Consider the following 141005-nt stretch of genomic DNA (forward strand, 5'->3'; position numbering starts at 1 on the left):
CTCTGTCTTTTCTTTATGCCTTATTTCTCTCTTCATTCTACAGATTTGATGCGGTTGTCTCTTGCCATTAACATCACATTAGAGCAATGTTGCAGAAACGTATAGAGGAGTGAAATTACACACTCGCGTGCACACACACAGCCTCGCGTGCACAGGAGAGAAAATGGGTGAATTCAGTACAGAAAGATTGTTAACAATTCTGTTGTAAAAGTGGGAATATGACAACATACTGCCTTTATTTCCTTCACTTTCTGCACACATGCACACACACTGATCCTGAAGCTTGACTCATTCTGTCCTATACAAGGAGGCGTGATAACGTACACTATCTCACTCACACATGCATGCTTCAGTAAAAACAGACTGAAGCTGTTTGCAGCACTCGTGCATCCTCCCTGTCATCAATAGTGAGACCTGCCGTTGGACCGAGAGCCCCATCGGTGGGTGGGGGTGTGGGTGGGGTCTCTGCAATGACAAACACACCATGCGGGGGCAAAGTAATTATTTAGCTGATGTAAATGAATGTTATAGGCGCCTGACAAAGCGTCACTGTAATCTTGTTATCTGAGCGGCGAGGATGACGCGATGAGGGGAGAAGGACTGTGACGCTTTGCTCACCTCGCCTTCAGGCTGATTAGAGACTCTTGCATTTGACCAATTTTAAGAGATTTTTTCACACTTTGAAAGAGAGATATGAAGAGCAGAGATGATGGAGAGATGTGAAGCGTTTTGATTTAGTTCTGAACGCAGAGAAGAAGAGAGTAGCTGCCACTTGAGGGTCGTGATTGGCTCAGAGGACATCAGGTCAAATTACAGCACCGCCACGTCCCACCAATTAACGTTTTAATAATTCAGTCGTATGACTTGATGCAAAAGAGATCTTTGTTGCCAGTAGCAGGAATGGGATTTGACAGCATTTTGTCCCCTTCTGAATTCAATATTAAATCATTTAATTCATTTAAATCTCTCCTTTAATTACCAAGGCTGGTCTGTAGTAAAATGTCTGATTTACTGACACCTCTATCACACGAATACAAATGTGTAGAGACATCAATAATTTATACAAACAGGTTTTCAACCTGTCAGGTGCGACTCCCCAGGAGGCTGACTGTGACCCACAGCTCACGGAGGCAATTGTGTCACCTTCAGGGCAATTTGTGTCAAAACAAATGCTCTCCTTTTTGGAGTAATTTACTTTTAAACACTGAACACGGCAACATGATACACATATTTTTAGATTCAATGTGACTTGTGACATTTTCCAAGGGTGTCTCTGTTTATCGTCAATAAACATCCATAAATCTGATGGGTAATTACACACACACACAAAAAGAAAGTGCCTGAGATTTGCCACATGTTTAAGCTTTCTTTAGTATCAAAGTAATCCAGTGACAGCTGTCTGTACATCCATGTGTGCAGTACAAACAGGAAGTGCTAATAGTTAATTTGGCGGATGTTTAATTGTGTCAGTGTACAGCACTGCTGGAAGCTTAAAGGAATAGTTTGTCGAGGGTTAGATGAGAAGCTTGAAACTGAACTCTCACTACATCCAGCAGCCAAACTTTCCAACCAACTCACACAGCTTAATTAGCTCGCTAGCTGCAGCTGATAAAATCTGCCGGCAACAGCAAAATGAAAATTTTGAGAGCCCGTTTTAGTTACAAAAATGTTTGAGGAGTGATCCTGCCATCATTATCACTGTGAACAGCACTATTTGCCATAAGAAAAGACAAAATAATCTGACAAGTAAAGAAGCAGTAAGTGATGAGGAAGAGTCAAAACAGCACAGGCTGTTATGTGAGGTTACCTGTGGGTGAAGATCACGTTGTTAGTCACACGTCCCACAGGCACAGGCAGGTAAAAAGAGACTACATTCAACACGCCTTTGTGTACTGTATGTCTGTATTTCACCTCACAGAGAGGACACACACACACACACACACACACACACAAAGACATGCTGCCAGTAGATGGAAGAAACAGATGCTACCCAAGCAGAGCACAGTTTGATCTTCCTTTCTAAACCCCAAATGTCAAACTGTTGCAAGTATCCAGAATACACACACGCACACACACACACACACACACACACACACACACACAGTTGAACTGATAAAATATTTATCACTCATCCAATGTAATGGCCAACTTCTCAGCCTTTTATATCTTTTAAACCCAAACACACACAGAATCCTGCAACTGGTGTGCATGTGTTTTCTCAGGGTTAAAATGTGTTATGTAGCAGCAGAAACATACACACACACACACATTTTTACATCTTGTTTCACACTTTCATCACCTCATCCTGTGATAACACATTTCCATCACCAAACCCTGAAGCGTTCCAACTACATCCTCAAACCTTAACCCAAACCTTCTGCCTCGACCCTAAAACCAAACACAAAATAGAAATACACGAACACGCAGAACACACTTAAGACTGGCTTTTAATTAACACACAGCAAATATCTGCTGCACACAGCATGATGAAGGCAGGACCGCTATGAAACAAACCCTCAAATGGAGAGAAAACAGTGATATTAGTAAGATGAGAAGCAGTGGAGCAGGGAGGAAACTGTTAAGAGAAAGATAATTGGATAGATGGACGCTGGCTCACTGCTGTAGGAAGGCTAATTTATTTTATAAAAAAAATCACCCTTTTATGCAGGGTAGGATTCAGTAGCACTTCTAGACTGGGATGCTAGTGGAACCGTAATTTATGCTGAACTCGAAGCTTTCACAGAGGCTTTAATGGCTAAATTATCTGCATTTGTAAACTGAGCTAAGGTTTCTTTTTCCCCCTTTGATTTCCTCTAGCATCCTTATGAAACTCAACACAGTAATATAGAACGTGCAGGAAGGCGGCTTGCTGTGAAACAGATCTGTGGCCACCGCAGTACCAAAAACACCTGGCGGTGTCCAGTAGCGGTTTTAGGCACGGTCGAACCGGGCAGGCGCCCAGGGCGGCATTTTATCATGACACAAGGGGGGCGGCAAGAGCGCTTGGGATAAAAAATCTGTGCCGCTACGGCTTTCTAGTATTTGTCATATCACCCTGTGGGGAATCGGCACGTTGGCGCCCCCTACAGCTGCAGGTGCACCTGCTGCTGAGAAGATGTCGTGCACTGAAGCTGTGGTTGTGAAAAAGGTAAAGGGGAGGGGCGGGGGACAGGTCACCTCTGGGTCTCCCCAAAATTGAACGGGCGGGGGGGAGTCCACTGTATAAAATGGCTAAAGTCGGTCACACCTTGGCTTTCTTTCATATAACGCACATTTCATTCATAACATTATAAATACGGGCCTATAATTCCTGCACATTTTTGTTTTTCTGAATTGTGTGAAATGGTCAAATGAAAATAGGTAATACAAAACGATTATGTGGTCACCAAGGTGAATTGGTTTAGTCTCGACTCCTTGTCCTGAGTGACAGTGTTGGGAAATCTGTTGATTGTCGAGTGCCGAGTAAACGATGGACAGAAAAAGGTCAAAGCCATCAGATGCCCAATTTAGGAAAAAAAGAAAAGAAGAAGAGGAGAAACGAGCAAAAGATGAAGGTTGATGAAGATGAAGGAGCTCGGAGGGGGTCTCGCCCCGGGGAGCAATTCAATGTAGAACCGCCACTGGCTGTGTCTTCTCACAACAGTCCAGTGAAAATGTTCAGAGAGGAAACCTCAGCCTCACATGCAGCAGCTTTGCTACTCTGTGCAGGTGAGACAGCAGCACACCACAAGGTGTCACTGGAGTTATGCTTCCACTCCTGCAGGTGTGACAGCCCAGTTCAATTTGTAAGCTGTAATTTTGCAGCCTCTGGTTTATTTCGATGTAATCCTCTTATATTGATATGCATAATAAAAACTGGACACAGACACGTTTTCCATCCTGTGCTCAGATCAATACCACAGAATCCTCGCCTTCCTCAGGCCCTTCTTACGGTGCCATCTGCTTCGTTTGGATGTGAGATAGTTTGTGCGCCTGAAGCATTAAATTGGTTAGAGAAATCAATGTGAACAATCTGCTCCTGTTACTTACATGAGAGAGTTTGGGTCAAACGCAGAACATTCTTTAGCTAGATGCAGTCTTGGATTACCAGCTGGGAAAGGAGTGGCAACAAGTGTGATGTGTGTGAATTTCACTGAAAGTTAGCTTGAAATTTTTCACTGTAGAGGGGCCTGGTTTGTTATTTTCTTTCTTCTTTATTCGTTTCTTTGTGTATTTGCGTATGCTATGTTTTATATTTCTGACTTACTGTGCTGAAACTCTTAAAGGTCCAGTGTTTAGGATTTAGGGGCAGAAATATTTTCCTCCTGTGGATTCTGGTTTATAACATCTTTGTTTGTTTGATATGTTGTGATGTGTGGTTGTTTCCTCGATCGCTGAGATTTGATCTCTATGGGACTTCCTGGTCTAATGCTCCTTTGATGTTGCGTCTCTATCCTTTTGTGTTTTATTGTCAGCAGGTACTCCAGAAAGGTTCTCAGTAAATAAATGTACTGATTTGGCCCCACATGTGGCCTAAAGACTGGATTCACTTAAATCTTTCTGGTATTCCCTAGCAGGGGCTAAAAGCCAGGATCCTCTGGCCAAAATCTGTCTCTTGTGATTCCCCCAACTTTTATGGAAGCGCAATACTAAATGGTTGAAGTTTCCTGTTTAGAACCCATTGAACCAAACTGTCCACACCTCAGCTGGTCCTGAGAGTTCAGCTGTTGACCCACGTCCACGCAGAAGCTGTAGGTCACTCAATTTATTTCCTCAGCCGCCTTTAAACAACAAACAGCGTATAACATATAATGGTGTGTGTGTGTGTGTGTGTGTGTGTGTGTGTGAATGGCTATAAGAATGAGAGCATTGTGCAGGAAAGGTCAGAAAAACGTGGCCTTAAACTGACTCACAGTGTTCGTCTCATGGATAATACACAGGTATTATACCATACAGCAACTATTTTAAGGTTATGTATTAAGATTTATTCTGTCTTTTTCATTGAATGGATGCACACACACACACATACACACACACACTCCTCTGCTGACCCCATGAACTCTGGTAAAACTGACTTTATATGTAACAGACTGAGGACTGAGCACAGCATGTTGACTTCCTGCTACTCCTCAGGACTGTTGACTCTAATAGTTCCTATTTTGAGATATTTATTCAACAGACACTTCACACAGTGAGCAAAATCAAAAAATCATTAACAAACAGCAGCTGATACTTAATGTCCTCAAATGTGTGAGCCAGTAGTTGTTTTTCTATGGCTCTTTCTTCTCTTTGATTTCACCCTTAAGATTTCCATAAAATTAAAGCATGTTTTTCTGTTAATGCTCTGCAGTTTTATTCTTCAATCATCAGTCATTGTATGCACACTTAGTAATCTCCACATAGTGTTCATTGTCAGTGGCAGGTCCACCATTGCGGTACTGGATTGAGACATGCGCAAATGATAACAAAGCATGCATGTAATCCAGGATTACTGTATTTAATTTTATCTCATTGACAGCACCATCACAGTTCACCATTCAGTCTTGGATTATGTTGCTGCTGATGCAGTATGTCCCCCTGCTGCTGCTGCTGCTGCTGCTGCTTCACATTAAAAGCATCCTAATGGTGAAACATGGAAGGCTTTTGTTGTGAAGCAGCCAGAGTTAATGCAAATGTATTTGTCAGCAGTGTTAGTGCTAAATGTGACCTGTAGGCGTCTTTTAAAAAACAGTCATTTTTATAATTTCTTTGTACGTGGATCATTTAAAAGTTTGCACAGGGAAATGGGAAAAGAAGAAGCAGCCACAGTGAGCTGTTGGATGAAGAACTGCAGGATCAGGATGGCCTGAATGCACACCTCCAACCTCTCAGCTCTGCCCTGCTGTTGTGGGGAAAAGTGAGCATGAATAAAATCCCATTTGGCCCAGCACACTTATTAAAACATGGGTTAGCCTTCTCACCTTCTAAACAGATACATCACATGATCCTCTGTTGTATTTGAGTGTTTTATAACCCCCCTTTTTACCTGCTTGTCACCCCACCTCGCAGAGCAGATCTGTTAAATTCACACTGTAATTACAGGACGGCTCACGGCCTCATGACTTGTTTCCTGCCGTGTCACCTGACACGTCTGCCCTCCCAGGTGCCGACACAAGACAGAGCCCTCGCACGGCGTGGAGCCGACACTGACATATGGTCTCCTGTGAGGAGGATTCCTCAGCACGTGGAGCAGATGCCACGGCGCTCCCCTTCCTAGGACTTCATCTATTCAGCCTTTCAGCTGCTTAGCCTTGACTTTCATGCGTACTGCAGGAGCTGGTAGTGTGTGTCAGGTATTGTACACACATCTCTGAGGCGTTTCATTAATCGTTTCCTTGCAACGACGTTCTAAAGGAGCTCATCTGGCCCAGATACTGGATAAATAGTTTCCTATGATGAATCTCAGCCATCACTATCACCGTGCGGGAACACAACCTTGTTTGCCAACGCCTCCATAAATAGAAGCCATGCGTTATTTCACGCAGAAACACAGGCTTAAACATGTAATCCGCGTGTCATGCCCTTCTGCGTGCACTCCATCAGCATGAAATGATCAACATGTTTGCATAGAGGGGGATGTATGAACAAAGGGGGGGAAATACATATGGTGGGAAAGCCTATATGAATAAGGGGTGAAGAGGGTGTTTTGAGCATCAAATTCTTTCTTTAAGAGTGTGAATAATCTCCTGGTGCTCCACATGGGTGCTCTGATCTGCCTCTGCTGCTGCTGTTGTCGAGGAGGAGATGAATCTGGCTTTGTTTGACTTACTGTTGTCTATCAAATGAAGGGACGAGTTCGGGATTGTTGTATCTTTTTCTGTCTATCTTCCCCATCTGACTCACTGAATTTCATCTGTCATAAAGCAGCACACACACACACACTTCTGCCCTGACAGTGCATGCAGGTGTACAACACATTTCCATCTGAAGACAGCTGACTGCCTCTAAAGTTTATCAATGGAAGCAATTGTGTGAAACCGTATTGGACAACAAAGTCAATGCAACAGATCACAGATCAGAAAACATTATGATTTCATCAACAAGAGTCAGACCAAAGAAATTATAAAAGTGAATTAGTACAATAACAAGGTAACTCAACTGACAAATTGGTTAATACTGTGTTTCCTGCCAGGTGAAAGCACATCCCCATAGGAAGTACACACTGAGCGCAAAGTAAAGTAGCTACACAATACTTATCCTGTTTGTAATTCAACAGTTGTATTCATGACTGGTAGTATGGTGACAGCTCAGTTAGCAGCAAGCAAAATTACACAAAATCAACAATTTCAGACCAGCTGTAATTAAAGCAGGGCTGCAGATGAAACTCTCATAGGAGCATATGGGGAGCAGATAAGGGCAAAAAAAGAGAAAAAAAAGGATTTTTAGCCTGTGGCAGAGGATGTGCAGTGACTCTTGAGTTCTGACTTCAGCATGGACACAGGACAGATAAGAGCCCTGTTGTTTAATTTGTTTAATTTGATTTTGTACAATTACTTTTGTCCACTTGGTGACAGTAGAACAAGTAGAAGAAAACATTTCACCACTTGATCCAGTTTCTAAAGTTGTTATTGGGAACATTTTAACAAATATCTTTATTATTCAGCAGACACGTAGCATCCGCATTGAAAAATGTTCAGCTCTTTATAAATGGTGCTAAACAGTAAATGCAAAGTGAATTTTTCAACCTGGAAACATTATGATTGATGAAAGGCGAATTTACGGGCCAATAATGAGCTGAAAGAGACCTCTGCAGAGCCAAGAGTTACTGCAGAGTCAGGTGATAATTCCTCTACTACGCTCGACTTTTCGCATTACAAAGCAGCTTCATTAGATGCACGATGCAGAATGTTGAAATTCATCCTTATCAGGAAAATCCTGACAACAAGATGAAGAAGAAAGTAAACCAACACAACCCACAACTGATGTCTCGCTTGTTTGTTGTGCCTAATTCTGTCTAACTCCAGGCAAGGTGTCTCATTGTGTAAGCATGGAAGTTGCCTTTTTAATCAATTTCGAGCTAAGATTAGAAAACAAGGGGGTTGTTTTCCCTCAAACTGAAATATCAGCTGTTTAATCACGCACAAACGCGTGCACACACACACACAGACACACACACACACACACATCTTCAATCAACCTTTGTGAGTTGTGTTCAGATGTGCTGAAACGAAGGAGGGGAGGTGAAGGGAGGGGATGTATGACAGTGACCTCCTCTGCCTCATTCACCTCTCCGCTGCCTGGCTGAGGATTCATCCAGCGAATACCCGGCACCGTGCCACCTATCCGTCTCCATCCCTGCTCTGCTTCGCTCGGCATTAACAGCTCGAGGGTTCAGTCGCTGACCCCGAGCTGAGCCACCTGCCCAGTCAGCAACACAGCTGCTGTTTAGTGGACCGACTCAACACAAGGCATCAAGGGACAGGAAGTGGATGGCTAGCAGCCATGTTAGCAACAACAGTGACTGTTTTCAAAAATAAGAAAAATGGATAATTAATAACAGAAGACATTCAGTGTCGGATCATTATGGACCACTAAACCACAAGGATATGCTAAACCACCAAAACCCTACCCAAAAACTTAGCAGTTTACCCCTCTGCATGAGAAAAGAATTTCCCCTCAGGGTTATATAAAGGAATTCTGATTCTGATCTGATTCTGAGCCAGGCTCTTACTAATAAAAATGTGAATCGGCTTGACTGTGACTCCTCACGGTTTTGACTCTGAAGTTACCTCCTGTAGTCTGACCAGTGCACTGCTGTCAGCTGCAGGAAGCAGCCTGTCTGGAGGGTCCATGAAGTAGAGAGGACGGAGTGAGAGAATAATCTGATTCCACAGAATGGATGAATCATCAATCGTGGACTTTTTGGAACATTTCCAGGGCTTGGAAAATTAACTGACGAAGTGCGTCTATTCAGCTGGTGAGTAAATTTAGATTTTCTTAATTTATTGACATGCGGCGGGTCGAATGGGACACTTTGGCTGGACAAATGTGAGGCTGCCAGCTGGTGATTGCAGATTTATAATCTCATCATTGATGTAATCATAAGAAATTTTGCAGAGGAAACAAGCTGTGAACACAACACTGACACACTGAAGCTGGTATTTGTCCCATGAGACAAATGTTTACCCTCCTTGACAGGAGCAAAGAGGGGGAGTAAGGTGAAGCAAAGTGACAAAGAGGACATTTGGGTGGATGGGTCAATAAAACACCAGACTTTGAGATGGGACTTTCAGTGTCACACACTGTACATAAAATACCACCTGACAAAAATGCTCTGAGGAATCCAGTCACTAAAATTTGCAGCAGTACTGAACACACTGAGTTACTCCTCATAGCTTCACCTCAAGCTTCACTGAAACTGCTGGACCAAACTTACTGCATTTCTACATCTCCAAAAAACTGTCAATCAAATTGTACACAAAGCACAAAACTATCCAATTGTTATGTAAAAAACATAACTGTCCAAAAGGTCAAGAATCTCCACATTTAGCTCGCTGGCTGACTGACATCATGCTGGCTCTCTCTTAAGCAAAACACTGCATTAAAGGCACCGATGAAGTAAATATTCAAGTTTTGGGTACAAGCAAGAAAAATCAGGAAATTATGGAGTCCTTAAGCATATGTTCTGTAAAAATATATATTTTATGTCATGTTACCACTCAGTGTCCATATCCAACAGCAGAATTTCAATGAGAGGGAATCTAGAATGCCTCAATTAGAGAGCGAACGATGCTCACTCCTGTACTTCAGCCCCAATTTGTGATATAAGCCACAAATGGGTGCATTGTTAAGTAAAGCAGTTCAGATTTAAATGGAGGCAGGGATGCAGGGATGCAGGCACCAGGCTTTTGCTGACAAGTCGTCCTGCAGACAAGACGAGGCCCCTGGAGGAGGCAGAGCTGAGAGTTAATGATCTTTCTGTATGCAAAGGCCACGGTTCAAAAGGCACTGGGATGATAGGAAGTGGCAAAACCCCATTAACTCCATGACAGACTCTGCCACCAGTAATATGCTCTCTTCTGCTTTCTCTCTCTCCAGTCTGGCTCTCGCTCTTGTCTCCATTTCCTCTTCTCTGTCTCCCACTCTGGTCCTCTCTTCCTTTCTGTCTATGTCCTTCACCCAGGATGTGTCATGTCTCACTGTCTCTTAGTCTGCTTTCTTTGTCGTCTCCTCTTGGACTATGTCCCCTTCTCTGTGTGGCTGTGGCTTCTTTATGAAAAACAATATTAAAATATCCAGCACACGAGCTCTGCCGCCTTGCACTCATGATAATGTTTGGAGCCAGAGTCTGTGCAGTAGTGATTAGGGGGTGGAGCCACGGGAGCAAATTCCTGCCCATACACCCTTCTGACCTAATCAGGAGCAGCGTTTATCTGTCAGTCATGACATTTCATGCCCTTTGCATAGAATCAGATTAATTAAAACCAAACTCACCAGAAAGAAACACTTGAACATACATCTGTATGATAAGAACTACCTAAAATGACAGAAAACATCTTCAGAATGAAACTTTTGACATGTACTTTGAGTTTTTAATTTGGCCCACAGCCCATCTGCAAACATGGAAGGGGAGGAGCTTATGAGCTGTACTGCAGCCAGCCACCAGGGGGCAGACAAGATGTTTTGGCTTCACTTTTGGGGAGCTCTCATGCCATCTATTTTCACATACTGTCACTCGCTTACACCTGTACACACTGCAGTATACAGATATATTTATTTTACCACTGTTTACAAGCTGTTAAACAGTATTTTGTATAATAATGATGTGCACTATTACTCTAATATTTTAACTGCAAAGACTGCATCTTGAGCATATGATAGATAAAGGTCTTGAAACTGAAATCTGTATGTAGTTTGTTGTGTTGGACCAGATTGCAGCACCTCGTAAAGCGTAACGTTCTGCTTGTATATCCAAGCAGTAGACACAACGGCATGTGTTTTAATGAAGACCAGGTCAGTGCGGCTACAGGCTTTCAAAGCCTGTTTGATGTGTGTTTTCATCTTTTGTCCTTGATGTCTGCTAATGTGGTTTCTGCCCCGATGGTGCCAGCTCCAGATTCCTCCCAGTGTGTTTCCGCTGCCAGCTTGGATCTTCTGGCCACCGTAATGTCGGTTTTTACCCTCCACTTGAGCCCTGATGTCAGAATTAAAGAATTTATTTAAATGAAAAGTGAACCACTTAGCACCCAGATCAGGGGATTGATTTAAACTTTGCTGTGGCCTAATTTATGGCTATATGTCACGGAATAGACTGCGAGTCCAGACTCAAAGGCAGGGCCACAGACAAGGCACGACATGTAAGAAGCACCCAGCAAGACACAAACTAATGGCCTGGACTTGCTGCCATTTAGTCCCTGTCATACCCAGCCAGCTTCAAAATGCCACCAACTGCGTGATATAAATCATCAGAGGGAGAAGGACAGAGACGAGATACAGTGTGCATGTTTACCTCCAAACTGTTGTTACAAATAAATTCTAATGTTCAACCACACCGTGAGAAGTTCACCTCTGGCTTCGGGAATAAGCAGACTCCAGGGTCAGGATGACACTCACCGAGCCAAGTCACTAAGGAATTAGGACACACCAGTACCTACAAAAACCCCTTGAGTGATGTTATTACGCAACACATCAAAAGTGAGTGGAAGGAATGAGGAGCTCTCTCAGCTGTCTATAACACACACACACACACACACACAGGCTTGAACCTCGATCACTCAGATGACTTACAGCTGCTGATATCTAACTCCAAAAATCTGCTGAGAGAGAAAGAAGATTTAGAGGCCGGTGTGGGAGACGATAGACAAGCCAATGTCTGCTGGATTGGTGTTGACAAATGAGCTCAGTAACGGGGCATTAGAACTTTGCTGTCACAGGGGAAATCTGGTACTGCAAAATGACATCAAACCGCGAGTGCTCGCCGACTGTCAAATCGGCCTCAAGCTGCTATCTGTCTCACTTAGGCAACCAAATTGTGGTGGTGAATGTTCGGGCGGGAGGGAAGTTACTTCAAAGGGAGGCTGTTCTTCTTCTTTATACTTCCACAGAATATCATTTTCCATTCAGCTGCTGATTATTATTTGTGTTAGTGTTATCAGAAAATGGTGCCTCTTTATTCCAGCCAGCGTGTGGAGTCACGGCGCTGACGGGAGGAGGAGGGGAGACATTTGGTTAAAGGACACAGCACCGACTGGCACACCTGCACCGCACTGAGCTCAACCCAACAGCCATAACCAGCGGAAAAACGGTGAACTGTTGCCCCCTACTGACCAAGCATGGAGCTGCACCCAGCAGCAGACTGCAGGGATGCAGTGTTGAATCTAACTTGCTATTTAAAGCCTACGTTTTAAAATTTAATTCAACAATAATACATTTCAGAGGGAAATATAAATGTGATCTCCCACATATACACATAACTCTGAGGTCACTTTAATTACACTACTGCTAAAATGTTGTCTGTGTGCATTAGTCCACATTTACCCCCAACCACATGTTCCTCCACAGAGTGGTTATGTTCTTCCTGAAAAATCAAAATGAACAAATTGAAGTATTTTATAAATCAATAAATTTCAACAAAATTAGATGAGGTAAAGTGATCATTCATCTATCAAAGTCGTACATGTTTGTGAAGGTCAGTCTAAAACTCTGACAGATCTACTTTGTCATCGCGCTCTTAAAAGTCCTCCCAACATCTAAGCGTATGCATGCTGCACATCTGACGAGATGCATAACCTTGAATAATGCGGAAAAGCAAGTCTGAACAGCCTCTGGACTCTACTTCCTTGTGTGAGGTTTGCAGCAAACCCTCCTCTGAGCACGCAGTTCGGGGAAGGTGGCCGTCATTTGGCTCCAGACTTCGACAGGACGCGCCTCGCAGGCCACACTGAAGGCTGCTGGTTTGGTTTGTGGCTGGGCCACAGCAAAAGAGAGAGGAAGAATGGACCTTCGCTTGAAAACTTTATGAGGAGGTTTGATTTTTCTGCAGTCGGAGGAAGACCTCGCCTGCGCTGAGGGCGCATACCTGTGCAGACTTGCCCGTTACAGGTAGCACTCAAGTGGGGGAGTCAAGCCTGAGGAGACACACCTTTTACCTTTTCCGGCTTACCTTTGCCCCCACCCTCTACCTCTCCCTCTCTCTCTCTCTCTCTCGGAAAGCGGAGGAAAACCCGATCTGAACACTGAAATGTCGGCAAATGAGAGAGCAACCCGAGCACTGAGGGAGATCCTTCAGAAGCCTGGAAATGACGCTTGCGCAGACTGCGGCGCGCCGGGTAAGATAAATAAATGTCTTTAATTAGCGGTGAAATGTTATGAGCGGGGAGCTCTAAGGTCGTTGCGTGGCTTGTGCTGAGCTGGACGTGCTGAGCGTTCACCTGTGCCAACGTGGTGAAGTTAATCATTAATTCATCCTGCCGTTGCGCTTTTCTTTTCATGCTTGCAGCCCAACTATAAAACCAAACAGTTGAAGCCAACCAAGCAAACCAACCAAGCAGTTGAAGCCTTGGTTGGTGGAAGGCTGCAAGAGAAGACACTTGCAGAATTCAGCAAGTCTTGACGTGCACAGTGAGTGTGGGCACACCCCCTCACCTGGCGCTTGCAGACCATCTATGGAGGTCCTTCATATGCTGACTTAGAAGTGTTTGGTAGGATACTTCATAGGAGCTGTAGGTGTGCCGTCCAAAGACAAGCAGCAGCCTAAATGGAAGAAGTGAATTTCAATTGAATGAGCTTTTCAGGCTAATGGCAAAGGATTTTGTAATACCTTCATTTGACACCAGAACAGAACAGAACAGATGCTGCACCGTGTCTTTGATTAATCTTTAGGGAAGAGGAAAAGCCACCATCTACAAGTACAATCACTTTTTTCAGCTCTCTTTTACATTTCAATGAGTGTGAAGAAACTGAACTACAGTACACAAGTCATAGTTCAGTGCATCACAGTAATGTTGTGAAATGACTGAATCCAGGCCCCGAGGCACCGTGCTGGTGTGTGTGTGTGTGTGTGTGTGTGCGACAAAGATCACCTCACATAATCTTGATTTATCCGAGGATCACTGACTGACAAAACATGTAGGCTACCGTCTAATGCGCCACCAGTGGTGAGTTGGACTGTGCATGTGTGGGGTTTTTATTCTGCAGTCTCCCTGGTATTGTGAAACAGTGACTTAGCAAAAAAAAAAAGAAGAAATTAGTCATGAGTGTTAACCAGCCGAGCACATCATGTTCTAATCTGCCGTGTATGATTGGAATATTAAAGTATGCACTGTTCCTCCTGCCCAGCTATCTGTCATCTGTAGCGATAAGGGCCGGGTAGTTTCTCACAAATGTGTTGCTTACTGGCAAGAGTGTGTGTCAAGAAGATAAGACAGGTGTCATCAAAGCAAAGAAAACTTTTCTCGTGTGATAGCACTCAAAAAGGTAAAAGACCGAAAAACTGAAAGAGGTATGGATAGGAAGCGAACTGGTTTCCTTTCACAAAGCAGCTGCCTGTGAGTGGCACTTTAGTGAGATGTGGAGACTTTGACTGTTTTGGTTGTTTCTCCGTCATAATCACCTGGCTTTATCTTCAACATGAATTTTGCTTTCACAATATAGGACTCCTCTAAAAACATTGTATGGACAAAAGAATCCAGACAGACCTCTGTGTGGGATGTTTCTCACGGTTTGGGCTCAGCCCCTGACTTCCAGTGAAGGGAAATCTTAATGCTTCAGCACACCAAGACATTTTGGACAATGCTATGCTTCCAACTTTGTGGCAACAGTTTGTTGAAGGCCCTTTTCTATTCCAGCATGACTGTGCCCCAGTGCACAAAGCAAAGCTCCATAAAGACATGGTTGGATGAGTTTGGTGTGGAAGAACTTGACTGGCCCACACAGAGCCCTGACCTCAACCCCATCCAACACCTTTGGGATGAACTGGAACGGAGATTGTGAGCCAGGCCTTTTGGTCCAACATCAGTGTGTGACCTCACAAATGCTCTTCTGCATTATTGGCTCTTTGTTTGTCATTATAAAGTACTTATGAATTCCTTATTCTGCATGACCAAATTCTGCAACCACAAATCCCTTTACTTAGAGGTTTTCCTCAATAACTTCACGCTATTACTATGATTTATTCATATGTAACACACCACACTACCTGTGGTGTCCAAATAAATCTTTGTAATTCAGAATATGTTCCCCACTCTAAAGTGATTTGTTGCCCATCATTAATTCATCAGTAGTTTGAGTTAATAAGTGTCAAACTGCTTGTAAATTTGACTGAGTTGATTGTATTTTGTTGACTAAAAGATTAATTGATGATCAAAAAAAACAGCAGATTGTTTTTTTTGAACCAGTCGGGAACTAGCAGAGTAACCATTTCAGTCAGGAGACGTAAGCAAATGCAGTAAAGCTCATTATGTATTACAACAGATGACGTGGTAATTAAGTCTTGCACAAAGTGTTAGACTACAGTGATGGAGGAGCACCAAGACAGATCCCTCCATGGAGGCCAGACGCTGGTGGTGGTGGTGACTGGTGATTCTGTTGAGGCTGATGAGGCCGATGAACCGATGCCGCTGGTGAATCTGTGACAGCATAAGGTGTACTAAAGCAGAGAGAAAGTTGTGTTTAAAAAAGCCGGCAGCGAGATGATAGGCTAACGATGTCGGTATGCTGCTGTGCTATTGGAAGATGCGACCAGCTGGTGAGAACAGCTGATTACCTCGACTGACAGTCAGAGTCAGTGAGAGCAGGAAACGATGAGTGAGCGTGTGTGAGAGGAGTGAATGACAGGATGGTATGAGATATAAACTCCAGGCCAAAGCGTGCAAAACAAAAGTCTTTCTGACTGAACCTTCGCCATACAGAACTCCCGCTCAGCCCCTGCATCTCTCTCTCTCTCTCTCTCTCTCTCTCTCTCTCTCTCTCCCTCTCTCTCTCTCTTATCCACGTATCCCCCGCACTCCATTTGTTCTCTCCACCTTCCTCTCTGCAGATCCCGGGTGGGGCTCCTGCTCCCTGGGGGTCTTCATCTGCCTGGCCTGCTCTGGCATCCACCGCAACATGGCCAACATCAACAAGGTCAAGTCCCTGAGCCTGTCCCACTGGGAGGACCATGAGGTGCAGGTGAGACCACAGAGTCCTGCAGCCGACTCGTCCGCCGGGTGTGAATAACAACAGGCCGGAATGGTTTAACATTTTGTAAATTAAATTTAATCCCTTTTTTGCCAAGAGTTAGATGAGAAGATCAATTCCAGTGTCTTATCGGTAGAGGAAATGAATCATTTATTTCAAATGTTAAGACATCACATTCCTGCCCAGCACATTCCTGCCCTGCACGTTTTCCACTGTTTCTGAAATTGTGCAGGCAATTCGCAGAAACAAGATAATAAATGATGTCAGTGCTTTGCACATCTTAATCTTCAGATATTTGTTCCATTTATCATCTTAGCTCTCCGAGTTGTTTGTTTAAGTAACACTGATAAAGATTTTATTCCTGTTGAGTGATGCTCCTGTTGAGCAGATGAAGAAACTTGAACTGTAAAACTGTCAGATTATGTGCCACGGCATCATTTATGTTTGACTAATCTGTCTCTTCCATGTCTGTGTGTGTGTGTGTGTGTGTGTGTGTGTTGCATTAGTTTATGGCTGAGAATGGAAACGAGCTGATGAAGAGTAAATACGAGGCTGCTGTTCCAGTCTACTACTACAAACCAACCCACAAGGATTGCCAGTGAGTCACCACAGCAATGCACACACAAATGAGCTGTTTTTTAGAGCATACTTGTATACACACACTTAGACTTAAATTTAAATAAGAACCAATATAAATCCTGCAGTTCATCTTTAGCAAATACGTCACCAAATGCCAGCACTGCAAAAACAAACGAACCACAACTTCTAATCGGTTTCTCAAATCAACCAAGCGAAGCGATGTTGGTGGGTTTGACTTGCCACGCAGTCCCAGAGCTCAGTCCCAGAGCCCAGTCCCAGAGCCCAGTCCCAGAGCTCAGTCCCAGAGCCCAGTCCCAGAGCTCAGTCCCTTTGATGAAGAGTCCATTTCATTTTCGTCGAGTTCCAACCTGGAAAGCTTTGAATCAGCTGCGACAGCCCCCTGCAGGCGCACCTGTCGGCACTGACTCACGTGTCATTGGATTTGTCTCTGGTCAGTGAGTTTCTCCTTTTCTACCTGGTCAGGTGCATTGTAAGTCATTATAAATGGATTCATGTCAGGCCTTTAACTCTGCACTGTGAGTTTTTTCACATTTTGGCTGTAGAACCATATAGAAAATGTGATAATCTGGGTTCATGTGTTGAATGTTGTTACTATGACCGTGGTATCGGTGTGTTTTATTATGCCAACCCAACATTTGTTTCTATGTTAGAAACATAGAAAAACAGCGAATTTTAAAATTTTAGCTGGAAGAACAAATAAATTGTTGCCTCTTTATTTTCCTCCATTGAGAAGTGAGTGAAAGTGAATACTTTTCAATGCTCAGTCTCCATCTTAATGAAGTCTTACTTGGAAAACTGTATGTTAAATGCTAATATAGGCCAAAATTCTAGTTGAGATTATTGTGAATTAAAACGATAAAATCACGAAATGTGCAGACAAAACGTCAGTTTAGTGTTGAAAAGATTTTAAAGAAACTGTATCACACTGGATTCATTAGCTGGATTTCAACTGTAGCTAAAATCCAAAGTAGTTTAAATCCCGAATGGTGAAACGAGAGCTGTATGTTTATTAGTAACAATACGGAGGTGTTGAGTTTCTAGACTTTTATTTGCATCCGTAACTTTCTTGTATCAATTCAGCCAGTGAGTTTACACTGCACAGAAGTATGATTAATAAAGTGAATATCCAATAAGACGAGAGGAGAACAGGAGGATTGTTTCTGTGTGTGTGTGTGTGTGTGTTGGCATATCGGATTTATTCACCTGCACTGTGACCATCTTAAATGTTCTTGACTCCACTGTAAATGAATTGCGGTTCCCCACCTGAACCGTTTCTCAGTAACAGTCAGTTTCATCGCCCTTACAGTTGTCCTGTGGTCTCCGATGGTTTTCATTGTTTCTTTTTGTGTCTTTTTAAATTTTTAAATTTTTTTTTTGATATATTCTTCAATTGTGGAAATATGTGACGTGCGTGCGGAGTTGGGGAGCGTTAGACATTTGCCCTCTGTAAACCCTGTAACACTCCAGGATTTCTTCTCTGGTTGTTTTGTAACACGTCTAAGTGACTCAGTCCTGAGTGTCAGCCTTCTGGCACTGGATGTTGACTGTCTTCTCTTAAAGCAGCCGTCACAGCAGATCACACAGTAAACATGTTTTATCTCACATGCTAATATCTATAGCCGCGTGTTAGCTGTTAAAGTAAGGGCCTTCTCCTGTTTTTGCCAAAAAGCCAAAAGTCTTAATATGTACACTGATGTGTACAGGTAGCCTGCAGCTTACCTGTAGGTAGCCTGCAGCTTACCTGTAGGTAGCCTGCAGCTTACCTGTAGGTAGCCTGCAGCTTACCTGTAGGTAGCCTGCAGCTTACCTGTAGGTAGCCTGCAGCTTACCTGTAGGTAGCCTGCAGCTTACCTGTAGGTAGCCTGCAGCTTACCTGTAGGTAGCCTGCAGCTTACCTGTAGGTAGCCTGCAGCTTACCTGTAGGTAGCCTGCAGCTTACCTGTAGGTAGCCTGCAGCTTACCTGTAGGTAGCCTGCAGCTTACCTGTAGGTAGCCTGCAGCTTACCTGTAGACACAGTGGCTTCACCAGGCAGCTGCTGGACAGGAATGTTTGGCATGAATGTGAAGCAGGAAATCTTTGGCAAAGAGACAAGCTTCACATCAAGCTGCCACAGTTTGTCTTTGCTTCGCTGAAGAAGAATGTATGTGTGTGTGTGTGTGCTGAATGAAAGGAGTCGCTCACTGTGTCTGTAAAAGTTGCCTGAAGACATCTGAAATCACCACACCCTTCCCTCGCCCGCCTGTCGCTCCTCGTTCCTCCCAGGTTCAGTGTTTGAAAAGAACTGAATCGGCTTCTGATTCAACGTGAGCCATTAGACTTTCAGAGGTTTTTAAGTGTTGGAGTCAGTCTGCCGTAAGATCAAATCAGGATCAAACGTGCACATACGCACATACACACCCGACCGCACATGTGCGCACACACACACACAAAAAGATAAACAAGTGTTCTGTTGACAAAGAACAGGATTATAGGATTTCTTCACAGTTTTTGATCCTGAGGCAGGTTTGCTGTCACTTAATGGCAGAGTTTTGAATATGAACTCGTGGTAATAATTAAAGCAAGTACACTCACAGAAAGTGTGTTTTTAAGCGACACTGTTGGCGGACATAATATAGTCTGGATCTTTAGAGACAAATGTATTTCTAAACATACATTTCTGACTTATGTGATTCATCAGCCTCCTCCATGCACACCGGCCTCCTTCTCATTACCACAAAGCTCGCCAGACGTCCGTCTTCTGTCAGGTGGTGCCTTTTACAAGCTGGCTCCATTGAAGTTTCATCTTTTTGTATGTTTTAGGGTGTTGAGGGAGCAGTGGATCAGAGCAAAGTACGAGAGGCAGGAGTTCTGTGAGCCTGGAAACTTTACATATGAGGAAGGTGGGTACGCACACACACACGCACGCACACACTTTTATGCATGCACAGAATCACATCCATGCTAATGGGTGACTTTTGCTGGCCTCCTACAGGAGTTAGAGATGGCCTGTTGATGAAGAGGGGGCGGGACAATGGGCAGTTCCTCAGCAGACGATTTGTCCTCTCAGAGAGGGAGGGGACTCTGAAGTATTTCACCAAATATGACGTAAGCAGCAATGAGACTCTTGGCATCCACATGCAGCTAAGCACACACTTTGCCCACTCACACCCTACACAGAACCTTGCCTGTAAGATACCAGTGATGTACTGTAATTAGACAGCGTCCTAGTTAGTGTTCTCTGAAGGCGGTGCTTCACTTCCAGCACATGTGCAACAGCCACACACAAGCAGCCACAACACAAATACCTTAATTAGAGACATAAAATATTCTGCAGACAACACCCCAGCATTATGTGCTGCAGTATTTTACACACACACAGTTAACTTTATAATCATACACTGCCCTACCTACCAGAAGCATACAGAATGGATCCACACACGCTTCCTCCCTCTGCCGCATCTGAGCGTGCTCAGACAAGCTGAACCAGCAGCCTGTCCTCTCTGTCAGTGTGGCTGATTCACTAAGCTGTACACCACCCAAACCAATTAGGGCTGGAAGCACTGGGGGCTCTTTGTTTGTCACAGTAAACCAGCTCAGGGGAAGTGGGAATAATATATTTAAAAGGACTAGAAAAAAAGAAAGACTGTCACTCTCATTCTTTTAAATATGGATTTCTTGTGTGTGTCTCTTTATTGTGAATGTTTTTCCTGTTCACTAGGACTGCTTCTTCCTTTGACATATTTCACTATTGCTTCATATCCTCCTGGTGACTGCTATGATAAACAATAAAACAAGAACATCCTCACAGTGGTGATGAAAATGGATGGCGTCGCTTGCTGTCACTCAGGTGCTTTAGGATTTTAAAGCATGTGAGCTGGTTGGCTTTTAAAAAAGCCACAGGCACAAGTCACAGTCCAAGTCAAGTGTAACTCGCTTCAACTTCTTAGCGAATTTGTCTCACTTTCTCTTGTTGTTTTTTTTTTTCATGCTGGGAAAGTCAATACTCACAATGTCAGACAGGTGTGTAAAATCTAATCAGATGTCCCGTAAACATAGCTGTGTCTGTTATCTGTTAACGTCAAGGGCAGAAGATGCACACAGACAGATTGTGTCTCCATAGAAATTCAAGTCAGGTCAGATTAAAGCACAGCTTCCACAGGCAGGTTTGCTGGGATTAGTGTCGGTCTTAGCCGTGATGGCTATCAGTGTGCAGACTGATGTGGAGATAATTGCTCTAGATATTATTTTCATGGTTGGAAAAAGCACAAAATGTGGCTCCAGGGCTTTTGCTATACATACACCTTGACTCAATAACTATGTATTTTATCTGATCAAACTGTGCCACCAGTTTGTTATTGAAAAGATTATCACGAGCAGTCAAAGATTTAAAATCATGCAAAAGAAATATCAGGTGGAAATAGTCAACTGTCTAACATCTGAGACTCATCATAGGCCAAGTTACACCTGGCTTTAACATGCGCCTTGGATGATCCAATTATCAGTGGACAACATGTGAGAAGGCGAGGGGGGCGATCTCTTCCAACATAGTATCACGGTCAATTTAACTGCGACCATGATTAGATTACATTCCTCAGTTTTCACCATTAAAACACAATATTACATTAAAGATGCTTTTATGGCACCAGCTCTTCATCCACCAACAGTTACGATGTCAACCAAGGAGGGAAACATGAAGAAGCCACATCAGTGTAGTGGCTGCATCGCTCGATTGGTATGTTCATATAGTGTGGATGCGTGAAGTCACGTGAAGTTTGAAGAGAACGTGAAATGCCACAATATATCTATGATTCGCCTGAAAAGTGGAATGCAGACATTTTTAAGATTGTCAGCACAGAACCTATCACAAGTGGTCACTTGACTTGACGTGGGATGTTAATGCCAAGTGTGAGGTGACGTACTTAAAGCTGATCGCTTGTGATCAGAATCAGAATCAGAATTCCTTTATTTACCCCTGAAGGGAAATTCGCCACCCAAGACATGATAATGCCAGATGTAAACATCTGATTTCCAGTAATCAATCATGGCCTGATGAGGAGAGTCACAGTTCACCCCCTCCTTTCCTCCTTCTCTCCTGCAGGCTAAGGAGCCCAAAGCAGTAATCAAAGTGGACACCATCAATGCGACTTTCCAGCCTGAGAAGATCGGAAACCCCAACGGACTGCAGATCACCTACCTCAAAGACTACAGCACCCGCAACATCTTTGTCTACCATGACAACGGAAAGGTCTGCACTGCTGTACTCTGTGTGTGTGTGTGTGTGTGTATGAGTCTCCATTTCAAACCATTTGTACCAATTTCTGCCAGTTGATGGAATCCACGAGCAGATGACATTCAGGCTTCACATCAGTCGCTCTGTTTTCATTCCTGAAAACTGAAGTACATGGAACAGTTCAGCTTTTTGTCACTTATTTGCTACATCTTGACACTTGAGAGTCTCCTGCCCAACAGCGTCAGGATCAGGTCTGAGTCTTTGTCAGCTGTATATTAATGTTCTACTATGACAGACTTTTCAATGACAGCAATTCTTTCATGCAGACTAAATAAAAAAAATAATGTCCCATACTGGTTTGGTCACAGTCCTCAGGAATATTTTGGACATTTATTTAAAGCCTCTATTAAACAGATTTGTTGCCTTTCCATCAGTGGGAGCAAAGGTCATAGTTTGTTTTTAATAAAAGCTGATGTTGTAGTCCTAAGGAGCTATTATTTAATCGATTACAATCAATACTGAACTGAGCAAACATGACTCAATTCCGCAACCATCAGCACAGCTGGACTGTACTTGGCAAATCGTTTTCTGATTGACACCAGCTCACCAATATTGTGCTATGATGACATTAATTTTACAAAATGCGTGTGATGAGTGTACATGCACAGCTAGAGCCAGGGAACAAATGGTCAAACAACATTACTTGTCATGAACAAAAAAAAAAAATTTCCCATCACAAGGTGCAACTTTTTGTTTCTGGGGCTTTCAACCATACCTCATGTAGTGATATATCATCCTTGTACAACAACCTATTATCTCTTGACTGAACATATAGGTCATATTATATTTCCATGACAGCTGAACAAATTCCACCAGCTCAAGAAGACCAATGAGATGTGGTCAAAAGCTTTGGAAACACCAGGCAAGTCAGTTAGGGTGACCTGGTGGCTTAAAAAGTTTCAGGAACTCGCATTCGCTGTTGAGCTCTTGTTATGGGAGTTTTGACGCTTTTCATATTGTGTTTCTGCTTGAGATGGTGGAATAAGTTGGCTTGACTTACCCATTTTGTCGTGGTTTGATGTTCATATGATCTGTTGTCACCAAACCGTGGTGCAGCTGATAGCAAGCCCTGGACAGCCCTAACCCTCAGAGAAATCACCCAGAGCTCTGGTATTATCTTCTCTTATCTCAAAGAATAATTTAAAAAACAGAGGAATAACTCATTCCCTCCCTCCCTCACTTCCTGTGTCTTTACTGCCCTCTCTATCTCCCTCTGTCCATTAGGAAATCGTAGACTGGTTTAATTCAATTCGTGCAATTCAGCTTCACTATCTAAAGGTGGCCTTTCCTGGGGCGACGGATCCTGAGGTGAGCACACTTTCTTTCCCACCACTTTTATATTTATGATATTGGAAAAAGGGAACCTTGTTGATTCTATCCATACTAGTGAGATGGGAAAATGGGTGGCTAGGAGTCCAAGTGTTGTCCGGCACTTTTCTCAAAATGGAATCTGGAGAGCACGGAAACTCTTCATACTCTCATGGTGTTCCTCTGCATCCCTTTGCTTTGCTTGTTGTTTTCAGCTGGTGCCCAAACTTACCCGGAACTTTCTGAAAGAAGGATACATGGAAAAGACAGGTCCCAGGGTAAGCAAAACACACAAACCGATACACACACACACACACACTCACACTGTAAATGTAAAATGAAAATGTATACCCCTTTTCTTCTCCGTCTTATTCTCGCTCTGCTTGCTGTGACCCTCTTCATTCCCTTCCATGTGTTTCTCACACAGTGCAGCCTTTGGCTCTGCACAAGCTGATATTTTCAAAAATCAGTACACATTTGTCAACAGGGTAGCCAGTGTTAATAACTGTTATTATATTCCAAATGGAACTGAATTCCTGGCATCTGGGGGTATTAATTACCAAGAACCAGACATCCCTTGGAAATACAGAACTAATAACAGCATATTTGTCAATTAAGTCAATTTAAAACCCCATTCGCAGGGAGCAAATGCCTAAGGGTGTTGATGATTTGTAGTAGTAATTGAGATCAGCGGTAATTGCGCGGACGATTTACCACTTTTAAAAGCAATAGATCAGTTTTGGCAAAATAAAAGTTTTTTTCAAATATTACTTGAAAGTTGATACAGACAAGTTTCCTCTCACTAGCATTTCCAAGTGGTAATACTGTAGGCACTACTGCTGCAAAGACAACCAGATCGCCTTTCCTCAGAGCAGCACCTAGCAACAGCACAGGCCAAAAGTGTGAATATCTTCATTCATTTAGTCTAAAATGGAGTCATGAAAGCACATTGAAAAGGGACCAGACTGCCTTCGCTTTCCCAGTAGATTTCGTACCCTGTGGCAGACAGAACCACATAGTGATAGTGTGATTTATAGGTAACAAGTCTAAACCCAGATGAAGTCATTCGTCTGTAGCCATTTCACAGCGCAGTCAGCTTTTATTTCATGATGATATGATGAAGCAAAAAACACTCTTGGTGCCAGTTTAGTTCTAATTGTTTTAATCCTCAAACTTAAACTTAAACAGCTGGTTATAGTCCAGTGGTGTCATTCACTTGAGAAAATGTGTTTAACAAAGACTGATTCACTTGTAAGCTGGGCTGCATTGCTCAAATGGAGTAAATCCTATCCATTGTTTACTCTACTCTACTGAAAGACTGAGAATTTTTTACAAGACTATCTAATTCTGAACTGAAAGTAGTCGGGCGCAGTTCCCTCCTAAATCCCCCTCCTGTGATCCCAGCTCCCACCTTCTCTGCTATAATGGAAAGGGAGCTGGGCTAAGAGGTTAACTAGCTCAGCTGTCAGTGTGGCTGCCTTCCACTGCTGCCTGACAGGCTGACTGACAGCTGAGAGGTCCTACCTGCCCGCCACATCGTCCATCTGTCTGTCACTCTCTCTGAGAGGGAATAAAAAGCTTCTAGTCGAGGCTCGACTTAATCCTTAGGTGTCAAAACCTCAAATGCACACAGAAACACAGACACATGTTTGGATTAACTGAACACACAAAGACGCATTTGTACACATCCGTGCAGCCATGCACTGTTGCTCCGACTCTTTTATATTAGCATGTGTGCACACATGCAGGTGCTTTCACACACAGGATTCAGATTGAAGCACCTAAAGCAACTTGATCCTCAGCAACACAACTGGTTCTGTATTCAGACACACACACAGACTCTCAATTTAATCTCCGTCTGTCAGGCTGACAGGTGAAAGGACTCACTAACTTGCTCTGGTGGGCTGATTTGCTAAAAGGGTGTCATAATTCATTTCCCTCACATGCATGGGAGACATATTTGTGGAAGGAGTCGCTGGCGAATTGAGAAGGGAACAGTCAGTTGTTCAGCCTCACGCCACAACAAGAATATCAAACACTTTTACGAGGACAATTTGGCAGCAGTTGGGGACCTGAGCTTCCTCATTATATGAAGCCTCGGACTCTGAAAAGAGCTCAAGCTGCTTGTGCACTTCAGTAAACTCTCTGAAGGTGCCACGCTTCATATTCTTCAGCAGCTGTTTTCAGCATGAGTTTCCGCCGCACGCTGATATAAAACTTCATCTGTAACAATAGGTTTGACTTTTCAAATTCAGTATGAAGAATGTGGTGCCATGAGCGTTCAGATGAGGCTGCTAAGGAGAAAACAAGTGTTAGCATTAGAGCTACCAGAAAAACATGCAAATCCATCATTGTTTTAAAAGCCTAAGATCATGTTTAGGGCAGTTTCAGTCTCAGAAACAAGAGAATGCTTGAAAAATAAAGTTTTCTTGACAACGTTGTTAAAATTGGCTGCAAAGAGATTTGGATTCGATCAAGAAAAGCAAATGAACCACCAGCACACACGCCCATGTCCTGTTCTCAAACTTTCCATGATTGATTATTTTTCATTTTTTTACAAGAAAAGTCAAATATTAGCTGATTTGTGCTTCTCGATCATGAAGACCTGCTGTTGTGCTCTGATTGACGTCAGAGTAAATGGAATACCTTTGAGTTTTGGACTGTTTGGCTGGACAAAACAGATCACTTGAAGGTATTGCTTTGGGCTCGAGTTGCAGCCCTGGCCATTTTAATAACCGGTTGTCTTTGCTAAAGTATCAGGAAACTCCGATGCGTGAATTCTTAACACAAAAGAGTCAATTTAAGATTAGAGTATGAATCGCTTTTTGACTTAAAAGCCAGACATATACGAGTAATGTGCTGCTTGGTGCAAACCCAGTGCTGCTTTGTGTCTGTATACAGTTTCCTGTCTGACTGTTGACTGTTTCTCTTGTCTGTGCAGCAAACAGAAGGCTTCAAGAAACGCTGGTTCACTCTGGACCACAGGCGGCTCATGTACTTCAAAGACCCGCTGGTACAGCATCTTAACACACACCTACACACATCAGAAACACTTCAGTAGAGACAAAGCTGTTTATACTTTAAGCCCTGTGACGTCTGTGTGACAATGAGGATGTTCATACTTTCCATTAACATACGTCTCAGGTGATCCTTAAGTCAGTTCACAGCTCACATTACAACGCAGCTCTACAAGCGTCTTCGGTGACCATCTGCGGCGGCATCTCACTTCCTGGCTCCATATGCAAATAAACACATACATATTTCTGTTTGCAAAGAAAAAGTGCAGCCAAACAGGCACAATATTTTAATTTTTTTATTTATTTATTTATTTAATTTTTTTTTACAAAAAGAAGACAGTTTTCTTGTCCTCTGAAAAGACATAAATGAGCATGGAGAGTGGCAGCAGGAAGGTTTCTTCCATTAACCAAATTAGATCAAGTAGACGACGATGGGGATATGAAGCCATGACTCAGTGGGGAGGGGGTGACATAAGGTACTTTCATTTGTCGTTAATGTTATTATACATAAGGCGTTTGTTGCCATGACCTCACAGTATGGATCTACACTAGACACTTTTACCAACAAGTTTATGTGCAGACTTCATCTCATTTCAGTACTTGAAAGGTTAGAGTCTATGAATGATGAGAAGGGAGTTTTCATTGCAAGTGGTAACACACAGACTTGCCTTGAGAGAGGGCGATCCAGATTTCCCAAGACTTGGCTAAATACACATCAGATAGCCAGGACAGATTAGCTCAGCTTTGTTGCTGATGCAAGAGTTCAATGGGGAGGTGCAATAATGATAGGTGCTAAGTGACTGAAATGTCAGACTTACCCCAAGAGTGTTAGACAAGAAAAACTGGTAGATGAAAGGAAGAGGAAGTCTAGTGAAGTTGAATGTGGCCTGGGAATTAGCGGTGGAAGCTCAAAGCGAGTGCAACTTGATCACTTCCATAATTACTGAATTATGCAAGTTTTAGATGTTGTATATACAATGGCTCACTGTGTATGCAACTGCTATTTGCTCACGCTTTTCAAACTATAGGGAGTGAGATTTGTTTGAGACAACTGAAGGCTCAGTGTGAAGGATTTAGTGGCATCTAGTGATGAGGTTGCAGATTACATTTAACCCAGTAGCCCTTGTTTTCCCCAAGAGTGGCCGCAAAAAGGTCATCTCTAGTGCCAGTGTTTGGTTTGCCCATTTTAGGTTGTAGAACAATGGCAGACTCTGTGGACAAGGACCCTGACAAGGGTCTAACATAGTGTTTAAGGTAGTTTAAGTAGTGTCACTTTTAGTTACAAAATTTTGATGTGGTGACGGTGCTACATAAAGTTGAAATTAAAGGATCACCAAAGTGTTTACACTTCCCTTCCCTTCCCTGTGGGAAAGTAAGTCCAGTTCCACTTGAAGGGATGGAGGTTTGTCATATATTAAAGCCAGTGAAATATCTTTGAGATTTGAACTGCTGGTCATATAAACAAGCAATTTGAAGACTTCATTTTCCGCTCTTGACAATAGTGGACATTTTTCTATGTTATAGGTTAAATGATTAATGGGATAACGGGCAGATAGATTGATAACAACAATAAACTTTAGTTGCACTCCTAAATGTCTTCAGCAGATTTCATGGAAATCCATCCAATAACCATATCCAAAATGACAAAAATGCTGCCATTATGACACTGAAGGGAAAGTGAAAAAAAAACATTTTGGACAATGCTATGCTTCCAACTTTGCGACTTTCCAACTACTGCATGAATGGGCACAAATTCCCACAGAAACACTCCAACATGTTGTGGAAAGCCTTCACAGAAGAGTGGAAGCTGTTAGAGCTGCAAAGCTGTCTGTGAGTTTAGAATGAGACGTCATTACAGTCCCTGTTGGTGTGATGGTCAGGTGTCCCAATACTTTTGTACATATAGTGTATTTCAGCCTGGACTAAATTCAGTTCAAATTCAGTTCAAAAACACTTTATTTGTCCCCAAGGAGCAATTTAAAGGCACATAGAGTAGTTAATAATCAAGAAACCAAAAACAACTGTGCAGCAATGCATTAGTGCAACAAAGCAAGGAAAATCATAAGTAATATATGTAATGAAATAAGTAATAATATAAATGTAAAGTAGTGGACAAAAGCACGGCAAACTGAAAAAACAAAACAAGACTGGTACCTTCTGTTTGTGTCTGAAGGACGCCTTTGCCAAAGGTGAGGTGTTCTTGGGGAGCAAGGACCACGGTTACAGCGTCAGCCCCGGCTTGCCTGCTGGCACCCACTGCAACGGCGCCTGGCAACATGGCATCACCATAGAAACACCTGACCGCTGCTTCCTTTTCACTTGTGAGACAGAGAGCGACCAGCAAGATTGGGTGAAACACTTCAGTAATGTGATGAGTGCTCAGATGTCCCCTCAGGAGTACACAAGTAAGAATTCAGAACTTTTAAACAGTCATTTAATGTCTTGTAGTTAATACGCAGCTTTTTCAGTCAGCTGCTGAATATTCTTTTGTTCTTTAAAGCTTCACATCAAAAAGCTGCTCTGCTCCACAGGGGCACGATGGAATAAATAATAAGCTACATGATAGCAGTATTTAAAGGAAGGTGGAATTTTGTTTGCAGAAAGCCAAAAGGGCCACAGTTTTAATCAGATTGCAGTGCTGGGGCTCCATTGGCTGTTGTAAATCCTATCTACGCAGAATTTGGATTTGTCTTAAATCACTCCTCTGTGAGCAGGAAATCGAGATTTCAGACTCATAGCCTCATTTTGTTTCATTGCTGAGAGATCTGGACTGGAGTTGCACAATGTAAACATGGTGGTCTTTACAGAACCAAGCTGACACTTCCACATTAAAAATATTAACGTGCTGATATAATGTTAAGGTTTTTTGTTTAGTGTTTGTTTAGGATGCTAATATTTCCTAACTAAGAGGATCAGCGAAGTCATTAGAATACATGGGACTTCACTTCACTTGATGATATGATTATATTATTACAAGAATTAATATTAACACTACTGCAAATGAAACATACAAAGTCATACAAAATGATTTGTCTGCGTGAGTAAAAGAACATATTTCCTAACTTGAACTTTTATCTGTTTTCAAGTGGAAGCCTTGTTCAAGCACAGGCACTGATGGACCAGAGGCCCAGGAGACCATCTCCTCTTCTCTCAGCCCAGACCACATCACCAGCCTGACGCCTTATCCATCAGCAGCAGTTCTGCCTCTGACTTTAGTGATTTTGGGTCTAATGGTTGCAAAATCCTCTTCACTAATATGGTCACACTTGTCCCAAAGGTGCTTGTTGGGGGTTAAAAATACAAAAATGAGGACCAAGGCAATATTAATTGGCAAATAAAAAATGATGCTATAAATCTGAAACTGTGTTGTATTTGCTCTGCAGAGAGATCAGTTGTCGGTCATACAGCCTGTGCTGTAGCGCTGCATATTTCTTCTTAGATTTTATGCAGAACGTGTTTAAATTTCGTGATGGCGCTCTTTTCTCGGCACGTTCAGATTTGGTCCTGTTGCCCAGGCTTTGGTAAATCATTTCCTATGTGCCAGTTGATTTCATCCTTTCTGTTTATCAAGGTAAAAATAATATGATCTAATATTTTAGTTTTATCAGATATTCAATTTGAGATTTATTAAAAAGTTGTTTTTTAAGGGATGAAGCGTCTTGGTCCTCTCATTATAAGTATTTTATATCCAAATGTGATGAGGTGATTTGGTAATAAGAAGGCACTGGGAGTCACATGCCAAGCTTTACCAAGCTGGTACACAACACAACAAACAACAAACTCTTTAGCTTTTTTTTTTTCTTTAATTACAAGCAAAGGTATCCTTTGGCTGTTCTATGTACTCCCACAACTTAAACCTTTCTGATTAAGCACCAGTACTGCAGGCCAGTTCATGAGCTGCAGCTGCATCATGTTGGTTATTGTTTATTTCAGTCCAAAAGCAAGTAAAAAACATCTAAACATCTTTAGACACACTACCTGTACAGTTTATATCAGGAACTCAACATGACTTTTATAATTTTGTATTTTCTTTTTAGACTTGAGATTTTGTAAGTAGTTTTCTTGAGTACTTCTGTCAAACAGATGATTGACAGACAATAAAGGAGATTTGGGAAAGTATTCAGATGGAAAAACTCGAAATACTGCAGACTATTTACCTTGTTTAACAGTGCCCCCAAGTGGCACACAGTATATACCATATCTTTGTTGAAATAAACAATAATCTCAATAGTAAGTTATTTTTTACCTCCCTTTATAGATCAAGAGCTAATTGATGATAATAATACTAATAATTAACCTTTTATTGGTATTTTTTGTTTTCCTTTTCTTTTTTTTTTTGGTTGAAATTGTAATCACGTTACATATTGATTTGGTGTAGTAAAGTTACTTCAATGCTTGACCATAGCTGACTGACTTATGAAATTATTGAAATAAAAATATTTCCCCTGGTATTTGTCATGGGATCATTTTACACACTTGTGTGTGAATTCAGTAGTAGCAAATCAGTTTAAAAATATGTTAGAAAATCAGTTTAAATATCAATGTACTGCCAACTTCTAATTAATAAAGCGGCAAAAACTGTGGCCAAACTGTTCTCTCCAGAGTCTCAAAGCTTTGTCTCCCACTGCTCATAATTATGTCATTTCCTTTGTCACATGTCTAACCTATGGGAACAGCTGTCTCTAAAATATTTTATACTGCAAGTTTTAGAGAAAAATATGTCAAGTGTAAAATTCAGCACACACTTTTGTTCAGAGGGATCACAACAGAAAAAAGATGAGGCACATCAGTGTGATTATACCTCTAAAGTGAAATTAAAAAAAAAATAAAAAATTCATTCCTTGTTTAGGTAAGATGTGTCTGGTTGTGAAAAGTCAGCCATGCCAATGATTTCTCACTTGTCACCAAACTACATCGGAGACAGCAGGTTGAGGCCCGTGAGGGATGCCTCATAAATCTATAGGCCCATGCTAGTTTTTCACCCTGGTGAGAAAGAGGGAGGTTGGATGAAAGGAGGGAGAGGACTGTGATGGGGAGAACTCCTCTTTGTCTTCTATCAAAACAAGGACTGAAAAAGGAGCCGAAGAGCCGAGGAGAAACTGAAGATTTGTGTGCCATTCATCATTGTTGTGGACGCATCGGCAGTGAGGCATCAACGTGGATTATTTGGATAAAGCAAAGGTTTTGTTTTTTTTGGTTCTGTTTTACTTCTATATGCAGGTAGAAACTGAAAAAGAGAGAAGACAAGAGGATTTTTTACAGGATGAAGTACAGGTGTTGATTCAACCCTCCTTGGTTCAATCAAGAATAAAAAAGTAACGTGATCACCAGTGGGCGCGGCTAAAGAAAGAGAGAGTGGACCTTTTTTCTTTCATGTACTAAAAGTAACATAATTAATCCCCATGAGGAGACTCTTCCAGGAAATGTCAGCAGATTAAGTCTTGCTCAAGCACATCTCAGCACTGCAGGAGTTTGCTACCAGAGGTTTTGAACACATTTTTTCAAGTCGAAAAGCAGTGTCTACTGCTCCCAAATGATCCTTGTCAAATCTACTTCAGCCTGGAGCCCAACAGAGAAATCCCTGTACTCTCTAAATGAGAATATCCTTCACATCTGAGGCTTCTCGATGGCTTAAACGTTTGCTGGAGGCTTTTACACAGTTCATTTTGGAGAAACATGGGATCATGGCTGTGTGGGGACGACCTTATTTTTGGGGGTAAACACTTCAAGTCACAGACAGCTCTACAGCTTGTGAAGCTGCTGGCCATTTCAGTTGTCTCTTTACAGCTTCTCTGTGGATAAAATGTTTGTTGTCATCCCTGCAACCTATTAATGCTGTATCTTGGATTTTATAATGTTTGCTTTTCGGCTGCATTGTGTGGGACATATTTTCATAAATGACTGTAATTATCTGCAAAGTGTGAGCTTGAAATGTTTATGCAGACTTTGAAACCTTTTCCAACTGAATGCAGGAGCCAGCCGTCCTATATCTCTGTGTAAATTGGCTCTTTAACATCAGGGCCTGAATTTTGACCTTCGATCTGCAATGAACTGCACCCCTAATGCCACCATCACTCCACAGCTGGGACTTGTCCTGAACCCAGGGGATGTCGATGGAGAGTCCCAAGGGAGTAGTGGCAGTGGTGGTGGTGGTGGCGGCGGCAGTGGGGGCCTTTGGGTGACATCCCTGCTTGGTGCCACACTGATGGTCATGTGCGTCTTGGGTGTGGCAGGCAACACATACACCCTCATAATTACTCGCTCAGCTGCTTTGCGCCGGACCGGTTCCATGTACGTTTACATCGTCAATTTGGCTCTGGCTGACCTGCTCTACCTTTCCACCATCCCCTTTGTGGTCTGCACCTACTTCGCCCATGACTGGCTGTTCGGTGAGGCTGGCTGTCGCATCCTGCTGAGTCTCGACCTCCTCACCATGCATGCCAGTGTCTTCATTTTGGTTGCTATGAGCCTGGAACGCTACCGTGCTGTGGCCAGACCTTTCAGCGCACACAGGTCCTCGTCTCGAACACGCAAGCTTGTGGCGGGAATCATCTGGGTATTAGCTTTTGTGCTAACGCTTCCCATGATGGTGATGATCCGACTCAGGGAGGGTAAACCAACTGCAGCCAGTTTCGTTAAGAGGATCTGTTTCCCTACCTGGACTCCTGAGGCCTTCAAGGCTTACATCACCGTCCTGTTTCTTACAAGTGTTTTAGCTCCTGGACTGGTAATTGTTGGGCTGTATGTGGGGCTAGCCAGGCGCTACTGGGCAGCGCAGTCTAGGTTAGGAGGCAGCAGACGGTCTTCCCGGCGTAGAGGGCTCAAACAAAAAGTCGTATCAATGATTTTCAGCATTGTTGTGGCCTACTGGGCTTGTTTCTTGCCTTTCTGGGGGTGGCAGCTGGCCAAACTGTTCTCTCCGGAGTCCCTCAAAGCTTTGTCTCCAGTTGCTCACAATTATGTCAATTTCTTTGTCACATGTCTAACCTATGGGAACAGCTGCATCAATCCATTTCTTTACACTCTTCTGACCCGGAACTACAAAGATTACTTGGCCCAGAAAGGTCAGTCTGCGGGGTCAAGCAGGGCTGACCCTGGGTCAATTATGACAACGCCACTGCAGGACCTTTAGTGGCTGAATAAATGATGACTGAATGACGGGGCATAGACTCTCGAGCAAGAAAATGTTACTAATACCCACATCAGCCTGAGAGGACCTTTTAGTTATGGTAAATTTGTACAAAACTGTAAAATGTCATATTTGTGAGACACGTGTAATCTGAAGTAGCACTTTCTACTGACGTTGTAAATGCTGCAAACATACGCAATTGATGCTACTCACTTCCAGCTCCATTGAGAAGAGTAACCTGAGCTGTGACGGATTCAGAGAAGTTGAGTGCAACAGATAGATGTTTGCTAACCTGAAAGTATAACTGCAAGTGTTCTGACCTGAGGCAAGACAGCACAAATGACACAGTATTTCTGTCTGTCTAATGATGACAAATACACAGGAACTTTAAGCTGCTGAAATTAGGGTCCAAATGTGAGTTATTTTCCAAATTAAAGGGTTTGAATTTGCACTGTAAAAGCTATAAAAAGGGAGTTTTCAGTAATTCTGAAAAGAATCATAAAAATTCTAATAGTTGCACAAAAGGAATCAAATGTAAGATCTGCATCAGTTTTTCCTTTACTCCCCTGCTTGTGATCCACCTTACACACACACACCAACATACACCCTTACTGTAAAGGATATTTCGTCTTCTTCCAGGGAATGTGGTTGCATTGTGCCACATTCCTCAGCTTCGGGCCACAGCCTCTTTGAGTCCTCCTGCAAATTATCTCTGTAAGAAACTGCCTCACCTGACCTCTGTCCCTCCTTCTGCCTTACCCCCTTTTGTTCTCTTTTATCTTCTTGTAGTCTAGTCTGTATATTGGCAATAGCTGCACTGTAAGCTGTAATGAATTCTTATTTATAGCTAAGCTTTCTTTTCACATTACATTTTTCAGTGTGGTCAATGTCTAATTCCAGTTATGACAAGCCACACCTTTTGAAGTGACATTTACGTGCCATAGACATTCATATTTATGTACAGTGACTGAACTGATGAATGGAGAATACTTTTCTTAAGCCTCTGATCATCATGCAGCTCCACTGGCTTTTATCTTTTTTGGTGTTCTTCTTTTCTCTTACATGCATGTAACAACTGGTTTCATTGCTTCATTTTGCATGCACTGAAGTGACATTATAAAGTTCTCCTTGAGACTTGTTTTAAAGAAAGTAAAAACATTCTGCTACGGCTAATATTTAGTTTTACATGGTTTACATGGCTCCCACATAAAAAAATTAATTTACTTTTTCCTCTTACCGAGAACTTCTTGATCTATAAATCACAGGCCTTGCGGCTGGAACCACCACCCCTCGGTGTGCCAGAGCAATGCACATATAGAAGGCTAAATATCAGAGACGTTCAGCCAAAAGGTTACATGTCTGAACCTCAGTCAGACCCACATTCAGAAGAGGAATCTGTTGTGCATCAAAGACGTATCAGAATGCTAAGTGTAGTTAGCCTCTTTTGTTTAGGTTGTTTGTTAGCTTGTTAGCTTGTAACTGGCAGTGGATGATACAGCGTTGGTGGTCGTATGAGGTTACATTATGTTCACATCCTGATAGCCAATAGTTTGCATGAGCCAGGTCCCATGCAAACGCCCAGGTCCGACATTTCAGTGGACAGAAAACCACATCTTCAGGTAGGCCTAACAGTGTGATCTACAACTTAAATGTCCTGTCCTCACTGACACAAAATTCTGACTGAAAACCTGTATGAATTCAGATAGGCTGCTTAGACTGTCAGAATTCGGACTGCTATAAGTATTAGTGTTAATGTTGTTTTAATTAACTGTGATAATTAACTGATTCAGATACAAGTCTTAAGTATCTGTGTTTTAGATTTCTAATATACAATGTCTGTGTTTTGTTCAGAAATTCTGGTAATTTTAGTTCAAGCAAATTCTAAGCAACAATTTCAAATATCTAAGACTGTTAATGACAAAATAGCTTGAAACAAGTGCACTGGCACGGTACAAAGAAATATTTTGTCAGACAATAAAACGAGAAAACACAGTCTTAAGATTGATTTATTTTTTGTTTTTCAATATGTTTCATGAATGTTCCATATAGAGCTAAAGAACACAGTCGGCGAGCACACTTTTTCCCCATCATGTGTAAACAAACCCCATGACTGATGAGATATCAACTCAGCACAATAACATAAGATGTCCTGTGGCTCCCTCTTTAGGCCAATTCCTCTTATTGCAACATCAACGCTACACACTGATAAACGTTTCTAGTGCTACTTTTCCATTTGTCTCGGCAGGAGGACAGAAACAAACAAAAGCAGGCCTGGGCTCAGACGTGTAAAACAAATCAAGATCAGAGGTTTAAAATGAGTTGGACCTCTAATTCATCTTGACACCCGTGCACTTTGCATTGCCGCAGATTTCAAAGTAGTCGTACTTGACATCTGCGAGTCGGTTGGGGAAGTTCACCATGGAGCCATCAGGAAGTTTGATGTAAAACTGCTCATTGTTGAAGTTGATGTAAAACTGAGAAAACACACAATTTATCTGTCAGTGTCAGTCAGGTTTCAGTCAGTTTCAAAGAATGAGAAGCTGCACAGAACATGTACACAGTATGTGAAAAGACCATCTCTCTCTCTCTCTCTCTCTCTGGCCATTAAGCTTCAAGAGCCTATAAACCCCTTCATGATTGTATAGCTCAGTGTCCGCTGATCTGACAGCGTTACAGCATAGATACCAAGCCTGCTATGAATTCAGCAATACCTGCTGAATCTGGCAGTTGCCAGTGGTCTGCAGAAAATGTTCTTTCAATTACAACGTCTCTTACTTCCTTACTTCCTTCAGACAAAGCTTTGTATTTAAATAGATCCCAGAGACTAAATGGTTCTGCTATTTGGTATCAAGCAAAACTTTGCAAAAGTTTGAGAGATTACCAACAGCTAACAAACGGCCAACACACCTTGCATTCCTCCCCACGTGCAAAGGGGAAATTTCCCTCCCTGTGCTCGTCACCCCAGCAACCCCCAGACTTGGAGTTGAAGACGATGGTGTTGACGTCACCGCAACTTTCGAATCGAGGGTTGAAGTGCATTGCGATGTTCTCCGAATCGTGACCGATGTTGACAGAAAAGCTGCAATGGAGGCAGGAGCACAAGGTCACAAGAGTGCAATGAAAAGGGGAAGAAGTGGGTGAAACATTAACTTGTGTTTAAATGAACTAAGGAGATCCATTTCGTTCAAACTGCACACCACCTATCTGATCTACTCACACCACCTGTCCCCTTACCAGACACCACCTATCCAATCATCCCGTGGACATGGGACACAACCCAGCCAACAGCAGACTGCTTAACTGGTTCAGCACAGCCAGAGTCAGTTCTGTTTGACCAGCTTGGTCCAGTGCTTATCTTTTTACTTGCACAAGAAACAGGATTATCAGGTAAATTCAGAAACAATCCCGTTTCTACCCCAGCGGCACACGTACACAGAGTTAAACTGTGTGCTAGAAATTCAGCCTCTTTTATTTTCCAGAATGCTCTGTTGTAAAACAGGCCCTGTGACATAACAAAACCAGTGAAGGTCCTGTGGTGCTCGAGTGTGGTCTCCTTTGAGTCAGTTATTCAGTAATTTGCAAACAGTAGTAAATGAAAACATGTCATTCATTTTCATCAGCAATTTGCCCAAATGTTGTTTTTATTCTCTTGTGGAACATTTCAAGAAACTTCTCTCGTGAGGAGAACTTACGAGTTGCAGTCGTCACAAGGCTTGACGCGAACCTTCAACTCATTCCCCTCCACGAATCCTAAGTTGTCGACTTTCTGTAGAGAGGAATGACAAAGAAGAATAAATACGGATGGAACGATAGATGGATAATAAAAGTGACTCCATTGATCAAACATGTCAACTTATAACTGTTGCATGAGAGGACCCGCAATGTCAATTGTCTTTGTTTTTTTAATTTTTTTTGGAACCAAAGTTTGGATCAGACCAAACTTACAAAAACCAAATGGGAACTCCTGACAGCTATGTTCCTCATGTTCTTCCTCATTCCACTTCCTCTTCCACATTAGAAACTCAGCTTGTCAGTGGAACTGGAGCGCACAGACGCACAGCATATCAATTTCACTCAGAAAATATCTCATTTTACTGTATCTACATGTTAAAAAAATACTCTGGGCTATGATTTAGGACCATTTAAGAGACATATAGTAATTAGTGTGTGCACAGTGTACTCAGCCGGGAGATGATCCTAGGTGTGCTTATCTCAGCTGTTGATGATCTACCAGGGTGGGACAGTGTACCCTTGGCTGTAAAAGTACCGAAACAGGAAGGTGCACTAGTTTTCACCGACATGTGGTCATTAAATAGATGCAGTAAAACCATAAAAGAAAAGTCCATACATGACGTTTATGCCTTGTTAGCTCACCTTTCTGCAAGGTGTGGGCGTGTCTGCATATCTGAAAAACTATTCAAAAAAACTAGTAGACCTAATTAAACATTTAAGATTGATTGGTTAAGTTTGCTTTCCAGGAAAACATCTCATCTAGGAACATCAGGAATTTCTCTGACAATCAGTGAAGCCGTTCATCTAATCAGTGATGCAATAAATTCCATTCACGTTTGTTCTTCTTATCTAGGTGCTGAGCATCACCTGATGGTTACACATGAACTTCAACATCCTGGACCCTTTATACCTGTAGCACACCTATATAGACGACCGTCTATACCACCCAAGCTCTAAAGTCATGTCTTATCTCTGATCCCAGATCATTATTGCACTATCATTGACTGCACAGACAAGGTGTTGGGGAATAATTAAATTATGCTTTAGTAATACCTGTGGGGATTTTAGTTAGACTACTGTTTGTGACCATTTAGAAGCAGAGTGGAACATCCCTGCACGTTACCTGTCTGTCTTCTGCTCCCAGGCTATTGTAAAGTATTATAGTGTAGATGAAACAAAGCACGTCCTGTACACCAATACAAGGAAATTTTACATCTGTTATATGCCTGCTATATGCCTTGGTTTTGCATGTGTCTGTCAAATCACAATGTCAAAGCAAGAAATATTTCTGAAATACTCCGTAAATTAACTACACCTACAGGCAAAGCAATACCTGAAGAATTCGAAAGGTGTTAAGGCTTCTCTCTGCTTCTGTAGACTTGAAAGTAACCCATAACCACCTTCACAAAATCTGATGAATCAGTCTCAGTGGCTTAGAAAAAGAATGTTAACACAAATCAGTCGTAGTGCCACTCGCATTTAACTTCCAAATTTGCGATGTGTGTCTATCTGGTTGGATTTAATGATTATTTAGACATTATGAAGTGTGAATATGGTTGTAAACATATTCTTCTTCTGAGTGTAACTGTGATAAGAAATAATAAGTTCACGAATGCAGAATGAGGAAATATGCTGGGAATGAAGGTTTTCACACCACTTACCATCTTGGCTGTCCTCAGTGGGGTGCGTCTCCAGTGACAAAGCTGTATGCGCAGGTGAGTGGTTTATATAACCCTGGTGACGCTGGAGGCAGGGAGGAACAAACCAGGAAAGGGCAGAAAGAAAAAGAATAAAAGGACGTTGGCACAAAAGGCCGTTAAAAAACTGTAGAAACTCAAACTGAAAGTAATAATTTACATATGACAACATATATTTTTCACAGTGGATATTCTGAGGCCGAGGTCCTAACCCTTTTCACACACACTGCTAACCGAGGGTTAACCTACAGTTCACACTTACAGCTGGAACTGCCACTATGTGGAAATATGTAGAAAAAAAACAGTACAAAATACAATTTAAAACACACTTCAATGACAATGTATGACACTGCGGTGGAACCCTAATGAAAAATGTATTACTGTTGATTTTCACATAGCAATCATGGGACACAGCCATCATATTTACATACATTACATTTACAACAAGTCCATAAAAGGCCTAATATTCTGCACAGTGTACATCCTATATCTTTATTAAAAGATATAGGTCAAAACACAGTTCTTAAAATAAATAAATAAATAAATGCAATGTAACTGATATGCCCCTAATTGTACAATTTAAAACAAAGCATAAATATGAATGAAAATTTCAAATTAACGAGATATCTTATCAAAAAACACTTGTTTGATATTCTCTGGCAGTTTTCAGGTTATTTAGCGAGCGAGAGGCGGACAGATGAGGTGGGGGCGAATGAAAAGTAGGTCAGAATTTCACGGTTTCACCCGAGCAACAAACCGTTGTGATGGGCGTGGCTTTGAGTACTGTAACCAATCCCCTGTCTCCATTATACAATGGGCGTGTCCTATAAACAGAGACAGGACGCCGTTCACCAGAATAAACAACTAAGTTAGCTTGTCAGCTAGTTAGCAACTTCTGGTATGTTTTCATTTTATAAGAGATTTAACTATTTAGCTCATTCATCTGTTTAAAAAAAATTACATTTCCGTAAATTTGAAAATGGAGTTGACATGTTACGACTGTGGCTATTTAGTTGTTGTTTTTTTTCATTTTAAGAACATATTATAACAGCAATTTCGGTGTTTGGTTAGCTTTAGCTAGCTGACTGTGATAGTCAGCCTAACTTTTTGCTTGCTAAATGTTAGCAAGTGGAGCCAGACAGAGGAGTTAGTTCATTTATTTGCAATGTTTGCATTGTTTCTCTCTGTCTAGAAATGGCGTCGTCAGTGGCGACAGAACCGACGGTATGCACGGGGGCAATACCGACGGCAGAGTCCATAGTGCCCGCTTGTATGTTTGCTCCGGATCGGGGATGTGCCGACGACCCATCCGGCGGAGAGGGCTTTGAAGACGGCGTGGGTACAAACGGCGAGTCCGCGGATCATTTAGACTTAAGCAGCAAGGTGGGCCTAACTGTAAATTGCTCCTGGCAACGATAAGTTTTAACATGTTCCAGCCAAGTAGCCTTTTGTGGCGATTCGATAAACGAATGTTGTGCAGCAACATTTCTAAATCGGTTGCACGTTAAGCTTAACAGAGCGTTTATTATGCTGGCTGTGCAAAACGTCAAAGAGTGACACGTATGTTGCACTGCTTATGTTAACTGCATCCAGCTGGCAGCTGCTGTATGTGTAAACGTTACAGGAGCAGCCACTGGCATCAGACTAAAATTACAGAACATCGTCACAACTATTAATCAGAAAAGCACATGTGCATAAAATAAACGCTACAACTTATTACTACTTTGTTGATGTTGTGACTTCGAAACGCCCACAAAATACTTGTTTGACATGTTTGCTTTTGTTTGACTTTTCCACGTCTTCCTCTGTTGCCACCCCACCCCCTTCCACGTTTCTCACTTTTCAGCTGGTTCTAGTGAGTCCAACAGCAGAACAATATGATTCTTTACTACGACATCTGAGGGAGCGGATAGATGAGGGCTGTGGAGAGACCATCTATGTGGTTGGAATGGGCTCAGGTAAGGATAGCTTCACTTTCAAGAGATCTCAGGCTGAAATCTTCAATTGAGCCTACTCTTGGTCCACCAAACAGCTTATAATTCAATAGAACCATTTAACATGTTGCTTTTATACCATTGTCTATCAAAGAATACAGTCTCAAGTGAGGGTCTGTGTGACGCATAAAACATTTCTTGAACAAAGTGGCAGGCATAGCATTTCAGCATTACAGGTTTGTTTTTTAGTGATTCTTTGTGGATAGTTTGTATACTCACTCGAAGAGTGTATGGGTTCATAAACCCATGCTCGGTATGTGCTGGATGTCCAGTGATGAGCTAACGAATTTCTACGTCTGGTTGTAGTTATATTTTCTTCCATACAAAAGAACGAGGGAAATGCACGTGTTACAGAAAGGTCAAAGGTAAATGTTTACGCTTTTAGTTTTAGACGATTCAGCATTGGTGCTTTAGAGATACTGTATATAGATAGATACTTTCAGTAAATTCAGTTGTCTTAAAAAACATCTTCCTCTGCTCTCAGCTCCGTTCAGACCTTCACTGGTGCTTCATGGGTCTCTAGACTTTCACTGCATCTGCAGTAGCTGTTGCATGTCATACAACATCTCATACAGATGATTAATTTCATTCATGAAAACAGTGGGAAAATGTATTCATCATCAACCTTTTCTAAAGGTCCAAAATGATATATTATTGAAATTTGTATGAACAGACAGAAACTGTACCATATTTCTGAAAACATCAAGGAATCTCTGAACTGAGACTTGTAAGATACAAGCTGAGATGATGACCATTAATTAAAAAACAATTAATTATATTTTAGAGACTATAATGTCCCAAAATTTTGTCTGCTACAAATTTAGTGCACTATTGAAAGTGATTAAGCCTGATTTTTCAAAACACGTGGATGTTTGATATCGGCCTCAGATTTGCCAAAAAGAACACAAGAAAGAATTCTTCTTGACAGGAAAGAATTTTTGAACTTTGCTGTCAGCATCTGGAAAACAGTGATCTCTTTGAATTATGAAGGAGGTTGGTTTGCTTTGGGCTCAGTGTCAAGTTCTGATGTGGGAACGTCATGTTAAGTGACACCCTGTAACAATGGCACAAGTTTTGCCAAGAAAGTAATCTTTTCAGCCATCTGGTGTGTGTGGTCAATATATCCAGCAGAGGACACCATAGACTTTTGCACCATAGACATCTTGCCACTTTCATTTTTCAAAAAGAACTGTGTATTGACACATTGACAGGCAGTGGAAGGTCTCTTTTTACATCTGCAGGGGAACAGTTTGTTTAAGGAAAGGCCAAGCCGCCAGTGTGTAGTAGCAGAGCTTTCACTTCTGTCAGCTGTGGCCTGATGTGTCCTTCCAGGCAGCTAACCCCATTTGTTTGCTTTTTCATTCTGAAACCCTCTGTCCTGCACACACAAACATGAGGGCTTTTGTTGGCAACCCGAGGGTTTTTTTTTTTGCCTGTTACAGCAACATATGTGACCCATGCAACCTGTTGGGGGGGGTCAGAGTGCATGTGTGAAAGGGTGTCATTTTTTCCCTGCTCAGCACAAGGTCTGTCTCTGGTGCACCAGTTCATTTTTCTCTCTGACTGGCTGGAAGTGCAGCCAACTGACTGGCCCACTGGCCTGACTGATCTTAGTCTGCTATAACATGAGGCCAGTTAGTGATAACGTGTTTTTTGGTGTTTTATATTGAGAGAAACGAACGTTAGCTTCTTCAGCCTTAAAGCCACTGATAACGAGTGGAGGCCTAAAGTAAATTTCCTTAGCTGAAAAATGCACCTGTTTGTGGGTTTGTTTTATGATCCGATCATTTTGCCAGACGTTGGTCACAGTAAATGAGGTTTTCTCTTCTCCATGACTCCCACTTCTGTCTTGCCTGTAAACCACCTGTTGATTGACTCTTTCTAATGTAAAGTCTTCCTGCTGTGTGTTGTTTGTCCTGGTTATCATGCCGTCGTAGCATGCTGCAGACATTCCCAGGGTGAGGCCATACTTTAGCCCTGACAAACGTTATATGGACGAAAGTATTGGGACATATGACCATTAACCCAACAGGGACTTTATTGACATCAAATTCTACACACACAGACAGCTTTGCAGCTCTAACAGCTTCCACTCTTCTGTGAAGGCTTTCCACAACATGTTGGAGTGTTTCTGTGGGAATTTGTGGCCATTCATGCAGTAGAGCATTTGTGAGGTCACACACTGATGTTGGACCAAAAGGCCTGGCTCACAATCTCTGTTCCAGTACACTAGTCATTCTCTGCCTTGCAATCAGAGTATTTCTGTTTCTTCCTCTGTTGGTCCCTCGTTTGCTCTCTTGTTTTACTTTCCCTGTTTTTCTGTTTACTTCGTTTAGATGGAGGTGACTACGGTCTGGATGACAAGGACATGGAGGCGTCGATAGCCACGGTGCGGTCGCTGTGTGAACAGATTGAGGCTGACCTGATCTGGCTGCGAGAGAGGACAGACACCGGTGGAAAGATTCAAGACTACCTCATCCGCCGGCGTGTGGGCGAGCAGGATTTCCTGGAAGTCAGGTAAAAATGTAGAGAAAAGGGTTCTAGCAAGGGGGAATAAAGAAGTAATAATTTTGTTTATCACTGCTGTTTATTTGGACACGTCTTTTCTGTTTGAGTGTTTTGTGTGGGATTTTGTTTATGTTACTGCAACACTCTGTCGAAACGGGGAAAGACAATTAACAGATTACAGGCTCGACTAAAGCAATTACATCCAGACAGGATGTGTTCCAAATATAACAGCATATATGTCTCTGTACTGACACCTGTAGATCTCTCTCTCTCTCCGTTCATTTCATCCTGTTGTCTCCAGAGTGGCTGTGGTAGGGAATGTGGACGCCGGGAAGAGCACTCTGCTGGGGGTTTTGACCCACGGAGAGCTGGACAATGGCAGAGGCTTTGCTCGCCAGAAGCTCTTCAGACACAAACATGAAATAGAGAGCGGCAGGACCAGCAGCGTGGGCAATGATATCCTTGGGTTTGACCAGGAGGGACAGGTGAGCTTCTGCTAAAGCTCGGGATTTGATGTGTGAACTGAAAACTGAAGAACTTGCACCTATTCCAATGTTTCCAGTTTATTTTGAAGACCTTTTGAACTAAAAGCCATGTATCAGCAATAGGACTGGGTACCAAACTCTTTTATGGCACCAACCGAAATGCTTTGGTAGTCATGCTGATCATGCTGCCGGCGATTGGTTGTAATGTTACATGTGATTGCGGCATGCAGACGGGGTTCACGTGTATCTGTGTTGGAAACTGCAGTTGTGTGTGTGTTGTCGAACTGATTAAAAAAATGCCACCAAGGTCAAAAGTGTGGCTCCATTTTAGCAAGATTGATGCCAATAGTGCGTGATGCAATATATGCAAAAAAAAGTCATCGTTGCTAAGGCCAGCAAAACGACAAATTTGACGAAGCACCTGACCGTCCATGGAATTAGTTTCAGACCGGAAAGTTGCTCCGTGTTTGACTGCGACCTCCATCTGAGTACTGAGGACGGCGTGGTGTGTGGGATTATTAGATACTGACCTGTCACTTGTTTGTAGCTGTGCTATTGCACTGGAAATTATTTGTTGTTTATTTTTTTCTATAAGAAAACTGCTTGGAGTAGAAAAATACCAAAGCTAAAAAATAAAATTGTATAAAGTGTAATGTAATTTTCTTTTTGTTACAACTGATATTATAAAATTGGTATTGGAAAAAGTATCGTTCAGGAACTGGTATCAAAAGTGAAGGTATTGGTATTGGTACCGGTATCGAAGATTTTTGATTGATACGCAGCCCTAATCAACCACATTGCTTAACTTTTTTTGTTTGGTCCTCTGAATCATTTTTTTCTCTCACCTGGAGTTTTGTTTTCGTCATTTACTTTGACAACTCATCCTCTATTCCCTCTGTCTGCTTCAACGTCTTGAGGTGGTGAACAAGCCGGACAGCCATGGCGGCAGCCTAGACTGGACGAAGATCTGTGAGAAATCCTCAAAGGTCATCACCTTCATTGACCTGGCCGGCCACGAGAAGTACCTCAAGACCACCGTCTTCGGCATGACGGGACACTTGCCTGATTTCTGCATGCTCATGGTGAGAGAGGGGATAGCACTGGGACAGTGTGTACATAAGCCTCGTGTCCAGCACAGGGACTTTCCTCCAGGGATGAGAAACTTTTGGAGGAACATGGTGCATTTTCACTGCAGGGACCAGGGTCTAAATTAGGTTTGGGATGTTATTTTACCCTCAAGAAGTCCTAGTTGAGGGGTAATACTTACCACGAGTGCAGGGGTTTTGGGGGTGGGACTTTCAGGTACTAAACATTTCTGATTGTTTAAGTATTTGGAGAATTTTATATCAGCACCCATGTTTAAAAATCTGCAGTTATCTCATGGTCAGTTCTTGTAGTGGTAAATAAAATCTGTTTGCTTACTTTAAGGCAAGCATTTCAGTTTAATCAGAACTCTGTTTGAATCAGCTTTGCTGCTGCCATTCTTCAGATGGCGTCGTCGTTGTTGTACAGACAAAATGTTAGAACAGCCTTGGCGTTTTCATCCTTTCAACATCTAAAGTCGTTGTTGTTCTGTTTCTTTCTCTTTCTCGCCTCAGGTTGGCAGTAACGCTGGCATCGTTGGCATGACCAAAGAGCATCTGGGTCTGGCACTGGCCCTAAACGTGCCCGTGTTTGTGGTGGTTACTAAGATAGACATGTGTCCGGCCAACATCCTGCAAGGTGAAGAGACATTGTACAGTAATGCTCTGAACTCACAGACCTGTTAGTGTTAGTGTCCCAGAAGAAGCTGAGCTGGATACACACCCAACATGTGGCAAAGAAAGATAAGCTATTGCTGAAGCTCTCCTTTGTCCAGAATGCAATCACAGGACTACAATTGGTCAGTTAACAGTGAAAAGTAATTCTAAGTTCATAGGCATTCCATATTGTTGTTAAAAACTGTTTAGTGGCAGTAGTTCCTTTTATACTCTACTTCAATGATGTTTAGGGAGTGTGTATGAAACTCAGCGCTTACTCACAAAAGCTCTCAGGGAAGGTTTTGAAATTTACTCCTGAACTGCTTGAAAGGTTTTTAATGTGAAATGGAGCATTTTCTTACTAAACTGTGATTAAATCTTCTTTTAAAATAGACAGGTTAGACATGAAGGGTTGTCTCTAATCAAGCCATGGTCTTCTGTCGGGTTTCTTTATTGTAAAGTGCACAATATAGACAAAAGTATTGAGACACTTGACCATTGCACTAATAGAGATTTTAATGACTTTGCATTCCAAACACAGAGAGCTTTGCAGCTCTAACAGCCTCCACTCTTCTGTGAAGGCTTTCTGTGGGAATTTGTGCCCATTCATGCAGTAGAGCATTTGTGAGGTCACACACTGATGTTGGACCAAAAGGCCTGACTCACAATCTCCGTTCCAGTTCATCCCAAAGGTGTTGGATGGGGTTGAGGTCAGGACTCTGTGTGGGCCAGTCAAGTTCTTCCACACCAAACTCATCCAACCATGTCTTTATGGAGCTTTGCTTTGTGCACTGGGGCACAGTCATGCTGGAATAGAAAAGGGCCTTCAACAAACTGTTGCCACAAAGTTGAAACATCCAGAAAGAAGTGTGTCTGGATACTTTTGTCTATATAGTGTATGTACTCCTTTTGTCAAGCTCTTAGTGAAGTATGATAATGTTTAATATTTTTACAGTCTGTTCACTTTTGTTATGTGTTACTGGATGCTGTGACTGTGATTTGTTTTTGTTTTGAAAGTTACTCATGAAGTATTTTGTGTGGATTTGTTTTTGTTTGTGTTCCTCTGCAGAGACACTAAAATTATTACAGAGGTTATTAAAGTCTCCGGGCTGCAGGAAAATCCCCGTGTTGGTCCAGAACAAGGACGATGTCATCGTCACAGCCTCCAACTTCAGCTCTGAGAGGTAAAGGCAAAGAGGAGGGCAGAGGGCAGCATTGAGTCATTGATGCATTGATGGAATGAACAGTACTTCACTTTGAACATGTGGTGCAGCTAAAAATATCCAGTGACAGATTACGCACAGATGGAGGATTATACACAATTTAAAAAGCTCTCCATAATTTAGAAAAAAAATACCCTACAATTTTCACTGTTCGGTTGTACTTCAGAAATGTTTGAGGCATACAGCGTTTCTGAGGATAATAAGTACTGAATCAAACTTTCAGAAAGAAAGAAGGCTTCAATTCAGCTGTTTTGAAGAGGAATCGTTCGTTTTACGTCAAAGACTAGAATAGTGACTCCTTAGCAGTTATGGATGCAAGATATATCTGGCCAGTGATATTACTGACCTCATCATGGGAAATTTAGGTTATTGAATATTTATCACCTATAATGAAATTATATCAAATACACTTTATGGACAGAAGTATTTGGACACACCTCTTTATTCTTGAATTCAAGTGTATTATGGGACTGTTTTTCAGGGTTTGGTCTTGGCTCCTTATGTCCAGTGAAGGGAAATCTTAATGCTTCAGCATACCAAGACATTTTGGACAATGCTATGCTTCCAACTTTGTGGCAACAGTTTGTTGAAGGCCCCAGTGCACAAAGCAAAGCTCCATAAAGACATGGTTGGATGAGTTTGTTGTGGAAGAACTTGACTGGTCCACACAGAGTCCTGACCTCAACCCCATCCAACACCTCCCACAGAAACACTCCAATATGTTGTGGAAAGCCTTCACAAAAGAGTGGAAGCTGTTAGAGCTGCAGAGCTGTCTGTGTGTTTAGAATGCAGTGTCATTAAAGTCTCTCTTGGTGTAATGGTCAGGTGTCCCAATACTTTTGTACACATAGTGTAGAGCTGGTAATATGAAGCCAAATTGCTCTCAGTGGTTTCAGAAACATAACATCTACAGCAGTTGGCTGTATGCAAGAAGATATATATTCTATGTTGATTAGTACCAAAGAACCAGAGCCCCAAAAATGGTATCCAGGACGCCTCTAACAGGGACTTTGTTTCTATTGGATCTTCACTTTAGTCAAACCCTGTAGTCTTAAATTTGTGCAAATACTATGCTGGTTTAGCGATCTGCCATTCTCGTGGTGTGGGGGTGGGGCATTCAGATGTCAAGGTTGGCTAAACAACAAGCATCCCTGAGGCTGCTTGAGCAACACTTGATCAAGCAGAGCAGATGCTCAGTGACATAAGTTGTAATGTCTGTTTGCACTGTGCTTTTGCCTTGTAATTACTGTGTTAAGAGGATCATTTTTATCAGTCTTACTTTCCTCTTCTGCAGGATGTGTCCAATCTTTCAAATTTCGAACGTGACGGGGGAGAACATGGACCTGCTGAAGATGTTTCTCAACCTCCTCTCTTCAAGGACCAACTTCAGCAACGACGAGCCGGCTGAGTTCCAAATAGACGACACGTACTCCGTACCGGTGCGAAATCAAACTTGCACTCTCAGCTGTGCACTCATAGATTATTATTTATTTGGTGAATCTTTAGCTCACTTTTCTTTTTGAAAAACATGAAAGTGGACTGGACCAAACAGGAGGGTCGACAGTGGTCTACATGGTAGAGTCAAACCCTGAGGGCAGCCTGTCTCTCAGCAGCAGTGCGTCATGTGGAAATGACTGAGCGAAAACACGGCCTGAATCTGTATGCGTTCTTGAGTGCAGAGACCTTCACTGCTTTTAACAGCAGAGTAGAATCCAGAAACTGCATTAAAAGCTTAGAAGATTGTTTTCTTGAAATGATGCTTGTGTGAAAGCAGACACAGCAGTCATAGTGCCACTTCTTCCTGAATGTGAAAAGAAAATTGTGGCTGAAAAATTCATGAGAGGTTTCATAGTTTGAGCTTTACACGCTCGGGCAGGAAATCTTCAATGTACAGATTTAATTTGAAGTGAACCACACACCATGTCCGTATGACCGCAGCCGCAGTGAACCAATACGACCCACTGTTTATCTTCTGTCGGCAGGGTGTGGGCACAGTGGTTTCGGGGACTACGTTACGTGGAGTGATTCGACTCAACGACACACTACTCTTAGGCCCAGACCCTCTGGGCACCTTCATCCCCATCGCTGTTAAATCCATCCACCGCAAGAGGATGCCTGTCAGAGAGGTCCGTGGAGGCCAGACAGCGTCCTTCGCCCTCAAAAAGGTTCGTGGGGGACGATTTGGCTGAATTGGTGCCGTTGCAGAACATTTTAACTTTTTTTTTTCTCTCTCTCTCTTTTGACCTATTGCAAAAACAGCATGAGGACAACCTAACACAATGTCTTCCGAAAATGATCATTATTGTGAAAGTTTTGGATGTGATGTGCATATATATTAGTTTCCTAACTTCATAATCAGTTTTATAATACATGCAAATCCCAGTGTGTAGGCATAGGTGCTATTTTGTCCCAAATTCTAATTTGGCTTCCTCACACCCTCCCCAATTTCACTTTTCACGTCCCTTCCTTCTCTTATTTATGTACTCATTAATTGTTTTTGTATGTTCTTTCCACATCTCAGATCAAACGTTCATCGATAAGGAAAGGCATGGTGATGGTCTCTCCAAAGTTGATGCCACAGGCCACCTGGGAGTTTGAAGCTGAGATTTTGGTGCTGCACCACCCCACAACGATATCCCCGAGATACCAGGCCATGGGTCAGTGGCAGCACAGTCAAATCCTGTCACCACTTTATGTTTATGTAGCTTCTGTATGTGTTCACATTTGGGATGCGGCTGCACTTGGATTTTTATCACGTGTTTCTTTATTCAAATACAATGTGTTCACCCTGGAACATTTCCAACAAGAATAACCGGGTCACACACACACACACACACACACTCTCTGTCTCCTTCACACCAGTTCACTGCGGCAGCATCAGGCAGACGGCCACCATTCTGTCCATGAACAAAGACTGCCTACGGACAGGGGACAAGGCCACGGTCCACTTCCGCTTCATTAAGACTCCCGAGTACTTGCACTGTGACCAGAAACTGGTGTTCAGGGAGGGGCGCACCAAGGCCGTGGGCACCATCACAAAGGTACCGGAGCTTACGTTAACTTCAACACATCAGTGTCGCTGCAGGAGCCGTTACATGACTGTCTTCTGCGTGTTCTATCAAAACACTGATAAATGTGGGGCTGTGTCTTTGATTTTCAGCTTCTCCAATCAGTGAACACCCAAGCAGCTAAGGCCCAGCAGGCCAAGATGCAGGCCAGTAAGAAGACTTCTAAAGACGGCACAGTAGCCAATGAGGAGGCAGGATCAACAGCACGGCCGCCGAGTCCTAACACGGCGCAGCTGCCAGTGAGTACATCCAGCGAGACGTTTTCATGATGATCTGATGATTGTTTGGTATTGCTTTGTATTGTCTTTGCTCTGTTGCATAATGCAGTAAGAGTTACTCTTGATACATATCATTGATCCCTCAAAAAGTTAAGTTGTCCTGGGAATAAAAGGGAAATATTCTTTATTTGACTTATACATATTTAATAATATCTTTAAAAAAACATGATTATATTCAAAACTATTTTGTAATTTTGCTCCAGTTTTGGATGTTTCTTGCTGATTTCCTTTTCTTCCCGCTTGCGACTCTTTAAATTTTGTCAGTTAATTCACCCGATCTGACCATCCCCTCGCTTACATGTTGTCTTTCATCCTTCAGTTATGTTAAGATTTTCTTCCTCACATGTTCAGTCCTCTTTTCCCCTTTCAATGGGGTTCTTATCCCTCCCACAACATCCCACTTTCACCTGCCCATACGCTTACACCTGTCTGCCTCATTGTTTCATTTGCTCCCCTCCTCATTTCCCCTCCTCTCGGCTTCTTCTGTCCTTCACGCCATTTTCCCGTCAGCACTAACACGCTGCTTTTCTGCTCCCGTCTCTCTCTTGCTCGTCCTCCCTCCCTCCCTCTCTCGCTGTCTTGGCACACGGCGTCAGACAGTGGCAGAGGCAGAGGCTCTGTGTAAAGATGGCGACAAAGAAAACAAGGTAAAGACATTTCTGCAGGCTGTGGGAGTCGTGATGGGGTCCTCGTCTTCTTAGGCTTGGATGCTGTTTTTGTTGTCAGTCTCTTCACTTCCCAAACTTTCATGATGCGATTTCTGCTGAGCATGAGAACTTCCTGTCAGTGCGGCCGTGTTTCTCTGAGCTCCTCCAGCACAACAAGCCCTGGAGAAGCTTCTCTTAATAGCTTTTTAAATTAGGGATTGACCACCATGGCACCTGATATTGATTATTAGTAATCAAGGAGGCCGATAACTGATATTTAGAACTGATAAACAGTGTATAATATATAGAATAACTAGTAATGGAATGTAGTAAATACTCAAATGCAGTTTTGAGGTACTTGTATTTTATTTTCTGCTGCTTTATACTTCCACTCCACTCTGTTTCAGACAGTGTTGTGGGTGGGCAGTAGAGACAGTGTGAGCTGCATTAGAGCTGAAGCAGTGCATTTTTAAAATAGTTTATTTTATCAACAATCAGACAAAAAAACTCAACAATGTGAAATATACACAAATATATGAAAAATTACTGGTGAGATGATAATCGGCCAGGCTGATAGTCGGTTTGTCCCTCAGTTTATTGTTGAAAAGTGGTTACTGAACTAGAGCCCAGTGGTTTTCCATCTATAACCAGTTGAGGTACTCGTCTTAAGAAGAGCAAAATGTAAAGCTTGTGGTGTGTTGTTTTTCTCCCTTTATCTATCGATCAGCCACAGCATTAAAACCACCTGCTTAATATTTTGTAGGTCCAAAAGCAGCTCAGGCCTGTCAGGGGGAGGAACACAGGACCTCTGGGGGAATTTCCCCTGAAGAACACTGCATTGTAAACAAATGATTAATGTCATTCACCTGTCTGTTAATGCTGGGGCTGATCGGTGTAAATGTGAGGTTCCTTCCCTGGTGACGGTGTTTAATAATTAAAATCTTAACGTGTGTTTTCAACAGTGTGACTTTTTAAAAGGTTTGAAGTACAGCAATTAACAACCAGATTCCAAAAAAAAAAAGTTGGGACACTGAACAAAAATGTAAATGAAACAGAATTCACTCACTTGCAAATGATGGTTTTGCAAAGTGTTGCTGAGCACGATGTGTTACCAGACAACCTGTTCACCAGTGGACTGTTCCAGACGGGTGGGTTTTGAGCGGTCCATGACTTTCCCAGTCTTTCCCAGTCTTCTCTTGCTCCTGTCATCAAACTCAGACAAAGCATACAAATCGTCCCACCTTTTTAGGAATCAGGGTTGTACTTAAAATGTGTATTTTCAGACTTTTTGTTTTTCAGTTGCCATTTTTTAAAAACAACACTTGTGAAATTGCAGGGTTTGCTGCAGTTTGTTACAGTGGAGGTGGTCCACTCCACCCGTGAATGTCAGGTGAAATTATTGCACTTTTATCACCTTCTGAAAGTAGAAGATAAAAACACATTTTAAAAAAATCTACATATTTCATGAAAAAAGAAATTGTAGTGGACCTCCCACTTCCACTAGACATTTCCTGCAACAAACCCTGAACTTTTGCAACTTACCGTTTTCATTTTATTGTTTCATCTTGATAAAACCTCTTGTTAAAGCACATGTGAGAAATGCATTCCTGTTCAGGACCGACTGGTTGTTCGCTGCTGTCTCTTTCTAACCTGATTTGATGCAACAGCTGGCTCACTGTGTTGTCCTCCGTCTGCCCGCAGCTCAAGTCGGGAGGTGGAGGACGCCGGCGAGGCGGTCAGAGACATCGAGGGAAAGGCCTGAACGCTGCTGCGCCGATCTCTACGGCCGTGCCTGCAGGAGCAGCAGGGACAGCCTAATGAACACAAACCCGTTTTCATTTCTCCTCATCTGCATTACAGGGAGGGAAAGTGACTGCGTGGCCCTCTGGTGGCTGATATAAGAGGATGACTCAACACAGAGAGTGAATTGTTTTCCACAAGTCAGCTTAAAAGTTTTATTGGTGAAATTACTTGTGGGCTGCTGAAGATAATATTGAGTTTTTATTTAGATTGGAAGTTGTAGATAACATAACATTTTCTATTTTAATACAGGTTTTGGGCGTGTTGGTCTTGTTTGTGGTTCATCAGAACTTCTTTTATAGCATTATCTGTGCCAGCCAACCAGCAGACAGCAGACACCTGTCACTTCCCCTGCCCTCCACAATCTTCTTTTCTGATATTTTTTTCTTCTTTATTGTCATTCTACATTCACCTAACTTTCATTATAGCAGTTTTTTTTGTGATGACATCAAGGCTGGACTCCACTTAACTTCTCGCATCAGTCATTTGAGGAAGTAGGCTGTGTTCAGTAGTTGAAAAACAGTTTTTTTTTTTTCTCTCACTAAGCTCCTCGTTGTTCAGAGTAGTAGTTTGAATTCATACTGACTGAACTTAAAGGGAACTGATGCCAGCCTAAAGCATTTTGTTATTTTCCCATCCTGGACCTGTCATGTGACATCTCCTTGTAGATGAAGAGGGAAACAGTCTCTCATCTGTTTGCCCTCACACGGCCTAAGTTTAATCCTGCCACAGAAAGGTCATTTGATCGGCGATACCCCTTCTTCTTTGAGCCAACGTTTCTATTTTACTTTCATTCATCCAGTTCATGCAGCCAAGACAAAAGCTGTAGTATAACATTGCTTTAATGTTGCACACATCCTCTGTGGTTTGCTGTGACATCTCTTAACTTAAATCAAGCAGGCAGACGCACAACTTTTCTTCCATTTTGATGCAGTCCGATCACCAAAAATCCATAAGATGAAACTCTCAGTCACTGTTATCACTGCTTTAATGCAAAAAATTAAGTGGTGTTTTGCACCTTAAATGTCAAAAGCCAAGAAAGAACTTCGTTAATTAATTTAAAATTATTCTATTGTGTCTCTACATTATCTCTTTGTACTCAAACACATACATGAGACACAGGAAGTCAGTTTCTTTCATATGACCAGATATAAAAGCTTATTTGCTATGTACTGCATCAATAATTTCCTGGTATTTCTACTACATGGTTCAGATTTGACTCTGCAGTCATCTGTAAGGTTTCTGTGACGGGTCCAATCACACCAGCTGATAGTGTAGGCTCAACAGTTTCTCATCTCAGATTGTCTCTAATAAGCTAACACACACCACTGATCACATCAAACTAAACTAAAAATGAAAAGTGAATTGTGAGACGTACTGAACTGCCAGAATACCCACCCACCCATCCCCCCTTTGGAAAAGACCTTACAACAACAAGAAGAACTTTTTTTTTGAAGGGACACATGTTGTGTGTATGTATGTACAAAAGATTGTGCAGAAGAACTGAGGACAAAAACAAAAAGATGCCATTTAAATTAAATACCAGTTTGTGTTTGTAAATCCTTTTAAATAAAGATGTTCTAGAAAACTGACATGTGGGTAATACTTTTTTTTTTCCTAATTGTAAGCATTCAGGATTGGAGCTGAAAGGTGTCCAAATCAAAACAAAATCAGAAACATTTTGGGTTAAGGTCAAAGTTTCAAAAACACTTAAGCTATTTACAATCTTCTAAAGTTACAAAGAATGTACAGCTAAAACAGATCAAGTTGTACCAAATGTCTTTGAGACCCAAACATGAACATGTGGATCTCTGTTCTCCACAACTGGCAGATCTGTGAAACATTTTTTATATATCTAAAGTGTTGCTTCGCAGATGGCAGCATATTGGTTGACAATGATTGGTTGAGCAGCAACAGGAAGTTCTGGACTTGAAATTGCTTTTGGAACAACACCGACACTTTGAATGGCAGCCTGCTAAGCGCTTTAAATCAAATTTGTTCAATAGTTCGGAGAGAGTCAGTCTTCCAGTCATAATTGTTTTCAAACACCCTGGGCCTTAATAATATGGTAGTCTGTAACAACTGATTGCTTTGGTAGCATTTCAATCAAAGTCTCCCTCCGCGAACCTGTCAGCTCATTTTCACAGGTGGCGTGTAAAAATGGAAATAAGAGCGCTCTTTGATGCAGAGCCTGGGATCGATGAGCGACTCGATGAATGATGTTTCAACGCTGCGCTCACAACAGTTTATGGAAGTATGAAAAACAGCCCCCCCTGCACTGTGTCTCTCAGTTTGCTCCCTTTGTGTTCTCATCACGACTTGCTTTTCTGAAAATCATCTGCTGTGACTGGATCACACTGACAGCAGTTACTCGCCACGTCTGCCTTTGACTTTATTGGCTTCCGCATCGTGCGGCGTGATTGCCTCGTCACCAAGTCTGCAGGACTGAATGGGGTCGCGGTCACAATGTGCAAAGTCATTTTGTCATTCCAAGTGTGATATTAAATGCCTTCTTATTATTATTATCATCATCATCATTTTACTGGCGACTCTGGGGATGCAGTCAGAAACTCAAGTGTCCAGATTTCATCTATAACTTTGTTTTACATTTCATTCCGTACTTCTAAAGCTCTTATTCAGAGCGACGGAAATGAAGCGCACTGCAAGAATGACTGCATCGTCTTTAATGGCTGAAAAGAATTCACACTTGGAAAACAATTCATATCTTCATGTTATCAAATCTTAATCACGGTGGTCCAAAGTAACTAAGTACATTTACTCAAGTACTGCACTTAAGAACTGTTTTGAGGTACTTTCCTTCAGCATTTCCATTTTATGCTTCTTTATACTGACCCACATTAATCTGAGAGCTTTTGTTTCTTTGCAGATTCAGATTATCAGTACAACCATGGTTTTATTTTGTCTAGAAACCGTTTACTGATCAATATTAATTCTGCTGCCAAAATCACACTGGATGTAATCTTTATTTTATAGGTCCTAAATAAGGATTCTACTGCACTCGTTGCAACCTAAACGGGGATGGTTCTGTCCAATGTCTCGGTTCAGTATCATTTAGCGTTCACCTGACTGCCTGTATGTCTCGTGCATTCAGGTAGTGCTGAGCCTGTCCATGAGCAGGCTTAGTTGAACAGATTTCTGCCTAATGCTTGGGCTATGGCATTGTTTATCTGACTTCAACATGTTGGACGGCTGGAGGCTTCTGGCTGGGTGACAACAAAGAAACGTTCACAACATTACTCACGAAAGAGCCAATTCAGTTGGTGAACAACATGGCCTGCAGAGAAAAGATGGATGTTTACTATGTTTGTTTACTGTACTGTAAATTGTTAATTTGTTAATTTAATTTATTACCTCTATATTTTTTGTAACTGTTTTTGCACTCTTTTTCTGTTCTTGTGAGCTACCACGACAAGTAAATTTCCCCACTGCGGGATCAATAAAGTTCATCTTATCTTATCTTATAAATACAATTTATGCCTCGCCAAAAGATAAACTAAGACTTTGCACGTGACCCCACAGACATTCATGCCTGCAAAAACATTTTAACATGAGTTCTCATTCAATCATGACATAATGTTTGGCTGAGGCTGAACCTGACAGATTCGAGTCGCGCTTGCCGGTGCGTATCAGCAGAAGCGTCCTCTCCACCATCTGTTTCCTGCAGTGAGTAGAATGTAGCAGCAGGGAAAAATAGATTTGGAAAATCCAAGTTGGGGGAAAAGAAACTCATCAACTAACTAATAAACCCCTTTTTTGGGATGGTATAATTAGTTAAAGCTCCACAACAATGAGACTTAAGAGTAATCCAGCACAAGCTGGAAAGAGTGACTAAGTGGCTCAGTCTGAGGCCACTGTGCCAAAACATATGGTGGAAAAACAGAATTTCCTGTGGCAAGTCATAAGTGATGTTTTGCCTCTTTGCTCATGGAGAGCAGATGCAGGCAGACGTGTGCAATCAAGTTGCTCTTTTTCAGTCCTGTCTTGCTCATTCTTATTTAAGTTAAGGTTCTTGCTCTTATTTAAGGTTTAGCTTATTTAAATGTTTAGTTTTATATTCTATTTTCTGTTTAGCTTATATCTTCGTACTTTATATTTTTATAGTCACTTACTGCTCCCGGGACCTGAGTCCTAATTTCGTACCATAAACATGTGAATGTGAGCTGGTATGACAATAAAGTTCCTTGAATCGTTCTTGTCACATTTTACTTACACCAGTCAGCCACAACATTTAAACCACCTGCTTAATCTTTTGCATGTCATAACAGCCCTGACCTGTCAGGGGAAGGGACACAGGACCTCTGGGGGAATTTTGTGGTCACCAGCATCCAAATGTTGGATCCTCTGGGTCCTGTGCATTGAGGGTGGGGCCTCCAGGTGGGAGGTTGTTTCTTGTAAAACAAAGCAATCTTAGGTGTGGGATATACCTTATTGCAAACTGAAAGACACTGTGCACCACATAATGTGTTGCGCCCCAGACTCTTTAGGATAACCCGTCCAATACTTGGATCACGAGTTACTATTCTGAAAAATATTAATGTCTGCTAACTAGGGGGGTACTGAGATTAGTTTAGAAAACAACATTTACTATCTGCACTCACCACCGCTGTTTGTGACCAAACAATAAAAGCACTCCTTATAATGAAAGCTTTTGAGATTCCTCTCTCTCAATGGCAACAAAACTATGGGCACTGCCCCTTTAATAGAATAAAACAATAAACCACAGATGGACAACTGGTACACCTGGCCGACACTATTGTGCTGCCTTCGGTACACTTTCATACACTAACAGCCAGATAAACTCTTCTTAACATCACGACTCTGAAGACTAGATTTGCCGTCCACAGGTTTAATGACGTGTAAGAAATTTGTGAAACTGAAACATACAAAACATAGCCCAAATCAGTGTTGCGCTAAACAACAATAAACTGGTAATCTCATAAGATCATCCTCGTACATTAATAAATGCATACGTTTGCAGAAGCATGAAAAATCACACATTCAGGTTCGCATCTAAGCTCGTAAATTCGTGCACAACGTGCCTCATGTAGCCTGAGAGCTAGCAGTAACGTCTGCATGTTCTAGTATCGGCTTTACCTTAAATCTCCGTCTAAATTACCGGTACACAAAAACGAACTACGGAAGTATGCAATTACAACACAAGAAGTAGTACAGTAGATACATACCAACAATGCTATCTTTGGGCTCAAAAGAATGCAAAATACAGCTGGAAAGAATGCAAACTGTGAGACGTTCATACAACGTGGGAAACTCTTCGAGTGTAAACATTACCTTGCCTACGGAGGCTGTCATTAGACAAATAGCGCATGAGAAAATAGGTTCTCACAGGAGAGAAACGACAATTCCAATACATATTCATGGAACTTCAAATTAAATGCAGTGAAGTTGTAAATATACTGTAAATAATAATAGTATTTTAAACTTGACCTTAATTATCTTTTTAACCTTTTTTAAACTCATAACAACACAACTATTTAAATCAAAATCTGCTAAATCATTCTTAGGTACACCACTGGTTCATGTTACTCTCCCAGACACATAACACATATAATCATCATAACGAAGTGAAAAGAGCTCCCAAGTGTAATGGAACAGGTCCTGCAGCGTATTACTGCTTTCAGTCTCAACACTCAGTTTAACACCCTGTCACATCACCCAGAGGTATGCTCTGACCACAATGTCTCACAAATGTCCTCACAAATGTCCCTTGTTAATGTGGGCCCACGAAAGAAATATAAATAAACAGCCGGTAAAACAAAACAAACAAAAGTCCCTTGGCAGGCCTGAGTGGAGAGGATGCTGGATGTGCTTTACCTTACATCAGGTTGGAAACCGTCCTCTTACTCTTCAGCGGCGTAGAGGGTCCTGGTCAGTCCCGACAACAACACGGAGGGAAAGGGACAGTCCAAACTCAGCCCAGGAATGCTGGAAAATCCATATCCGTCCCAGGAGTGATGAAGACAGGACACGTCGGGTCTCCCGCGGGAGCCAGAGGAACCGCCGTGTTGTTCCTGGTAACACGGGGCGCCATCTGCTGAAGCGTGGCTTGGCGGTGTGGCGCTAGCAGGTCGCTAGCTAGCGGCTAAGCGACGTGCTTCAAAGAAAGTCCAGTAAAAGTCGAACTATGCAGTACAGTTCGACAATATAACCCGCTTCTCACGCGTGGGCCAGTGTCCAACTCTGTTTACAGTTCAGTATCGTAGCTGTGGGCTACAACAAAGCAATATTACAAGTCTCGGGCTGTACTAGCCTGCGTCTCTCCTCTCCCGTCGTCATCCTGCTCCCGTTCTCGCCTTGACCTCTCTGCCAAAACATCAATCACTCCCGCCCACTGAACCAATCACATGAACGGAAAGCTGCTGTCCACCTGGACGGACCAATTACAATAAGATAAAGCAAACACATACTGTTAGGCTGTCATGCCTCAAACACGCCAATCAAACAAAGGTTACAATTCTTAAAGAAAAACAGATTTTAGGCTCATCATCATAAAACCTCTGTTAAACAATATTTTTATTAATGTACTGATGTACCACACAAGCATCACCTTTTAACCGCACTGTTGATAATGCGAAGTGTTAAACCTGGTGCTATAAACCCAAGGTTACAAATGTCATATCTGCAGTGCTGCCATATGCAATCATCATCATCATCATCATCAAATGAAGCAGCAGAAGGCTTGCAGCATATATGAGATTTACCGTCTAAACGTGACCATCAAGGAAAGGCCACCTGTGTGTGTGTGTGTGTGTGTGTGTGTGTGTCGATAACGAGCTCTTGTTGTGAAGCAGAATCAGTTTTAGCATCTCTGTATGTTTGAAACACTGAGTTAGTTGAATAAAGTTTTGTGTTTTAGCTAACAAAAGTAAATGTTGTTGCAGTAGATAAAACTGGAAATCTAATTTATTCTGACTGTGAGACCTTGTGTGTGATCCCACACACGCACAAAACATTTTTAGTTGACAGTTGGCCCCAATGACAAATGATTAGATCTAATTTGATCTTTGAGTGTGTGAATGCCATTAGTGGTTGCACGTGGTTGATCACGTGCCTCTTAGAAAGTCAATTAGTAATTTATACTATACGTCTGATGGGCAGCCATGGATTAGAGGTTGGAGAAGCAGCTTGTGATCGGACGGTCGACGAGTGATTAATCAGAAAAATCCATTAGCCGACTGATGTGCCCTCGAGCAAGGCACTTAACCCCCAATTTGCTCCCCGGGCGCCTGACAGTGGCAGCCCACTGCTCCTGTGTGTTTCACTGCATGTAATTTGCTGGGTGTTGCATGTGTGTTCAACCAAAGATGGGTTAAATGGAGAAGACAAATTCAGTGTGTGTGTATGTGTGTAAAAACATATATACTGCCAATAAAGCTGATTCTTCTTCTTCTTCTTCCTCTATAACATCAGGACGGGAGCTGGTGAGCAGGCAGGCGACTGTGCTGTCTGTGTCCAGTTTGGTGTTCTTGTCATTTTGTAAATGTACGTTACTTTCCACCACTCTGACAGTTTTGGGGGTCGAGTTACGACTCTCACTCTCCACAGTCAGAAGCTCGAGGGTAAATATAATTGCTACACATATTTTATACCCACATAATTCCCAAATGGGAATAAGGCTCATTTTGACTGATTGATTTTTTTTTTTTTACCTAAATCTAATAAAATATTTGTTTAAAACAAAAAACATACTGAAAATATGCCATAAAACAAAACGTACAGTAAACCTCATGCGTGCAAAGTACTTTCTGAAAGCTTGAAGTCTCACTACTGAAGACTCTTGAGTCGTTACTACTTTTTAATGACACACAACACAAATCCATACATTGTAAAGTGAAATTCTGAATGTAAAGCTGTGAAAGATAGATGGATAGATAGATAGATAGATAGATAGATAGATAGATAGATGGATAGATAGATAGATAGATAGATACTTTATTGATCCCGAGGGAAATTCAAGAACACCGTTTTGTTTCTTTTCAATGATGTCCCATACAAAGATGTTAAAGTCATATAAACACACTGAGCATTAATAAACATTCTGAGTAATGACACAGTTAACAACAAGAGCTCCACCGCGCTACATCGCTGAATAAGGAACGAAACCAGAAGTGACGCTTTGTGTCTGATTTCTCGCCGTTGAATTTCAGTAATTGCAGTAAGCTAATGGCAAATAAAGCCCATTAAATTGGTCTTAATGCATGACTAAAAGAGTTTTTCATTTTACTTTGACATGAGAGGCCAACTCCTTTAATTAGTCTAGGCAGTGTGTGTGTTTGTGTTAAACTGGTGACTGAATCCAATCAGTTAAACCAACTGGCAACAGTCAGCGCCAGCCCGAGTATTCATTCTTTTTTATTAGTTTCTTTGAGTACAAAAGTGTAACATTTCACATCCCATATGGCAAAACTACTTTGTAAGTTTGCAAAAAAATAAGTGAAAAAGCAGATTTTAATCAGAGTTTTTGCCAGCTGGTTTTACCAATGTGAGCTTTGATCCAGTATAAACAGTATGCCGTATGAGCTCTTCTGAAACGAGCCTCACAGTTTAAGGCCTGCATATCATGTCTGTGTGAGAAGTTTGTTCCCATGTGCAGCTTGTCTGTGGCCCTTTGACCTCCTATTCAAAATGAAAATGAATTCAACCACGTTTGCCTTAAGTGGGATCCACTTTTGCCTCAGGTTGAAACCAGTGTCAGCTACATCTGGTAGCAATTAAAGGAGCTGCATCACGAGGCTCTTGAGTGGGAAAATCCACACATTCTCTGCAGAATTGTGGAGTGAATGTTTGTTTTTTGTTTTGTGTTTTTTTTTGATAGTGTCATCAATTCCACCTCTGTGCCTCACTGATGATTTTCAATGATGAGAATATCAAGTCTGTCAAGAATAATATCAAAGAATACCAGGTTTACACTGATCGGTGTGTCGTGGTGGTGACTTATCTGTGGGACTGTGGCCTCTCTGGTTCAAAGATCTGATTCAAAACATCCCTCTGTGTCACACGGCGATGCTACACCCATGACAGCCCTGTCTCCTACAAGCTCTGTTCGTAAGGGATGTGCAATCACAGTTGTTCTGAGATAATGTTTATTTTACTGAAGCAACCATTAGAATTATGTGATGAAGGAGGAGACTGAGGTGGATGGCAGGTGTACAAAGTGCAGGACTCTGACGTGAGAAGCCACAGTTCAAGTCGTTTTGAACATTTTTTTTTTTTTTTTTTAGCAGTATGGCTGTTTAAAATGTGTTTGACAAGACCTGAAGGCACAAATTCAAAGGAAAAACTGGCTGTTCCAGAAAACGTATGAAATATGTTGTCAGTGAATATTTGCTGTTGCAAATTAGTTTTAGACAAATGTAATTTTTCCAGGAGACATGGCTGCCGCAACAGGAACACATACTGTATGTCACTTTGTTGTTTATCTCACTGGATTGCTATGTGTTAGTTTTATTACAGTAAGAAGAGGCTGCAGAAGGCAAAGAGATGGTGTTGGTGATTCTCACTGGGTTTGGCGACAGAACATCCAGTGTCACCTCCGTACTGACTTCACCATCAAAATTCAGTCTGCGTCCATCCAATATTCATGTGCTCTTTGGGTCTTTCCCAATGGACTGCAACGCTCGAGAGACTGCATACAACAACATGTTTTCTTTTTCTTTCTCTCCATTCCTGTTACTCTCTCTTCTTCTTCTTGTCTGTTTCTTATTTTCATGCTTTCTGCTTTCGTATTTCATTATTTTATGTGGCTCCTTTCCCTGAGTTAACCTGAAAACAGCTCTCAGCGAGAGAAGTGCTACGGCTGGTCTAGTGTTTGCAAATTAAGTATTTCTTCATGCTCACGTTATTTTGCCTATCACTGGTATCCAGTCTGAAACCTTATAACGCAATCACACTGTGCACACGGGGTTATTTTAGAGGAAGCATTTGTTTTCTGTCCCCTGCAGTAATCCAGGGCTACAAGAAGATCACTCACCATCGAGTCACTCAGCCTGGTATTGATCTGCATTGTGCGCTCTGTGCCATCATGAGCTTTATGGACCACATACATATGCTTCTGCCACATCCAGCATGCTTCATTTTGAAGAAAAGGTTCATGATGTTCTTGCATATAAATCAAGTTCTTTTTTGTCTTTTTTTTAAAAATTGTTTGTGATAAAGGACTACAGTAAATGTATTTGAGTGTACAGGCGAAGATTTTTGTTGCCTGGTTACTCGTTTGTCACTTTTTAAGCAGGGCAGGGCAGTAAGTAATTCACTTCAGTTAGTTCTAAATGAGTGTCATTTCTAGGAGAAGTAGAAGAATTCTCTTGCATAATTTAAAAGATTAAAGCTTAAATGTCTCAAGTTCAGTCAACCTCTTGATTTTTTCACCAGTGCAGTGGATATGTGACCACACTGTCAGTGAAATACCTAAAATGTATGCATTCATGGTGTACTTTTGATACTCCTGCTAGATGTTGCTGCTTTCATTATTTCTTGTAAGAACAGAAGAACATTCATTTATTATGATTTTGTACAAACGTCATCGGATGAAAGGAAATGTATCCTAAATTTTTATGTCTTTAACGTGGTATGTATTTATTTTAGTTTCCTGACATCCTAACAGAGTTGGGGTCTGCTCGGAGGTTTCTGCCTTCTAAAGGAAGTTTTTTCTCAGCACTGTCGCCAAGTGCTCGCTCAAGGGGGAATGTAAGGTCTCCCTCTATTAAAAACTAAATTTAAGAGCTTGGTCTTGGCTCTTAGACCTGCTCTATTTGGAAAGTGTGAGGAGGTAACTTTTGTGGTGATTTGGCAGTACATAAACAAACTGAGTTGAATTTTGGCACTATTTGTTGACACTTCTTTTCTCCTCTTGAGAGATAACAAAACTCCCCATATAAATAAGGGACTCATGTGTGATGAGTGTATTTTTCCCCCAATTGAGATAGCTCAAATGTATGATAAAACACTTTTTTTAAAATAGCAAAGGCAAAGTTAAAATAAGCTAGCGCCCATGTTTGTATTTGTCAGCGGGTGGCTTCAGTCAGTTGATATTTACAGTCACTTGACTCCATCAGTCAAGGTTTGCTACAGCCAGTGGAGTGATTTTTGGCTCCCAAGAGACGGCTTGCAATAAGCGTTTGTATGACAAACATAACAGTCTGCCGGAGAACAGCAACAGCAATGGAAGTGGCGCAAGCCAACTGTGGTATATTCGGAGAGAAAGAACAAACACACTGATAGACAGATGGAGAGAAATAGGCTGGCAACAAAACAGGCAGAAGGAATAGTGTATTGATTCAAGACACGGATGGGCGACGAGAGACGATGAGATGAAGAATGAGTTAAAAAACAAAACTGTGCGGCTGTATAAAAAGACAATGAATATAGACTGCATGGTTGAAGATATGAGGTCAGATGATAAATCCATAGTGAAAAAACAAGATGAGAAGAAACTCGTCCTGCTGAAGTAAGATGATCGATATGGAAGTCATCTCTGCCTTCAGTAGAAAGACTGGGCTCAGGATGTTTTCAGTCCAGTTTATCCGCAACGTTTCAGTGGATTTATCTGCTGTAAATGTCTGTTAGATCTTTCCACGGATGCACACTTTGTCAGTGGTTCCCAGGGGTCAACTATTGAACTGCAAGAAAATATCCCCCCTGCCGTGCGACGCCATTATGGAAGAAAAAACTTATTGGCAGAACATCTCCAGTTGAAAACAAGGTCATAATCTCCATTATTTGTATTATAAATATGAAAGCAGAAATATTTGTTGGTTGTAACTATTAGAGAAATCGTGATCTTTTGGCCTGTCCTCTAGGTTCATGGAAAAACAGATGTGTTATGTGAGCAACCTTTGGTGGAAGGAAAGGAAAAGGAAACCCTTTTGATGTTCAGTTTCCACGATATTACAGGTTGGCTTTCTGGCTCAACTTTGACCAACTGCACTTTCTGTGTATTTACAGTACACCACAGTCTTGAAAGATGTATTCATAAGATTTAGATGTACAATTTACTTTTGTGTCAAGTATTTACTGTAATATGGCTCAAATCTAGCAGCAAACCAGATCTCAGTAAACTGTTTTCAGAACAACACGTTTTCCTTTAAACTGCAGCTGTAATCACTGCAGGTCCAGTGCTCTGGATTTGTTGGCATCAGTCGTGTGCTTGTGGATTGTGACCAACTGAACATCATGTTCTGGACTACCGTGGATGCATGGCAGTGCAACATGGTGCTCACGCTCCCTCATTCTAAGGTAACAGAAACGCAGCGGTTCTTAGTTTCAGATTATTATACACTAATGACGACATAAATGTGAATCTTATATTTCATTAATGTCCCTTAATACCCTGAAATCCTGCACAGTGGGACTTTAAATTGGTTTTATGCATGATGACTAAGTTTCTCATTTTATCCTTAATCAAGTGAAAGGAAAAAGGCTGAATTTCCACAGCCTGAGTTTATTACAAAAAAGATGTTTAGCGCGCCATTGCCAGACATCCCCCCTCGATGAGCTTCAGTGATAACACAAAGAACTCTCTCCTTTGTTGTTGAGAAGAAAAACATTTTTCAAACGTGTTTTATGTCAGATAACAGCGATAAGACGCCGGGGATTATGTTTTCAATCTCTGAGAACTATTTCCTTTAATGTTAAGCTGTCTGTCAATAAAGTTAAATTTGCTGATCTGTGAGGATGGCCAACGAAAGGGATAAAAGCTGGCGAAATGAGCTGCTCAGCACTAAAACCAGTCGCAGTCACATTCACACAGTCAAGGACAGACACTCGGTTCTTTAACAGAGAAGGATTTCACATGCATTTATTCACTTAGCTCTCCACAGTTTGAGCAGATTTATTGTGAAATTGAGTCACCCAGACTTAGGAAGCTGCTAACCTATGATGAATTTTATTACTTTGGGTTTTACTCAGTGCCAAACGTAGTTAAAATCCCGTTTTTCAGCTTTTACAATTTAATTTTGACTGAAAATTTAAAGTTTTGCCAGAAAAGTTTCCAAATTAACTTAAACCTTCTAAACCTTGGAGGTTTCAGGAAATAGACTCTTCCTTTTTGCCTCTGCAGCAGTACAAAATGAAGCTTACCAAAAGTGAAACCTTCTATATTACAACTTAAACCATATCAAAAACTCACCTGATTTTTCTTTCAGTTCATATACTCATAAGTGTGTTACATGTGATTTTTGCCTTTACCTCTATGTCTTATCCTTCTCCACAAGTCACTTCACAGCAACCTTGTTTTGCACTTTACAAGACAAGCCTGTCGGACTTTAAATATTTAATGCTGCTCAGGACTCTTGGCTTGACTAGTCGACACTGACATCTTTGTCACTGCCCTTATGAAGACCCCTGCTGTGCACAAAGGTGCTGCTGTAGTCAAATGTATGAGGTCCAGATCTGTTCAGCCCTGACACTGATGGGTTAATTGTCTGATTTTGCACCTGTCTGAGTGTCTTGAAAAAGTCAGACAAATGTTCTTCCGCTGGATTGAGCGACACGGTTTCTTCATTTGCAGCCATTTAAAACTGCAGCGTTCCAAATGAGGTTCAGACACTTTGAATTAGGCAGAGAGATTCATGATTAATTAGTCGGGATCTGCTGTAGTAAACAAGATGAGATAAAAATATGCAATGACTCAGACTTTGTAGAGCACAAAATAACCCAGTTAATCGATAAATATGAATTAATATATATATATTTTTTTCCTTTCAGCACCTTGGGTCATCATCGCAAATGGTGAGAGACGTAGTGTGAGACTTGATGAAAGCTTAAATGTGACCTTCAACCTCATTTGCTCTCATTCTTTCCTTTTAATTAGCAGGTACAGCTTTAACCTCACATGCGTAACCTCTCTCATGTGTGCAATACCAAACCGTCGCCGTCTTCTTGTTGTGTCAGTCAGGTCGCCGTTGCCCAGCAGGTGTCATTGTTGTGTAAGGATTTAGTCAAACGCAGCTGCGTGAGAATGCAGCCAGTGACAGGCCATTAGTGTCTGCCCATGTGTGTGAGTGTGAAGGCACCAGTCTGGCGTGTTTCCATTGGAACAGTAATATCTCCAACAAAGCTGATGCTGTAAAGGCAGCTATTGAATATAGAATTTTCTAAGTGTGCTGTTTCCACAGCAGTTGGCAGTCAGAGTGAGGCACAGATAACAGAGAAAGAAGGAGAAAGACTGTAGTATTTATGGTGCCTCATTAGGTGACGGCGGCTCCTACTTTGGGCCCCGTTTCTGCCTGATTCAGCTGTTACTCTCTTTCTCTCTCTACTTCTGCTCCAACCTGCTGTCCACCTCCTCTCATCCAGCCCTGACGGAGCATCCAGAAGCAGAGAGGGCCAAAGGGAGCTCGACACACCAGCCAAGACGTGACTCTGCATCCGGATCCCTGCGTGCCCGACTCAGAGTCTGAATCTTTAACTTTCTGCCCCTGATGTTCCTGCATCTCTCAGCTTGTTTCTCTCTTGTATCCTCTCAGCTCCGTTGCTCTTTAAAATATTTACCTCAGTGTTTACTGAGTCAACTGATACTTAAAATCTTCAATGTAAAAGCTTGGCACAAAATTGTCACAGTTGTTCATGGTTTCCAGATGCCAAATTCTCATAACTTTGGTGCCTGGGATTCCTGAACCAACATGAAGTTGACGTTTGTGATCATGACTAAAATTTCTCAACAGATGTTTGATGATTGCTATGAAATTAAAGTAAAGACATTAAATTAAATCATTCAGGAATGAATTAAATCATTTTAATATGTCCAATAGCATTTTGCTTAAGTGCGTCCTCAAACTAGATTTGTATAAATGCATCAGGTTTCTTGATTGAAATTTACACTTAAAAAAAAAAGAAGAAGATATATAATAAGAGAGTGAATGGCTGTTGAAGAGGAACAGTTTGTGTATGCGATGGCAGCGGTTGAAGTTTGCCTCTGCATTAAAGCTCTGTTAACGTTATTGATGTGTTTTCAGCTTATAATTGAGACATTTTTACTCAGACTTTGTTAATTCCTCACGTCTTTGACTCAGCTCCAGCAACTAATTACAGACCATGACCTTTTGACTTTGAGATTTTCTCTGAGCTCGGCGTGCTTTAAGCCCAAAATAACAGGCAGAGTAGTTTTAACTCAGTGCAAACTCAACAAACTCATATGTGGTTTTGCTTTCCCTAACACTGAGATGCCCTTGAACGAGGTTCTTAACCCTTTTGAGTGATTTTTGTCCTTTTTCTGGGGCAAACCACCGTCACCACTGTCATCCTAATAATCTCCATCTCCTCTTTGTCTTCATCCATAACCTTCCCGCCTTTTTTATTTCGACCTCATTTATCCACCTTCATGTCACCAGCGTCTGCGTCCCTTGTCAGGTCTTTTCCACCCGTTTTTCTTCTCTCTGTTCTTAACTAATTTTCTTGCTCAGTCACTCAAAACTGTAACTGAAAACTTTGAAAAAGTCAGCGAAATATAAATTATAAGTATACCCAAACTTTTTTTCAGCAAACTCCACATATTTCGCTCCACGGCTCTGGTTCATTCAGTTGTTTCACAAAGTTAGTGCCAGTGCTATAACCCGCATGAGTCCAAATGATAATTAGCCAATTCAGATATTTTAAAGCAATCAGTCAGAGCACAGCACAGTTAATAATTCATTTACTTTCTTTTAGATGAATATGTGGGTGGAGAAGCAGTGGGCTGACATGCAGAGCCCCTGCTGTGTCCCCGGCACACAGCGTTCAAACACACCAGGGCTGGCAGCAGTTTGGAGTTTTTATGTCGTAAATGAGCCCAAGAGCTACAGGACAAAGACTGTCGAGTTGTAGCAAATACAAAGATAACAAAAAAATATTAAAATAACAAAGATGGCAGTGACGTTTTGATACCCAAGCTTCTTCAGTCCATCCAGAGGTAAGCAGCAGGTTCACGCTGGAGTCATCATATCTTTCTCCTGCTGCTTTCAGAGGACATTCCTCAGTGTACCTACCAGCCCTAACAGCTGGCGGATGAATGGATGAAATACAGGATCAGTGTCAAACCAGGAATGACCGTTAACTGGCAGTGTGGTGATGGCTAACATTTGCATTAAATACTGAAACAACACATCAAAGACTCTGACACTTCCCTCAGTCACTCCCCTGGGAAGCAGCTGTTGCTAGAAAATGACCTAAGAGTGCCTAAAAAAACTTTACTTGGACTTTAATTCACTTTACTTTCAAAAAACAAGCATGTTTGGAAATATGGTTGTGGCCATTAAAAGTCCACATGAGAAATCAACAGTCTGTAAACGTGTGATAAATGCAGCTTTTCTGACTTCTGTTCTTTCTTGTTTCTCTCTCTTCATTTTATTATTTAAGATGATTTCTTGGAGCAGGAAGTGTGGGGAGAAAAGAGGCGATGACTTCCAGACTGGATTATTGTAACTCCCTTTTATCAGATTGCCCCAATTCCAGAACACTGCTGCACGATTACTCACAACAACCAGCATTAGAGATCATATTTCTCCCATTCTTTCGTCTCTACACTGGCTGACTGTATAATACAGGATAGAGTTTAAAATTCTTCTCCTCACATATGAAGCCCTGAACTTCCAGGCACCAGCAAATCTTTAAGAGTTGATAATTCCCTATTATCCCACCAGAGCTTTAGGTCCCCAAGATGCAGGGTTATTCTTCAAAAGTAGATTGGGAACCAGAGCCTTTAGTTATCAAGCTTCTCTATTGTGGAACCATTTTCCAGTTTCGGTCCAGGAGGCGGACACCCTCTCTACGTTTAAGAGTAGACTTAAAACTTTCCTTTTGGATAAAGCTTATAGTTAGGGCTTGCCTAGGCCGCCTCCTAGTTATGTTGCTATAGACTTAGACTGCCGGGATCTCCCACAATGCACTGAGCTCTCTCTCCCTCTCCTTCTGCACATATTTATGTCCCCTTGATGCATGTTACTAACTCAACTTCTTCCCCGAGGTCCTTGTGCTTTCTCATCTCGCAGGTTCCCGTGGACCGAGGAAGGTTGGGTTCTCTGTATTACAAAATTTAATTAAAGAGGTTGATCTAAACCTGCTCTAATTGGAAAGTGTCATGAGATAACTTTCGCTGTGAATTGGTGCTACATAAATAAATTGAATTGAATTGAAGTGACATGCAGCAAAGGACTCAGCCTGTTGACTCAGCTGCAGTGTCTTCCAGGTGATCTACCTGTACCTGTGAGACCTGTATCAGCAGTTAATGCTCACTCCTTTCATTGGTCACAGCTATTGATCTGTTTTGTTTCCTACCTTAAAGTAAATGTCATTCCAGTACGTGACAGAAGACGAGATCTCTGCACCGTGTGTGTGTGTGTGTGTGTGTGTGTACGTGTTTAATGTCACCCAAAGGACAACTGTTGTTTACAAACAACAGATTGCAGAGCTGCACTTCACAGTAAAGTTTGGTCATCATAACTACTCATTTAAGGAATAACTGAGAAGAAAGTCTACCAGCAGCACTTGTAGATGGTGCATTGTGAACTGACTGTGAAAAATGGTATCTTGGTTGTCAGGTAAGGTCTGATAATAATAATAATAATAATAATAATAATGAGAAAGAGTGATTAATACACTATACAGACAAAAATATTGGGACACCAATCCATTACACCAACAGGGACTTTAATGACACCTCATTCTAAACACACAGACAGCTTTGCAGCTCTAACAGCTTCCACTCTTCTGTGAAGGCTTTCCACAACATGTTGGAGTGTTTCTGTGGGAATTTGTGCCCATTCATGCAGTATTTGTGAGGTCACACACTGATGTTGGACCAAAAGGCCTGGCTCACAATCTCCGTTCCTGTTCATCCCAAAGGTGTTGGATGGGGTTGAGGTCAGGACTCTGTGTGGGCCAGTCAAGTTCTTCCACACCAAACTCATCCAACCATGTCTTTATGGAGCTTTGCTTTGTGCACTGGGGCACAGTCATGCTGGAATAGAAAAGGGCCTTCAACAAACTGCTGCCACAAAGTTGGAAGCATAGCATTGTCCAAAATGTCTTGGTATGCTGAAGCATTAAGATTTCCCTTCACTGGAAGTCAGGGGCCGAGCCCAAACCCCTATAAGAACAGCCCCATAAAGAGGTGTGTCTGGATACTTTTGTCTATATAGTGAAGTTCAATAGCTGTGGCTTGTTTTAATCAAATTAGATATTAGTTGCACTTAATGAGGAGTCCGAAGTCTTATTCAATCACAGTTATTTCCCCATATCTGCAGCTAGTTGATGTTTAATCAATCAACTAACTAACTGCTTCATAAATCACTTGTGACCGACAGGACTGCTTTGTATGATCAGCACAACAGTTTTTATACAGGTATTGTATCAGTGTAAACACGAATGAGTGGATAAAAGCCCTGAGTAAATTGCACATGCATTCTTTTCTGTGACATGCAGAAACTGCTGACTGCACGCTCTGCAACTCCTCAGAAGTCATTAATAATCACACTAATACACACGGTCAACTCTGCTGACAGTGGTAAAAGCTCGCTGCAGTTTGTCTCTGGTTGAGTCCAAATTAATAAATAAACTTGTTTGGGAGGTGAGTTCTCTTCGCTGTGACTCTTACACTACTTAAACAATGAGATGAATAAGACATGAGCTGTTTGTAACCACAGAGTGCTGCGTCAGTGTCTGGTAGAGAGAAGTTTACACCTTCGATATCCACGCCCTGGTGAGTCAGGTTTGTTTGTGGATGAGATGGTCATTGATGGAGAAGTTTGAGAAGCAGGTGTGTGAAGGGTCTTTCAGGCCTCGATCACATGGATGAATTTTAGATCATGTTACGTTAATGTCCTGCCGGTATAACTTTTGGAGATGAATAACATCTTCCTGCATGATGAATGTGTCAATGCTCTGTAGCGACATCTATGATGACGCCATCACCATTTATTCCCAAAAGCAGTGATATTGTGATATGTTTGAGTGTGCTCAGAGAGGATGTACGGTGCAAAATGATGAGTTTTGTACCTTAATTAAATTACAGTAATTACAGGATCCAGACCTTGATGCGTCCTTGTGGAAAGCACTTAGCCACCTCCAGTGAAGTTATTTAAATTTTATGAATGAAAATCATTGTGCTGCCTGAGGGGCATGAAGGCACACTACTGTTTGCAGTTTATTTTACCTTCTATCTTTTCCTTAACAGGCTTCAGCGTTTACCATCCAGGATCAAGAGGTAGCCCCACATTACCACCTCCTGCCTGGACTGCAAATGTTGGCCAGCGGCCTGGCGAGCCCCTCGGGCCCTGTTGGCCTTGAGGAGAGAGGAGAGATGAGCGCTAGCCAGGAAGCTACCTGAGAGCAGCTCATTGGGTGTGCTTCACCAAAGCCTTCAGGGGCACCTGAAGGCATAACGCAGTGGTGACATCTGCATCATCTTTATCAGTCAGGATGAGAAAGTTTGCATTTTTACATTATGCATGTGTGCTGCTTTGGATGCCTTTAGTTAGCACTGGTGAGTGTGCATCCTTTGGGCTTTGGAGTAAAGTGACACTCAAGTTTGCCTCTGGGTTCAGTAAAATACATATCATCTTGTTCCTTAGCTTCTTCTCCTTTTCTTTCTGTTTCATATTTTCTGGTCATTTCTTTCACGGTAAACCCAATGCAGAGCAGCTTCAGCTTCTGCATTGTTTAAAAATAAATGTTATGAAATTATACATTTTCCCTGCATTTAGAGGACCTCACTCTTCTCCAGTATTGACAAGATGCCTCAAACGAAGCTACAATGAATAGTAGAGTCGTATTTAATTCACAAACAGCCTTGTTATCCCCAGTTCTCTGAGTCTCTATTGATTTTCTGTCTGTGTTCGGTTAAAACAACAAACAATGAAAACAACTCAATATTTATGCCATCAATTTAACTTTTCTATCAATCAACCTTTTTGTTCAGTTGTGCAGAACTACTTAATTGATTGATCAATGAAAATTTGCACAGGTTTCCAAACCACTGTTAGCGAGAAATAATATACAATATCCCAGAGGGGCCCCTGTGGGTAATATTAAGAAGTCATGTCATCGATATGTGCATGTCTTCCAGTAACATATATTTGTTTTTGTTATTGTTTTATGCCAGCATTATTACATCCTTTTGATTGTCTCTATCAACAGGTTCAGGGACTCCCACGTGTTCCTGAGGGGGTGTAAGGGGGTCCCCAGCTTAAAGGGAACTCACTTTCATCACAGCTGCATCCATGAGTAACACAATGACAGAACATTGAACATTTTCATGGGTTTTTATACATTTTCTCAATTAAAATATCTAAAAGCAAAATTTGTATCAAAAGGAGACCCTGAGACAAAATCTTATACAATGGGAGTCCAGTTTAGGGCTCGTATAAAGAACAGCTGCTCTATATGTAATGCACATGTGGCAGAATAAGACTTTTAGAAACTTTTGCCAGGTTTTGAGATTGGACTGGGTTACAGCTTTCAGATGTGCTTGGAAGCAGTATTTAATGTCTCCACCAATATTGAATCCAGCCTTTTTAAATTTGTTCAGCTTTCTGGTGGAAGAGATACTGAGACACTGTCAGATACTGTAGAATCCATTCATGCCTCCATAGGATGGTTTGTGACAACTCTGGAAAGCCCACCAAAGCACCATCATCAGACCGAAAATTCTATTGAAAGATTTAATACCAGTCGCCCTCAGCTGTTCTTAGTGCTGATCAGAAAATGTTACACGGCTAACATGCTAAACTAAGAAGAAAGAAATCACATTAAATCTTCTCTTGATCTTCTGCAGCACATTAGGTGATACCAAAATACCAAAATAAGGAAATGACTTAATGAAACATATCTGATTTATATCCTTTAATTTAGCTTTTTTTTATTTTTTTGCATGAGATAAATTTTGTTATGGCAGTCTTCATAATCTTGTGCTGTCAGCTCAGTTACAGTGCATTTCACCCATATTATTCACAAAAGTGTGCAAATCAAATTTGGTGTTAAAGATAAAACATTGCGTGGATCAGATTATTTTAACATAATCTTTCCCCACAGGATGTGTTACTGAGTATATTTTTCTTTCTTTGTAGGTCAGTTCAGAATCTTCATACATGAAAGTCTGTCTGTCTTCCTCAAGCAGCACAGACCACACTGAGGCAAGTTTTTGGTCAAACATCATTTTCAGCCCGTGTAGGTCTACATTATTCAGGGATTGAGATCTGAAATATGAATGGATCTCATGCACTTCAAAACAGCCCTGGGATGTATAAAATTGATTCTTTTATGAGATGGCATGACTCAGAGGCAACAGTGTGTCAGCAGGACCGTGTTGAGGTGTCCTGGCTGGATTAAAATTCTTTGCCTGCAGGGGATGTTTTACCCTGGAGAAGTTAAAATCTTGCTAAATTAAACTGTTATGATATTCATGTTTTTACACATAGGAGGGCACGGTTCTCTGTGGATTGAGGAGTTCTTACCACTATGAGTTTTGAAAACCCTGTGGCTCAGTTTTAAAAATGAGGCCCACAGAGTGATCGTTCCACTGGAGAGTAATAACATACAATCAGTTGCTAGCTCCAGGAAAAGAAAATCTTAGAAAACTGCCTTGTTAAGACTTACGGGGGAAAGCAGCTGTGCCTTTGCAAGCTGTTCTTCTGGAAGAAGCTGTTGCTGTAACATTCAGACTGAACCTGTAAGAGATGAAGAACCTTGAGGCTGGGAGGTAAGGTGCTTATCTTTCCTGCTCTTGAAGGTTCAGTTGGTAACTTGATATTCTCACAGCTTCAAGTGGCAATTGAGGACGTTCATCATCTAACATTATGTCTGAGAAGGCTGCAAACAACCCATGTCTGTCAACTGAAACCAAACAATCCAGTACTGGTGAGACTGCATTCTGCTTTTAACTTTTAATTTGTTGCTGTACTTTTACATTACTGGCAATGAAAACATCATAATGAAATAATGGCAAGGTTGAATCCACTATACATCATCTCATTAGTGAAGACTGGGGACTTGTTGCTGCTGCCTGCCTGCAGATTAGACACAGCAAATGAAAGAGGTGGAAGTGTTGCTTAGATCATTTACTTCAGTCAAAGTACCAATACAACAATATCAAAATACTAAATTAAAAGAAAACCTATTCCGTTAATACATCAAAGTGTAAACAGCATTTCACTGTCAGAGCTGCTCCAAGTGCAGCTAGTTTTAATGAGTTAGTTAGGTTGTTTAGTTCAGTGGTTCAGATAAAACCAAGGGGTCAGGAGATGATCAAGTTCTGATATACAAAACTATATTGTATTTTTTGAAAATTTCTCATATTTTTCTCATAGTTTTAATCATTAACTATATGAGCTATGGACTGAGATTCGGGATATGAAAAACCATTGAAACCAATGCAGAGGTGACTTAAACCTGCATTCTTTTTAATGGCCAGCAGAGGGCGATTTATCAGGTAGCCAGACTGTATGCAAGCTTATGAGAAAATGACTTTAATCTCAGTTGATTTATTACCTCAGTAAACAGTTTCCTAATGATTTTATATCCTCTGTCTCTAATTTTAAGTCTTCCTCAATATAGCACGAGGTTCATATTGTAAATTATGGTCCCATTTAGAATAAAATGGACAATAAAGCCGAGCACACAGATGAGTCTCTACTGCAGTGGGTCCTCTGGTTCTCAGTCAGTCAGATTAATCAGGACATCCTGCCAAGCTACAACCAAGATGTTTTTTTTTTTTTTGTGTGTGGCATCCAAGAGGTTTTAAATAGGCAGTCCACACTTTTAAACTTGGATTTAGTTTTTAAAATTACATTTGCAGAGTAACTGGTAACTACAGCTGTCAAATAAAAGGTATGGAAAATAAAGTATAATATTTCCTTCTGAAATTTGATGAAGTAAAGGAAAAACGAAGTACAAAGTGACAATAAAAAAATCTATGTATGGTACAATAAATGAGCAGATGTACTTACCCCTTAGTTACATTCCACCACTTTCAACTTTTCCTGGTAGCATCAAGCCCTCTAGTTCCTGTCACTCTCCAATCAACTTGACTGATAAGATAAGATAATATAAGATTTTCTTTATTACTTCCACAGTGGAGAAATTCTCATTGTCATTGATCTCTGCACAGTTTTACACGAACATCTCCAGAATCAGCCAGAGGAAGTTAAGATGGTCTTCACAGGCTGTTTGCTCCGGAGTGAGTTGCTGACATTGTGTACACCTCCATAAAGCAGAAATGCTGTCATTTCAAAGCAACAAAACACAACATGAAATCAGGTACTTTTGAATATTTTAAATTTGTATTGGATGACTTTGAAAGAGCATTAATGATTCAGGTAGAGGCATAACAGCAGTGAAAAATGTCTTGTTCAGAGCCAGAGATCTGTCACATTAGTTGGCATTGAGCAGGACAGGTTGTCTCTATTTAGCAACAAATTCTGTTTTTTGGTATCCTGTGACGAAAGGCTCATCTCTGTGTCCGTGTTTGTTCCTCAGAACCTGTAATTCCACTTATTTGACGCAATATTCAACACCTCATGGATAATAATCTCTCGCCATTGCATCAGAAAGTTTTGATTTAGCTGTCATCTTCATGTAGCATGAAATCAAAGTGAAATTATATTCTTTGTTCATCATGTAACTGAACAGTGACAAAGAAGCTTTGTCTTTATATGCTGCTGAGAAAACTATTGATCAGAGGTTTCCTCAGGTGCAGGCAGGGTGCAAAGACGTTGCTTTGCCGGAAGCCATGTCACATTTGTCACATTCATAATTTATGCGTGGAGACATGTTGAAAGCTTATTGGTCAGAGAGACATGATCTGCATGGTGGCTTGAACATACCAAACACGTTTGCTATATAGTCCAGGTGCAGTGAACTACATTCATATTGAAAATCCACGGCACCTGATCTCCATCCAGAACTGATGTTCACTGCCGGTGCAGGAGGTGCTGCACTCTTTGTGTAGCTGTGCAGAAAGTCAGCTTAGTTCATGTAATGTGGGTCTAAAAAGCTTATAGCTTGGCTAAATGTGGAGAGGAGACCCTGCCATAAGGCCAATTGTAATAAATCTGTAAACGGCACCTGCGGCACACACTTTCAGGCAGTCTTTCTTTAAACACATTTGTAGGGCTGTACTCAGTTGTACACAGGAAACATAAAGGGAGTAACTGAAAAAAAAAGAGCCTGAGAGTTAGGTTAAAATCCTGCTTGTGCTCTCACCTCCTTACACCTGGCGAACTGCTGCTAATCGAGTAAGGATGATTTCTGAAAGAGCGTGGAGGTCAGGGTGGTGGCGTGCAGTCCACGATCACGATCTTTCCCCAACCAAACATCAGCTGGTTGAATAAAGTCTGGGCTTCATTTATTCAGTAATTATATTTGTCTTGTCATCTTGAGTTACCCAGGCCTTGCAGAATTAAATTTAAAATTAAACAGCAGCATAGAGCATTCGGATTTGCTGTCCTCGACTGTAATCTGGGGTGTGTTCTTACAGGCCAACATTTATTTCCAGCAGATGTTAAAACCTCTCTCATGTCTCTCCATCCAACGATTCTGTGATCTTTTATGGATTTATCTTTCTTTTTTTTGCCCCAAAGAGGAAAAATATCAAATCTCATACTCTCTGCCATCATTCTAAACGGTTTTCATCTCGGTGCTGCAGGACCCCGGAGTCCTGCATCATGGCACACAGTGATGACCTTGTGAACTCATTATCGACGAGGGAACGGATCACGACAGGTCTCTGTGAATGCCACAGCTGTCTGCAAGGGATGTTCAATATTGATTCTCACAGTATTTTATTTCCAATCTACTCATTCTGTTTATTTTTAAATCTAGCTAATCTATAGTCATTTAGAACATGTATTCAAATCAAAAATCAAATCGAACTGTGACTGTAAAACTGAAAGTCAAACTGAATTGGTGATTTAGAGAATTGATATACTTCTACTCAGAGCCCTTAATATACATACTTATTGCATGTATGTTTCTCTCTCTCTTTCATCCTCTCTGTCCTGTCCACCTGTTCTTCTCCTCCTTCACCCTGCCGACTATCAGCGGGTTGGTTCTCCTTTGTGAGTCGGGTCCTGCTCAAGGTTTCTTCCTGTTAAAAGGGAGTTTTTCCTTGCCACTCTCTGCTTGCTTGGGGGTTCAGGCTCTGGGTCTCTGTAAAGCACCTAGAGACAATTTTGATTGTAAAAGTTGCTATATAAATAAAATTAAATTGAACTGAATTGAATTACATGTACAGAGGCTAATATAGACATTTATAATTATACGTACATATGGCTCTATCGTTGGCTTGTCATAGTGCACCAATCAGCCACAACATTAAAACCACCTGCTTGATATTTTGTAGGTCCTCCTTTGTGCTGCCACAGCAGCTCTGACCTGTCAGAGGAAGGGACACAGGACCTCTGGGCGGTGGATTTTGTGGTCACCTTTGGGTCCTGTGCTTTGAGGGTGGAGGCCTCACCTGGTGGAAGTGTGGGTTTGGCTTATTGCGGTGTATCCCGCAGTTTCTCGATCAGGTCGAGATCCGGGGAGTCTGCAGGCCGTTGTTGTGGTCCTTGAAAAGATGTATTTGGGATAAAAACATCAGTCAAGAACAGACCAGGTAGGTGGTAGTGAATATATCGCACATGTTAGATATTATTGCACTTTTTTCTGATTGCCTATTGCACATGTTATGATGTATGATATCAAGAGGGTATATCAATCAAATCATACAATCAGTGGTTCCAAACCCAAACTTGTGATTCTGTACACTTTTATACTGTTCCAATGACGGTTTCGCCAACTTACTATATACTGGTGCAGACAGACTTACAAGTAAGCACACGCAGAGAAACACACAGTACACCTGCCTCGAGCGTCTGCTCATATTCTCTGTCAGTTACAGTATTTCACTATTCGCACAGGCCCATAAATAAATGGAATTATTCAGTCCCCTTGGGTGAATTCTTTCCATTTCCTCCTAATATGACACTAATAAATATGCAGCCTAAGGCATTGGCAGGAATCATTAAGAGGCAATGACGTCTCACAGTCATGTAAAAGTGGACTCCACAGCATAAGCTGGTGTGACTATAGATTTGTGTGAATTCCCTAACTGTAGTTAGTAAGTAAGCTGAATGTCTTATCACAACACAGATTACAGATTACAACACAGATGGATGCAATCCAATGATTTCAAAAAAGTATGTTAAAGGTAGGTTAAAGGTACGTTAGTGCATGAAAAAGGTACGTTAGTGCATGTGTGTGGTTGTGTTTCTGCAAGTCCTCCACAAGTCCTGTGTGTCGCCAGTGAATTATTAACTGTAACCGTACAAATTTGACAAGCCGGGGGGGGGCTTCATGAAAACATAACTTTCTAGCTCTGCCACAGCTTTCAAGGCACCAACGATAAATATTAATCCCCCTGCCTCGCCTCCAAGCCTCCAAAGCAGGTGGTACGTTTTTAAACCCTCATTAAATCATCTTGTATCAGAACTATATTTAATGGCTGCTGTCAGGCTCCAGGACACAACCATCCTCTTTCATTAAGTACAATATGGTATTTTCCATAGTGCGTAAAAGTACTGGGGCACCTTACCATTACACCAACGGCGACATTCTGAGTGCGTGGACATCGATGTGGAGTTGGTCCTTGCCTTTGCAGCTGTGGCAGCTTCCACTCTTCTGGGAAGGCCGAGGGATTTTGAAGTGTTTCTGTGTGGGGAGGGTCTGCCCATTCATGCAGTAGAGCGTTTGTGGGATTAGGCACTGGTGTTGGATGAGAGGGCCTGGCTCACAATCTCCATTCCAGTTCATCCCAAAGGTGTTGGATGAGGTTGAGGTCAGGGCTCTGTGTGGGCCAGTCAAGTTCTTCCACACCAAACTCATCCAACCATGTCTTTATGGAGCTTTGCTTTTGTGCACTGGGGCACAGTCATGCTGGAATAGAAAAGGGCCTTCAACAAACTGTTGCCACAAAGTTGGAAGCATAGCATTGTCCAAAATGTCTTGGTGTGCTGAAGCATTAAGATTTCCCTTCACTGGAAGTCAGGGGCCGAGCCCAAACAGTGAAGAACAACCCCATTTACAGGAAAGAATATTGTGTTTTAAAATATCTGAAACCTCTTAATCAAGTGTTTACGATAATGTTCAGTTTGAAAGCTTATGCATTACAGGAGCAATTATTGTTCAGTGTCTTAATCACTGATGATGGCTGTTTCAGATAAATGTCACATATTTCTGAGCATTATTCAGAATTAGGGAGGGAGCACCACTCTAAGCAAAACCACTTGGTTTCTGCCAAATCTGAGCCTGCATCAGTCCAGTTGAGTGAAGATTTGTAGTCAAACAGCCAGGCAGCTTTAACAAAATTTGTAGTCCTCATAAGTCTCATTTCATTTGGCCACTTCCTTATTATTAATCTATCTTTACTTATCCGTCTTTTTTATTTGGCTGTTTCATTGGCAGATAAGCAAATCAGCCTCCCTCATTTTGGTAAGTCATGGAGTCAGAAGTCTGTGCCTACAGGACATTTTGGACACGAACGGAGATGTAAGTCAGGGAAGTCTGGGTTTTACGAGCCAGTAACTCAAAGTTAAAGCGGTTCCCTACTTCTGAGTTCATGAAATTTCATCTAATGCTGAAATTTCTGTTCCCGGCCAAAATATGATGCAAGCGAGAAGAATCAGTATCAACGTTTTATTTTTTGTGACTGTAAGTGATTACAAGAATTTGACTGAATTCCGATCAAGGCTGACCGATAGACCCAATGGCCAGCTGTCATGTCATAGTTTATGTTTAACATTAGCCAGAAAGGTGAATGAATCATCAGGATGTCAGTTTTCCAGAAAATAACATTAAAACGTCTTAACCTTTGCAGTGGTATAAATATATTTAAAACACTGCAAATTGAAATACATTTGTGTGAGTTTGCATAACAAACAGCAACAGTACTGTAAATATTAACAGGAAAAGGCTCCTTGCAGTTGAGTCACATTCAGGAGACAAATCTCTGCTGCTCAGTGTTTTGCTCACAGAGGCCCGTGATGTAAGCTACATGTACAGTTTTTTCCTTTTCATGCATTGTTAAAACAATCAATGGAAAAATAAAACGCCTGTCTGACAGAGACTTATCACAGTCTAAGCAGGTAGAGAACAGAACTACTGCAAAATGGGACAACAGTACAAGATTCAAGATAAGCTCCTTCACGGGTGACTGCTTGGCGAATGGGAAGGAAAGGAAGTGGCAGATATAAAGAGAGGAGACAATATTAATGGGATGCTTCCTTCACCTGACGGCGGGACATTAGTGAGGCTGTGTAAATCAGAGATGGCTGAGTTATGCTGCCCACGCCCACTTGATGATGGGGATAATGTTGGGCTTTCTGCATGGCTGGGTTGAGCACATACTGTGACACACAAACACACACACACACGCACACTCAGATTTACATTAGCAGTAGCCTTCACCTCTGGTCCATTAGCATAACCTCAAATTTATTGCTAAACCCCAAGTCTGCACCCTGAGAAAGCCCCTTCATAAAATGTCCTCCGGATTGGTTCTCGTCTTGGCTGAGGTACTAGAATACGCACACACACTTACACAAAGATGGTTTGGATATCAACATTATACTGATTTCTACTCACTTGCACATCTCCAGTCTGTATGTCTTAGTGCATTTCAAAGTTTCAAGATTTATTTATCTTCCTTGTCATTATTCCCCTGTATCTCCCTCACACGTCTCTCTCTCTCTCTCTGTCTTCCTCTCTTGCTCATGTTTAATCAGTCCACCAGGCGGTTGTCTCCGCAGGGGACTGTGAATTATTGATGCCATGGCCACGAGGAGAAGGAGGAGAAACAGCGGGAAGAAGGGAGGAGGGAAAAAGAGTGAGTGAAAACATTTCCCTTAGCTGGCCTGTGCTGATGTAGATGGACAGATAAGGAGATGAGTAGAGAGAAAGACAAGAGAATAAGCAGAGACAAAGAAAGAGAAAGAGACAGAGATTTCAGGTATAATGAGCTCGACAAGGAATCTCAGCTCCTTTTTTTTAAAAAAAAAAAAGAAAGAAATTCTGACATGAGGAGTCCTGCTGTGAAGCCGACAGGCCTGATGGAACTTCAGCAATAAAGCCTTAAGTTCCAATATTACAAAACCCTGGAGAAAAGAGTCCCAGCCCGAACAGCTTCATTTATCTTTTATGTATCAATATTTTGCTACAGCAACATTTCAAGAGAAAATGTGAAAATATGGAGTTTGTTGAAGTTTGGACAATTCCATACGTCATGATTTACATCCAGTGTTCAGTGCAGAAGAGGTAGTGTCCTGTCTATGTGAGGAGGTGGAAAGCAAGAGCGAGGAGGAGGAGGGCGCATTTTATGTCAAAGGCCTCGAACAAAAAGGCGCTCTGTGGCTTCCTCTTGTGAAGCAATGTGTGCATCCTCGAGATCTAACAAACGCGCTGAATGCATTTTCTTCATCATAATACAAATTTGCAAAGCCAAATTGTGAAACATACTGAAACCTGAACTGCTAACATCCATGCACGCATCCATGCTAGCAATCCTCTTCTTCCCACATGCAGGCTTTTGTTTAACCACAGCCACAGTCTTTCCCTAAGTTTAACCATATTGTAGCTACAGTTTTTAGAAACATTTTTCAAAAGCTTACATTACCCCAATGTAAACGTTCTAATCTGGCGGTGGGGTTTGCAATTGCAAAATAGGCTGAGCGTTTGATTTTTCCATCCCGTGCTTTGGTCCAGGAGCAGGCATCTCTACACTTACTGATTCAACTGCCAAAGGAATGTGTTTCCATGATCCATGATGAGCGATGATATGATGACCCCCAAAGACTGCTGTGTTCCCCAGCACTGTAGCGGGCAAGGCCTCGTGGAGCCCTCGTCATGCAGAGGGCAAGAAAATACTGAGCTAACCAGCCCCTGAGCAGCTGCTGTCAGCCTCTTCATGTTCGCTCTGGAAACGCAGGAAGTCCGCTGGCGCTTTGACAGTCCAGAACACATTCGCTGCCCTTTGTGAAAGTTTCTGTGTGGTACCTGTGTTGCAGCTGTAGTGGCTCAGATATGCTGTTTATGAAATGAGCTCTTTGTGGAACCAAATGGTAACTAAAGACCCAGCGGCTGTATTTGATGAGCTGGAAGTGAGAACGACTGTTTTAACAATCTGCTTTCCAAGATGGAAGCCAGAAACCATGAGTCTCCATGAGACTCTTCATCACTGAAGAAATTTAACCTGGAGCTCTCCTACTTAGAATGGTCATAATAAATGTAGATTTTGATAATGAGACCTGCAGGTCATGTTTTATGTGGAAATGACTTAAACTATGAGAACCATGTTATTAACTTGCTCATTTAAGAGAGAGAACAGCACAGAAGGACGAAGTCACTGGGAAAATGGAATCACAGGATGTTGACTAACCAGGGAATACAGAAACCGAGGACAAAACAAAAACACATTATGATCCTTTATTAGAACCCCATTCACTTATCCAAACAGACTTAATTGAACGTACAGACAATTCTAATTCTTAATTTTGTTTGTTTTGTTCATATATATATATATATATATAATTAAAATCCATATGAGCAGCAGATAACAGCTTGGGACAAACAGACATCATATCTGTCAGCCTCCAGACGTTAGCCAGAACAAAGCACAATCAATAGCTAAAAGGCAAATAAAACAAACTGAGGCACCGTGCAGGGACAGAGAGAGTTGTTAGTGCAGTTATTGAGCTGGAAACTAAACGTGTGTGTCGGAGGGAACGTCTGAGATCAAGCCCTCGAGGGCAGATGAAGAGATAGCAGTTAGACGATAGCAGCAAGAGCTGCCGCACCACCTAATCTGGTGACAAACGTCAACAGTAAGTGTCATGTGTAGGGGAGTAATGGAGATAATTCCTCTCATTTTAGAGGTTGTTTTTGAACTGGATGAAGCAATCGATCACCAGGAGAATTTGAGAATAGCAGAAAAAGATTAAGCCCTAAACTTTTATTTGGGCCTTTGTGGTTTCCATCATAAAGGAGGGCATGAGGTCAATATCGAGAACATATGTGACCTCAGCAACAGCCCCTACAGCTTTTACCAGCTGTTGAAAGAGGCCACAGAGTGGACACTTGGTTGAAATCCCATACATTCATATACTGCCAACATTCAAAATTGCCTAAATGGGATTAAGTTCTTTTAGTGCAGTTCAGGACATTTCCCAGACAAGGATTAAGCCCAGTCTTATTTCAGGCTTTTTTAAAAACACATTTCTTTGCGGATTTCTTTCTTTCTTCTACAATAGGCTTAAGCCTTGTGTAAGGCGGGACCTTTAAGCTTCACTTCTTGAATGATAATGGTAATGATAACGGAAGATTTATACTTTCAGGGTGCTCTCACATCTTGTTGATTTGATCCAAAATTACTGGTGTGAACCTCCTCCTGTCAAAAAGAAGTGGCCACAGTGTGAAAAGACTTTTTTGTATGCTTCGGACTTTTGGCCCAGCTGCAGGAATTTCAGGATCGGAGAAAAGGAAAATGATGCAGCAAAAACAAAATGGGCCGTGGAGGCACATGGAGGTGAATATTTGGTCTGACAACTTAAAGGGTCAGCAGTACAAATTCAGACACATTTCTGTCATTTTTAGAGAGAATTAGATAAGGATTGACCTGAAGCGGATCGAATGTGTACAATACAACAAAAACCATGGAAACTCGGATGTCAGGTGACAGGAAACCCTGCAGGTTCTCCCTGCTGATGTCCTCTCGCTGCGATCACAGGCAGCTACTTGTTAAGTATATGGTTACTTTGCCTCTGTTTAATCAATAGCTTAGTTGCACAACAAATTGTGTGTGTGCGTGTGTCCGTGTTACCTCTCAGTTCCTCACAGTGTGGTCATGTGACCAGCGCAGATCGGGATCGATGGAGTTGTAATGAGCGAAATGGGGGGAGGAGCGCAGATCTCCTCAACTGGCACAAAGCAGCACCTGGACAAAAGCGTTGCAGCTGTGATAATTCACTCTTGCAGGTTGGAGCCGTGCCGCCTGAGTGGAAACAGGCTGAGGCCGTGATGAAGGAAGGGGGCGATGAAGAAAGGAGAGGATAAAAGTAAGATGGAGGGTTGATCAGCCGATCAAAAAGCATTACTTCTACATCGATCTGCTCGTTAGCTTCCTCTCGAGCGAATCACATGCTGAGCTCAGTGTTTTGAACGGCACATTTATCAGCATCTGCTGCATGCGTGTTGCGTGGATTTGTCAGCAGCATTGCATTTGGTGTAGAGAAATGCTTTTTGAAACTATTTCAAATCCTTTGTCACCTTTCAGGGGTCTCAAGTGTTGTGAGGGTATCAGTGTGCATTGTTGTGATCCACAGTGTTTGACATTAGGAGTTGCCAACTAAGGTTTTTCCTCTTTGCAGCAGTGTGTAGTGAGGGTGATTGTTAGTCACTTACAGTGTACAGCTGCTTTACTCTGAACACTGCTAATACTTTTTACCCACAGAAGATACTCATCATGCGTGATTCCACCCTGCAGTTTTCGTTGCTGTTCATTAGCAGTTTACTTGTATGCAGTACATGTTAGGCATTTAGCTGATGGCATTACACCGAGGAGTGTACATGTACACACGTGGTAAACGGCTGATGATCTTTCTTCAGCTCTGCGCCTCCACGGACCTCGTTGAAGTGTGTCCTCCAGATGAAGGATGTGTCTGGCTGCTCCCCAGGATTTCCTTCAGCTTGTTACTTTGATTAATTCTCTGTGGCTAATCGCTCAAGTTAATTCCCGCGGGTGTGAAATGAAACCAGTCACCTGAAGGAGAGCAGGCACGTATACTGCAACATATGCACAGCCGCCATGTGCACACATGCATATATTTAAACACAAACGCTAATTAACCCATGGTAGAGTAGTTCAGTGGCTTTATAATTTATACACAGAGCATCTGCAGCCACAAACTGTTTCTAGAAGGAATAAGAATGTGGATTTTTAATTCATACTCTATGATTTATTTATCTTTTTTTTTTAGTTTGTTTTCACTATATTTCAGGAGCTACAAGCCCTTCTGAATATTGCATAAGTCACTATACAAATGTTGTAATTTCTGAGTATGCATAAAACTTGATTTCAGGCAACAAATCTCATGTATGGTCAATAAAATGTAGGTCAAATAATACATGATGTATGAGACAGGTGACAAGAATTAAGCCTATTTTTCTGGTTTTTTCTTTGTTTCCTACAGCAGTCAAATGTGACACATTATTTTCATTATTTTCATCATAATAATCAGTAAAGTAATTAAGTGAGTAAATTTGGTGAGAAAGGAGTTTTGAATGCAAGACTTTTACTCATACTGGAATATTTTCAGAGTGCAGTGTGCTTGTTCCTCCACTGATCTAAATATTCCTCATTTTCAGTGTTCCTCTCTTTGTCACTTCATTATATCATCTATACATATTTCATATTTTACACGTCTTTCCCGCAGGTCTGGGATAAAACCTTTGATTCTCACTGTGATGAGAAGCCTCCACGGTCCTAATTAAACAGACTCACGATGTGGAGTTAACTCCTCTGAGGAAACTTTCACATGTGAAGTTTGAGTGTGGTGCTGACGATCATACTGAACATTCGCTGCACCTTTCAAATGACATTAATTTCTGTATCCTAATGATACGTTTGCCATTATGATGCATTCGGTGATATGACGCAAAGTGAACTCCGCTTAATGAAACTATGGAGTTTGGTCTTTTAAAATGAACTTCCCCAGGACGAACACTGGGCTTCAATAATCCTTTATTAGCCACGACGCTTTTACTCTAATCATCCAGATTTATGAATAACCACACTAAGCAGTGTTTTGTTTATTTTTAAGTGTGCCGTTTAATTAAAACTACGGATGGGTGTCCAGAATTAACAAGCCAAATGCGAATAAGAATCCTTAGAGGGCAAATTTACAGCTGAGAAAATCCATTTAAATGTACGCTCCAGTTGATTATATGGTGTTATAGATTTAACCTATGGCTGGGATCCACAAAGGAGGATTTTTGCAATGAAATTCTGTATAAGCATTTATATTTAATGTCCTTATTATATTGTTTTATATGAGCTATAATTTGGTGTAATGACTCCTGGATATATGCTCGTCTTAAAGAATTCCCTTTCCCATGATATGGACTGTAATTACTTCAAATCATTTCCACCTTATGTGAAAGAGATTAAAGAGATTTGTGCAATTGTGTGCGCATCTTTTACTTCCTTATCGGCTTAAAATGGAACTATAATCACATTTAGTTAATTGTGTTTTGTGTATTACCTCCTGCATGGCGATGCTCTAGTTCCAGAGCAAAATTATCTTTTTGACGATGCTAATGTCAGTACGGATGAACCCATTTTGCTCGGGAGCTTTTAAACTCGTAAGTGTCTGACTATATCTGCACTCATTTTGGATACTCAGCATCTTATTACATTAGCCATGCAAGACTCATCCCCTCTCATCCTCTCTGCTTTGTGTTTTATCTCCAAAATTAGCGAGGGCGTTGCACTTGCTCCGAGGTTGAGTTTTTTTTAGAGATTTCTTCATTGTGGATTAAAGCCTGCCTGCTTTTTATTGATCAGATCACAGTGGAAGGTGAAAAAACAGAGAAGAAGGCGAGTGTATGTCAGATGTCAACATGTGTCATACATCCTGGTCTGGTGAGCCACCAGGTCGCTTCAGTGAGCCGGAGGATTGAATGTACCAAAAGAAAAAAATAATCATTTTCATCACCAAGCACCAACAAAGGAGCTTGCCATCTGCGTAGTGACGTTATTGTCAAATGAGACATACATGGTGGAGTTAGCAAATAATGAAGTCTGCACTACACACGAGGTTTTACATAGACCTCTATAGTAAGACGAGGTCCCTGGAGAAATCCACAGCAGAGATGATGGATGGTTTACTGCTGCAAACTGCACTCGCTCGCTCTCTCTCTTACATACCTTCATCGCTCTCTTTCCATTTTTGACCTTTACTTTTCTCCTTCTCCTGTGAGATGTCCTTCACTGTATTCTCTTTTCTCGCCATTAACTTTCCACCTGTCATTTCCACTTTTCCTGTAACTGATCTCTACATATTGTTCGTCCTCTTCCTCTCCATGTAACTCCATTGTTTTTTCCTCTCTACCTCTCCCTCCTCATCTCCCTCTCCGGTCACCATAGCCTTCCTCTTCCTATGATTGTCCTCCTCTCGTTGCTGTTTCTCTGATTTTACTCTCTCATCTTCCTGCATGTTATGCTGCACCGCTTTAACATCCTTCTCTCTATCCCATTATCTCTCCCACATTTAGTAATTACAACCACAGGATTGCAATATGGCAGAAACCAGTCCAAGTCTAATGACATTTTGTCTTTTTAATGGCCTAGCTTTGGCCCCTCTCGTCTTCATTATTCTTGGCTTGTCTGCACATATTTAGCATAGTGAAACATCAGAACTATTTTTTTTAAGAGATGTTCAAGCTGAACATGTAAGCAGTGATGCAATAACACAGAAAGACCTGATTTGCTCCAGGTAACACAAATTAAGGTGAACACACGTTTGTTTGTGCAAGTTAAAAATGTTTCATTCTGACACACACACACAAAACATGCTTACTCGGAGGCTTTGAGTCATGAAGCGGAGAAAAACTGGGGGGAATTCAGAGAAGAGGCACAACATGTACATGCATAAAATCAGTGTCTAAGTTGGTACAGTTAATGCATATTCAGTCTGATGTTTAACATAAACAGACAAACAGGTCAGTGGTCAAATTTACCCAAAGTCCAAAAATCTACAGAGTGAAACCAGCAAAGGTTCTTCTCTGCCCTCTGAAACATATAATATTAAATCTTTTTTGGTCTTTTATCAGCACATTCACTCCAGAAACAGTCTTCAAAGTTTCCCACTTTGACAAGTCCACATCACCTTCCACCAGTGTTCTCCTTCCTGTCCAAAAGTTTCCCCTCTCCTCTTTCATTTCTCTCTCTCACTCTCTTTTAGGCCCAACTCTCCAAAGTGGCTGCCAACAAGATGTGACAGTAACTGTCCATAACTGATTCGCTAGCCAGATTGCAGTGCACGCGTTTTCCTTGCCCTGAGGCGAGCCTTGCAGGTAGGGTTCGGGTTGGGCAGTTAGGTCAGTGAGCGTTGATGTCCTCTTTATCTACTGAGAATAAACTGGCCCAACGTGTGAAATGAAAACTCATGGTATTGTGGCTTGTTGGTCTTGGGTTATGACTCTCCCTTAGGGTGTGAGAGGTCCAGGGTTCAAAGCCCGGATGGGCCTGTGGTAAGTTTGCTTGTGCTGAAAATGCAAAATAACTCCAAATATCAGATAAAACAATTGTGCCCTGAGAAGCTATACTGAGTAACAGCTAATATATAAGGAAAGCAATCTGCCAACAAAGATGGTGGTGTGTTCAAATCCCAGCTGAGGTCTGCTCAAAGCCCTCAGGCTTCTGAGTATATCTCACAAGAGCTTTTGTGAGAGTATTTGATGTCCTCCTATGAAAGAGGAATTAAGTTGAATTCTTTCGAGCACATGTGGGTAACTTTGTGGCTTGTTGGTCGGCGAGAGGTCTTGGGTTCAAATCCTGGACAAGCTCATCAAAAATGCTTCAAATATGTTTCCACCATTTGAATTTGGTTTATCAATAAGATGAACATTAACTCACACATAATAAAGTACAAAACCTGTTCCAAAAACACTTGCTTAAACATTTGCAGGCCTCTTCCCCCCAGCTTCCACAAGCTAGCAAAAAGAAATCCTAAAATGTGTATTACACAGAGGCCCTGGACCTGTTAGCCTGGCTTTTTACAAAGACTGAAAGCAGGAGGTGACCATTTAGGTCAGACCGTTTAGTTCAGCCAAAGAATTTTATAACACACAAACCAGCATCTGCGTGGCTCGTTGGTCTAGGGGTATGATTCTCGCTTTGGGTGCGAGAGGTCCTGGGTTCAAATCCCAGACGAGCCCTTTGTGCAACTCACTTGTGTATTTCAGCCTTTTAAATTCAATAAGTTGAACGAATATAAACATAAAAGGTGAACTTTCAGCATCTGTGTGCTGCAGCTTGTAATTTGACCCGCATGCCAATATACTGGCCTGCCTGTTTAATTCTTACAGCAGATACATTTCATGCTGATGGACTTGGCAAACCACACGTGCAGGCTGCCCTCGTTGTGCTGTGATGTGACTGAATCAGCTCCTTTTGATTTTCAGGACCAACACAGCATGCTGCACGACAGTGGAAAATCAGAAGACAGAAGGCGTCCATGATGTCCATAGGGGAGGAGAGATGTCAAATAAGGTACATGCAGAAAACACGGTGGCTGAATACAGATTTGTATGCCACAACATATTTGTTATGAAGATAATAAAACCTTAATGACTTCATTATTCTGTATGGCTCCCACTTTGTCCACTAAAGACTTCAGCTGTGTGCTCCTTATGACAAAGTAGTTTAATTTGTTTTAAACCTGTTATTTCCATCACTTTTACCTGCTGTAAGTCAAATAATAATAATAATAATAATAAACAAACAAACAAAAAATGCTTGTGTGTACTACAAGCAAGTATGGCCCAGCAGCTTTTCTTTGTGGAAGCTGGCTTGACCAAATCTAAATCCCCAATCAGAGATCATGAGTATCATTATGGTGGTCATAAACTTTCTTTCTCGGCCCAGGTTTTTGTTTTGTTCAGGCTCTTCGCCTGTTCCCATGAAAAGAGGGATTTCATTTGACTCTTCTTTCACACAAAATGGACCAACTGGGTGTCGCTTACTTTAGTCAACAGGAACAGGAGAGCTACGGAAAATAAACATTTATTACAGGAAAAAGCAAGGCAGAAAACTGCTGATGGTGTAAACCTGTAAGTCTGTTTATTTTGCCAGTCAATGCACCCTCTGTGTCACCCATTTAGTTCTAATGTGACAATTGCACAGCTCTTAAGCACAACATGACGCACAGTTAGTGCTGCTGTAATCACACAGCAAGTTTCAGCTGAGAAGCTACATCGCTCATAGAAAATATCGACAGGAAAAGAATTACTGCGACATTATGTATGCAGCAAGCTGAAAAAGACAGGAACAGGAAAACAGGTATCTGACATCATTTCTGCTCCGTGGTTCAGGGACAAATGGTCTCAGTGTCTTCTATGCAGGACAGTGGAACCATATTAATTCACAACCAGAGGAATTACACATGGTCATCCCTACTGCCACCTACTGGTGTGTGTGTGTGTGTGTGTGTGTGTGTGTGTGGTGTGTGAGCACATGTATGTTTTAGACTTTTTTTGTTTTAGTTTTTTGTTGTTGTTGTTTTTGTGTGTTTAACTCAGAAGATTGATACTTCAGAGCACTTTCCTGTTACGTGCACACACATGTACTCACTTGGTCTGACACAAGTTACATCCTGTACATCAAGCAGTCATTTATTTTATTTATCTCTCACTTCCAGAGTTATTATATGGCTTAAAACTGAATATAACAATAAATCTCATTGATGCAGAGAGCTACTCAAACAGACCATTAACCAGACTTTCGCAGGCAACTCATGCACAGACTACACACACAAACGGCCTTTGTGTTGTGATGAGACTCAACACCAAGCAAAATTCACAGAGCCACATGATCATCCATCTGAGCACTTTAGGTGTGAGCTTTTCTTGCTCTAATGATCTAAATGCCTCATCCTTGTCATCCTTGCTTTATAGTTTTTCTTTTCAAACAAAGCTGCCAAAAAAAGTCCATTTTCAATTCAGTTCAATTTATTTATGTAGCACCAAATCAGAACAAAACTTCTCATGACACTTTCAAAAGCAGGTCTGGACCAAACTCTTTAATTTAGTTTTTAGTACAAGGAGACCCAACAAAGCACTTGGCTACAGTGGCAAGGAAAAACTTCCTTTTAGAAGGCAGAAACCTCAGGGGTGACCGCGGTTCTGTTTTGTGTGGCCATTTGTTAGAGAGAGAAAAGACCCTAAAATGTATAGTACGTATATGCTGTATATGAATCACATAGCCTGGAAGCAGGAGGAAGTGGCAAGTAAAGTTCATCTGCAATGCTGTATTTACCAACATCCAACAGTGATGGATCTTGAGTTGAACTCTTTCAAACCCACTAAGAGCAGTTTTTGTGGCTCATTGGTCTAGGGGTATGATTCTCGCTTCGGGTGCGAGAGGTCCCGGGTTCAAATCCCGGATGAGCCCACAACATAAGCATCAACTGTGCCTCGAATGTTTAACTTTGGTATGTCAGTAAGGTGAACATGAATTAGGACATTATAAAGTACAGAAAACTACAAAATCTGTTGCTTCCCTCCAAAAACGACTCTTTATCAAGCATTACAGACCTTGTATCATGTATTCCACAAAATGGGGAGTCTTGCCCCATTACCTAATTTCCTTGGTTGGTGAAAATCAATATTGCTAATTGCTTCAGTCATCACCCTCACAGGGGAACTTATCTGAACGTGCTTCTTAGTTGTATTGAGCGATTTATCTGCCTCAGCACAAAATTATCTGCAAAAAGGACATGGTTTGCAGACAGTTATGGGACAGGAGTCAAATGGACAGGAATATCTTTTGAATAAGTTACTTTGGTCAAGTTAGGGACCAAGTTACCTAAGCTTGTTAACCGACTTTCAGCAAGCCAACATCACTGAATGTTTTCCTTTTTGCTAAATTGTTACAATATTAACATCTAGGGATAGGTTTGGTTTAATCTGCACTCATCCTACAACTACTTCATCATATTTGGAATTTGGTAACTAATCTCAACACTTCCTGCAGGAGTATAGCAGACCGAGAAAATAAGAGCCGACAAGTGGAGGTGGAGCTGATGAGACTCATTCTGAATGACGGCGGCGGCGGCGGCGGCGGCAGGGGCTGAGTTGATGCCAGAATGTGAGCGAGTGCAGGATGGCAGCCTGAACTGGTTTTCCTTCTTTAAATATGAAAATGATATTTAGCTTCCAACACAAATTTGAAGTGTCTGCGTGTGGTTTACCCTCAGCACTCAAAAGAGAGGCTCGAATCAAAATGATCAGTGAGCTGAAATAAGAGAGGCCGACTGTTACCAGAGAGAAGCACTTTCAATCATAATAATACTCCTCTGAAAGAAAATCTGCAGACATTACCAGACATTACAAACATTACAGACAAACAAACAAAATAAATCAAAATGAATACTTTTAAGAATTTGGGGAAACAGTGCGACTGGAAGTAGAATCTTGCATTCCAAAGCATTTCATTGTCTCACATGCACACACACACACACACACTTAAATTGGCTTCTAGTGATGATTTCAAAGAGCTAATGAGCCTGAAAATAACACACTTTACCTTTAATGAGAAAGTTACTCTCCAAATTAAACATAGCCTCAAAGATCGTCAGATGAGTTTTAGCAGAAGCCAACTGGGCCTAATGATCAGAACTGTACAGTTTGATATTAATCTTATGGTAGAAATCACTCTTTAATGGACTTCCTGTGGGTGTGTTACTGTACTAGTTACACGATGGAGCCCGACGCCATGTAAACAACAGTGCTTGGCTTTGTTTATACACATTTTATAGTGGCTTTCTATTACAGCCTTTAACACCCCCTCATCCCACTGACTTCATGTGAAGGTGGACGACATGAGAACTGGAGAAGCTGCCAGTATAGTTCTGCCAAAGTTCATGTCATCCATCACTGATTGACTCGGACTCTTTGTAACACAGAGAAGATTGTTCTCGTGGCTCGTTGGTCTAGGGGTATGATTCTCGCTTAGGGTGCGAGAGGTCCCGGGTTCAATTCCCGGACGAGCCCACGAAAAGAATGGCAACGAGCAGAACATTTTACTGCGGTCTCTTAATAAGGCTAACATATTATAAAATACAGAGAAAATACAAAACCTTCTCTATCGATCACTGCAGACCTCCTCCCCAAGCTGTGTGACCAACAGATGGTTAATTTGAAAGGTGGGAGCAGATACACAGGCTGAAAAAGTGAAGCCGAAACATTTGCATCGCCCCCTGGTGGTTAGCGGCAGTACAATTCAAAAACCCCTCTCCATCTCCATCTCGGGAACCGCTGCTTAATCACTACTGAACAGACTCTGGCTCCAAATAATATCACTAATGCAATTCAATTTCATATGGTGGCCGAGGAGAGGTGTCGTTCATCTTTATTTGTGTCAAAGGTTCATCCAGACTGTGCTTTTAAATTTTGACAGATTAAAATATGAAATATTTTTTCTATGAAGAAAAAAGTTTTTGAAGGCACAGTGATGTTTTAGCTCTATTAGGGTGTGTGCTAAAACACATAAGAGAATCAAAACATGCCCAAAAATTGAACTTTCATGTGGAATCTCTCTCTTTGTCCTGTGCATGTACACATTCACACTCAGTGTTCAGTTCCCGTCCATATGGCATATTATGATTTACTACTTAAAAAAACAACAACTCTCAAATCAAACTGATTCATGACAGCATAAAAGATACCTACTGTTGCTACAGACAAGTGCTTTCAATTAAAACCCTCCTCTGTCCTGGTGGTAAACAAAAATAGTTTGGAGTTGGGACAGAAAATGTTGTGACAGGAAGGGGAAAAAAGGGATTCTTCATTTTCTCTGTTCCATCTCTCTCTTATGGCACTAACTTTCTAGAACTAATGAGCCTGAAAACACCAAGCTTTACCTTTAATTGGAAAGCTGTAGCTACTTTAGACCATTTTGTGAGAAGGATTCATAATCCATCAAGTCAGCGCTTGCAGCAGATGAAGAAAAACCTAAACAGTTCATTTCAAAATGCACGGCTGTATTAAACAGGTAAACATGCCACTTTCTATTGCAAAGTGATTTGCTGGCAGGAGGCTTGTTATTGGTGTAAAAATAGAAACAAAATAATTGGATAAGATCAAGCCCTCTTTGTTTTTGAATATGCTGCATTTAAATTTCCTTGGCACCAAGAGTTGTCTATATTGATACATCAAGAAACTTCAGTATTTCTTCATCCTGTTATTTCTGGGAAGCAGATTGTTACCTGGGAACAGTTCTTTTGAACTTGAAACTGCAGAGCGAGTGCATTAAATGAAAACCATCTATCTATAAGAGGTTTATTTCCCTTGTGTGGAGAGAAAGATTTTCTCAGTGTCACACATGCAATTTTGCAATTACATCATGTTTTTAAACAGATTTTATGCACTAAGGACTTGTGAAATTGATTCAGAATGGCTGACAAAACAAAAAAGAGTCTGTGCGGCTGTATTTAGACAGCAGGTCTAAAAAAATATCGTAGCAAACTTCAGCATGGCAACAATCACATTGTGGTCATGACTTTTGAAGGTCTTAAATTCTTAAAGTTTAAATGTATGAAAAAATGAAAATTATTATGTCGTTGAAAGAAAATTCAGGGGATAAATTCAAAGCTTATCAAAATTGCTCTGTAGGACTTTTGGAGGACAAAATTTTCTGTCCAATAGATGTGAAGACATATTACTCAAACTTAAAGAGATAAGTCGTCCAGGGCTCTGTATTTTCATACAGAGATATTTCACTGCTGGTGTCACCAGATGAAAAACCCAGGTATAAAGTCACTATGACTTATCCTCTGGGGACCGTGAACTGCCTGGCTGAGGTACTTAAGTTTAGAAAAGATGTCTGAATGCAACACTCCCCAGCATTGCCATCCCTGCCTCTTTGCTTCCATGGCTGAAGACATCAAGGGGGAAAATAAAGGCAATACTTGGGATGGAGGGCAGCAGCACTCTGAGGTTCAGAGCTCCTGAACACAAGCCCAAGCCGGCTGCATGCCAAGATGGTTTGACCCACCAATATCTGTCACTTTCCCCAGTGGCTAACCTAATTTCAGCTGAGAGCCTATAGCACAAGACGGGTGTTTTAGTACATTGTGCTGTGCGTTTTCCCCATGATTAAAGCTGTTCTGATGTGGCCAGGTCCTCCTGGTACCTTGTCATCATTCATAATGGGACCATTGAATGTAATTTGGGAGAGTGATTGGTTAGTTATGCAAGAGAGAGAGAAAGCAGAGAGGAGGGAAAGAGCAAGTGGACAGAGGACAGAGCTTAATGTAATGCTATGTTGAAGAGTTGGCCTTGGCGCTCAGGCTGATCAGTCATTTCATATAAATGGAATGGATATCAATGGTGCTGTTATTAGGAGACACAGTAGGAAGGGGGGACTGGCTGTACTCTGAACAAGGCTAAAAGACAGCATGCTGATGTGGAGTTCTGATAAAGCCTGAGGAAAGGCCACTAATTGCATCTTCAGCCTGATAACAAGATAGAAAGCAGGAAATGACTTGCCTACAAAATTAGTAATAGAGGCTGTACCTATCGATCTGCAAGGTTGAATGCTGGTCTGATGGGACCACCTGTGTCCAAAGCACCTGAAGGTTTCTGAAATGTAAAGCACCTATCAGTATACTTCCCTTTTGGTAGCTGGAGACTAACATCATAATTACACAGCTGCAACAAGTCATTCATCAGGAAAGTCTAAATATAGGTCATTTAAAAAACACTGAAGAAACAATTAATCCTTTTGGTGTGCTTTGGCGAGGGCAGTGCTTTCTTCACAGATCTTCCCTGAAAGGTCATAACATTGATTGCCCACACGCTGTTTGCTAATTTTCCAGTGGTTGTCAGCATGGCTCAGCCCACTTCAGAGGTCTAATCAGAACAAAGGACTTATGCAGGGAGGCAGACCCTCCTTTCTCATTTGCTGAGTGTCAAGGCCTCGAAAACAGCAACTTTTCCAGCATTGACAGAATTCTTGTTCATATTCAACCAATCCCTAACTTAACCCAGCTACTGGTAGTGTCAGCATTCTTAAGAGGATATTTCTTCCCATCTGGATTTTTATCAGTAATTTATTACTATTGTTTATTCATACCAAATACACTACATGGACAAATGTATTGGGATACATGACCATTATACCAACAAGGATTTAATGACATTACATTCTAAACACACAGACAGCTTTGCAGTGGGAACAGCTTCCACTCTTCTGGGAAGGCTTTCCACAAGATTTTGGATAAATAGACTTTTGTCTATTTAGAGTACAAACAGTGGAGCGCTATTAGCATTCTGTTACATTTTGGTCAAAGAAAGGGAGGCCTTGGTGCAGCTGAATAAGTCCCAAACGGCCTTGACTGCCTGTGATAGGCTGAGGCACCTTACCAATAACAAGTACACTCCAATATGTAGTCCAATGCCTACTTAACCCTCTGACAAATGATCCAAAAATTGCAACAATAAAAGTCGCTTTCCGCAATAATTAAATGAGTGGCCTTAACTCTTACTGCATAGTTGCCTTAATATTCGAGATGTATTCAGTGTGTAGATCACACACAGCACGCTATCGCTGTTTGATTTAGAGCCTCCTTGAGTGTACCTTGCCTGTGACTGCGGGTGGCCATGTTGTCTGACAAGAACAGTATTTTCTTTTTTAAATATCTCAATTCAGTTTCCTTACCCTCAGGAGTCGACAGACGCGCCGGCGCGTCCTTATCACAAGACTATTTTAAGACGACGCAGCTGCAAGACGCAGCCTCGCTGAATCTCAGTTTTTTTTGTGTCGAAAGTGGGCACTTCAAACTATATACCAGTTTTTAAATTTTGTTAATATGTCAAGTAAAACCCGAGTTATGATAAAAAATATACGCACTGTTTTTTTCATGACCATTGCCGTCACGTTTGGTGCGCGTTTGGGGCGCGCATTTTATGCAAGAAGATGCAGGTCCAGTGTTTTTAGGTCCAGTGTGTCAATACAGTATGTCAAAATGAAAAAAATAACAGTAAATCACACTTGTGAGGTTGTGCTCATCAGAAATGATTCCAAAATGGCAAGATAAAAAAAAATCTAAGTTGAAATATAAAATTAGAATCAAAAATAGTCAACAACTGACAATTATACATGACTTCAGAGGGTTAATATTGACAAAATAGAAACACTCGACTTCTAAACTAAACAAGTTTGAAGGAATTACAAATTTCGGGTATATTTCAGGTTAAAAAGAACTTTACCAGATGTCTTTCCAGATTTCATTTTCTGTGGCTTAATTTCCTTTTTCTGTCCACTTCTCCTTTTCTACATCTGTCACCCGGGATTCTGGCTGAGTGATTCTACTTGAACAGCATGGATGCTGGAGAAATGACAATGAATAACTGATCTTCACTAATCATAGCTAAAAAAGGCTTTTTGCTAAATCTTGACAGCAGTGTGGACAATTTATGGACAATTCCTTTCAGAGGAAGTTTGTCTTTTTTGCCATCACAGAAAAAAATGTTTTAAGTGTCACGACTGGTGATCCAACATATGGGTTCAATGGAAGAAGACAGATAATAAAAACAGATAATGCAGTAAGTGGTTTTGTACAAACATGTACATTGAAGCCACTGGAAGGTGAAGATGACTTTTGGCCGGTTTCGGCTGCAGACAAAAGGGCAGCAAACACTCAAACTCGCTCAAAGTAAAGAGTAATTACAAAAAGCAGGATGACAGTTCTGAGTGCTTCTCGCGCTCACCTTTTTCATTCAGCTAGATATGGAAATTCCTTTTATGCAATCATGGTCACCTTGAGTGCTTCATCTGAATCTTTTATCAATATTAAAAACCTGACTTTCTGTTCTTTTGCTCTATTCGCACCCAGTGATAAAAGCACCTAAAAGCATATGCTATTGTTGTCGTCAAAAGAAAAAAAAAAAACATCCATTTTGTTGCTTCTTTATCTTTCTTGAGTTTTACATGTTCATGTGTGTTGAACATTTAGCACTTGAGCCTGTTAAAACCACTGAGGAATTCATTCCTTTGACGTTTTTCTGCATTTCATAGTGTTGCTACTTGAACAAAAAAAAATATCTCAAAAAATATTGGGTGTATCGTAATGACAATACAGACCAACATAAACACATACATTTTATGACTGAAAGGCTAACCTTAACTGTTGGAGGAGCTAACTAATGTTAGGCTGATGTAGAGGTTAACACTGACGTTAAGCTGAACTGTGTATCGTTGGGTATATGTTGTCTGCTGGTTAACTGAATGGTCATCTGCAGCAAGCTAGCTCGCCAGGAACAAGTGAAGTGAGCCAGCCGTTGTCATGGATGAGTAACATGACGAGTGTCCATTGGAATATCGAGTTTACAAATGAAGCTTCATTCAGGAGGACTAACTCTTTGTGTGTGCCCTTTAAGTCACAGGCTTTTTCCCACGATCCTTCAGTTCCACTGTCTCATTCTCCTCTTCATCCAGTCACAAGCTGTCACGTTCTCCTTTTAGCCAGTAACTTGTCGTCAAACTTGCAAGTATTGTCTCTCTCCGCTGTCATTTATCTGTCATTTGTCATCGCCACCTCCACCCCTTCACCGCTGCCATCTCCAGTCAAACCCTCCGGTTACAACTTTGCAAAAGCCTCATTTGTCAGAGTTTCCCGTGTTGATCTACCGGGGACCAAGTGCCAAAGTGAGCCATGAGTCTTCTGTAGTTGCTTCTGTACTAGGGAGGTAAGAAAACCCTGTCTTGGAAACTTAAGATAGAACAAGCAACAACATGTTTTCTGTAATGATCCCCCGTGAGAGGAAGAGGAAGAGAAGGAGGCGGAGGAGAAGAGGAACTAGAAGAAAGGGAGGTTTGTGGTTAAACTGTGGTTTAGGTTAGTCAGGTAGTCAAGTCAGGATGAGGTGAGTAAAATGAAAAACTGGATTCATGGACAGAGTTAGGACTGGTAATGCAGTAAACTGGAGGGTGACCTTCTGTTGAAGGTCTGTTCACTGCTTAATATTTACTCGAGCATCAGCATTTTACTGTCCAAATTACATGTTATTATTATTATTAATGCATCCCAAAGGCAGGGTGTTTGCAGTATTTTAAATTAATGCCCAAAGGTGTTAAATCACACCAGCATGCGTGTGGTGTATGAAATGAACATGATTATTAATCCAGTTTTCCACTATAAATATGGAGTAAGAGCTTATTCTCTCACCTTATTCACATCCAAATCCAGAAAAACGCTGCCCTTGTTATTTGTAAAATGCCAGCTGCCCCTGAGAGAAGCATGTGCTTCTGCTGGGGTTTAATTTAAAAAAAAATTATGTGAAAATGTGACGCCTGCTCTTAATATGATGCTTGTGTTAAGGCAATTATCAGTTTACTTGTGAGACACTGTCAATCACTGATGTTTCTAAAACAAACTTACCACTTGCAGTAATTCTAAACATAACTCCAGACATTTTGATCTGGACTCCATTTTCTCATTTTTCTGGTTATACTGACAGATTCTTATCAAAATGTATTTGCTACAGTACAGTCTTATTTTCAGTTTATTTACAGTATGATATAGCATTATTACGTTTGGCAGGGTGGAAGCATCTTAAGTGCTTATTATTTATCAGTAATGAGAGAGGTTCTTAAAGACAGTTTAACATCACATCATATCATCCCACAGTGCAGTGCACCAACAAGTCACCATCGACTGCTGTCACTTTGAAAACAGTGCTGGCACCAGCCTGGTCTCATTTCCAGGGCATCAGATTGCTATTTTGGCACGTTTATCTGTGTCTCGTCCAGGGTACCCCTGTGAGTCTGGATGAGATGCACCAGTTTTTAATGTACCTGCAATGGTGTGATGCCTCCACAGACTCTAAAGGGAAAACTCTGTGTGTTGGCCGTAGATGCTGAAGGATATCTTGTGTGACAAAGCATCAGCATCTGAGAACGTGTTGAATATATACAAGGCTACAGTGAGTACACGACAAGCTAGAACAGCGTGGGGTTAAACGGGTGGCAAAAGGCCATATTGGAGTTACAAAACCACAAGTTGTCTGAAGGTAAATAAGAAAATTTTCTTCTTGGCTGGGGTACATGTGCTGCTGCACAACACAAACTGTAGCCCATAATGATTATTATCATATAGTCAACAGTTGACAACTCTCTTGCTTATTGTACGATGGGAAAACAGATGTAAAAGTGCATTGGAAATAATGACATTATTTCCTGAAATAACCTGAAATAACACTAACGTTCCAGAGAAGGTTTTAGTTTGCCAACATTTAAACTGATAAGATCTACTTGCTCTCTAATCTTTGTTATGCCCTACAGTTACAAAGCAACTAATAGAACAGGAAGTTCCCACTGTGTCAGACACACAGTACAGTGCCATGTGTTCCCACAAAGTCTGTTTCCTCCTGAGCAAAGCAGACTGAGGCCTTGCATCAGAGAAAATGCGAATTTAGTTAGAGATTAAAGCAGAGATTCAGATCTATAATACACACAGCGGAGAGGACGAGAAGCAGAGCAAAAGGGGGGAGGCTCAGTAATCAATTATAGCTGCTGCATGACGTGTGTGTGTTTCTGCAGGCACACAAGTCAAGTGTTTGTCTGCCTTGAAATACAACTGAGGTCCTCAGTGACAGAACACAGTGCGTCTGCAGGGAAGAACTTCACTGAGAGCATGTGTGTCAGCGTATGCCTGTACCCACGCCAAGTGTTTTCTCCCACTCTGAAGTGCGACTCGGTCCTCGGTGACAGAAAACACTCCCAACTGAAGACGTTTGCTGTGTGTGACTGTGTGTTGTCTTTGCGCTTCGCTGCATTCTAACAGCACCACATGCACGAAATCTGTAAAATCTGCACTCATTTTCGAGCAGCAACTCTCACTTTTTATCATGTGCTCACAGAAACATTGTTATATCATTACATATGTAATAAGACGGTTGCAAAGTTTGATTTGTCCTGTGTAAATTATCATTATTTGATGCAAGTTTCCTTTTAGTTCTTTGTTTCAGGAATCCATTTTTGTGTTTAGTGCAGAGCAGCAAGTTCTCCTCTATTTATAGAAGCTGGGCTATTTATAATCAGAATTACATGACACTGGATCTGCAAATGAGGCCCTGAGAAATGGAGTTGTTTAAATAGACAGTAGTTTTGTCCACTGAAGCTGCCTCTGTGTTGTCCTCACAAAACAAAGGAGGAATTCATTTGGGACAGAATTTGGGACTCCTGTAGTTTCCAATGCAGCATGAATTACAGGAGTTAAAGGCACATAAACAGGGCAAGAAGACACCATCAGACCCAACTCATGTCCTTCATCTGGACTTCTTAAGGTTTCTTAGTGGATGCTTAGAGAGAGATATATAGATATAGATATATAGATATAGATATATAGAGATAGATAGACATGCCCAGTGACTGCAAGGGTTGAATATGTACTGAATGCAATTTGTGAATATTCAGGATGTGTTTAAAATGAGTAGACTGGATGAGATTGTTAGCGTTATTACTTGTAATTTGTTTGTGCTTTTTTTTTTTTAATTAGAGCTTATCTACGGCACAGTTTTCCCACAGGGAACAAACATCTGAGTCAGAAATGTGCATATATTTAATTATATTTAACATGCAAATGTCACGCTCAAACAAATGCAGCAGACATATTCTTCAGATGTATTCTAAAAAAATATGTATAAAAAATGCTGATTATTTTGCAATACATGATTGTGAACTAATACATTCTGTTTATATCATCCAATTAAAAAAAGGCTATTTCATATCATTCAGTGGTGTTTGAATTTCAGAAGCAGTAGGGGATCCCATTTTTTTATTTGCTGTGTTGTTTTTTCTCAAGTGTTTCATGCAATTAAATAATAATAAAGTATTAATAGGTGGTACATAATCACTGATCCAGTACTCATTTTAATGCTTATATCACCTGTGTGTGTAAATTACTTAAGGTGTCTCTTTTTCCTCTCCACAGTCAGTGTGTGTGTGTGTGTGTGTGAGAGAGAGAGAGAGAGAGAGAGTGTGTGTGTTTCTGCTTGTCATCACCTGTCAAATTCAAACAAATAGCAGGTAGCATATCACCAGAGTGACTGCTAACTGTTGCTAAACCATAGCTGCTGTTGGCCAGTTATTGCAGTTTGTGACCTTAGCTGACTCTGCAAGGTCTGGGAGCTCAGAGCACCGCAGGAGTGTTGGTGTTTACACCACTAGCACATGGAACTTTGGACTGCTGGAGTAGGAGGAAGAGGAGGTTTCAGCCCCGGGTCAGGGGAAGATCCAACAGGGAAGGATGGCATGAGTGAGTGGGAGGTCAGGCGTTAGCAGTCTCACCTCCGCAGGCCTGAGCTACGCTATCGGATTGAACGCTTACCGCTTACATAAGAGGACAGACCAGGACTAGCCGATTAGCATGCTAACTTCAGTAGAAACCTCTAGAGCACAACACTGAAAAATCTTTGACAAAGCATTTCAACTGTTGTCTCTTCACATTCTGTTAATTTGAATTATTTTTTGAGTGTTATAAAATTATTACACATTTTAACATGTGTGGACTTTATGTGTGAATTCCACTCTGTGTTTGTGCCAGTAATAATTCTACCACTTGTGTGCTTTGAATAAGTCCTTAGTGAATAAATATAACGTATTTAGGGAAGGACTTTGCTGCCCTGCAGAGAAAAAGTGTGTGTGTGTGTGTGTGTGTGCCCATGCAGTATGGATTGTCTCCATGTGTTTGTCAGTTTCTCACTTGTGGCAATCAACCAGCATATATCTGGGAGGGTAAAAGTACAAACTGTGCTTTCTTGTCTCTTCACTATTTTAGCAGCTCTGACTATCTCATGTAATCACAGAAACACAGCTCTCCTCTCTCTCTCACCATGCGTCTCTCTCTGTTTTTCTAATTGGTGTGCAGCATCCACCCACCAGCTGTCAGGATAGGGGCCCCTCTGCAGAGCCCCGAGCCAGCCAATTACTGCCTAGGCAGGCATACGCCACGTGGACCCAGGCAGACATCCAGAACCTCCCGGAGGGCTCCGCCACGGCCGCCCGGTGACAGGGAGGGCAAAGCGGGTCAAACGTCGGGTCCGCCCGCTCCCCACCACCCCATCCTCCGCCGCGCCTTCATCTTAATGGATCTGACAAACACGAACAGCTCAGAGCCACGGGGTCCCGAGAGGGAGGGGAAGGGAGGGAGGGGGAGATGTGAGGTGAGCAGGCCAAGAGAGAAGATGCAGCCAGTGCTGAGAGTCGGAGAAGGACAAACAACACAGAAGAAAGAGAACGCATTGTGTGAGCGGGTAGTAATGCCGCCGATTAAACATCCTGCATGTCTGCGTCCAGTGAATCGGAGAAATGCAGCAGTTTAGTTTTAGAGGCGATGGATCAGACTGAGCTTGATAGGAGAAACTAGTGAAATGAGAAAAGGTTTGCTGGAGGGAAACTGGACATGGGAGACGGGCAGCCAATCAGAGCGAGGGAAGGAAGAACAGAGGGGCTGAGGAAGAGGAGTGGAAGAGGGATGTTGTTTCCGCTTTATGCTTTTTAGTCATCTGTCTAATGACTGATGATGGAGATGATGATGATGACGATGATACTGGCCTTTGTGACCTATGAGAGCATAAGAGAATATTAATGATGAATGGAGCCGAAGATACAGTATTTGCATTAGGGAAACTTTCTGAATTAAAAGTTCTTATGTCAACTCTTCAACAACAGACTGGTAGGACACTCACAAGCCATGGATTTTTCCCATCAAAAGCTCCGAGTGAGGGCACAATAAATTCTGCTGTTTTTAAAAATGAGGCTTAATCTTCGGGCCCAGTCAAAAACGTGTCCACAGAACCAGTAAACCAGCTTTTTTGATTCTTCACGCCATTTCCAAAGGTCTCAACTCTCCCCCTCTGCTCCAGCTTCTGGTGCCAATAAAAAAAAGCATGTTTAATTTGATTTTAGTGGGACTTAATGAATCTGTTTTCAAACTGTTACAACATCTAATACAAATTAAAGGCATAACATTGGTCCCTCCATGCAGCAGAACGAAGAAGGCAGGAACGGACTGTGGCAACTCCCCACTTATATCTCAAGGAATTAAAAGCTAAACAGCACAAGGAAATCAGCAGCACACAGCAGAGTGACGGGGAAGGAGCTTCAAATTGACTTAATGGGACTTAATGACTGTACAATCGCGAATGTGTTTGTGTTCACACACTTCGAGGAAATGAAAGGATGCATTAATAGTTAAAACAAGTGTGGGCTCACAGACTCAGAGTGAGGAACAGATAGTGGACTAAGTGAGACCTGTTTACTGTTCCAAACGGCACCAACAGAACAAAGTTTTCAACAGGGACAAGACAGATTTCACAGAAACTTGTTGCAGGAGTTCTTCTTGGTGATGGCCTTATTATACACACTGGCATTCAGCTGCACACAGCTGGGATGGAAAACAAAATAAAATAAAACCTTGAAGTTCAAGTCAGTATGCCTCAAGATACGCCATTAATATGATGGGGAGTATCATGGGTGTAGTTTGAGTTGAGATGATACCTAAAGAAAAGCAAGAGCCTTGAATATTTCAAAGGTGAGATTCTGCTGTTTGACTTTTAGGGGAAGTGCAGCTCTCATTGGAGGACTGTCTCCCTGCCCGTCGACAGCACCCTGCTGCCTGACGTGGTTAACGCCACACCAGCACCCAGCCCTTGAGCTGACTGTGAGAGTGTGGAGAGGCTATTAAAACAGCACTGACCTCCCAAATGCACAAAGTGTTGCTGTGGAGAACCACCAGAGACAAGCGGCAGTCAAAGGAGACACGGTGAGAGGACCGAAGGGAAATTTAAATGGAAATCACTGGGCTGCGTAATGTCTCAGCGCTAGCACAAACGCACACACACACACACACACACACACACACTCACACACACACTCTGGCTTCACCAAATCTGGCATTCTATCACATTTGTGTTATTGTTCGACAAAGCGGCCATTGTGTCAGTGAGAAGAGACGTAAATTGAAAATGCCACTCACTCTGTAATGGATTTATTAGTGTTATTAGTTACGTAATGAGTAATGAATGACATTCGCAATCCAACTAAAGCCAAAAGCACAAAAAGGATAAATGGTTACAACTGTAACTGACACACAGTTATGCAGTGACGGGGTTCAACAGCACAGGAAACACATTTTTTACATGTGCTGAAGGTGGCTGAATGCTACCTTGTCTCTTAGAGATTATGTTAAAATGATTATTACACTACAACTGTAGTAATGCAGCAAAAATGTGCACTGATCAGTGACAACATATTTGGAGTATATCCCTTACAAAATTAGCTTGTAGCAACTGAGGCATGTTTTATGTTTTGGCACTTCAGAATTGTCTTGGTTAAATATTGATGCAGTCAGTGATGTGATGTGTTTTAGTAGATTAAATCCAACCACACAAAGGACTCTGCACTATGCTTTTGACATGACACAGCGGGGGTAGCCTTGAGGCTAAATTGTGAGTAACTAACATCAGTCCCAGCAGAACGCCGGCGTCCTGCTCACTTGTACACAAACTGATTGGACTAGCTCGCTGTCAATCAACATATCAATAGCTCTAATAATTGAACTATTGCACTTAGTTGTAGCCATGTCACGTCACATCTCCACTTCCTCTCATTGTACAAAAATAAAGCCTAAATATCCCAGATACGAGCGCTGACATCGTGCACCGGTGATGCCATCTGGAGTCAATGCAGTAGTGATCAGGGTGGAGCCACAAGATCCTGACCAACCAAATGCAGGCAGCACTGAGCAGTCAATCATAATGTTTTACCCTCCTTTTTTATAGCATCAAACAACTAATCAAAACCAAACTCATCAGAATACATGTGACATCTATCTTGTAGCTTGGCCCATGTCCCATCTGCTGCCATGGAAGGGGAGGGGCTTAAGAGCTGTACTGGAGCCAGCCACCAGGGGGCGGTCCACATTGTGGCTTAACTTTTGGTCTTTTCTCTTTCTCTTTTGTCGTCCATCTAGAAACACACTTTGCATCTTTTGTCTTTACATACAAAATTTTATCATACTGACTGATAACTAGAAATGTTAAACTCATACTAAGTGTTTGCTTTAGTATTAATAGGATAAATAGCTGAAGTTACAATCAAAAGTTTAGGCCACCTTTCAGAAGCCAGTCACATTCAGCTGTTGCAGTATGTGGTCTCTCTGCACCACCATTGTCACTACACAACTAGCAGTCAACGGGCTTAAGTTGGCCATCAGACAGCAGCAAAGAGGCGGCTGCTGGTGGTGTGAGTTTCCAACTGAGAGCTGACAGTTTAGCACAGTATTTATTTCTGAGCCTTGGACTCAACAGCTCCAGGGATATGAATGACATCAAAAGTCTTTCTTGGCACACAGTCCTCTTTACAAGTTTTTCGACATGCGTTGTCAAGGTTCATTTGGCTTTGGTGAAAATTTAAAAATGGCGTGGGGACAGAATGTCCTTTGAAGTTGCCAAAGGAAATGACTGTAGGAGATACTTAAAAAAAACAAGATAGTGTTTTTCCTAGTAAAAGGCAGTTATGCATCAGGAAAATCGGTATAAAATGTCAGTGCATCTGTTTGCGTGTGTCTAATGTGTTCATGTGTTCTTATAGTGCAATGCATTATGACAAGAAGGATCCTTCTATGTGAGTACATGTCCATATGTGTGGGTGCGCAGAATGATTGTTTGTGTACATACCTTTACTACACTCTTGCACTAAATGCATGCACACTACATAGACAAAAGTATTGGGACAGCTGACCATCACACCAACAGGGATTGATTTTAATGACGTCTCATTCTAAACACACAGACGGCTTTGCAGCTCTAACAGCTTCCACTCTTCTGTGAAGGCTTTCCACAACATGTTGGAGTGTTTCTGTGGGAATTTGTGCCCATTCATGCAGGAGAGCATTTGTGAGGTCACACACTGATGTTGGACCAAAAGGCCTGGCTCACAATCTCCGTTCCAGTTCATCCCAAAGGTGTTGGATGGGGTTGAGGTCAGGACTCTGTGTGGGCCAGTCAAATTCTTCCACACCAAACTCATCCAACCATGTCTTTATGGAGCTTTGCTTTGTGCACTGGGGCACAGTCATGCTGGAATAGAAAAGGGCCTTCAACAAACTGTTGCCACAAAGTTGGAAGCACAGCATTGTCCAAAATGTCTTGGTGTGCTGAAGCATTAAGATTTCCCTTCAGTGGAAGTCAGGGGCCGAGCCCAAACCCTGAAGTGTATTATGCTAGAACTTTCCTAATATTGTCATGGAAATGTATGACTCTTCCTGAGAAAACTGTAAATAAAGTGAAAAACAAGCATAGTTTAAATTTACATATTTTGCATCTTGCCTCCTTGTTCACTCTTGATGTGAAACAGTTGCATGTCCACTTCAGGTGTTAAATATTGTGCACTGAGAACAGATTTGCATTAAGTTCCAGGGTGAGTATAAACACAGGTAAGGAGCACAGGAGATCCGTTTGCTGAAAGGTTTGAACTGACTACCTTTCAGGGTTGCAACAATTCACCAGGTAAAACATGTAGCGTAAATGAGTTTGTTTTGTTAACCATCTTGTGATACCTGAGATTTATCTTGTTAACACAGGTCAGGATCCTTTGTTCTAAAATAAGTTTTGGAGCACAGCTGAACTGTAAGCTATCATCCCAGCATGAGGTATCAAGTGGAATAAAACTGCCACAGCTGAAAAAGTGAATCCAGTTTTATTACTGCAATTGCAGCTGCATTTCAAGCTCGGTTGGGTTTTTTTTTTAGGAACAACAGGTCCTCTGTTGTAGTGCAAATTGAATTTTGAGGAGGTGTTTTGTTCCAACACCAATCATAGTGTTCAGTGTGTGAATGCACAGGCGTATACACACAGGCACTAAAGCACACACACGTGCGAAAATCTTTTCCTGCTTTTCCTGTTAAAAATCAGCAGATCTCCCGAATCCCACGATCTCACCTCTCACTGTGCAGTTAACTCACAGATAAACATTTACTTTGGTTGCAAAGGTGGCCAGAGGTGCCGGCATCAAATTCCTCCATGAATTACGCCTTCTTGCCTCCTCCCACAGTCTCTCCGTCATTCATCAGGAAACATTTCACCTCCATTTACTGCACGTGGCTCAGCAACAGCCGCTGCCATGTTGACCTGCACTGCTTTCCGGAGCCTCTCACCGGTGCATTTAGCCACACACACACACACACACACACACGCACACACACACAAACTGCTATCCGAGGGCCGTGATTAGCACATTGTAAATTGATTACCTTGATGACTATCTCACAGTGTTGCCCGCTGAGGCTGGCGGAGCAACCGAAATAAACATCAGAATGAATGAATGCCTTTAAGTCGCTCGTTCTCCCGCGCTTTCTGTTTCTCGAACACACCACACAAAAGCATGGCCCCTGAAAACATGGCAGAGACCTCCCTGCATCTGGCTGCTCACTTCCTCGCCCGTGATGAGAAGGAGCCGAGCCTTTTGTCCGCTTAAACAATACACCACCTGTTTTCAGAGCGCACGTTCGTTGTTGGATACTTGTGGATAATTGCTCATGCTCATTGGCTGTTTTTTCAGCCTGACTGTTGGGAAGTGCTAGGCGATATCGCTCGCAATCAAAGCCTGATTATCTACATGGTGTGAGAAAATTTCAGGGAAATTGCTCTTGGATTGCGATGCATACAGTAACGCTGAGGTCCCACTCAGAGTAAATGTTAGGCTGTGGGTGGTAATGTGCCATTCAGCTGCTGCTGAGCTCAGCACTGAAAACGGGGGAAGGACAAAGGCAAATTGGTTTCATTCAAGAAAAAAGTGCAAATAAACAATCATTAATATCAATCAATCAAAAAGTGATGTTTTAAAAAAAACCAACAGATTTATTATTATGGCACACTGTGTCAAATTTTACACTCTGAAATAATTTTGAATATAATGACCAGCCATTTGGTCTCACCAAATGGCGCCTGAACAACATGCAAATATCACAGCGGATTATTTGCTTACTGTTTGATATATTGATGTGAATTTCATAGAGAAACTAGAATTACTGCCTGTAAAATAACAACAATAAAAGTCTGAGTTTAGATTTGATCAAAATGAGAGCAATGCGTTAATTGCTTCAACAGAACGATGAAACGATGAGATGATCCCTGGAGAAAGTCTGATATTAATTTGTGTAACCTTCTTTCATTTTTGCGCAGTAAATAGATTAAATTTCGAGGCAAACAGTTTGTGTACACATCACACATGCACATGTTCAGATGCCTTGGGAGGCTTCAGCAGCGTACGATTAAACGTCACAATGTTTGTGGTGCTGGAAAGCCCAAACCAAAACAAAAGGAACCAACTCTGATGTCAGTGAGCTTATCATCTGCAGTAACTCTGCTTGACCAGTCTTTTCCTAAACCTAACCACAAAGTCTGTGCTTCAGCTTAACCAAACTGGCATTTCCTGTTTAGACACGTGTTAGAGAAGCTTTGAGGCAGGAAGCCGTTGTGCTTCAGCCACACACGCTGAAGGACAAAGCGTTGAAATGTGACAAACTGGGATGAGAACATGCTAGAAGAGCTTATCAGGTACAGGATCAGCGAGGACCTTTTCCCCCTGCAACTCATTCAGGAGACATAAAAACATAAAGCCTTTGTCCACCTGACCATCCCTCACCCTCCTCTCCCTCTTCATCTTATTCTGTTTGTGTTCTTCCTCATTCTTTTTGCTTTAATGAGTCCCTCTAGCCGCTGTCCTTTGAAGCCCTAAGCCAGTAGATTAAAACACAGCGGATGCTTGGCTAAAATCCTCTAAAGAAATTGGCATGTGCATGTCAAAGTTGCCAAAGTTGAAACAACCCATTAAATTCGGACTCAACATTTGCGTCATTCTCCCATTAGAGTTTTTGAAGACATAAATGTGTTTTAGATGATTTCAAGATGAATGAGAAATAAAACGCATCCCGATTTGCTGACATGCATGTTGAGGAGAGAAAAATTCCTCTCTGTCTTGCTTCACACAGTGACGATGGCCGCGGGACACTTATGACAAAAACAGCATTGAGTTATCAGATTCAGACTCAGACTATGATGTGATCACTAACCCTCCAGCACAGGCTCAGTGTGTGGGAGGATGAAGATGAGGAGGAGGAGCTCACAATGACTGGAAAACAAGGAACTGCCACCCACACCGAGTGAGTGATTATCGCTGCAAGTCAGGTGTAAAGACTCACCTGGCTAACTGCTGTGTTAAAGGCAAATAACAAAAAAAGCAACTTCTGAACAATCCACATCAATTTCATGCTTAAATGAAATGCTTCCAGTTCGCCCTGCTCGCAGTGCGGCTACAGATACACAAGATTTACTGGATGAGCGGGAACAGATTGTGGCGTACGAGACCACAATTAGCTTCTAAACTACCACCGATGTCACACATCTTCTTAAACTGAGGGAACACAGAGAAACTTTGCCCTTCATAAAGTTGGTCTTTCTGGGCAGAGAAGGTCATAAGATTGATTTTTTTCTTCAAAGTGCTTTGGGAAATGAGAAGAAAGTCTCACAGGATCTTGGCACTGGCTACTTTAGGATTCTCGAAATTCAAAATAAAAAGGTGTCTCTGATAAAAGTTAGGAAGTGGACCTTGATTAGGATTATTCTGCTGAATTTCTGTTTTCAAGCTTAACAAAATAAAACAGTTTCAGCGTCCGACTCATGCAGGGGACGTGTTTCTAGTTTCCAGTTGGCAGAGTCTCTTCCTCATCCTGAAAATGGCAAATGAAAACATAAAGCCTTGGTCCTCCTGACCATCACTCACCGTCCTCTCCCTCTTCATCTTATTCTGTTTGTGTTCCTCCTTGTTCTTCCTGTTTTAATGAGTCCCTCTAGCTGCTCTCCTTTGAAGCTTTAAGCCAAGCAATTAACATGCAAAGGAAGCCTGGCTAAAATCCTATAAAGAAATTGGCACATGCATGCCAAAGTTGCCTTCAAAACAACCCACACAACAGAGCGAGTGCACTTTTCTTTTGAAACAATTTTCAATTATGTGACATTTTCTTTGCAGTTTCAAACCGAGCTGCTTCACAAGCCTTTAAGGTCTGCCCTCATTTGAGTAATTCGGAGAAGTGAATTGACTCCTGAGTTCCCATCAAGGTGCACAGAAAAATAAGTGTAGCCTCGCTGCTCCTAAGTGGATAATAATGTCTATCTATCACTCGTGCTGACAGTCTTCATAATGTATGTCTCTTTCTATTTCTGCTTTCACACACGCGTGAATGTGTTTTAACACATACTGGGATCTTCAGAAAAGCTTTTTGAAAACCACCACGTGTCACTCTGATGATGATACTTGCATGGAAAATACTGTAAAGTAGTACAGTACAGTGTAGTATAATCATAGACTTACAGGCTCTGAGCAGCTAAGAGTTGGCTTCTTTCTTCTAAGCATCATGATCGTTGTGGAGGAGGAGGAGGAGGAGGAGGAGGAGGCACCACACATTAACACTCCCTGTTATATGTGGCTGTTTTTTCATACAGATGATTCATGCAGGAGCATATTTGTGTACACACACACATACACACACACACACACGCCTCCTTCCACATGTCTACCTTAAATGCTACACACAAAGCAGTGAGGTGAACAAGACTGTAGTTTAAACAAAAAGCAGATGGAAAATACAGAGACAGAGGAGAGCAAAATGAAACATTAAACAGAAAACATACAAACCAAACAAGCCCTGTTACAGTTTACATGCGTATTCTCCTGATAACATGTGTGCTGATTTAAGACATCGGTCGTTATTTATACAGTATATATTTTTGAAGGCAGTCTGGTGACTGAAGACCTTAAACAATCTATAAATACGACTAATGTGTCTTTGTCTCTAAAAATCACCTCAGGTGTCAAAAACAGTTCAGTCACATTGGAGTCCTGTCATCCATGACGACTGTCCCGTGTCACTGACTACTGCTGTGTTTTCACATGACAACTCGGGAAGACGAAGAAGTGCGTGGGAAGTGATTAACTGAAATGGAAAAAAAAGGAAGGGACGGAGGTCGAAAAGAGAGACAGATTACGTTTGATTGCTCATGTCACATCCAATCACGTTCACATCACGGAGCTGATGAACTCTGATACAGATATTGACGCCAGTGAAATTCCAATTTGAATATATTACAGTTTAGATCCACGGGTTAAAAGTGTGTGTAGAACAAATCAGTGTGTGTGTGTGTGTGTGTGTGTGCTGACCATTTACTGTGAAAAGCTTCCTGGTGACTAATGTATGTGATTACTTTGTCTTTGTTGCTTTAATTTGTTCCCAGGTAGACTTGAACACAAACGCACAACCTAAAACGTGATTAAATAAACACACACACACACATGCACACACCCTTTGAGCAACTAATTGAAAAACTAATTAAAATGTGAGAGGACTCTTTAGGTGTTGTGCTGAGCACAAAAAAGCCCCCGCTGACCCACTTCAGTACACAGGTACGGTAAAGTAACTTAGATTGCCGCTTTAATTAGAGCATTTTTTCTAATTGTGTTTCAAACTCCAAAGAGTGCAGTCTCCAGAGACTCTCTGCTGTTTTTGTAGCTGAAGGTGAGAAATGAGCTGGCCATTTATGTGCATGTGTGTTTTTACAGTATATTTGTCTGTCCCTGACAGCTTGTCAGCAGCCATTTGACCTCTGCAGCAGCTCTGATGCTCACGAGGTTAAACCGAAAAAACCATTTCCCCGTTCTGTTTCCAGCTTAGTCTCTCACTCTTCCTCCGTTATTCCTTTCTTCTTCTGTCCGTGTGCTCCTCCTGCTCCTCCCTCGTTTCGCGCTGGCTCTCCTTCATGTCAAACACACTCTTTCCTCTCAAATCTCCTCCCCCTCCTTGATTTCTTGGCCTCTCTGCTAATTAGCTGCTTTGCCATCTAGCATTTAGATATGAGACAACCAGCATTTAGCCACTGACACTCAAAACAACAATCATCGCCAGCCGACTGCGCCCGACCTCTGCTTTTCAGCTGAACTCAAGAGTCCTTTCACGCAGAATCGAAGCAGTAACCATGAGGTTGCTGTGCGCTTATGCAAAAGGATGTAAACGCAGGGGATGTACAGCATGTAAACCTTTTTTTCATATATATATATCTACAGAAAGGACTCTTTAACATTTCTGTGTGTGAATTCTTGTGCAGTGTTGCTTTCTAAATGTTGGCACACACACACACACACACACACACGCTGCTCTTGGCCTGCGCTTACCACTTCACCGTAATGTGGACAGACCTTTGGCCCTGAGGGCAGATGATTGTGTTAAATAGCATCACTGTCAGAACGCAGCCTGCACTGCACACTCAGCCACACAGTGCTGGTGCAGCAGTAACATAAATGCACCCACCCTCACACCACCTTCACCACTGCAGGCTATGTTCTACATGTTATCCTTGATACGACCCCTGTTATTCTGATTATGTCACTGTAAGAAGGGCTAACGGAGAATGGCTGGAGTGTCGGGGGTTTGAAAGGAGCTGCTGCAGTCGACGTAAAAAAACCCTCAAAAAAATTTAATTAAAATAGTTCAATGTAAATAATGTACACATGTGATCCTTTTATATTCATGGGTTTTTATGTCAAACATAATGTAAAATTACAGTGTTCTGGAAACTGTAAAGCTGAGCATACAGTATTTACGCTGAATAATTTATACATCTACACGCATGTTAATAGGTCAAAACACTACTAATCTGGGCTGACTTTTTAGAGCCAGAAGCATTACTGAATGAAAAGCATTTAAGGAGCCAAAGGACCTGGCTCTTGTCTCCGGGCTGATCAGCCAATGATCTGGCTCACTAAAAATCCAGAATTCACTTGGTGCCTTTGAACAGATATTTTACAACGTGAAAATAATGGTTATGAATGGATTCTTTACATCGGACAGCAATGAAGCTGAAGCTGCATCAAGCATGCACAAGCTGAAGCTGAAACAATGAAGCTAACTGGATTTATTTAATGAGATGAAGCTGTTTCTGGAGCGAGTGGGTTGAAGTCATGATCTTAAAACGACACAATGAGGATGTCTCGCAGTGAAAACAACAAAATGGAAATTAGAGTGTGGTGGAGTGTGGTTCACCTGGAGTTCTCTTCATAACCAGGTTTTAAGTAACCCAGATTTCGCTTGTGTAACCCAGTTCATTAGTGTTGACTAATGAATGAAATTAAGTTCTGACACTCATCTTGCAATTCGATTTTCAGTCTAAAAGCAACTTGTGAAGTGAGTCAGAGCTTGGAGGTTCACTGCATGGCTTCTCAATTTAATATGAGTGGTGACTTTGTGGAGATTGGGTCATATGACGTAGACCTTTAACTGATTTTCACTAAGCAATTGTGTCCCCTGGTGTAAAGCCAAAAATACCCCCCCCCCCATGGAGGGCTCGCCACATTAAGAGCCATTCGAAACCAATTACGCTGGAGTAGAAGTGGGCTATAAAACCCTCCAACAGTGAATGACTTATTGACCGTATGTTCTGTTCATCATGGGAGACGTTCTTTACAAATGTAAGCCCTGTGCAACTACCCATATAAATGTTAAAAAACAACTCAAACAATGACAGACATTTCATATTGTCAAGCAACTTACAGGTTACATTGTGTTAAGGTCAAAGGTACCCTTCATTGGTCCAGAAAACGAAAGATGCCCGTTCATCAGATTGTAAAGTGTTGGATGTTTACAGGGACTCTTTCAAAAACCTAGCAGTTTATGGACGTCAGATTAAATACTAAATATTTATTTACAAAAAAAGACAAAATGCTTCTGAGGGATGCTGGAAGGAAACCATGGTTACGAAGAGGTAGGATGACACCTGTTTCTGCCAGAGAAAGGGAAGTACATCCTGAAACTTGTTGCTGCCTTAAACCTTAACCCTGAGAGACCCACTGTAGTGCCAATTCTGTCTTTTTTAACAGGAAATTGCAGGTCAGTGGTTTTAGATTTTATATTGTCTGAAAGCATCAAACTGCTTTGTAGTAGTGCAGTTATATTTGACCTAACTAACAAAAATGTTACAAAATCCCTCACACATTAAGACATCGTTACCTTGAGGGACTCAACAGAAAAATCCATGCACTGATTTCCTATCAAAACTTCTAGAGCTTTCTGTTGTTGCACGTTTTGGCTGTTGGATGGCGAGCACCTCTGTTCTGCAAACCCAGGAAAGCCACTCAATCCTCTGGGCGAGAAAGAGACGGAGAGACACAAGATCATGACATGAACAGTGAGTGAAGCAGAGGCCAGGAAGCACCATCACTGGGTAAAGCAGGAGTTAAAGGGAGAAGGGGTAACTACCCCGAGAGATGGCACAATGCGGGCAACATGAAATATTTACATGACAGAACTGGGTGAACTAGGTTTATCTACCTCTGAAAAATAGATGAGATCTCCAAGGAGCATCCAGGGTCTCCTCACTCACACAAGAGCAGAATGAAACTGTCCAGGGATGATAACCACCTAAAACTGACCAAGCGTGCACAAGCGTCTTGTACCCCGCCTATAACTCTCATAATGAAGCATCAATAATGCAAACCCCATTTTATGATATGTGTATGAATGTATCTCCAAGAACACTTTCATTTTAGATCATAGGACAAAAAAATGTTGAAAAGTTAACATATGTGGACACAAATGTTTTGTGTTATGCGACTGCATGTACTTTCTGGATATCTTTAATGTCAGCTTATCAAGGAAAACAAGGTTTTCAAATTGCAACAGAAGGCTCCAGTGGGCTAATACTAACACCTCTGGAACATCAGTCAGTCTATAATCTGCACTGTTTGGCAGAGTGCACAAACATCACTGAGGATTAACCTTGTTAAATACACTATATAGACAGAGGTATCCAGACACACCTCTTTTATCAGGGTTTGGGCTCGGCCCCTGACTTCCAGTGAAGGGAAATCTCAATGCTTCAGCACACCAAGACATTTTGGACAATGCTATGCTTCCAACTTTGTGGCAACAGTTTGTTGAAGGCCCTTTTCTATTCCAGCATGACTGTGGCCCAGTGCACAAAGCAAAGCTCCATAAAGACATGGTTGGATGAGTTTGGTGTGGAAGAACTTGACTGGCCCACACAGAGTCCTGACCTCAACCCCATCCAACACCTTTGGGATGAACTGGAACGGAGATTGTGAGCCAGGCCTTTTGGTCCAACATCAGTGTGTGACCTCACAAATGCTCTACTGCATGAATGGGCACAAATTCCCACAGAAACACTCCAACATGTTGTGGAAAGCCTTCACAGAAGAGTGGAAGCTGTTAGAGCTGCAAAGCCGTCTGTGTGTTTAGAATGAGACGTCATTAAAGTCCCTGTTGGTGTGATGGTCAGCTGTCCCAATACTATTGTATGTGAATACGGGGCAACATCTCCGGTTTGGTTCTGACTGCATGCCATTCCCATTCCCCTTCTTTCCATTGTCAACTGACATGAAAAAGCCCCAAACATTCTATAAAAGTAAGAGTTCATCACTTCAGGCAATCAGAAAAGGTTCATTTTAAGGAGAACAGAAGATGCTGTTTGACTTGACTCCTCAGTGGAAGTGCAATAATTATGCTTGAAACAGAATCAAGAAAGCAGAAATGCAAATGTTGCATTGCTGATGAGACATTATGTAAATATTCAGTTACAAATAAACACAGTATGTAAATGTGATGTTATATTTAGTAGTACAATATCATCAGTGTTCTTCGGGATGAGTCCATATGGAGACCTGACTTGGATCTCAGCAGGAAAGTGGGAAAGGGAGCTCAAAGTATGAAATTGGGGTGGATAAGCAACATCATTTTAGTATAGATTTACTTTTAAACTTTTATTTCTTGAGTTGTGGTTGTCTGAATAAGGGCTTGGGGCCTGAAACTTCACATGGAGGTAGTAAATGTTCATGGGAGCATTAATGTGTTTTAAGAAGCTTTCCTCTACTGTGGTTATGTATGATTATATGCATTGTATGTTGTAATTTGATATAGTAACTATTTAAGGCACCTTTCTTTTTATCTCACAATTAGAAACCGCACTATCTAACACTGTTGGGTTGAGATCATGTTGTAATTGTCAGACATCAGCATAGGCACTTGTTTTGATTTGGATGGCAGTAATAAGACTGATATCTTGATGAGAACCTCGGGCCATTATCAGACAGTCATGGCCCTTTTTGGCAGGAAGGCAACACTGACTAAAACCGCTTTACAGCCAACTGCCATACAGCTCAATTTTGAAGAATTATTTTATAAAATTCTCATTTCTGTAGCCTTCAATTTTATGTTGACTTGTTCTGATCCCGAGCCAAAAATGGAACAGCTGATTTGTTTTTATATGTGAACTGCTTTTTCTTTTCCCCAAACACATTTTGAAGAAAGTCATCACGAGGGCCTGAATCTACCGCAGTTTCATTTATGTTTTTGAAGAGGCACATCTGTTTCAGGAGCAGCATAGACAACAAAAAGGAAAACCTTTATGATCCGTTTTGTGCTTTAATTTTCCTCAATATAACAGTTTGAGATTTAAAAATTCAAATTCAAAATTCAAGATGAAATATGTTCTAAAGAAGCCAGCAGCTGAGAACGGCTGCAAAAAGCACTTTTGTCCAGACGCCTAATATAAAGGTTTCGACGTTAGTTTATCTTGTCATATCCTGCACATGTATAGTGTCAACCAATTAGACAGCCATTCTGTGCCTGCTGCCAGTGAAAATCCTTTAGTCTCCTCTGTGTGTCCTCGGCTTGAACATCTCTTCTTTTTAATATCTTTTCTTTGCATGCAAAATAAGCTGTTAGCCCAGAGATAGAGCGTAATTACCAGCAGAGAGAGAGCCTAAATTGACATTCTCACCGCCTCTCGGCTTGGAAAGGTCTTCCTAAGAGGCTTACAGCATGACAAACCTGCTGCGTTAATAGGTTAATACTAAAGCCTCCCTGCTGCCTTCACTTCCTCTATACCTTCATGTATTTTCTGTGAGCGCACTCAGTCATTTTCCTGTTTCTAAATACCCTCTGTTTTTCATCTTCGCTTTCATAATGCACTGCCCTCTGTGCAGCCTTTTTTGTCTCTGGTTAATTAACATTTAACTAACACATTGTTTTCTTTGTGCGATTCTCCCTCGCCGCCTTCTTCTCTCCCTCATTACTTTGTCTTCCTCTCGCCTCTCTCTCTCCATGTTGTCTTTGATTTCAGCCCTGCGGCGAACTGGTGAGTCGTTGTCGTCCTCGAATGGATAATTAGAATTACGCTGAGGCACTGTATAACACTGTGGAAGTGTTTCATATATGATTAATGTACCACAAAGCTGCTTCTGTGACACTCGTGCATGCAAATATTCGCACAAACACGTTTCTTGACTTCCGATTTATATCTACCTTTTGCCAAACTATTTCACTGTTTTCTTTCGTGTCTCTCGTTTCATTGCTGGCAGTTCTTTTCCTTACGAGGACAGACTTTACCGCTTACACACACGCACACACTCTTGCATGTATTTTTGCACTTACACAGACACACATAAGTTGTTGCTGTCGTTCTCTCTTTACCAAGCGTCTCCTCTGTGTCTACCCTCTCTGTCTCTCTCTCTGACTCATCCTACCAGTTAGTCCCAGGATTCACCTCTCCTAAGAGGATACACATTCATAAAACACACACATTCCTGCACAATCTCACTGAAAAGAAACCTCACAAACTCTGTTGATGGATTGGCTAACCCCATTCTTTATGTTCCCTGCCTTTTCCTTCCCCAGCTTCTCTTCCTAGATGAGGACGTACAACCCGGCAGCCTCCTCAGACTCTTGTCTCAATAATGTGATATCCATGTTTTGCAGCACAACCCCTGAGGAGGCCATCTTTTCCCGCCATCAGGCCTGAGGAATCATTACAACACCTTAGCAGGCTCGCTCCTCTGAGGGCAATAATGGCCAAACACTCTTTTATGATGGAACTTGTAATTCCTGGAGACAGCTGAGGCTCCGAACGCGTCCGCGGGAACATGTGGGGGTAACTTCCACCGTGGGACCTCCTTTCAAGTGCCACTGCATGAAACGGTGCACTTCTGTTGTTGCACAGTCCTTCAGTCATGGGCCCTCTGAGATGTCCACCATTTCAAAACAATCATGCCTTTCGTTTTCTTTGCTTCCATTTCAGCCATTTCAGCTAGTTCCTCTGTGTGGTACATATCCTACAACACGGGGAAGGATCATGTGATTTCTCAGTTGCAAGTCACCTTATTTTTAAAGTGACAAGCGACCACCAGTTACACCAGTGCAGTCCTGCTCCTCCCAGCATGTGTCTGCTGACCAGATATTAATGAGCACAAACCACACCAATAAAATGATCCTAATGTGTTCCAGACATAAAAATCTACAGTTGTTGTCACAGTTCGATTGAAAGATGGTCTACTAGACGCTATGGTCAAAACACAACACAACACAGGTAGTGGGCAGGGTAACACAATGGGAAACACTATTAGGGAAACTGATGGGGTGAAATGACTTGGGTCTTGTCCAAAATCATTCCCTCATTCGCCACTCCCTGTATAACAGACACAAATAAAATGTGACGCAGTTGTATTGTGGGAATGTTGGCAGAAAGAGTTTTACATGCCAGAGAATTTTCGAGGGCACTCTGTTGTGCTTTAATTTCACACTCAGGAGGATAAATGTAGTGGCTCTCCACAGCAAGTAGAGAGTGATTTCAGGTTTCTGAAGGGGGAGGAAGGGAGACGGCGCAAGTGCAATCGCCAGTTTTACTGAGACAAAGGAAATAAGTGAGCTCCAACTGGTGTGTAAACTCTTTTCGCTAATCTAGCTTACGTTACGATGTCGATCAGTGCTGTCATGAACCTCAAAACATGTACGTAAAGAAGAGAGAGCTCAGTGCACTGGAGCCTGGGAAAACACATGCAAATAAACAAGACACAAGCAAATTAAGGAAACACCTTCATCAGTATGTGCACCACAAATACACATAACATAAATGGCTGCAAGTAAACAACAGCAGATCTGTTTCCAGTCAGTAGTTAGTGCCACGTTTCACAGTTAATTGTCTAGATTTATTTTGAATTTGTAGGGTAATAATGAGCAAAATGCTGCAAGGTCAACAGCAGTATTACTTACATTGTTATCATCATTGCAGTGGCAATAATGACTGGATCATACCATCACAAACCAAACAAACTGAGGTCTGTAGTTTAGCTATTTTCCAGCAGGGTTAGGGTTAGGGTTAGGGTTGGGGTTAAGGTTAGCAGTAGTCAATTCAGTAACTTTATGATTCACAGACAGGCTCACACAATTTCAATAAAACGAATGTCTCGTCCAGATTAATTACATTTTTTTTTCTTTTTGCCTCCCAGATTTTGTCATCTTTCTAATTTTCCAAGCCTTCTAATTCTAATGTTGTCACAGACCTCTGGGATAGCATAACTCTAGATGATGTTTATTAGGATCATGTTGCTGTTCTTGCAAATCAGTACTTTATCTTATCTCACTAGGGCTTTGAGAGCTCTTTTATACAAACAACAAACACTTATGATATCATCAAAAGGCAGAAATAGTCCATATGTTTGCGGACTACCTGCTTGGATAACAGCTGTCTCCAACTCATTCAGCCCTTGAAGCATCAGCCTGGCACCAAGCACCATCAGCTGAGCTCATCCGTGTAGAAAGCAGGAATGCTGCATTGCATTCACACACACTCTGGGCTCATTTTGGTTTAAATACAGCAGAATCCTCCCTTTAAGCATCAACTTTTATTCTACGTTTTTTAATTGATGGTCAATAGTTTACGATTGCTCTGAAGGAGAGTCATGTGTTCACTGTGGGATTAATTACACGTTTCTCGTCTCATGCCGTCTACGTAACGGCAGCCCCTCCGGCTGTTCCACAGTCGGATGATTCCCGACAGAGGTGAGTATTTTTAATGAAAAACTCATGACTCCTGATGACTCCTAATCAGCAGTACATTCTTGGTGCCGCTTTCTGTAGTAAACGTTCTGTAATAAAAACAAGAGCAGGAAGGAGCATGACAGCAGCTACATCCATGGCAAAAGTGCATATCGAGTTCATCAGAAAAACACGCCTCAGGATTTCCTAGCAGCTCGTTTTTTTCAAGTCCTTCCCCACATGCTGCTCCATACTACTGCAAGCTGAACAAATTATATTTTGAATTGTTGATAATACAAGATGACCTTAACTGAATTATGGTGTTCCACACTGAGGCTTCTTTTGTTTATGACAATGATGATAATTATTGTGAATTTTCTATGAAGGAATATAGCAGTGTCACTTATCACCAGGACTGGGTCCATTATTTTCATGATCAATAACTCTGTCAGTTCTCAATGAATTGATTATTTGTTAGGTGAGAATTATCCTCAAGTGTTTTGTCCATAATCCAAAGATATTCCATTCACTGTGGACCACAGAAATCAATAGGAGGACTGAAGGAAATATCCACATTTGAAAAACTGAATCCAGAGAAATTCAACATTGTTCTTTCAAAAAAAAAAATCACTCAAAACGATTATTTATCAAAATAGCTGGTGACTAATTTAATAGTCGACAACTAATCAATTAACTGACTAATTATTGCAGCTCTTCTTTTTAACTGCGAAACTGTGCTGTTCTATTCATTATATGATTCAGATTCTCTCTCATCTCTCTTGGAAAAGGACACAGACTGAACTCTGTTTCACATATGATCTTATGAGCTATTGCCTGACTAGCTGTCTCACTCATAGGCTTCAGCTGTGTGCTCAGAGGTCTTTACAGCAGCTTTTGTCTTGATGGCTGAATGCATTTCTTGACTCACAGAGTCTAGCATAACTAAATATAATGACTCAGACAAACGTCTATGCATCCGAAGTCCATCTGCAAGATTACCTGAGCTTGCTTGGAGAAGGACGTAGACTGCAGGTATCTCAGTGCATTTATCTGAAGAAAGCCGACGTCAGATATGCTGTCACATTTCACAGCTGTCTCAGCTAAAGAAGTCAGTGCCCCAGGGTTCGACTGAACCACTTCTGAGTGTGAATGTGTCTTGTGAGCTGAATTATAGCTTGAGTTTATTCCTCTGAAGAGCACACAAACATGCCAGCATTCTGGACTTTCACTAGCTGGATCTCTTCTCCTTTCAGAAAATATTACTCAGAGATTTACAGGCTGGTTTCCAACAGGTGACAGCAGTTACCGTGATGACTTGATGAAAAGTGTCTCAACTTATTTTTTTTCTCCCAGAAGGTGCCACCATATGTCAGCGCCACTGTGGCCAACGGCGCACAGGTAATAAACACCATACCAGGTTTTATTCTGCCGTCTGACATTTCCATGCAGGCTTTTTTTTGTCATTCTCAATTATTTCTTAAGTACAATTTTGGCTCAGGAGCGGCAACTGGCCAGTGTCATGCATTGTTGTTTGGCAGATGAATACATGAAACGGGCAAAATGTCCGGTGAGAAACATGCCAGACAAATCGGTTGCTGTGTGACGAATAAAACATGTCCACACCTGAAAGGATAATTGGGACCTTACTGTCACATGTAAAGGATTGATAGGAACAAAAATCTTTGGAATCTGTAAATTATTGTTTGAGAACAGGGTACTTGGCAATTGCAACCAGACTCCATTTGTTAGGTTCTTTTAAGAACAGGACCCCAAAGCAGAGACAAACACACTGGTGAGAGTGAACTAAAGGTTCTTTTAATCAACTCCACAAACTAAAACCAGAAACAAAAGCAGGCTGTGGAGGCAGGGTAAGCCAGGTAAGTCTGACGAGAAGCATGCAGAGGGAGCGCGTGGAATAATCTGGCAGCAAGCAGGAGTGAAGGCCAGGCTTATAAAGTGGACTGAATAGGCTGATAGAACTCAGGTGTGCCTCAGCTGCCAACAGGAGGAGTCAGCCACACCCCCTGCCACACACAGGCTCTGCAAAAGGAACAGAAATAGAAAGGCAAACAGAGAGAGCACAAAAAGAAAAGCACAACAGAAAACATACTACGCCAAACCATAACGCCATTAGCAAAAACAGTAATTCTACTGAGCAGAACACAGGAGCTGCTGAAGTATCCCTGCCTCGATCGCTTAGTTAGTTTATGTTATTGTGAGACTTCCAGTGGTGGGGGAATTATTCAGATCATTTACACAGGTTAAATTAGTCTCCCTTTCGGTTGGGCCTGGAATAAACAAACGCAGCTTGAATTATTGCACTGGTTTGATTAAATGATTTAAGTTGATTTAAGTCCAGACTCCATTGACAAGAACAGTAATTTAACAGAACAGAACAGAGGAGCTGGTGATACAGCGCTGCCTTGGAGACACTGACAGGAACATGTGACAGTTCCCAGGATGATAAAATGTTTCTTAATTTCCTAATGGCTTGCTGCAGTACTTGCAGCTCATCTCTCCCCTCCACCTAAACATGACCCTCCGTGAACTATCACAATCGCAGCACGTTAAATTACCTGCTTTCCGGTTAGCACTACATTCCTTCCATTTCCACTATACTTTATCTCACACGGGCATACATTCTTTACTTACACACACATATTTTCCTCAGACAAACCAACATTTTCCTCTTGCATACATATAATATTTATAATATGAAATGTATACATTTAATGCATGAATGTGTGAGTGGAAATATATGAATATGTCAATAAAAATATGTAAGTGGAAGAATAAAAATGCATTCATGTCAGAAGAGAATGTACTGTATGTGAGAGTGACAATATATGTGTGTGAGAAAAAAATGAAAATAAAATCAAATATTTCTGTGCGGAGTGGCCTGCTGTTCTTGTTTTTGTTCACCTGAGAAAGAAGAAGAAAGAAAGAAGAAGAAGAACAAAGGAAGGAGGTGACAGAGTAGGGAGACAGGAATTAAAAGACAGAAAGAACAATTCAAAAGAAGACAGAAGAAACGAGAACAAGAAAGAACGAGTAAAGAAAGGAGGTGAAAGGCTACGGAGAAAGGAAGTTAAAGAGACAGAGAAAGAAGAACTCAAAAGGAGACAAAGAAAGAAGCAAGAACAAGAAAGAATACAGAAGGAAGAAGAACAACGACAGGGAGGAAGAAAGGAGAAAGTATAAGAAGAAAGGAGGTAAAAGAAAAAAGAATGAAAAACAAGAAGCTGAAAGAAAAAGTTGAGGAAGTTGAAAGAAGACAAACAGATAAAATTTAATCCAACACAGCAGTGTTAAAATGGAAAGCAGCAACGTTCACAGCAGAACTTAATATTAGCAACACATTCTGAATTCTAAACATTTAACAACCCTAAACAGAACTACATCTGCCAAAGAACAGGATCAACTGGAAAAAAATCTAATTGTTTACTTCACAATTTGCTTTATCAAGCCAGGATCTCAAGGTCTCAAGGTCAAAGCAAAGGTCAAAGTGCAGCCTCACAGAACTGCTAGCATGCCTGTAGTCTTGTTTAAGTATTTTTGTGCATTTTTATAACAGAGGGCTGAGAGGGCTTTTGTCAAAAACATTACTAACATTGAAGTGTTGCAGCCCCTGACATCACTTGAGGCCATTTATCAGCTGCAAAGGGCTTTTATACAACTTGTTTCACATCGTAGCCTATGTGAAACAAGTTGTATAAAAGCCCTTTGCAGCAGCATTACAGATATAATTTCTGTTTAGTTCATGAGATTCTGAGATGAAAATGAAAACCACACATGACAGACCGTCTAAGCTCAAAGTGACAGGATATGAAACCCTCAGAGAGTTCATTATGTCATATATTTCATTCGATAACACATGCAGCATTATGTGGGCACACTTAGGTCTCATCAGTGGTGATGATAACCAAATGTAAAGGGAACCAAATCTTACGAGGGGCTGTATAAGCCATATTTCATTCTGGCCCTCTCACACACATACATTCTCCTCTTACATGAATATATTTTTATGCAGCTTATTTTTGTTTTGTTGTTATTCATATATTTCATATATCATATATTTTCTTTCATACATTTTGTTCTTATGCACATGCATTCAATGTATACATTTAATATTATTAAATTCCAGCAATATCCACAGACTGAAGATAAACAGGTATGCAATAAATACTAATAAAAGCACAGTAAACAAAGAGTAAAAAGTTCGATGTAAAGCAGAATGTGTAATAATGAAAAAAAAAAACACACACACAAAAGTGGAATTTTTTTCCCCTGAGCTGGAGCATCAGATGTATATGCATGATTTATTTCAACTCGTGTCCTCTAATTCGGCACTGATTGTGTCGCTTGCGCGCTCGTGAGTATGCATGTCTGTGCACACCACTACGACAGAGGCTCAAACCCAAACCAATCAAACTCTCCGCTCTATTATAACCCTCCTAAATCCCTGTTATTCCACTGGATTATGAGGACATGTGTCAAAAGACTGGGATGGCAAATGACAGCATCTGCCTCGCATTGTAAAAATCCTGCTTTGCTCAGCCGAGACTCAAGTGGCTATCACTCTCTCCCTGCTCTCAGCCCAACAACGTGCCATTAGCTTAGCGCTGATTCAGGAGAGGATGCCAGACAGACGATAATCACCCACGGAGAGCCCAACAGGAAACTGGCGTGATGGGAATTTTGCACTCGAGCGGCCATTAATGACACAGGTCACATCTCCTGATGCAGATGAGATGCAGAGATGGACAGTGATGTGTGTGATGTTTAAGAGCTGAGAGACATATCAAAACAGGTCCTATAGCCAATACTAAAGCGTTTGTATGCCTTCAGTAACACCAGCTGTTTCTCACACCACCTGCAGGTTCACCTGCTGGTGTCAAATTAACCAAAATTACTGCAACTTTTCAGCTTTTTATGTGCAGTTTCCTGGTCTTGAGAACACGGACGACGTCTGTGTCTTGTCTGATAAAACCAGTGATGCAAAGTAACCAACTACATTTACTCAAGTACTGTAATCGAGTATGTTTTGGAGTGCTTTTACTTTACTTGAGTATATTCATATTCTGCTGTTTTATATTTCATATCGTAACTTATACAGTTCTACCTTTTACTCATATGGGTACCTTGAGAAAGTTCAGTATTACAAGCTGATTCTCATCCGTCTTGGAGGAGCTGAGTGAACTACATAAAAGAGGAAACAAACATTTAGAATAACATAAATGTTTAGTGAACACAGGTTTGCTCAGTGTCACGACTGCTCCATAGCATCTCCAGCTCCAGGTGTTATTCTGACCTCAATGAAGACCCTCTCATGTAAGCTGGTCGGCACTGAATGGAGATGTCTGTTCCTCTTCTTGTATACATACTTGATTACCATGACTACCAGCTGTGTCATTCACTCATTAACAACACCAAAGGCCACTTGTGAGCCTTTTCATTCTGTCACAGCCTCCATGTGTGGGTGGATTTTAAACACGTTGCACCTGAAATGGTGCAAGTCCTTCACCTGGGTCATGAGCAGTGAGACACGGGTGCCTCTGATGTTGCTAACCTCAGACACATGGTCTCGTAGTCAAGTTGAAAGGAAAATCCCTCACATTTATGTTATGCTTACATTTTCACTGATTACCATCAACCTCTTGACCTCCAGTTTTATGTTCTTTTATGTGTGTTTTATGTTTAAATGTGTTTTTGCTGTGCTTTCTGTTTTTACAGCCTCATTTCCCCCCTTTACATTTGTTACCAACCAAAATATGCACCTTCAGAATATTTTTAATTACTATACTTGTCAACAATATTTTTGGTTAATTTGTGTATTTTATTATTTTGCTTATATCATAAGTAATTTACACCAGGCACAATATTTTTTACTGTTTTCCTCATTAATCCCAGTGTGGTAAATCTCATTTCCTCTGTGAACAAAACATCTCTTGACAGTTATTTTTAAAATGAACCATCAGCTGATGTTGTAACGACTGTTGAGTCAAAGTGCCTCATGAACGACAATAATATCATGCTTTGACAGAATTTTCTGATTCAAAAGAATTCAATCATGGGATGCATAAGTAGCTGTGAATATTTCAATTTTAATTCGAAACTCAAATATATGATTGCATGTGAACAACACAAACAGATGTCACAAATAATTCTGTTTCTGTGGCTATGGAAGCATGAAGACAGCTGACTGACTATATATGTATAAAGTTTTTTGTCAATGCATCTTGCGTCTATAAAAGCTTGTGTTCCCAGACTGTGGCGATGACAATACATGTGCAATCTCTTGCACCATTCACTGTTCACTGTCTGGAATTTCAATGCACTCAACTCATGTAAATTTCATTCATTATTGACTTTTATGGTCAACTAATAAAATGAGCCTGCTATATGAAAGTGGCCTCCTATAGCCAGAGAGGAGAGTCGACCGTAACTACATAAATCATTTCCAGTATGCTTCTACTTCACTTGAGTATATTCGTTTTCTACTTTGTCATACGTTATAGTGTAGCTTATGCAATTCAGATGGAAATTTGGCAAAGGTCTATATATTTTCCCAAAATATCCATAGTAAAAAGAGCAAAGGAATCACATGCAATCATGGGCAATGCAGTTTTTTGCATTATACCACATGGAAGTTGACTACATCAGCCAGTCGATATTTTGTGTATTACTGTATGTAACCCGCTGTCAATCATAGCTTTTGCATTTTGGATTTTTGTAAACCCCATCCACCCACAAAAGACCTGACAGTCAAATAATTAATTTGTTTCAGAGTTGGGCTTTTGATTTCAGACTGTGATTGAGTGTGTGTGTGGGAGCTCTGAATGGAGCTCCAGTCTCCAGAGAGTTTCATCAGTATGCAAACTGCCCGCCTCTTTCTGCTTGCTCCCTCACAGTGGAAATAGATCCTAATAGGCGGCATTCATATAGTGATACAGAACAAACGTTACCTTGAAAGATACATTATATAGACAAAAGTGTTGGGACTCCTGACCATTACACCAACAGGTACACTGATTACATCTCATTGTAAACACACAGACAGCTTTGCAGCTCTAACAGCTTCCACTCTTCTGTGAAGGCTTTCCACAACATGTTGGAGTGTTTCTGTGGGAATTTGTGTCCATTCATGCAGTAGTGAGACAAATCATATCATATCATATCATACCTCTCCCTCTCTCTCTTTGTCTGTCTATCTTTCTCTCTCTCTCTCTCTCTCTCTCTCAACCCAACCAGTCAGGGCAGATGGCCGCCCATCTTGACCCAGGGTCTGCTCCGAGGTTTCTGCCTTCTAAAAGGCAGTTTTTCCTCACCACTGTCGCCAAGTGCTTGCTCAAGGGGGAATGTTGGGTTCTCTATGTTACAATTTAATTAAAGAGTTTGGTCTAGACCTGCTCTAATTGGAAAGTGTCATGATATAACTTTTGCTGTGAATTGGCGCTATATAAATAAACTGAATTGAATTTAATTGAATAGAGCATTTGTGAGGTCACACACTGATGTTGGACCAAAAGGCCTGGCTCACAATCTCCGTTCCAGTTCATCCCAAAGGTGTTGGATGGGGTTGAGGTCAGGACTCTGTGTGGGCTCCCAAACTCATCCATTCATGTTCCATACCAATACTTTTGTCTATGTAGTGTGTTAGCATGATGGATAGTATGATCAGACTTAATTCTGAAAATAACAAGGATACAGTGAAAGTTAAACTTTAGTTTACAGTAAAGGTACACAAAAGATAACCATAGCCATGAATATTTTTTGTGTATTTATATATTTTGTATATTTCAGGTATGGGTCCCTGAAGATGGCCACCATTGTTTTCAACCAGGGCAGACTCCTGTCTACATGCTCTCTCAAACACATTAGAAAATCATTAAAACAATAGTTAGACTTCACCTTTCTTATTGTCATTCTCATCCACTGAGACACCAACAGAGAAGAGAGAATATGAGGATCTTCAAAGACACTTAGTAATTCTCTCGAGCCACTCAAACAGCAATAACAGTAATACCCAAATGATGCTAAGTCGAGCCATTTTACTGGAATACCTTCAGCTCTCTTTGTGCATTTCTGTCCAGTAGCAGGCATAATAAAACACCACACGTAGCTTTAGGAGCTAATTATGCTGGTGCTGTTAATCTGTCTGGCTGCCCGCCTGTGTTGGATTGTCTTATTTGTTTGGACTTGCACTATTTGCCCTTTAGCTTTGGCCTCACCCTTGATTTCAGTCGTAAAAGGAAAAAAAAAACTTTTTTATGAGTCTGCTGGTCTGAGAGAGAGAGAAGAGAAGGGTTATTACAGTCCTATGAGGCTATTAAAAACACTCAAAAACCCAATCTGAAAGGTGACAGTTGCTGATATATTAAAATGACCAGAAACATTTCAGGGTGGGATTTGGAGTTTTCTTTGATCCATTTTAACTAGACTCAAGAGTTGCACTTAAGCAAGTAAGAAGTCGGTATCTTTACAGTGACGAAATCAATGAGATGTTGGTCAGAAAGGAAGTGAAATTCACTTGCATTTGCCGATTGCTTGGCCTCCGGTATTACTGCTCGTAACCTTGTCAGTACCTGCAGAGATGGAGAGCCCCCTCAGTTCCAGACCCAGCAGTTCCAGGCCCACAGTTTTCAGTTGTGGCTAATGCTTTGGCATTTGCAATGGCAATTTGCAAATGTTAGCAAGCTAGTATACTAAACTAAAATGGTAAAGGAAGCAAACAACACACCTGCCGAACATGAGCATTTATCCATTCTGTTGGTTGGCATGTTAGCATTTAGCATGATGTTAGAGGAAAAACAGCTTTCTCTTAATACAGTGCAACAGGCTCCTTTGGGGCAAGTTTGCTTTTCATGGTTTGTATTGTGTGTGTGGGCTTAATTTTTTTATGGTTCAACATCAGATTTGTCCCATTGACAGCACAGTCGTGGCACTGTGTGTGTAAACCCATTTACGCAGGAATATCACTTTATACTCCAGACTCAAAAGACTTCTGAAGTGCTCAAGGTCATGAACCTCAATGATCATTAAAATGCTGCAAATAAGGTCACAAAAACTTGCTTTTCAGCAGGGATTTTACATTGAGGTCATCACTGGCTATGGGACGGCTGTTGAATGTTCACCTAATCTCCAAACTGTAAATCAATCTGATTGGATGGAATGAAATACACATGATGGTCACATGAATGCATCATATCATATGATGCATTTCCTCCTAGTTTGTGGGTTTTCATTAAAACCCATAAATCATATAAGAAGGGAAAAAAAATGTCTCAAGAAGGCTAAATTAACTCGTCTCGTTTTTCTTTTATGCACTCCAGCTTCCCGCCCTGCTATCTTCGACTGCTGCCAAAGAAATCCAATTAGGAATGTTTCAACATGGCTGACAAACGACTCTTCGCACCAGCCGCTCTTCTTCCTTTGTTCGATTGAGCTCCTGTATGGATGGATGGAGGGAGGAATTAAGCGAGAGGCAATTACCTTTTTCCATATGTACACGCCTACTCACATATGATCGCACTTACCTACGTCTGCACCCACCCACCCACCAACACACACACACACACACACAAATTCACACATTTGTATGTTTAAAAAGATACGTATGTGTAATACGGTAAAGAGACTCAGTAGAGCTGGCACAGGTTTTGCTTACATTAACAACAACACCGACACACACACTCATCTCAGTCTCACATGTATGCAGTTAGAACCAGCAGATCAACAACATAAAGGTACACTTGGAGTAATCATTATGGTGAAACAGACCAGGGGAAAATCCATTTTATCCACATGAGCAATTCTTTTTTTCATTATAGATTATCCTCAAGCTACTGCGGCAGGCGGGAGCTGTATCTCAGATACACTCGGACGCACCGCCCATGCATCTATTACTTGTGCTCTGAACAGTTTCCACAAGATGTTTGCATCTCTCTCTGCTATGTGTGTCTCATTGATTTACAGAGTGAATCATGGCTTCCTAAGACACCCCTCTTTTTCTTTCAAGGGATCGATGGACTCTTCGTATGGAGGCCATGCTCTCAAATACAAATACAAAGCCTGCACCGGGCAACTCATTAGAGGCAGGGGCTTGAGTCACGTCAATTAGCGAGGTAAAACGTTTATGGCCTGGTTTTAACAACAGAAAGTTAAGGGCCGGAACCAACAACCTACCAGTAATGGCAATTATTCAACCACGTGATGAGATTTCAAAAAGTATTTTGACTACACAGTGACACACATCAAAGTCGCCCCCTCAGTGGTCTCAGAGCCGAAGAATTCGTGATGACGCTCAGATCCACATTAGCAGAGGACTGATTATTTAACATCATGAAAAGTTTGTATGTGTCTCTCTGGGTTATTTTTAGGCAATGTGCAGGGAAAACTACGTGAGTTACAGTAAATGTCACTGGTTACAGAAGGTGTGATGAGCAATGTCTTTTAAAAGCAAAGTTGTTAGGCTTTATTTTAGGCCTTGGAGGTGTTACTGCCCTGTTGCTGAAAACAAACCATAAATAACGGAGCCCTATCTAAGCATTATGTACCAATTTACTTAAGAAGGGAGCAACAAGAGCAACTAATCATTAATTGGTCATTTAAGTTATTATGTTTTATGGTGGTTCAAAATGCTAAATTCAGAAATGACTCATGAAGAAAGTGGTTGTTGCTTCGATTCACAGGTAAACTAATTATCGTCTAATGATTCATTAATATCTCCCACTCTGTTCCTCTGGTAACTCAGCTCCATCTACAGCATCGTTATCTCAATTCAGAGTTACTGAGAAATTAATTTGTACTGTCAGCCTCAGCTCAAAGCTGGAATGTGATTCGAAGAGGTAGCAAGTAAAAGTACATTATTCATTAGAGCAGAGATACCCATGGGGGGTTGTTCTTCTCTTTGATGATCAAGTTCTGTATGAATGCAGCCCATATACTGTTGCACCACTGAGGAGTAAATCTGAGAAAGTCCTCGATGATACGCAGGTTATCAGCACGAATACTGACCATAAGGAGCTCACTCATTAGCCGGAGAGTTTGTCTAGCAGCCACTTATGCTCTTCACATGACAGGATTAATTAACACTGTTGGATTGATTGTTTTAGTAATTACATTTTTTGATTGAAATTGTCCTTTGTACTTTTTCACACTTAGCATTACACTTAAAAGATGGCACACACAGCTTCATTGTGAGTGCGTTTCCTTTAAATCAGCTCTCGTAAGACTGATGCAATCTCGTGATATGTGGAAAGTGCAAACTGCTCTTCCTTTCTGTCATGGTGGTGTCTTGGGATGTCTTTGTATGTTCAGCAGACGTGCTGAAATCCATTAATAAATGAGTGTGCTGTTTTAATATTCCACGCTTTATCAAAGCGACATCTTCATGTGTTTTACAGCAGTGCATAAAAGCATATTGTCTGCTGTATCAAACTCTGTTCATTACAATCAAGTTTGGTCGTGATTATTTGAAGTGCCAGCATTGCCACTTAACCACTGAATGCTGCAGGCTGCTTTGCTTCAGCTGTTTCCTTTAGCATGGGGTTAACAGCTAATGTGCTGGCTAATGGTGGATGCTAAGAGGTTAGGGTATGTTAGTTTTCACTAATGACAACAGGGTGCAGAAAATGAGTTGTTGGTGGGTTAGTGTAGCACAAAGTGCCACTGCTTCTCAATTAAGCGTTTTAATTCGAAGGCAGTGTTGTTTAGGGGCCATAAGTGCTGGTTCCCAAACACATGGCCTCCTCCCTGTGGGTCATGTCTATTAGCATGTTCACATGTAATGGCATGAAATTCAGCCAATCTACTTGCATGAAAAAGAAATCTAACACAACTTTATTATAATTTTTTTTTTTTTCCTGATAGTTTGAATCCCGTGTGAACTGAATGTTCTCTTTCCGAGACACAGGAGTGCAACAGTGCAATAAGTGAACATCAGCAGGGAGAGAAGCCAGATAGCGCAGAGGGTTAGAAAAGCACTGGAAAATTCATCCATACTTATTATATTGGAAAGTTTTTTTTCTTTATTTTTCTTCTAGACCTGCAGTGTTTATCTTTTTATCTATTGTGAAGACAATAGTAATCCAGTTGACAGTGACAATACAAATTGGCTCTGCAATATTGTTACACCAGTTGCAACATCTAAACTGTTTTCATTTATTCTCTTTTTCACTTGGCATCCCATTGTAGATTTCATCATCTCTTCAACTGGTAATTTTCTTTTTCTTGATTGGTGGGGGAGAGGAGAGCCTTCCAAATATAAGATGTTGCTCACAAGTCAGGAGTGAAACACTTCATCTCGTCCTGCAGCAGATTAAAATGACCCTGGGATGTCATGATGTAGTTTAAAATATGACATTTCCTGCTGGATTTCTGACTTGTTTACTCGCTGTAAACAAGTAAGGTAAAATTTAGACTTTCCTTCAATCACGTCACTTCTTTCGACTGAGACTGTTTAGACTACTTGAAAGGGGGCTTAATAATTTAAGAGAACTTAACTTAATTCATATAGTGTGGACTATGGGAAAACAAAATAACCTGAAGCTTCAGTGACGTACAGAGAAAACTGTAATTTAGAATTCAACTTTACAGACTCCGAGGCGACTTTTGTCTGACCAACTTTCCAAATCTCAAAGATATTACATTCACAGTTATATCATACAGAGAAAAGAAGGGAATCTTCCCTCTGAGAAGCTGAAAAGTTTTTGAACACTTAGCAAATTTTTGTCAAATTATTTCTGTTAACAGAAACAAAAGAAAAAAGAAATGCCTAAAGAGAACAAGGCAGGCAGGGGTAAATGACTAAGCAAAGAGTGATGTACAAAGAAAAGAATAAAGTATATTTTTATGCCAGGAAGTGACATAATGGGTATGTCCTGGGATCCCCTGGCAGGCTCTCAACAGCAGCGGTTGTTTCCATAATGGCCTCCCAGTGTGTCAGTCAGTGGTGTGCGTTTCTCTCCACAGGCAGCAGGAACGAGTTGAAACGAGGAGAAGACGCTTCTTTATTTGAGAATCCATCATTCTGACGCAAATCCAAACATAATCGTAAGAGTGCGATGTAGGTAACAGCTCAGCCTGCGTCTTAGCCGCCGTCTGAATAATGCAAAACTTCAGAGTGACGTGTAGTTAGAGGTCCACACAAACGTGCACATACTCACATAAATTCATAAGTCCAAGACTGATTTCCATTTCATACATTTTTCCATCCCAGTCCTCCTCTTCAACATGCACTCTCTCTCTCACACACACACACACTCATCAAAACACTGCATCCCATTTTTTATCTGTTTCTCTCTCACACACACATGCACACACTCTTCCTCTGAGTTTGAAAGGTGTGAAATCAGTGGTCGAGGTGAGAATTGAATGTTCATTATTCATGAAGAGAGCCCTCCCTCAGCACACACACACACGCACACACACACAGGAAGGCAGGCACACAGACTCACAGGTGATTTATAACAAGGGAGTCCATTAATAATTGATGCAGGATTTTATTACCTATTCATCCATCACTGTTTAGCCACAGTGGATAACGCTCACTCTGGTTACCACTCCCATTATTAGCCTAGCAGACACCCGATAATCAGTAGACATACCATCGTCCTCATGCACAACACCCCCCTCCTCTTTGATAAATGATCAAATGCGGGAGACTGGAGATTACAAAAGGCATAGCGTCCTCTCAAGCGGTGGTCAGGCGTGTTCCTGGTGTTAATTACTGTTGTTCTGGTAGACTAGCAGAAGCATGTGCAACACTCAGGAGTTACACTCCTTTAACTCTTACCTACTTGACATATTGTGCTGTCTGTATGAGTTTTGTAACACTTTTCATTTTCTAACCTAACAGTACATGCAGTATGTTTGAGGGCTATGGGTGGCAAGAGCCTATGCTCAAATCCTTCAGGAGGTGCACAGTCCATCACAGAGCTAATGCTTTCACACTTCATTCACACCTGCAGGTGGGGACATGAGCAGATATGGGGGCTGCTGCTCTAACCCGATAAATGAGTAAATAGATAAATAAATAACCCTACCCCAAACCCTGGTGCCCTAATGTTAGCCAGCTAGCTAGCTAGATAAGATTAATTTACACCAACGTGATGCAAACATGAGAGGATGAGCATTGTTTGGCTGCATAGGAAGAATTTTTTACTCTTAAGAGATGTCACTGGTTATATTATTCATTATTAACCATTTCCACACTTTCACCCAGAGCCATCACTCAACGGCAACAATATCAAGTTTAGATTTTTTTAGATTTCATATTTAGTTGTTTTCCCTTGTCCACTCTGTGTAGTGCTGAGGAGTGAAAGATATGATCTTTTTTATTTAACTAAAAATTAATTTTAATTTAGTCAAACTTTAGCACTTTTGGGCTTTTTGCATTTAACAGCCTCCAAGGGGTTGGCCCAATGCACAGTCGCTCCAGCAACTTTAGTCCCTGTCTGTAGGCAGTGTCAAATCCATCATCCTTTACACTGCTAGGAGCAGCAACCCTCAGAGGAAACCCATGCAAACATGAAGAGAACATGCAGTCACAAAAAGAACCAGGCCCTCCATAGGTCCAGGGATTACAAGTTCTCACAGCATGTGTAGTGAGTAAAGTTGAAAGCATGGGCAAACGCAAGATAACAATTTTCAGGCAGCCTTTCCAGTGGAGGCCATTCTTAGGTTACACTTGCATACACATTGACAACTGACACAAAGTTGTGTCAAGAATCACTGAAAGAGACCTCCTCACAAGCTGGTCAGTGAGTGTCTGTGGAAGTGGTTGAACACGGAACCCTCTAAGCCACATGTGTCAAACCGGTCCACAGGAGGGCCGGTGTGGCTGCAGGTTTTTGTGCCAACTAACCAAGAGCACACCGTTTGACCAATCAACTGTCTGAAGACGTTGATCAGTTGATTAAATGAGTCAAGTCTGGTGTGCTGCTACTTGGTTGGAAAGAAAACCTGCAGCTACACCGGCCCTCCTGTGGACCGGTTTGACATGCCTGTAAGCTAACATGGGAGGGTGATGGTTGAGGCTGAGGGTTCGTTCCACCATCAAACAAGCAATTCTGACAAAGTGTGCTGGGCCCTTAAGAGCTGACAGTCCATAATCCGCTTCAATCCGACTGCTTTCATGAGAGCGTCAGTGACAAATAATAATGAGTTCATATTTATTATACTAGGATTAGGGTTTACATTAACATGTAGGATTAGCAGTTTTCACAATGGTAAGACTGTGTATTTGAATCTAACATCAAATACAACGCCTAATCAGAGTTTCTATGGATGTGATTCACCCTCCTTGTTTGCACATAGCTAAACAATAACTAACTTTCCCATTGATTATGGTGGTGGCTGAAGTATGGGCAAAGTGAAAAGTGTTTTGGGGTCATTTCCACAGCTGGGTAGGTCACTCCGGACTTCAGATTGCCAAGTTTTATGTCCAGGATTATGAGTATTTGAACTTGGCTCACCTCTGTGTTACCTGCAAGGACATCCGTCTCCTCTTAGGGCAGTTTGTGTTGAAACTGCTCCAGACTCTTTGGTCCACTGAAAATATGTCAGAGGACGTGGCTCAGAGCACACTATTTTTTAACCTGCATAACCTTTTTTTTTTCCTTTCTATTTAGCATTTTAAGTCATGTTTCAACGCCACCTGGCAAATGTAATCAGTCCTTCAGCCGTTTGCTCTCTTGCTGGCTACCTGCTAACTTTGTCCGTCTGATGTTTGGTGCTGGCCAGGTGGCAAACAGTGGGTTTATAGAGTATTTTCTGCTGAGTAAGGCTGCCCGCTGTGGCTGAAAATGATGCTGAAGAGGCCATTAAAAAAAGAACCAAAACAGTAAAGTTGCAGGCCAGAAAACCAAAAGCATTCAGCTGAAATTACAAGTCACAGATGAGCCTCAAACCGGAGGGCCTGGTGCAGTTTTCTGCGGATGTAAAAATGTTGATTATAGCCGCATTAAAAAGAAGGAAATGAGGGGATGTGACTGATCTACAGCCTATAGAGCTTTGGAGCAATTATTTTCAAGGATTTCACTGAAATTTGAAACAGGCTGATCCTGTCACATTGCTGTGAATGAACTCATTAGTTTTGTATTTTTCACATTGATAAAATGTGCAACTGTCAATACTTCAAAATAATACATCTAAAAGATTTTTATGTGATTATAAACACCAAAGACTCCCATCCTGATACTGTATTAGCTTATGTAACATTCACATTATGCTGCTGGCATTTAAAATACTCACTGACTTCTTATCTTCACGTTTTTTTCTATTATTCTGCAGTGGCACAATACTTTATGACTCTTCTTTTGTTTAATGTTCACAAGACAACCTGCATTGACTTTCAAATATAACATTCGTGGAGCTGCAGAGTCACAAACCTGAGGTCTCAGTGGTCAACACAGATATCATAGGACTTGATTAAATGAGGTTAGAGCTTCACTGGCCTTTAGCCATTGAGTCAGTGCTGTTGGCTCATTTAGCTCACAGCTCTAATATGGATTGTTCCTCTTATTAAAAGGTTATTGCTGTTGCGTATCACATCCTAATCCTCTAATATTCACAACTCGCCTGCCACGCTGTGACTCATCCCCTTATAATGAGGCCAGGAGGAGAGTGAGAAAGAGGTGAAAGGATTATTTTGACTTGGTTATAGAAAAAGATATATTTACATTGTAAGAAGCGGAGGAAAAAGAAATACTCTCAGGTCCAGATCAGGTGTTTTTAAGCCGTTCAGGTCCGCTTTCCTTCTATATTTTGTGGTTTATATCTCCAAAAGGGTCAATTTGTATAATTTTTCTTGACCACATACCTCAGAAATGCTTTAATTCATTTGGCTTGAGTATGAAAAAGCAGCGCTTTGAGTATTTTTCCAATTATTAAAATAAGAAATACAGGCTTATATCTTGGTTAGTCTTGTTATTAAATTCCTCTGTTTAAATTGGGGAGCGACAGCTGGCTCAAATCTCCCTTTTGGTTTACTTTTGGATTGTGGATCATAACATTAACTAAGTCATTTGATATCAATATCAAATTAATTCTGTGGAAATTGTTGTTTGGTCCATATGTTTGGAGTCCCATAGCTCCCCCTGAAAACCCGTTTAAAACCAGACTGAGCTCAGAAGCTGACACAACCTGCTTGTTGAGAGATGGCTCAAGATTAAAAGACAAACATCCAGCAATACAAAGACACAAAGGTCTTTTTCTTCTTGGGATTTAACGTGTTAACCTCACAGTATGTTGATCATGGGAGTTGTTGTCTCCATTGGTGAAAACCTAAAACCTAAACCCAGAAGCTCATGAACAGGAAAAGTTTTGCTCATATTACATTCTTCCTCACTCTCTGACTCTCCTGTTGCAACTGGGGACCAAATGAAACACAAGGTTACCCAGAACAAATTTACAGATTTCTCTGGGTTTGAACATTGTTGCAAGCAAAAGGGACAGCAGATAGAAGGTGCCCTTCTATGTGGAGTTTCCGGCTTCCTCCCACAATACCTAAAACATGCACATTAGGTTAATTGGCTACTCTACATTGCCCCTAGGTGTGAGTGTGAGAGTGTGTGGTTGTCTGTCTTTGTGTGTTGGCCCTGCGATTGACTGGCGACCAGTCCAAGGTGTACCCAGCCTGTAGTCACCTGGGATAGGCTTCAGCCCCCCCGTGACCCTGACAGATAAGCGGTATAGAAAATGGGTGGATGAGCCACTTTAAGATGTGGAAATGTTGCATCTTTACATCCAAATATATGTGTGAGATATACGCATGAGTAAAGCAGGTAATTAAATCCCTGTGTTACTAATGAGTAACTATGCATCATGTAAAAGCAAAGAAATCTGTGTAGGCCAGATAAAAGGTGAGAATATACGAGTGGCATTCATTTGGCACCCAGAACAACAAAAACCATTAGATGAGGTGCAGGACAGGCACAGGAGAGAGTTTCCTTTTAGGTCACCAAGATTTAGTAATCATACAACAAACACACTATCGAGGTAATGTGAACTGAATCGACTGTAAAACAGTCATGCACAGTGTAATTTTAGATTTGGTGTGCAGTGTGAGAGCAATTTATGCAGATGATTTCTGCATCAGAATTTTGGATGAAATGGGTTGTATAGCAGCTTTAAGAGGACTCCAGAAAAGAGCTCATTGATCCGTTTCTGCCGGACACGTAGGCAGAAAGCTGACACAAAGCTGGTATTATGTCTGGAACAGCATGCATCAACTCAACATATTTGAGATGCAGCATGGCGTTTCTATCACTTTACCTGTGACCTTTCTCTGCTGTGCTGCAGCCTGCTGTCGCGGTCTTTACATCCAGGATGCACTCGTATTACACAGAGGAAAAACCTTCAGAGAGGAAAATCTACAGGAACCTATATGCTTGAGTTTAATATTCTCCTGCCTCCTCAGGGGCATCACCGCAGCTCGGTCATCTGTTAGAGCTGAGAAGTGCATTTTTTTAATCAGCAAAACAACTTCCTGTGTGTGCACAGGACTTTATAGATTACTTCACAGCAGATTTATATGAGCCGGAAACAGCTGTTAAGCAAATATAATAAAAGAGAGTCAGAAGCTCACCTGGCTAGCAGCCCAATTCAAGCACTGATCTGTACAATTCATGCCAAAAAGGTCTGACCACAAAGATGAGTCATCCAGTAAAGGCTTTCGCATTCGTATGTGACAAGAAGACGCTTCTGGCCTCCAGTCAACCAGTCGCCTTAATCCTTCTCTTTTTTGTTTTGGCACGACTGCAAACGTTTGAAAACCAGCCGGCATCATTTTACATGTGACATTGAGTGACTGGAACATACAAAGGCCTTACAAAGGCTATACTGGATGCATAAAAGGCTAAACATTGGAAAGTTGATGTTATTTATGTAAATAAAGTAGAAGCAGAAGTTTCTCATGTGAAATAAGATACACTTAACAAAAGTGGGGTAACACTCCAGCATGAGATGAGGAGTATCAGTTCAGAGGTGCAGGGAGGAGAAGAGCCAAAAATGGAATTAAAAAACAAAGAAGCACAAAAAGAGTTTGATATAAGCTGAGAGAGAAAAGACTGAGGCACCGAAGAGCTAAGCTGTCAGGTCGGCTCTGAGGGTAAGAACAAGATGAAGGAAGAGCTGGAAGAAAGCTAATGGAGATGGACATGCAGAGGTCAGAGACGGACAAAGAGACGGGCATGTAAAAGGAAAGAGGGAGCAAAGAGAAAGGCACGAGAGAGGGGAAAAGGGGGAGATGAAGCAGAGAAGACTTCTGAACAGGAAGAACAAATGGGAGAATAAAGAGAGGGTTAAATGGGGACAGACAACTAAGAGCACATCTGGATTTCAAGAAAAAAAAAATCAAGAAAAGGTGAAAGAATGAGTGCTGATGGACAGAGACGAGGTTAAAATGAATACAAGCAGCAAATAATTGGAACATCAGCCACTGTCATTGATTTATTTACTGAAGACTATGCTTTTGGTGGCTGCCAAATTGGTTGAATGTTATAAGGAATATAAAATGTCCCACAAGTTAAAAAATGTACCAAAAACACTACAAGTCTACTACATGCTCAGTGTTGTGACCAAGCCGGCGAAGGCTGCGAGAACTGACAGAAAGTGAACGCTGCTGGATTTTCAACACGTAGCCCAAAGGTGTAAGTGCACGAGAAAAGTCCGGTG

At 41.5% G+C, this 141005-nt stretch overlaps 4 protein-coding genes, 1 long non-coding RNA gene and 3 other non-coding genes across 13 annotated transcripts; 6 read left to right on the top strand and 2 right to left on the bottom strand.

Annotated features, from left to right (window-relative positions):
- Positions 1–12696: 12696 nt before the first annotated feature.
- On the top strand, positions 12697–30923 carry zgc:92360 (uncharacterized protein LOC436988 homolog). The gene is made up of 11 exons (XM_046373628.1): positions 12697–13286; positions 15995–16125; positions 16641–16732; positions 19535–19614; positions 19707–19819; positions 21813–21959; positions 23229–23312; positions 23528–23590; positions 26254–26325; positions 28503–28734; positions 29416–30923. The coding sequence occupies exons 1-11, from the start codon at positions 13199–13201 to the stop codon at positions 29442–29444; spliced, it is 1131 nt and encodes a 376-aa protein (XP_046229584.1). The 5' UTR covers positions 12697–13198; the 3' UTR covers positions 29445–30923.
- Positions 30924–32375: 1452 nt separating this feature from the next.
- On the top strand, positions 32376–33461 carry uts2r4 (urotensin-2 receptor 4). The gene has a single exon (XM_046399337.1). The coding sequence runs from the start codon at positions 32376–32378 to the stop codon at positions 33459–33461; it is 1086 nt and encodes a 361-aa protein (XP_046255293.1).
- Positions 33462–35446: 1985 nt separating this feature from the next.
- Positions 35447–38984, bottom strand: LOC124050815 (beta-galactoside-binding lectin-like). The gene is made up of 4 exons (XM_046373689.1): positions 38852–38984; positions 37151–37224; positions 36366–36537; positions 35447–35932 (listed from the first exon to the last, which is right to left on the bottom strand). Exons 1-4 carry the CDS (start codon positions 38852–38854, stop codon positions 35786–35788), a joined length of 396 nt encoding a protein of 131 aa, XP_046229645.1. The 5' UTR covers positions 38855–38984; the 3' UTR covers positions 35447–35785.
- A 655-nt stretch (positions 38985–39639) lies between these two features.
- On the top strand, positions 39640–54221 carry gtpbp1l (GTP binding protein 1, like). Of its 5 annotated transcripts, XM_046373641.1 has the most exons (16): positions 39640–39785; positions 40080–40270; positions 40734–40845; positions 43218–43398; positions 43691–43874; positions 44792–44956; positions 45473–45596; positions 46683–46797; positions 48131–48275; positions 48819–49001; positions 49358–49493; positions 49699–49877; positions 49997–50143; positions 50779–50829; positions 51593–51669; positions 52531–52738. In XM_046373641.1, the coding sequence occupies exons 2-16, from the start codon at positions 40082–40084 to the stop codon at positions 52589–52591; spliced, it is 2049 nt and encodes a 682-aa protein (XP_046229597.1). In that variant the 5' UTR covers positions 39640–39785; positions 40080–40081; the 3' UTR covers positions 52592–52738. The 5 variants fall into 5 exon arrangements, with proteins under 5 accessions (XP_046229597.1, XP_046229604.1, XP_046229621.1 ...); XM_046373648.1 differs by lacking the exon at positions 51593–51669 and having other exon boundaries at positions 52531–54221; XM_046373665.1 differs by lacking the exon at positions 50779–50829.
- On the bottom strand, positions 51294–59034 carry LOC124050820. Of its 2 annotated transcripts, XR_006841695.1 has the most exons (4): positions 58483–59022; positions 52480–52621; positions 51896–52031; positions 51294–51662 (listed from the first exon to the last, which is right to left on the bottom strand). It is a non-coding gene; the product is annotated as an uncharacterized LOC124050820 (long non-coding RNA). The 2 variants fall into 2 exon arrangements; XR_006841693.1 differs by having other exon boundaries at positions 51896–52621; positions 58483–59034.
- Positions 59035–89535: 30501 nt separating this feature from the next.
- Positions 89536–89607, top strand: trnap-ugg. Its single transcript has one exon. It is a non-coding gene; the product is annotated as a tRNA-Pro (tRNA).
- A 2161-nt stretch (positions 89608–91768) lies between these two features.
- trnap-cgg lies at positions 91769–91840 on the top strand. The gene has a single exon. It is a non-coding gene; the product is annotated as a tRNA-Pro (tRNA).
- Positions 91841–93369: 1529 nt separating this feature from the next.
- On the top strand, positions 93370–93441 carry trnap-agg. Its single transcript has one exon. It is a non-coding gene; the product is annotated as a tRNA-Pro (tRNA).
- Positions 93442–141005: the final 47564 nt, after the last annotated feature.

This window comes from Scatophagus argus, chromosome 2 (genome assembly GCF_020382885.2).
Source record: "Scatophagus argus isolate fScaArg1 chromosome 2, fScaArg1.pri, whole genome shotgun sequence".
Lineage (NCBI taxonomy): Eukaryota > Metazoa > Chordata > Actinopteri > Scatophagidae > Scatophagus > Scatophagus argus.

Excerpts from the sequence above, each read along its gene's own strand:
- zgc:92360 (XM_046373628.1), top strand. The coding sequence starts at position 13,199 with ATGTCGGCAAATGAGAGAGCAACCCGAGCACTGAGGGAGATCCTTCAG. Across the intron at positions 21,960-23,228 it reads TCTACCATGACAACGGAAAG|GAAATCGTAGACTGGTTTAA; the intron begins GTCTGCACTGCT and ends TCTGTCCATTAG. Across the intron at positions 26,326-28,502 it reads TGTACTTCAAAGACCCGCTG|GACGCCTTTGCCAAAGGTGA; the intron begins GTACAGCATCTT and ends TTGTGTCTGAAG.
- uts2r4 (XM_046399337.1), top strand. The coding sequence starts at position 32,376 with ATGAACTGCACCCCTAATGCCACCATCACTCCACAGCTGGGACTTGTC.
- LOC124050815 (XM_046373689.1), bottom strand. Across the intron at positions 36,538-37,150 it reads CCTTGTGACGACTGCAACTC|CTTTTCTGTCAACATCGGTC; the intron begins GTAAGTTCTCCT and ends CCTCCATTGCAG. Across the intron at positions 35,933-36,365 it reads CACGTGGGGAGGAATGCAAG|TTTTACATCAACTTCAACAA; the intron begins GTGTGTTGGCCG and ends GTGTTTTCTCAG.
- gtpbp1l (XM_046373641.1), top strand. The coding sequence starts at position 40,082 with ATGGCGTCGTCAGTGGCGACAGAACCGACGGTATGCACGGGGGCAATA. Across the intron at positions 40,846-43,217 it reads TGTGGTTGGAATGGGCTCAG|ATGGAGGTGACTACGGTCTG; the intron begins GTAAGGATAGCT and ends TACTTCGTTTAG. Across the intron at positions 48,276-48,818 it reads ACGACACGTACTCCGTACCG|GGTGTGGGCACAGTGGTTTC; the intron begins GTGCGAAATCAA and ends TTCTGTCGGCAG.